Consider the following 144,179-nt stretch of genomic DNA (forward strand, 5'->3'; position numbering starts at 1 on the left):
TTGTGGGACCTGGGTGTGTTCAGTGCTGGGGGGTGACTATCCTCGTCTGCAGGACAGTTTGAAGAGGTGTGATCAGACTCACTCAGGATGGGGGAGTCGTCACAGAGAGAGAGCTTTTCCTGCTGTGCTCTCTCTTTGATCCCGTAAAAGTCCTGCTGAAACTGCATGAGGATGCCCTGCACCATTACTGTCCCAGACTTGTACATGTTGACAGAGGTTGTTTCAATTTCCTCAATGTCTAGTATTCTGAGTTTCCACCCTGGGCCAATACCCTCTTTCTTGACATAGGGGTAGTGTGCTCATAGCACTGTGCCATGCCAGGGGATGGTCTGTATGGAAAATTAAGTTGCTTACGTTCCCCTCTTTGTATCAGTCAGCAAATAGTGTCTCTGCTAATTGAAGTTGCAGCCAGGTCAGTTCTGTCCTGGCAGCTTGGTAGCTTAGTAGCCTTATTTATTAATATAACAAAATTACCTAGAGATTATTGTCTTTTACTTTTTGGCTTCAGAAGTAGGTTCAGACTGAACATTACTCACTCAGTTTTGTGTTGGATGTTATTTCCAGGTTCCGCTGTGTTTCTTCTGCAGGTTTTGGTTTGTTAGAAGTTTCTTCTTGATAGTCCTTGGTAGTAATAGTCCATTCAGGTAATATTGTCCAAAATCAAGGTTTTAGGTATGGAATTTTGATTTGGATTGAAGGTTTGATGTTGAGGTTAGTATCCTGTATAAGTCCTTGTGAAAAAATTCAAGTTTATCTACATTTATCCAACTCTAATTCTATATTTTTGCAGAAGAACTCAGGAGCCCATGAGCTCACTACCTCTCCCTCTCTCTCTCTCCTTCCGTCTCTCTCTCTCTCTCTCGCTCTCTCTCTCTCTCTCTCTCTCTCTCTCTCTCTCTCTCTCTCCAGTCAAATGGATGGTATTAGTAATGCACACGCATCTGGTAAATAGTAGTTTTTTATTGTTTAATATTTCTATCGCATACAGTACATAATATCTCAAAAGTATCTATGTTGCTAAAATTTCTGGATCGACTGTCAGTGTTTTAAAGCTACAATACCAACAACAGTACATTCAACACTGTAGATGGGATTGAGCTTTTGGTTGGTTGGACAAGGTCATTGCAGAAAGTTGACTAGATAAGTGCCCATCAGATGAATGCGGCACACTCCTTTAACTTCTGAAAACCTTGCAGAGGGAGGGTGCATATTGCCAAAATGTGCATAAATGGTGGAAGGTTCCCTTTATTTCCATTTGTGACTGGCCATTGGCCAAGCTATTGCTGTTCAAAACAAAGTTACAAAGCTTTGTTGATAATGATGCTATAATCTTGAGCACATACAATATTTGCACAATTATATGTGTCAGAGATTATTTTTTTGCAGTTAGGTTTTGACATTTTACTTCTCAATCTGATAACCACCACTCATTATTAAGTATACAGTTGAAGTCGGAAGTTTACATACATTTAGGTTGGAATCATTAAAACTCGTTTTTCAACCACACCACAAATTTAAAACTATAGTTTTGGCAAGTCGGTTATGACATCTACTTTGTGCATGACACATTTACATTTTTTTTTTACATTTAAGTCATTTAGCAGACGCTCTTATCCAGAGCGACTTACAGTTAGTGAGTGCATACATAATTTTTTTATACTGGCCCCCCGTGGGAATCGAACCCACAACCCTGGCGTTGCAAACGCCATGCTCTACCAACTGAGCTACATCCCTGCCGGCCATTCCCTCCCCTACCCTGGACCAATTGTGCACCGCCCCATGGGTCTCCCGGTCGCGGCCGGCTACGACAGAGCCTGGATTCGAACCAGGATCTCTAGTGGCACAGCTAGCACTGCGATGCAGTGCCTTAGACCACTGCGCCACTCGGGAGATTCCCGAGTTTTGACACAAATAATTTTTCCAACAATTGTTTACAGACAGATTATTTCACTTATAATTCATTGTATCACAATTCCAGTGGGTCAGAAGTTTACATACACTAAGTTGACTGTGCCTTTAAACAGCTTGGAAAATTCCAGAAAATGATGTCATGGCTTTAGAAGCTTCTGATAGGCTAATTTACATGATTTGAGTGAATTGGAGGTGTACCTGTGGATGTATTTCAAGGCCTACCTTAAAACTCAATGCCTCTTTGCTTGACATCATGGGAAAATCAAAAGAAATCAGCCAAGACCTCAGAAAAAAATGGTAGACCTCCACAAGTCTGGTTCATCCTTGGGAGCAATTTCCAAATGCCTGAAGGTACCACGTTCATCTGTACAAACAATAGAACGCAAGTATAAACACCATGGGACCACGCAGCCGTCATACCTTTCAGGAAGGAGACGCGTTCTGTCTCCTAGAGATGAACATACTTTGGTGTGAAAAGTGTAAATCAATCCCAGAACAACAGCAAAGGACCTTGTGACGATGCTGGAGGAAACAGGTACAAATGTATCTATATCCACAGTAAAACAAGTCCTACATCGACATAACCTGAAAGGCCGCTCAGCAAGGAAGAAGCCACTGCTCCAAAACCGCAATAAAAAAGCCAGACTACGGTTTGCAACTGCACATGGGGACAAAGATCCTACTTTTTGGAGAAATGTCCTCTGGTCTCATGAAACAAAAATAGAACTGTTTGGCCATAATGACCATCGTTATGTTTGGAGGAAAAAGGAGGAACTTGCAAGCCGAAGAACACCATCCCAACCATTAAGCACAGGGGTGGCAGCATCATGCTGTGGGGGTGCTTTGCTGCAGGAGGGACTGGTGCACTTCACAATAGATGGCATCATGAGGAAGGAACATTTTGTGGATATATTGAAGCAACATCTCAAGACATCAGTCAGGAAGTTAAAGCTTGGTCGCAAATGGGTCTTCCAAATGGACAATGACCCCAAGCATACTTTCAAAGTTGTGACAAAATGGCTTAAGGACAACAAAGTCAAGGTATTGGAGTGGCCATCACAAAGCCCTGACCTCAATCCTATAGAAAGTGTGTGGGCAGAACTGAAAAAGCGTGTGCGAGCAAGGAGGCCTACAAACCTGATTCAGTTACACCAGCTCTGTCAGGAGGAATGGGCCAAAATTCACCCAACTTATTGTGGGAAGCTTGTGGAAGGATACCTAAAACGTTTGACCCAAGTTAAACAATTTAAAGGCAATGTTACCAAATACAAATTGTGTGTATGTAAACTTCTGACCCACTGGGAATGTGATGAAAGAAATAAAAGCTGAAATAAATAATTCTCTCTACTATTATTCTGACATTTCACATTAATAAAATGAAGTGGTGATCCTAACTGACCTAAAACAGGGACTTTTTACTAGGATTTGTGAAAAACTGAGTTTAAATGTATTTGGCTAAGGTGTATGTAAACTTCCGACTTCAACTGTATATGTGGTTAGTGATCATACAGTAAGTTGCTATATCATCTTCTATACATTCCTCTTGAACTAACAATGTATATTCTTATGGTTTTTGAAAGAGATATATTGAACCTCTTCTGTAGTAAGCAATAATTTCAGAAACAAGACAGGCCTGATCATGGTAGGGATCATGGGAGGTTCTTCAACATGGTTTCTTAACCCTGGTCCTGGAGGTTTACTGGAAGATATGTTGAATATACTGGATTTCATCTCGACCAATGCAATGTGTTGCATCATTTATTCTGTTTATATCTCTCCATCATCATTTGCTTGTAAATATTGTGTGAAAGACATACTGTAAGAGGTGTGCGGAGGTGTGCTTATCCTCATGAACATATAAAAAAAATGCATTTTCTTTTAAAAATTAGCTACAGTTCTTGTAAGTTATTGGTTTGCATTGCAGCCAACTAGTGTTGCTCAGCTGAGGCAAAAACCAGTATAAATACTAAGTGCCTCCAGGACAAGAGTTGAGATATTTTGAGGAAAGAACAAACTGTGTTTGTGATAATTGAAAGTATTAATTTCAGTAGCATAGCAGTTTGATATTGAGGTCCCTTTGTGGTACATAGCATGAGGGCTTTGACTTGAGTCATCCTCACTAATTCACAATTTATTAATTGAGCATTGACCATAAATCCATGCCCAAACATCTAAATTGTTCTTATTTTAAGGAGCAACAAAAATGTATATAATATGTCAGTCAGTATTGAAGTGCATTGAATAAAAGTGCAGATTTAGATGCATTCATTTTGATAAGAGGATTAAATTGTTTGCAGTATGGCCCCAAAAATAGTCATTCTACAGGGGCACTCAGCAACAACAACAAAAAACGCTATAGTTGATGCTGTTTCTAACCTAAAATATATGTTTTTTCCTCATATTTCAAGCTGCATATGGTACCTCTGAGAGACAGTACAGTGAGGGAAAAAAGTATTTGATCCCCTGCTGATTTTGTACATTTGCCCACTGACAAAGAAATTATCAGACTATAGCTTTAATGGTAGGTTTATTTGAACAGTGAGAGACAGAATAACAACAAAAAAATCCAGAAAAACGCATGTCAAAAATGTTATAAATTGATTTGCATTTTAATGATGGAAATAAGTATTTGACCCCTCTGCAAAACATGACTTAGTACTTGGTGGCAAAACCCTTGTTGGCAATCACAGAGGTCAGACGTTTCTTGTAGTTGGCCACCAGGTTTGCACACATCTCAGGAGGGATTTTGTCCCACTCCTCTTTGCAGATCTTCTCCAAGTCGTTAAGGTTTCGAGGCTGACGTTTGGCAACTCAAACCTTCAGCTCCCTCCACAGATTTTCTATGGGATTAAGGTCTGGAGACTGGCTAGGCCACTCCAGGACCTTAATGTGCTTCTTCTTGAGCCACTCCTTTGTTGCCGTGTGTTTTGGGTCATTGTCATGCTGTAATACCCATCCACGACCCATTTTCAATGCCCTGGCTGAGGGAAGGAGGTTCTCACCCAAGATTTGACGGTACATGGCCCATCCATCGTCCCTTTGATGCGGTGAAGTTGTCCTGTCCCCTTAGCAGAAAAACACCCCCAAAGCATAATGTTTCCACCTCCATGTTTGACGGTGGGGATGGTGTTCTTGGGGTCATAGGCAGCATTCCTCCTCCTCCAAACACGGCGAGTTGAGTTGATGCGAAAGAACTCCATTTTGGTCTCATCTGACCACAACACTTTCACCCAGTTCTCCTCTGAATCATTCAGATGTTCATTGGCAAACTTCAGACGGGCATGTATATGTGCTTTCTTGAGCAGGGGGACCTTGCGGGCGCTGCAGGATTTCAGTCCTTCACGGCGTAGTGTGTTACCAATTGTTTTCTTGGTGACTATGGTCCCAGCTGCCTTGAGATCATTGACAAGATCCTCCTGTGTAGTTCTGGGCTGATTCCTCACCGTTCTCATGATCATTGCAACTCCACGAGGTGAGAGCCCCAGGCCGAGGGAGATTGACAGTTATTTTGTGTTTCTTCCATTTGCGAATAATCGCACCAACTGTTGTCACTTTCTCACCAAGCTGCTTGGCGATGGTCTTGTAGCCCATTCCAGCTTTGTGTAGGTCTACAATCTTGTCCCTGAGATCCTTGGAGAGCTCTTTGGTCTTGGCCATGGTGGAGAGTTTGGAATCTGATTGATTGATTGCTTCTGTGGACAGGTGTCTTTTATACAGGTAACAAGCTGAGATTAGGAGCACTCCCTTTAAGAGTGTGCTCCTAATCTCAGCTCGTTACCTGTATAAAAGACACCTGGGAGCCAGAAATCTTTCTGATTGAGAGGGTGTCAAATACTTATTTCCCTCATTAAAATGCAAATCAATTTATAACATTTTTGACATGTGTTATTCTGGATTTTTTTGTTGTTATTCTGTCTCTTACTGTTAAAATAAACCTACCATTAAAATTATAGACTGATCATTTCTTTGTCAGTGGGCAAACGTACAAAATCAGCAGGGGATCAAATACTTTTTTCCCTCATTGTATGTGGGTGCCTTCTTGTGCTGCCCTCTGTCTTCAGTTCAGTCATCTCCATGAAATGTTGCACTTTTCCTCAATAAAAAGTATTACTGTAATGCTTGCTGATTGACAGGTCCCATGATTTCTCAGCTTGCTTTAAGGAACACGGCATCTGAATCAAGCCAGCGGAAGCACAAAGTCTGTGAGGAGAAGCACTATTTTAGTGCAATATCTTTACACCTGGCCGGTAACCTTGCTGTCCTAAAACTGGCTACCTCTGCATAGAGATGGAGTATAGTTCTGATCACAGCCCCATCGATAGGCCTAATCGTTTTTACTGAGGAAAGCATTTCTATGGTCCTGTCACCAGAGCAAGGAAAACAACATATTTTGAGGTAATAAAAAACAAACAGCATCAGTTTAAAATCCATTGTCCCGGTAACTTGGATTCTGTCATCAGAATTTGGATAACACTTATTGAAACCATAAGGCTTTACAATAAATGCAACTTGGCCATCAAAACTTGGCCATCAAAAGTCTTCTTTGTAGGTATTCCACTTGGACTCTAGCTGCTCTCGGAGGAGGTGGGTGGTGCCGTGGAGGACGACCTCCGTCTGGAGACAGACTGTGAGCGCTCAGGGCTGTGTTTGTTGTACGGCTGGAACTGCACCTCTAGGAAGTCCCTGTGCTGCTGGCTGATGACCTGGCTGATGAGTCCGGGCAAGGCCTGCAGGTTCCCCAGCAGTGTCTCCAGCTTGGTCTCCAGCATGGCGATCCTCTTCTCCATGTCCTCCCCTCTCTCATTCAGGTCTGAGATCAGGTCATACATGATGTTCTGAGTCTGGAGGAGGAGGAGAGATACACAGTCAAGAGTAAGAGGGCGAGAGCCTACCAGAGCATGGGGTGCTTTAGGCTAGAGAGGTTGCAGGCAGTGGCAGGCAATTATAAAATGATTTATTTGTTTTATTTACCTTATTTTGTATATTTTATTAACCTTTATTTACACAGGCAAGTCAATAAATAAGAACAAATTCTTATTTACAATGACGATCTGTCCAGAGGCGAAGACAGCAGCGACGAAGAACACAAAACAAAGACATCACAAGAATACACATAGACAGACACACTTGGCAACAGTGCATTGTTGAGAAATTGAAGGGGCAAATCCTGACTTAGTTAAATTTCCACTTAGTCATGCATTGAAGTCAAAAGGCTTAGTGAAAATTTTACTGAAATGGAAGTTAGGAGTTGCCCCTTAGCTGACAAGAGAGAGCATGAAATTGATACTTCTGACTAGATACAGCTTGTGATTAATTTGATCATGGGTTGCATCATTCTAAGTATCTAATCATGCTACTGTTTCCCACTACAACACTAAACTGTTCCCTGAAGATGTTAATTTTACAGGCTATTAGCTTGCACTCCCTGTCAGAACTGAACACAGTCTGCAGCTATTCTCAGACAAAAGGGCTACAAGACAACTGTCTAGGTGACTGTTGAAAAGAAAACTGTCTTGAAGTGCCCTCCAAAATGAAATTATTATTCACTGTCATAAAAAGAGTGTTAGAAACGCACAGCTGAGTCAATGTAATATAACAAATAGAGTGTCTGGACACAGGTAGCCTAATTAACATTTTACAGAGTTTCATCATCACAACAAACAACCCACTGGGCACACACTGGTTGAATCAACGTTGTTTCCACGTCATCTCAATGAAATTACGTTGAACGAACACGGAATAGACGTTGAATTGACGTCTGTGCCCATTGGGAAAACCTGATGCTGAAGATAAGCAAATCAAATATTAATTGATAACTTGCAGAGAAATTCTGCTGTTTACACTTACTAACTTCTGCACCATGAAGTTGATCTTCTTCCTCTTGAGACATGGCATGTTATCAAACAGTGAGATATCCAGTTCTGTGGGGGCTGGAGAGTGGGAGTGAGAGCTACTGTGTACTGAGCTAATGTTCACTATGAAAGTAATCACTGCCAGCCTGTGGCCAATGCCATCCATCACTTACCTTGTCCTTTTCTCATTTGGGGCAGGAATAATGGGCTGGGTGGCTGGTTTAGAATCACAGTGATCCACCGAGGACCAAAACAACACTGACAGCTATTCACCACTGACACACTCCAACTGGGGCAGATAGGGTTTCACTAGGTTGCATCACTACCACAACCACTCATCACTTCCTATGATGTTTTAAAATAAAATCATTTTCCACAGATGATCAAGGAATTTAGAATTGATATGCTTAGAGAGATTACATCTAAATTGAAAATCTTGATGTATAGTCCATGAAATGAAGAACCAATTTTATGGTTGCCTTGGAATTCATGAAAATAAGGATGGGACCTTGAGGCAACAGCAAAATGCAACATTAAACTAATCTGAGCCTCTCTCTGTAAGAAGTGAATTGTGGATAGACACATAGATGAACTGAGTCAAGAGTATGCCTCAGTTAATCATAAACAAATTAAACTGGGAATGCATTACATCTTTATAATATAACACTAATAAAATACGACCGGGACTGTAAGTATATTCAGTTGAGGCACAAAAATGCTTGTGTAATTGTGGGCTGATTTCACAGATCCAGATTTAGCCAACTCTGGGTCCAGGAAACTGGACCTGTGGGTATACATAGGCCTTTGACCCAATGTATACCCAAAACCCCAAGTAGCTGAAATTATAATGGCTCCCAACTGACTCCGTAAAAAAAGGGTAGAAAATTACAATAAAATGTAATAAAGAAAAACAAATCCTGCGTTTTCATTAATGAAAGGGTTATTCAGGGTGAGGACAAATGCTGAAAAAAGTGTTTAGGATACTGTAATTGTTGGCCTACCGTAGTATTAATGTATCCTGACTCGTGATAGCATGCTTTCTGTTGCGCCCTAAATAGATGTTAATTGCTACAACTGTAGGGAAACCACTGCTATGTGAGGGATTTCTCATAGCTTTGCAAAGGCTATGCAGCTGCCAAAGTTTTAGTTTTATTTTAAGCTCCATTATACAGCTCAATATATCCACGGGGAGCTCATGTACTGTGATGATTAATGCTATGCTGCCCTCTGATGGTGAGACCCACTTATGACATTGATTAAAGATGGCCGAATGGGCTGTATGAGTCATCTTCCCCAATGTCAACCCTCTCCTAACTCACTGTGAGTCTTCATTGCACTCAGTGATTGGGTGATATTAACAACCTAATGTCTTTCATGGCATGGTGGCCTGAAACCGATTTGACCATGGTGGACATTTGAATGTCAGTCCTCTCTCTCTCAATTTCAATTCAATTTCAATTTAAGGGCTTTATTGGCATGGGAAATGTATGTTAACATTGCCAAAGCAAGTGAAGTAGATACTAAACAAAAGTGAAATAAACAATAAATATTAACAGTAAACATTACACTCAGAAGTTCCAAAAGAATAAAGACATTTCAAATGTCATATTATGTATATATACAGTGTTGTAACAATGTGCAAATAGTTAAAGTACAAATGGGGAAAAAAATTGTTCTTCACTGGTTGCCCTTTTCTTGTGGCAACAGGTCACAAATCTTGCTGCTGTGATGGCACACTGTGGTTTTTCACCCAGTAGATAAGGGAGTTTAAAAAAATTGGGTTTGTTTTGGAATTCTTTGTGGATCTCTGTAATCTGAGGGAAATATGTGTCTCTAATATGTTCATACATTTGGCAGGAGGTTAGGAAGTGCAGCTCAGTTTCCACCTCATTTTGTGTGCAGTGTGCACATAGCCTATCTTCTCTTGAGAGCCAGGTAGGTCTGCCTACGGCGGTCTTTCTCAATAGCAAGGCTATGCTCACTGAGTCTGTACATAGTCAAAGCTTTCCTTAAGTTTGGGTCAGTCACAGTGGTCAGGTATTCCGCCGCTGTGTACTATCTGTTTAGAGCCAAATAGCATTCTAGTTTGCTCAGTTTTTTTGTTAATTCTTTCCAATGTGTCAAGTAATTCTCTTTTTGTTTTCTCATGATTTGGTTGGGTCTAATTGTGTTGTTGTTGTTTTCCTGGTGCTCTGTGGGGACTGTTTGTGTTTGTGAACAGAGCCCCAGGACCAGCTTACTTAGGGGACTCCTCTCCAAGTTCATCTCTCTGTAGGTGATGGCTTTGTTATGGGAGGTTTGGGAATCACATCCTTTTAAGTGGTTATAGAATTTAACGGCTCTTTTCTGGATTTTGATAATTAGCGGGTATCGGCCTAATTCTGCTCTGCATGCATTATTTGGTGTTTTTCGTTGTACACTGAGGATATTTTTGCAGAATTCTGCATGCAGAGTCTCAATTTGGTGTTTGTCCCATTTTGTGAATTCTTGGTTGGTGAGTGGACCCCAGACCTCACAACCATAAAGGGCAATGGGTTCTATAACTGATTCAAGTATTTTTAGCCAGATCCTAATTGGTATGTCAAATGTTATGTTCCTTTTGATGGCATAGAAGGCCCTTCTTGCCTTGTCTCTCAGATCGTTCACAGCTTTGTGGAAGTTACCTGTGGTGCTGATGTTTAGGCTGAGGTATGTATAGTTTTGTGTGTGCTCTAGGGCAACGGTCTGTCTGTCTGTCTGTCTGTCTGTCTGTCTGTCTGTCTGTCTGTCTGTCTGTCTGTCTGTCTGTCTGTCTGTCTGTCTGTCTGTCTGTCTGTCTGTCTGTCTGTCTGTCTGTCTGTCTGTCTGTCTGTCTGTCTGTCTGTCTGTCTGTCTGTCTGTCTGTCTGTCTCTCTCTCTCTCTCTCTCTCTCTCTCTCTCTCTCTCTCTCTCTCTCTCTCTCTCTCTCTCTCTCTCTCTCTCGCTCCCTCCCTCCCTCCCTCCCTCCCTCCCTCCCTCCCTTCCTCCCTTCCTCTGTCTATATTTCTGGCTGAATCATCACATCAGACTTACAGCGTGTCTCCCTTTCCAGGTTAGCATATTGTGTTTTTTTGTTGCATCAGGCTAGCTCTGTGCCTAGTCTTTCCCTAAGGTGCTGTATGTCAACTTCTGTTGAGTGCATCACAAAATCACCACCAAAGAGAGAGTTGTTCAATACCATCAAGGGGTGGTTTCCCAGACACAGATTAAGATAACTCCTGGACTAAAAAGCAATTTCAAGAGTCTCCTTGACCATGCTTTTTAATCCAGGACTAGGCTTAATCTCAGTCCGGGAATCCAAACCTAAAGGTAAATTACAGTTTGACTTACCTATCAGGATGGGGATCCTGATCTCATAAAATAATATGCATTCCTTTATATCATCTTTAAAACCAAGATACTGTAGGTTTCCACCAACAACAAGGGGTGGAAATGGAGGGGAACCTGGGGAAACCAGGTTCCCTCTGGGAAATCGTTTTGACATGGAAAAATGTGCATTTTTACATTTAATTCATTTTCATGACTCATGTTGACATGTAGAAATGCACTGAATTCAAGGAATTTACATTGGAGGGTTCCCATAGTGATTCCCCCCCCCCTTTTCCACCCCTGATAGTATGCATATTATTCTATAATCTTTGAAACCAAGATACTGTATGTTTCCACTAACAACAGTCCTGCATCTAGCCTGAGAGCCAGTCTGTTTAATGTGCTATCATGCCAACTCCTTGTCACTCATTGCCATGCCAATGACAGCAATGGAGTTGGCAAGAGCACAAACAGATCTGGGACCAGGCTATCCTGCACCCAGTTCAAGAAGTAGAAATATAATGTGTCTTATTTTCTTCCAATGACAGTAAACAACTGGTTCTTCTTAACATTCATATGGAAAGTCTGTTTATTTGACACCTGTAGACTTTGTTTGTTTATATGAAAAGGTGTTATTAATTCTCCCAATGCTTTGATATCACATGTATCAAATGGAATCCTTCAAATCAAAAAGTGGGTTAGATAGAGATCAATCCAAATGCACAACCAAACTTCACAACCAAAATAAACTGGAATATGTGACGTTTGTCAGTCCAGCTTACCTTTGCAAGGTCCACTAGTGAGTTTGCTTGGTCATTCAGCTTGCGTTGCTCCATTTTAACACTTCTCAATCTGAACAGAAGACCATTCAGAACCCAATAAATGTATCTATTCGGTAAAGATGGGTTTAACAAATCTGTGCACACAGAAGGCATACACATAGAGAGCACTCACTCCTAGGACATGCACAGGATGTGTGTAGAGAATGCAGCAATTGGTTTCAGACAGTTTGATTGGTTGAGCTGCATGCAAGTGAAGACCACAGAGGGGAGAAGCTGCCAGAGAGGAGAATGTGTCTATTACTGCAGTAAATCTCCAGCCCCTGAACTCTAGAAACAAAGACATATACAAGGGCTCAACTAGGGAGATACAATCTGTTGCAATGGGATTTAGCTGAAATAAATGATTAATGCAGAGTATATAAACTATAATAAGTCGTGTGACCTGGTTTTCTAACCATAGCAAACATTTATACACACGCTAAAAGCTTCATCCAAACACCTGGAAGACGTTTCTCTGTTTGATTCTAATGAATTATTTAATCCCCCTTCAAGTAGTTCAAGTTAGATCATTTTCATTCTCAAAATAGAAAAATACTTTGTCAATCTGAGCTATTCCAACTAAAGTGCTGTGATAGCCAAACTCTACATAAAAGCAGATATTAATTCATTGTTCAACATAAATACAGCATTGTAAAATATCATTAAATGATAACAAAGATAAAAAAATGTATCACAAAAAAGATAACAAAGATTACAGTAAAGATGCAGCTTTATGTAGTATACCAGCTCAAATAAACTGTGTGAGTGTGTTGTTGATAAAAGAGAAAATCAATTTGGTACTGTATCTTATGTAAAATCACCTAGTTACTGACAGTGATATGCTACATTGTTACATAGTGGGAAACTCATCCAGCTGGCATGAGGCCTTTCTGTCTTGGTGACGCAGACCAGTTAAAAACACAAAAATACACTTCTTCAAGAGCCAAAGTGAAATTAGTCGCTTTCTTTAATCCATACAGCCGACTTAAATAATTCAAATCTCTGGTTTAATTAGGCGACTAAAGCAAGTGTTTATCACCCACACTCACTGGGGAGTCAAAAACAGCAAGTGTACTCAGGATATCAAGAGTGCTTTTTTCCCCCCTGCAACCACCCGTGCTGCATGCTAAATCAGAATGAGACCAACACACACAGTGAGCTGGAGGTAGGACAGTAACATAGTCCTTGTGGCCAGCTTTTTCTTTCAGATAAAACCCAATGCTCTCAGACTAATTGTATAAACTGATGAGATGGGCTTGGAGTTAGAAACCTAATTGGACTGTGTGAATTTGAGGGTGTATAGCACAATAGAACAAGGAGGAGAATATGAGGGGTCTTCAGGGACCCTCTGCTAATTGGCCCAGATTCATCCATTCTCATGCAATGGAGCATCATTGTTAGGCATTCCAGTACACAGGCAGAAATGTGTGGAGCTAGATGACAGGTTAGACCAACAGGGGGCACTACAGGAGCCACTGAAGGACACTACAGGCAAAGGACGATGCCTCAACGGCTAGTGACGGGTAGCCTTATGGTCAAAAAGAAGCACATTCTAAAACAAGTAGCCAATGTTATTGCAAAAATAGCACTTTTATTGTTCAATTAATCTGGCAAATTGAAAGGAAAAAAGGTACTAGAGGGTGAAAGACATGAGAGAATCAACATTAAAATGTTTGTGCAGTTGAGATGTTAGACTTGTCAGAATTCTGCATTTCACGGTTGGATGACCAATAGCTGTCACATGGTGTTGATGAACAAGGCAGGCAGGAAGCTGGGGTCAGAATGTGAAAGCATCCTGCCCTCTCATGCTCAATATTCTATGTCCTTCTGAGATTCAGTATTCCTGTGCGGTCCTGGGGTTTCAGTTGGTGCTTATCTGCTATGCTATTCATCAGGGGGAAAACAGCTATGCTAAGCTTTTCAATACCCTTTTGAATTCTTTAAGGCAATCTCAATAGTGCTGCACCGTATATTTTCTCTGGGATGCTCTCTTTGTCATGGCCCCTGTTAACCTTGCTGTGAAAAGACTGATCCTAGATCGTCTTCAGTGTAATGGACAGGCCGTTCTACAGCCCGACTCTGCCCTGCCCCGGCTGTGTCTGCCTGACTACTGGGATTCATGCTGAGGAGGAGAGTGAGCCTCACACTGTGTCAGTTACAGCACAATGTCTTTAAAGTAGGACAAGATCCCGGAGGCTTACCCCGACATTCCCCTCTAAGGTTGTGTCCTTGTTTCAAACCTCCACTGAGTCACTGAGCTAACGGACGCATGCTGCTTCCTGTCCGGCTTCCTCCTGTACACCAACCCCCCTCCTGCCTCTATCCCTGCCTCCTGGAGGGGGACAGGCTCCAGGGGACTGTCAAACTGCGCTACGGGTGATGTCATTATACAGAGGATAGTCTGTGTGCCTGCCAAAAAATACTCTCATTTCCTCCAACATATTGTAAGACATCTGGTTGTGTCCATGCATCATGCTAGTTGTAGGCAAATACGTCACAACACTGTGATAAACTAAGGCCATTACACTAGACTAAGGAGAGTGGCTAGCTCGGTGCAGCTATGAGCTACAGACCAGGTCTCTATTGAAAAATAGATTTTATCTCAATGAGACTAACTGGATAAATAAAGGTTAAGTAAATCTGTGAATTCTGCTGGCACATTCATAATGGCCACCGTCTTTATTGCTACCAGTCATCCAAGAGAGAAATGGAGGGAATGCAAATGTAACAGACGTCACAATGGTTTCACAAGGCGAAAGATGACCCCAAGCCCTGGTTAATGTAGCCAAGGCAGATTGATAGGGGGAGTAAACATTGACCTGGACAGATGTATTCTATTCTGTAGTTATTAGAGCAAGGCTCTCCTCTCCTCAAGCACCAGTGGTCATCCTTCGGTTCATGAAAGCACAGTTCATTGGAGTTTAATCAGTGGCTTTCTGATTAAAGATCAAATTCTCATCACATTCATGCAACAATGGAAAGAAAAACACCCTCCAACACCCATAATTGAAATTCATCAAAGGAAGATACATGTGAACATTAGCAGTGTATGTGTCGTCTCATTAATGAGATGCACAGGAAGGGGTTGGCATTGATGTTAAATAGGCAGATGTGTAATGCTTTGATAGATCAAAAGTAGGGCAGAATTGATCGAGAGGTCTTTGCTTTCTCTAAATATACTGTGCTGAGTTTTTGTAGGCTAGTCACTAGTGTATCCTATTAACTTATTTTGGCCTAATCATCATACTGTACAGGTAATGATCTAAAAGAGAAATTAAAATCTTGTCAATGGTGTTGTGTAACTATATAAATGAAATATAGCATTACTGACAAATTTACATTATGTGACATTGTGTAATCAATCATTGCTCGATGGGAAATCGAAATGTGTAGCTATGGTATGAATTTCACTTATCAAATGAAGGAGTGTAATTTTTTGTCACATCATTGAGCCAAAAAGACAAGCTCTCATTTGCATGCACACAACATTTCTGTAACTAAATGTGAGGCGAAGACTTACTTTCGAGCTCTATTGCATTGTGTCGACACAAACAGGAAAAAAAGGAAACATAAAATAGACAAATGAATTATTACAACATCAGATAAATGCGTCCAGATGGCAGGATCAGTCTCCTGTTCAGGCCTGAGTACTGCAACCCGAATCCCACTGCTGCCATTTTGAATAACAACAACAACACTAACATCGACTTAATACCATCATCACTATCACCATCAGCAGCACCTTTTTACCTCATAGCTATGCCTCACCACAGATAACCAAGGAATCATGGGGTTTAAAACGTCAATATTCCTGTCACATTATTCTGATCCGGCCCCTGCTAGCTACTCCCTAAGGTTCTGTCCTAATCCTCCCCTCCAGACTGGCCCAGTTTATCAGACATGCAGTACTGTCAGACCAGCCTCAATGAGCGAACCAATGACCAGACAGGCAGCCATGGCAGTCTGACATGTTCTCTAGCTAACATTTATCTAGATTTTCCCCAGGACCACTGCAGAGACCATGGAAAAAGACTCACTTCAGAAGAACAAAGTTACCTCCTCCTCCCCTCGGACCTGTCCCCTAAATGCTATTGGTGGAGGATCTTACAGGGCGATTGATACAGCTCAGGCCAGAGGAGGAAGCGTAGGGATTATTCATACTTTTCCCACCACTATTGCTTCAAGACAGGTCACTGACCCTTGACTGACCCCTCTCCAGCCCTCCACTTGAGCAGCATCGCATTAGTGCAAACCAAGACTGTTCTCAGGACAGGCCTGGTTGTAGCTAGGTATGTTCGAGTTGCGTCAGGGACAATTTTAGCCAACCCTAACTTTTTTCCTGCTCTTAACCTAATTCTCCTAACCTGCCACGTTAATTATCCTAACCTGCCACATTAATTCTCCTAACCTGCTACGAAAAGTAACTTCTGCTACTCAAAACCGGCAGACCTGCCCTGAGAACAGTCTTGGTTTACACTAATGCGATACAGCTCCACTTGAGGGATGAGCGTGCTCCCAGGCACACCCTCTCTGTGGCCATTGACTCTTCCCAACACACAGTGTATGTACATCCTTCCAAGCAGCCCACACTTGGAGCTGAACCCTGCAGCTGAGGCCACGGCCATCACTTAGCACACACCAGGAGGTGCTTTCTGAACCCTAATTCCTCTGCTAAGACCCACTCCCTCTTCATATGACTTACTGAGCCTGTATAAAAGGGGAGGTGGACATGCCCTTGCACAAAGTAGTGGAAGTGGCGTTTTACAGCTGAATCTGGTCCTGTGGAGATTCTGCCAAAGCTCTGAGGGTTTCCCATTATTAGCTCATCCTAGAGAAGAGGAGGATGACATGATATGCTGTCATTACCACAAATAGCCTGAATTCAGCTATAAAGGACATAGTAACCCTGCCTGCACAACTATGACAGAAGCCTATAAAACAGCAGCAGCAGCCAATAGTCTCTACCTGTAATCCCTTTCAAAAATCTAATCTCTTAATGTCATCATGGTAAACGATGCACAAAGAAAGGAATCATGAGCAAATTAAAAGCTCCACACAGGAGACCACACAGACCCGTTAACACACAGAAAACACATCACAACATACAACACAGAAAATATATCAAACAGAGAACATTTTCACTATCGCATATGAATATAATCAGACCCTAGTCATCATAGTAATGTAAACCAAACCTGATCTCAAAAAGAGGGAAAATATCTTATTGCGTTTGATGTGATAGTCAGTTGCGTAGTTAAAAGGGGGGAAATACAGTGGTAGAAATAGGCTTAGGCTTGTAAGACGGTTTTAGGTACACCAAGAGGAGAAAACATGAAAATCAATAGGGTTTAAGAGATAGAGAGCACTTGCATCCTCCCTGTAGACTGCCTAAGAGACTACCTGACAGGTAAACTGTCTGATCATAAGGATACACGCTAAAGGAACAACTCAGATGTGTAGGCCCAGAGGTCAGCATGACATGTGACTCAGACTTTAGGTACACAACAAAGACACTCACAGTCATCTTGACATGCAATAGAACTGGCAGTTCCTTACATCATGGTGATGCAGGATGAGATAGAGGGGGAGGGAAGAGGGAGAGCGAGAGAGAAAGATGAGAGAGTTTTTCTGTCACCGGTGAGAAGGAAGGGGAGTGAAATGGTCCTCAAGAGTTTATCATGAATAGTTTAGGTTGTGGTAAAAAGAGTCTGGGCCCTTCCCAGGACATCGGTCATGGTTTACAGTTGCTTTGAAGATACTAGATTAGACAACCAGTAATTCAGTGCAGATAAGTTAACAGCAATTGAGAAAGATCTCCCAGTCATTTTACATTCTCCTGATCTAGTAAGTAAATTGCGTTCAATAAAAAAGATTGAATGACTACTTTGGCAATTATAGTCTACCACTTTGCAGTAACACAGTAACACCACTATAACGGCATTATATAATAATATATAATTTATCAGTTAGCATCAGAATTATCTTACTACCAAGTAAACTTTGATGTTAGATCATTGACCTATGAGGGTTTCTGGACATTTTTGTGCATACTCATATAGCATGACTGCTTCTATAATTAATTAGTAAATACATTGAATTTGCATATCATCTGCATAATTTGTGTAACTGCCATTTCAATATCCCACAGTATTGACCACTGAGCTGTTAAGAGGGCACGACTGACATGTTTTGGAACTAAACACTTCCTGACTCCCTTCCAACTTATCAATATTACAAAACAATGGAGTGAAATGAGCAAGAACAAAGAACAAAGGTAAATGTTCCAAGTTGTAAATACAGATTTGGGCTACAGGTGTCAAACAATTCAGATCTCAGGTTCGTATTCTCATCTTTGATACTGTATGTATGAGAAAATGTGAGACTGCAAATACCAGGGTGTAATAAGTATTTACCACACTGCCAGGAGCAGAGTTTCAGGCAGGGTACCTACTGATGAATGGCTTGGAGGAATTTCCTCTGGTGCTTCCTGACTCTGGCATGGTCCATCTTCCTCACCAGTTTGGTGTTCTTGTAGATGAGCCACGTCTCCCTGAGTACATTTGCAGCTGTGTTTTTCACCTGACACAGAAAGAGTAGGGTTAGAAACACTGTTCATGGTAAATAAAATACTCCTCATGTAATTGAAAACATACTGTACTCATGTTCAACCATGCTTGGGCTTCCTGAAATGCTGCACAATAGGGAAACAGTGCAGCTGAGATTATTCTTTCAAATTTTAAAAATGTAAACGCCATGGAAGTAAAGTATTTACTTACTCTTTTTGTCAGCTGGGTGTCCATCATAAAATTATGAACATGTTTTTCAGCTTTGGTTAACTCCAGTTTCTTTGCAACCACAGCCACCACCAAGGCTGTGCAGCCAGCTCCCTTGGGGGAACAATAAACAGACCCCGTTATAGAGGTTGACTTTATTGTGTCTGTTTAAAAAGATGTAACCTACTTTTATTTGAAAAATATTAGGAAATTATAAAAAATATAAAAATGATTCTCAAATCAATATCCTCTGAATATAAATGAATCCGCACCAGAGATTTAAAAAAATATATATTGTCATTTTTTTTTTTTTATGCAGATACCTAATCTAGATTCAAAGATATTACCTCACTTAAATGTAATGTAAATAAGCAGCACTGAAAAAGACAGCGCTGCAGTGGCATGAGAATGTAATATCATTTCTGCAATACACTCTTAGAAATCTGGCTGTCCCCATAAGAGAACACTTTTGGGTTCCATGTCAAGATGTCGGATCTTAACTTGATCACTCTTTTGTCGCAGAGAATTTTCATGATGCATCAGGAAATTCAATTGAGCCTCGCGCGTACCTGAAAATTAGCAGTTCTCTTTCTCTCCATGTGGGGCAGTCGAGTCATTTGGATCAGGGCTTGCTATCAAAATAATTTTCTCTCTCCCTCGCTCAAACGCTAGACCTTGGTCCTATTACTGCAACATTCAAATGTACAAAAATATATCTGAAATGCAGCAATACCCATCAATAACCATTGTTTTATATAGCTTAATAACACAAGATAGATATTGGTTTCCACTAGGCTACATACAAGTGTCAAGTGTATCCTAAGATGAGGATTTTGTATCCAAAATTGAGTTTAATCGTGGTCTAGCGGTTAGGGCCACTGCCTTATAGGTGGTCTACTGTGTAGGCGTGGGTTTGATTCTGGTCCACACCATACTGGCACAAATAACTCAATCCCCTGATTGACTTGATTTATTTACACATTTAAAATATGGACTGTCCAGGGATATTTTACCCCCGATCTTGTTAAGAAATGACCTTACCAGACACTTTTGGATAACATAAATAGGAAACTAATAAAATAATAACAATAGGCTACACCAACATTAGTTTCCATTCATACAAAGAGTCGGGTAAATTGCCACGGTAGATTTGCCGTGGTAAACGAGGAAACACTTGATTTATACTGTATAGAATGCTTATCAAATAGATAAACCCTTAGTCTGTTAAAAGTTGTTCCGATTACAATACCAGCCAGAGGGCGAACATATTTTGAAAGACATTGGTTGCAAGCAGGACTAAGGGTAACACCGACATAATCTTTTAGGGAGCTGTAGAGGTGACCAATAATGGTTGCAATTGAGATCAGCTGTGCGGGTGAATTTAGAGCGTATTGATGGTTTAACAAGACATCAGCTGGCGATAATCTAGTGCCATCGATGGTTGCAATAGGCCTCTTGTTATTTGATAATATTCCAATAGGCTACATTCTGTAGGCTACCCCGTTAGCCTTTCCATTGTCACATAATGAAAGATGTGAAAATGGATAATAGGCTACTGTGTTTCCCTGTCTGATTTGATGAGCTGATTTAGGCCATCAGTTGATTGACAGATGTAGGCCTACTGTAGAATGATAAACTTTACTCCAGTGTGGATGCTCGTCCACGTTTTTATAGTTAGGCTATGTATAATTTGTCAATATAGTTCTGGTCTTTGGTGTGGATTGAAAACCTGTATTTTGTGGCTTTAATATTTCATTTCGTAAAGCTGTCAAGATGTTTATGCATTTGAGCCTACCCAAATGTGATTTTGTTGAGCTGAGACGCTGATGTGTAAATTATCAGACTATTTTTCACTTCTTGAACACATTTAAATAAATGCAATGAACTTGTGGGCCTAATGTAGGCTCAGGCTGGTCACTAGATCGCCCAGCACTCATGAGGCTCGGAGCCAGAGCGCACTGCTCAGACCACTGCGCTACGGCAGTTCACAATGAATACTGATGATCCATAGGCGTGTCATTTTTAATAATTTAGTTTTAAGCCTTCCCCCAAACCATAGCCCTAAACTTACCCACTCGGAATGAATACCTAAACTGTTAACCTTTGATTTGTTTCTGTTTTAACCCTGTAACCACTCAATAATAAATTCATCCAAAATAAATTCATCCATGAGTCAAAGGGCAGTGGGCCAGATATGTGTGCTGGGGTCAGTGGCTGTAACTGCAAGACCACACAGGCACTGAGGCAACCAAAATAATGTATTCTGCCTATTGCTTGCCTTCAACATAAAAATAAATAATAATAATAATCCCTAACGAAAAATACATCTACCCCCTACACATATGTTAATTTATTATAGTCCACATAAGAATTAACACGAGATGTGCTGTTGCCTGTACGTAGCCTACATAAGGTACAATGTAGTTGCAGTGTAAATTGTATACAAACACCGCTTCCAGATGCCCCCTGGCAGCGATTCTAACTATTTCTTCAGATATTCAAATCCTCCTACTGTAGGATTATTTTCCTCCTGCGATGAAAGGGGTCAAATTAAGATCTGACATCTGTAGCACCCTCTGTGGAAAGGGTTCTACATGAAACCCAAAAGGGTTCTTCCTGGAACCAAAAAGGGTTCTTCAAAGGGTTCTCCTATAGGGACAGCTGAAGAACCCTTTTAGGTTCTAGATAGCACCTTTTTTTGTAAGAGTGTAGGGCTCACCATAATACCAGTGAGGAGACAGACTCCTTTTCCACAGTAAGTGTTGGGGACCATGTCCCCATATCCAATGGTTAGAAAAGTGATCGAGATCAACCACATGGCTCCTAGAAAGTTGCTGGTTATGTCCATGTTGTCATGGTATCTGGAATGGAAGGTAGTGAGTCAGCCTGGAGTCAGCTTGCCAAATACATACACGTCTTATACATCATACATACAGTACATCCATGCCTCATTCATGTGTAATATAAATAAGGTGTAAACAGATTCTCCTGTCTCCTAACAAGATGTAAACTATGGGCCATAATTGTCTATCCCTTGACATTCCCAAGCAGAAGATCTGCATACAAAAAGGGTGGTATTGCTGGGAATGTGAGGAGTGAGCACTATATCTGGATGTAAGCCTGATGCACAAAGAGTTAACTCCTGTTCCCCCTGACCAAACCATGATGCCTTATTTATGTTTCATGCAGTGCTTTGTGCAGCATAGCGTGACAGCTATAGGGCAGCAGGTCCAGACCTCTCGCAGGCCCTCACGGTCCACGCAGCGATGATCCACAACGAGATGGTAAAGACCAGCAACACGGTGCCAGGGCAGATGGTCATCAGGGTCTTCATTACGAAGCGTGTGTTGAAGTTGATTTTGTTGAGCGCCCCGATACTGCGGGACGAGGCGTCTGTGAAGAGCTTGCTGTGGAGCAGCATGACGCGGGCGATAAGGTACAGCCGCAGGAACATGGGGATGGACAGGATGATGTCCACGTCTGCGTCCGTCTTGGACGGGGTGTAGGAGAAGGCCAGGCGCGCTGTCCAGGTGAAGGTGTAGTTCCCTGGGATGGGGTGGATGGCGCACACCAGGATCTCCAGGCAGATGAAGAAGATGCGCTCGTAGGTCATGGCTATCCTCCAGTCGTCTGCTGCATTGTCTACCATGAATAACTGAATAACAACATGGATGGAGGGGGAGAGGGAAGCAGATGGAGGTTACTGAATTAGCTCTGGTTAAATGCAACCTTGCATTTGAATCACTATTGCATCATTCTAAATTAATAAAAACCATAAACCATTACTAGCACACTCAATCAATGGAAATTAATTAACTCAGGTTTCTGACATGACTGATTGCCGTTCAGGGATTCCAATTATTAACTGTTAGCGTTCGCTACACCTTTCACACTCTTCTGTCACGGATGTCTATGGGACCTCCTGCATGTGGCTAACATTTTCGACTTCAAAGCATTAAGCTGATGAGAACATCTGTCACCTCCCACATTAGCATAGGTCTCTTATTGCCTGGCCACAGAGCAGAAGGTAGGCCACTCCACTGGGGGCTTTGATGTGGACTGATTTCACTACCTTTAATGACTCTCCTCTATCCTATCCTCCTCTATTCACACTCAGCCATGCTGTACACCTCCTCTCCATCTCCCCCTCTCCTCCTCGGCCCCCACTCCTTTCCCCCTTTTCTCCTCTTAAACACCTTTCATCTCTCTCACTCCAATCTAAAGCTATCCACCAGTCCCATGGTTTATTGCTCAATGCTTCCATCCACCCGGAACTAATGCCCTAATTGGCCTCGTCCCCTACCAACAGACCCACACTCCCCTCAGTGTAATTCAGTCAAAGTGATCTATCTGACTGTGTTTATGATCTACAGATAAACTACTACCCTCTGTCTCTAGAGATGGCTTCCTCTTCTGCCCCTCACATACTCCTCTGCAGATGGATTGCAGGCTAAATGCAATCGAGCCACGTTAGCTTCCTCTCTACAGTTGTCAAATCATTCCCCTTTCTGACACGCAATGCCGATAGTCCGCCTCAGCTGCTCCCTTCCTGCACTCAATCACCTCAAGGTCTATGGGTTGTATACGGGCCGTCACAACTGGCGGGAGATATTTCACAAAATGTTGCCGTCATCAAATTTCAGAGAGCTATATTCACCGTGACCTCAGCCATTCAATATAAAGGGAAAAAACTGTGAATGACAAAACATTTTAACTGAAGCCATCCTATGTGCTTAAATTATTTGTGCTGCGTCTAGAGATATCTGGCCCTCCAGTGTGTGGGGAACAGAGTTTTCTTCCTGGTTCTGTTTGAGTTTTTGTAATTGGTGCTGTAAAGTCTGTGCTTCCCATGGCTCCTACTGTCTACCCCACTGTCTGAACCACTGAATAAGAATGAAATAAAATTAAATATTCAAGATCAATTAATCTCAAACAAAATGAGAATTGTGAAATCCATCACATATCAGCCAAACAGGTTAGCAGATCAGTCAAAAACACCAGAACATTTCAGATTTCTCTGTGAGCACAAAAACGCAGGAGATAAATAAGTGAGGTCACACATTATGACTTGACATCCTGCCAACTTACCCCCATTTAGTATAACTCTAGGATCCTCATTAGAGAAAGAAATGCTGTCCCATTCCTCGAAGCGTAATGGGATCAATGACCTAGATCATATTTTTAGCAATAATACATTACTAAATCTTGAATCATTGAAATAGACATATATTTCCCACTGCCAAAGAAAGATTTCATTCCACATCTTTACCTCAACGACACCCTGAAAATAACAAATGTACACCTGGAAATTGCGCTATAGTGCCACCCACGTCTCGTGATACAAAATGATATGCATCACGAGACATGACTTATAAATCAATACATTGCATTCAAAGGTTGCTGATAAAGCTGCATTGGATGAAATGGTGAAAGACTCAGGTAGGCAGGCAGGCAGATATACAGACAGATAAACTCGCAGACAGACATGTCTCTGTCTCTCTCTCTCTCTCTCTCTCTCTCTCCTATCTCTCTTTCTCCCTCCTCTCTCCATACTCTCTCTATCTCTCCCCCACGCTCCCCCTTCTCTTTCTCTCCCTCCTCCCCCCTCCATTCTCTCTCCCTCCTTCTTTCCCTCCTCTCCCCTCCTCTCATCTCTCTTTCTATTCCTCTCCCTCCTCTCTCCCACCTCCACCTCTAGATATGCGTCAAGGGCATTGACGCATAAGTCAATACATTGCATTTAAGGCAAAAAAGTTGGTGATAAAGCTGCAATGGGTAAGTTGGTGAAAGACTCAAACAGACAGACAAACATATACACTCACAGACAGACAGACAGACAGACAGACAGACAGGCAGGCAGGTAGCCAATTAACAATTAATTAATTTGCCCCTCATACCACTATATGGCAGAAAGGTAGGCTTCGCTTGAAGCCTGAACTAGAGTTAATGTGCTTTTGAGTGACATCAGCAGAACAGTTGAGGCTAGAAACACAATTCACATATGGGATCGTTCAACATACGCTCCGGCTGAACGCAAGCCTGCACCTGACCATGTGAAATGAACTCTTCACAGTAAAAAGTTGGTCCCACAGAGAACAAGGCTTTTATTTCATAGAAAAGCTTTACCTACAGCCCTCGCATAACCATGACACCCCTGTTGACTGCGATTGAGCTAGCTAACCATCCTTCCACAAAACCCACCGTGATCTTATAGGGATGCCCTGTGTTGAGGTTCAGCTTCCTGTGGCAACAGGAAGTGGCTTAATTCATCCTCAACATGGTCCTTCATTCGCTCCCTGCAGTTGTCTGTCTGTGAGCATTGTGCGCAGGAATTTACCCAGTGCAGCTTTAGCACCAACTTTTTTGCCTTGAATGCAATGTATTGACTTATGCGTCAAGTCTCGTGATGCATATCTTTTTGCAAAAGTATACCAGACTGACGCTTATCAGTTGATACCAGGCTGGCACTGCACATACTACAGCCTTCCAATCCCACAGGCACACTGACACTACAGCCACCTACACCACATTGCCACACAAAGAACATTCCACTAGAACATCCTGGCAAATGTCACACTATCATTAAAGCTAGCCTGCAAGCCAAACGCTTCCCACCGAAAGCTACAGGAAATTCCAACCGTAAACATCATTGCAGCATAGAGCATCATAATGAAAACAACACAGAGACAGAGTAATACAGATTTCAAGATGAACGACCCACATTCCAGCTCAAACTACATTGCAGTTAAGTGTAGAAAACCCTCCCACGCAACATCTCTACCCAATTCATTAATTAAAACACCACATTGGAAGGTTCCCCCACAAAGATAATTTTAAAGCACACAACTAAAGTGCCTGATACCTATATTAAATACATACTGTAACAACATCTATCTCCTTGAGAGCACTGACATCTGTCAGACTCCTAGGCTGAGAGATGCTGTAACACTAACCAGGCTCTCTGTTGGTATAGCTCTGCTTGGTAAGCCTTTCCAAGGGAATGTAACTTAGACATGGAAACACAAGATGTTACTCCACTATGTGACAGACGCTATCTTATTCACAGACCTAAGCCATCAAAACAGTCCAAACAGAATATTGTCTGCACACAGCACAAAAGCTCTCATTTGTATTTGAGACAACAACTTAATGTGACAAAAGAAAGTGTTTACAAAGTATGTTGCTTTAAAACAATGTAATTAAACATTTAAAACCAGGTCATATAAGAAAAGCCTATTGGTCTGTAAAAACATGACCTGAAATACAATACTCTTTACCTCTGAGCATCAAATATTCCATGCTAGTGGCAGAAGCACTAGTTATGAGGGAGAGGGGGAGTAACTTACAGTAGTACATCTGCAGCGGAAAACCTGGAATGATGTATGTGGCATAAGAATGGACAGCAGTCAAGTCTCTTTCTACAGTATATCATATGCACATATAACTTGTCCAGTTCATATCCTGCTAGAATAAAAAGTCTGAAGGGGTTTATGGCTTACTAAGCTTAAAAGGCAGTCAACGCTACAACAATAGTCCATCCCATGTTCCATGGCCTAATAAAGAGCATGTCCGAGAGGGACCAGAGAGGGACTCAGAGAGGGACCAGAGAGGGACCAGAGAGGGACTCAGAGAGGGACCAGAGAGGGACTCAGAGAGGGACCAGAGAGGGACCAGAGAGGGACTCAGAGAGGGACTCAGAGAGGGACCAGAGAGGGACCAGAGAGGGACCAGAGAGGGACTCAGAGAGGGACCAGAGAGGGACCAGAGAGGGACCAGAGAGGGACTCAGAGAGGGACTCAGAGAGGGACTCAGAGAGGGACCAGAGAGGGACTCAGAGAGGGACCAGAGAGGGACCAGAGAGGGACTCAGAGAGGGACCAGAGAGGGACTCAGAGAGGGACCAGAGAGGGACCAGAGAGGGACTCAGAGAGGGACCAGAGAGGGACTCAGAGAGGGACTCAGAGAGGGACTCAGAGAGGGACCAGAGAGGGACTCAGAGAGGGACTCAGAGAGGGACCAGAGAGGGTCTCAGAGAGGGACCAGAGAGGGACTCAAAGAGGGACCAGAGAGGGACCAGAGAGGGACCAGAGAGGGACTCAGAGAGGGACCTGAGAGGGACTCAGAGAGGGAACAGAGAGGGACTCAGAGAGGGACCAGAGAGGGACCAGAGAGGGACTCAGAGAGGGACTCAGAGAGGGACCAGAGAGGGTCTCAGAGAGGGACCAGAGAGGGACTCAAAGAGGGACCAGAGAGGGACCAGAGAGGGACCAGAGAGGGACCAGAGAGGGACTCAGAGAGGGACCTGAGAGGGACTCAGAGAGGGACCAGAGAGGGACTCAGAGAGGGACCAGAGAGGGACCAGAGAGGGACTCAGAGGCATAGAAAATGCCCTGTTGATGAGCCAAAAAACTCTCAGGTCACTTAACTAAGAGTCATTTCACCCACATGGACCAGTGGACCACACACACAAAAACACCTAGGAAAAGTATCTTTAAAGGAGCGAGACCAATGTCGCCACACACACACGTGCTCACGCACACACACACAGAAAATGATCTTTATAACAGAGAGAAAGAGCAGTGTCGCTACGCATGGTGTCCTACAAGCAGAGCCCCTGTACTGCACAATGATGGTTGGACCGATTCTAACCAAGGCCAATCTCTTCAGATATAGCCTCCTGTCAAGGTCCAGTGGCTGCTCTCAGATGGTTGGCTTGTCGTCTGATGGATACAAATACTGTTGAATCATTAAGGGAGTATTCCCCTGCTCATCACGGGAACGCTGCACCGGCGCCGGCCGAGGTGAGCCTATGCCACAGACAACACCATTAAGGATGTCCTGAGGTCATCCCATTCCAGTCTCTCTGTCGGCCTTCTTTCTTACAGTATCTATAGAAGCTCACCCTGTGTTGGTTGCAGCCTGGGTTGGTTACTGGTTTCAGTATGCTCAATATAACTAATGGAGTCCAGCTCAATATTTAATCTGTCTGTGTAATGTGGAGATGGGAAAATATATCTTGTCACTGAGTGAAAGTAATGGCTCAATCTCATTAGTGAATTAGATTGAGAGGTTCAGCCCAATTAGAAATGAATGCAATGGTTTATTTATGATATCAAAGTGAGGCACTAAGAGGCCACTTTGCTGAGTAAATCTCAAGCTGGAGGTTACATTTTATTTTGCATCTGAAATCAAGTGATTACTTGATTACATATTTTCTCTATGCATAACATTCAACTGAAATAAAAAAAATATGCACCTCTATATGAAAATATAACATCATAAGTAAATCTCCCTTTGTTTGGAGTGCTCTAGCTGGAGACGTTTCTCATATAAATTATATTACATCTATGTTTCTGATCATATAGTATAATTGATCATGGGGTAGCAAACATGATCAATTAATAATAATTTGGATTCTCGTCCTGTTCAGAGGCAGAGTATCTGTACCCTTGAAAGCCTGTTTGTTCAGTGAAAACATTGAGGTCACCAGCAAGCAATGGTTATCTGACTCCAGTCTGGCGTCTCAGGTAGAGGACAGATTTCCCTGTGAGAAATGCACAGCATCTCCTGCAGTTACACCATGGCGTCTCTAATACACACAGAGAGGCACGCACACAGAACAACACACACCACCCAGGACTATCTAAGCTAGACAAGGCTGGGTACATTGACTTCAATACAACACCTAGGAGCCTCGTGGTTCTCACCCCCTTCCATAGACTTACACAGTAATTATGACAACTTCCGGAGGACGTCCTCCAACCTATCAGAGCTCTTGCAGCATGAACTGACAAGTTGTCCACCCAATCGAAGGATCAGAGAATGAATCTAGTACTGAAAGCATAAGCTACAGCTAGCTAGCACTGCAGTGCATAAAATGTGATGTGTAGTTGACTCAAAGAGAGAGAAAGACAATAGTTGAACAGTTTTGAACAAATGTATTTCTTCAGAAATGAAGGAAAAACAAGAGAGAGAGAGAGAGATAGCTATATTTCGTTGGTAGTATTTATTTTCACTTTCACTTACTTTCCTAGCAAATGCAGCTAGCTAGTTTAGCGTACTCAAACACCAGGCTCAAACAGAGAGGGATGCTATGTTAGCTAGCTGGCTATGGCTATCCAACACTGAAACTCTTCCAAGTCAAGGTAAGCTTTGGTTTTATTAATTTTTTGCCACCGGGGTCCGCCGGTGTAACTGCTAAACTGCTTGCTGACTGTACACTGTGCTGCATGATTGTAGGGTTTACTAACATGTTAGTTATTTTGTTAGTAGCTATGTTGACTATGACATTAGCTAATATGGTGACAATGATGTAGGCTGTGTGTAGCGTTTACCGGTTATGATATGAAGGTTTGACTTGGAAAGGTTTTTTCGCCAGGTCACAGACAGCTGATGTGTTGAGCACTGAAGTCCACAAGCGCAGGGAAAAGGTGATAGGAGGAGAGCTCGTAGATGCGAGAAGGAATTATACAACGATAAAAGGGATCATACTGTTGGTATGTGGCTGCTATGAATGTGAACTGCGTTTACACTACCGGTCAAAAGTTTTAGAACACCTATTCATTCAAGGGTTTTTCTTTATATTTACTATTTTCTACATTGTAGAATAATAGTGAAGACATCAAAACTATGAAATAACACATATGGAATCATGTAGTAACCAAAACAGTGTAGCCACCCTTTGCTTTGATGACAGCTTTGCACACTCTTGGCATTCTCTCAACCAGCTTCATGAGGTATTCACCTGGAATGCATTGCAATTAACAGGTGTGCCTTCTTAAAAGTTAATTTGTGGAATTTCTTTCCTTCTTAATGTTTATGAGACAATCAGTTGTGTTGTGACAAGGTGGGGGGGGGGGGGGGGGGGTATACAGAAGATAGCCCTATTTGGTAAAAGACCAAGTCCATATTACGGCAAGAACAGCTCAAATACGCAAAAAGAAATGACAGTCCATCATTACTTTAAGACATGAAGGTCAGTCAATACGAAACATTTCAAGAACTTTGAATGTTTCTTCAAGTGCAGTCGCAAAAACCATCAAGCGCTATGATGAAACTGGCTCTCATGAGGACCACCACAGGAATGGAAGACCCAGAGTTACCTCTGCTGCAGAGGATAAGTTCATTAGAGTTACCAGCCTCAGAAATTGAAGCCCAAATAAATGGTTCACTGAGTTCAAGTAACAGACACATTTCAACATCAACTGTTCAGAGGAGACTGTGTGAATCAGGCCTTCATGGTCGAATTGCTGCAAAGAAACCACTACTAAAGGACACCAATAAGAAGAAGAGACTTGCTTGGGCCAAGAAACACGAGCAATGGACATTAGACCGGTGGAAATGTGTCCTTTGGTCTGGAGTCCAAATTTGAGACTTTTGGTTCCAACCGCCGTGTCTTTGTGAGACGCGGTGTGGGTGAACAGATGATCTCCGTATGTATATTTCCCACCGTAAAGCATGGAGGAGGAGGTGTTATGGTGTGGGGGTGCTTTGCTGGTGACACTGTCTGTGATTTATTTCGAATTCAAGGCACACTTAACCAGCATGGTTACCACAGCAATATGCAGCGATACACCATCCCATCTGGTTTGGGCTTAGTGGGACTATCATTTGTTTTTCAACAGGACAACGACCCAACACACCTCCAGTCTGTATAAGAGCTATTTTACCAAGAAGGAGAGTGATGGAGTGCTTCATAATAATAATATAATAATAATAATAATAATAATAATATGCCATTTAGCAGACGCTTTTATCCAAAGCGACTTACAGTCATGTGCGCATACATTTTTACGTATGGGTGGTCCCGGGGATCGAACCCACTACCCTGGCGTTACAAGCGCCATGCTCTACCAATTCATAAGATGACCTGAAAATTGGAGTATCATGAAGTAGCCTAAACCTATCGATGTAACATTGAGCTGGGTGAATAGAATATGAATGACAGTCATCCAATATGCTGCAATAGAAATAAGGCCATGCTCATAAAAAAAAGGATCATCCTCCCTCGTCTTAAATGGCACTGACCGCCACTGGTTCAGACAGCAACCTAGACTGCTACCTGCCACCAGAGGAAACAAAAGAGGCAATTATTATAGATCGCTAGCTGTCACCAAAAGACGTACAATGTCGGTATGACACCTTCAACCTGAAACCTTCAACCTGAAATACCATGCCCTACAACATTTGTTAGACGCTTGTTGACGTTTACATATAGAATGTTAGTGGATATAAAAACAGAATATGGCTTCTAATTGGATAGAGGAGTCTTGAGGGTCTCTGAATTTTGAGACATCACACTAGGAAGATGGAGAGAAATCCTATTAATGCACCATGTCACCGATCACTGACATCTTAAAGGGATACTTCGGGATTTTGGCAATGAAGCCCTTTATATACTTCCCCAGAGTCAGATGAACTCAGCACAATGAATGGAAGTCTATGGTAACTACTAGCACACTAGTAGATACCATAGACCTCCACTCATTGTGCTACGCTAGTTAGCATTGGTTCGCGAAACTACCTCTAACTTCCTTCATAGCATACTGGATGCAGAGACATACAAATGGTATCCATGAGTGCATCTGACTCTGGGGAAGTAGATAAAGGGCTTCATTGCCAAAATCCCAAAGTATCCCTTTCATCTAGAAGACATGTCCCTGAAGACTCCCCATGTCCAAGAGCTGTCCTCAGACTGACCTAGGGACATTTCCGCCACTATGAGGACAGAAACTAAAATCAAAAGGTGTGTCCCTATACTGTTTAAGCAGCAAAAAAAGTGTGGAAGTCCAATCTTCCCTGTTTGTGCAGTTTGGACAAGTAAATCACTTCCAGGGAGCTAGAGCAGCGTGTGGGCACCTCTCTTCAGTCTGAACTATGCATCTATATTTGACAGGCATCTGTGAGTACAGATGGATGTGCATGTATAATCTATCTCAATGAGGATGGAAAACAGCCAATATTGAGAGGACAGGATAGGGTGCAAGCTCTGTGGTAGAGATAGGGTTGGAAACGTTCAATAAATTCAATAAACTTTCAATAAACTTTCAATAAATTCCCTGGTTTTCCAGAAATCCTGGTTAGAGGATTCCTTAGGTAGAGAGATATCCCTATACTACCACTACGGATACAGCTGCAAGTAGCAATAAAAGTGCCATTGAGTGGGGTCACAACCAAGTGACTAAGGAGAGTATTGAGTAATAATATAGCTGCAAAAAGCAATAACAGTAGATATGGAATTTAAGTGAGTGTCACTAATCAAGGTGAGAATTGCTATATTGAGTCATATACCAGTCTGAATAAGACTGTGGAGGATATGAAAATCGAATAACTGAATGTAAGCCATAAAACGTATCAATCTGATATTTCTAATATAAACATGAACCTATTGCAACCCGTTTTACTTCAAAAATAATATCACTGGGCAAAAACCACCCCTCAGCATATTTCTACTTTTTCCATCATCGTAATAGTCATTCAAAATATTGCATTCCCTTTGATGTTTTCAGACAAATTGGTTGACTCAAGGAAGTTTAGTTTATGATATGTATGTTTATTAAATAACAGAAACACAAAGGGTTGAAACCTAAGTAAGAACCCTGGAAATGATACCCTCTTGCTGCATTCTATTATGTAAACAGCAATAGAGAACCATTGCTGAGGAAATGTAAATGGTTTTGTTATGTATCCAAATATGGTATTGATCAGTGTGCATATCTATCATCCCTAGCAAAGAAAACTTTACAGTAGGCCATTTGAAAAGGAGACACATTTTACTGTTGAGCTGTTTCAATGATTGATACCCCTCTGGTGCTTGTAAACCTTAAATATAACAAAGAGGCTAATGAATACAGGCCATTGTAATTCAACAATACAAAGATAATGAACTAGTGGCCTATTCGCACACTGTATCCCTCAGGCTAAACCATATGAATTCTACTCCAAAATTCAACCCAAATATAGTCATGAGGAAAAGTTTGATTATTTCATGGACTAAACCATACGAACAACAAGTAATATTCATTTGATAATGGCAGGATTTTCCTTGCACATAATCTTTATCGCTACATGAGGTTAATCTGCTTTGTCTTACAATGGTGTTTGAAAATATGTAGATAGCCTTCATGTTTTCTCGCTGTTTCAAAGAAAGGAGACTGCATAAGGAGAGTGTTCTTATGCAGTCTCAGCACGGTTAAAGAAAATGCTTGGCATAGGCAAATGTATTTCTTCTCTGGTCAATTTTACTCACGTGGAGCAACTTAATAGGTTCCTGACAATACCGTAATATATGTCCACCTCTCGACAAGCCACACAATTGAGGGAGCACCATTCATTATTATAATTAAGTGGTTCTACAACCGAGAGAGACATAAGTGCTGAATTGCAGGAAGAAAACACGTTAAGTAATGCAACAATGCTCTGACGCAAGGTCATAAAATGGAGTTTGTCCAAGTGCTAGAACCGTTCAAGGAAGCTGACAAACCAGACCAGTTAACCCCTGAAGGTTTGGAAGATGCATGAGCCAATCTTGAGATACAAGTGCCAGCCACTATCATAGTATAATATTGATTTGGCTGCCGCTCCTATTCTTCCCACTGATTCTCAAACAAATTAGAATAAGTATCCTCCAATAAATAAGCTTACTTCTGACCTTTCTCATTGGGTGTTTTAATATGTTATCTATTATTGTTGAAATCACAAATACCTAAAAGAGTACAAATTAAATAGAAATGATAACAGACTGAAGTAGACATTGGAATAACAACTTCTTAAAGTTCCTAAAGCTAGACTCTCCAGATAAAATAAGCATAAACCATCAGAGTGGGCAAGGGACGACATTCCATTAGAGCAACATAGAAATTCATTCTTTGAAGCTATTTGTTTACAAAGTCTCCAATGATAAGAAAAACATATAAACAATGGAGCAATAGTGTTTTGGTTATGATAAGGCAACTCATCTCATTAAGGAATGTATAAGTCAGTTTAAGTTTTCAATGCAACATAATTAGATTATGTCACCCGTTAAAGAGGAAATGTACTTAATTTGGAAATAATCCACTTAATTCCAGAGTAATTGCACTCAGTGAAGTCAATTAAATTGATTTATCGCATCAATGTTGGAGCTAGAAACATAAGCATTTAGATGAACCTGCGATAACATCTGCAAAATATGTGTACATGACCAATAACACTTAATTTGATTTGATTTTGATGTCTTGGATACAATTATTCTGCAAACTCACACTCATACTGATAGGCAATGACAGCATTTTCTTTTTTTCCTCAAATGTTTTAGTCATTTAGCAGATACCCTTATCCAGAGCAAGGAATGACAGTAGTGAGTGCATAGATTTTCATCCTTTTTCTTACTGTGCACTTGGACAGCACTGTGCACTTGGATAGCAAATGTATAATAACACTATTGTGACACTTTTATAACCATAGCTAACCTCTCAAGGGATGTGAATGACAATGACATGAAAAATAACCATGTTACCTGAATCTCCCTTGCGTGGTATATGATAATCAGACCAAGAAGAATGATTGTAGAAAGGCTTATCAGGCATTTTAGAGCTAATGAATACAATGACTCCTGTAAAGAGAAAAAGAACAATAGTAATACAACAACACATGTATTCATGCAACAAACAGTACTAATCTTACAAAAATAAAAATATATTATATATTGGATAATTAAAATGTAAGAACATTTCAGGAAACTCCTGTAAGGTAGGCCTACATATTGGATTTGCACATAGCTAGTTCAATATAGTACAAGGCTACAGTATATTAGTAAAACCTAGCAAAGCACATCATACTGTGACACTTACTTTATTTTGAAAGATCTATATCTTGAAAACTTGAATGCTGACATGCAAAACGTTTTGGGACTGTATCAACAGTGGACTAATTAAAAAAATACCAAAAGATAGTTTTTGAGTGGAGTTTTCCTTTAAGGCCAACAGAGGACATTCCTTTAATGCTTGGGAGATCATGTGTCACTATATCAATGGAGTTTGTAAACCCACCTGGGCTCAAAGTGTAACCTGGTCTCAAAAGCATTTTGTATTATTCGGTACATAAACCCGAGACACTCCATTTAGTGTTATATGTTACGTTTCGTATGGTATGTATTCATTTGTGAATGCCCATCATCCATTTCATATGCCCCCAGTATGAAAAATGTATGCACTCACTAACTGTAAATCGCTCTGGATAAGAGCGTCTGCTAAATGACTAAAATGTAAAATGTAATATGTTAAGAACAACAATTCGTATTATATGTTACGAATTTGCAAAATGTACAATATGTTACACATTTTCCAAATGTACACTATGTTAAGAATTTGCAAAATGACAATGTTACGAATTTGCGAAACTTACAATATGTTACGAATTTGCAAAACGTATGATATGTTACGAATTCTAGCTAGGTGGCTAACGTTAGCTAGCTGGCTAACGTTAGCTAGGCTAGAGTTTAGGGTTAAGTTTAGGAGTTAGGTTAAAGGGTTAAGGTTAGGGGAAGGGTTAGCTAAAAGGGTTAAGGTTAGCTAACAAGCTAAGTAGTTGCAAAGTAGCAGAAAAGTTGCTAATTAGCTAAAGTTGTCCATGATGAGATTCGAACTTGCAACCTTTGCTTTATACACCCACCCATTCACCCTGACCAACCATCTATCTTATGTAACCATACCAAACGTAACATATCATACTCAATTTTGTGTCTAGTCTATGAGACCAGGCTACAAAGAGAGAGACTATCCAGCCATGCAAGTTTTGGCTGATTGCATGGTTTATGGGTTAAGTCTTCAGTCTTCACTGTCTAAATATTTGATGTATAAAGAAAACAATTCGACTATGCTACTACTGGTTTAAATCACTTTAAAATGAAACTTGCGGTTTTTCCTGGTAAACTCGACATGCCAGTCAAGTAATCCTTCTGACCTAGATGGACCTACAGCCTACCGGGATTGAGTTACGCACCTTTCCATAGGCTCCCCATGAGAGTTCAGTCTCTATAACCATAACTACGATCCCAAACATCCCAAAGATCAAAGCATAGTCGCTGAGACGCTTCCTTTTCTCAAACAAGGCCCTTCTATGTCCAAGCTTTTGCCCAATGTTCTGGTTCTTCTTTTTACCCGATTTACTGCCACTGTTGTTACATCCACCCCCTCCGTCTCCCGATGCGTAAGGCATAAGGGTGGTGGAATTGTTCTCCGGTTTAGAGGCTAGGGTGTCCGACGCATCTGCAGTAGAGATTGGTTGTAAAGGCTGGGATTCTGAATCAAACTCGTGTAGGTTTCTGCGGGACGAGCTCAAGTTGCTCAGCGGTCGCATTACTCCGCCGTTGTATCTGCAGCTACTCATGGCTATTTCGTTATACGAGTTACTGTCTTTGTGGCTGCTGCTCGGGCTGCCCCACTGCCGATTGTGGCACTGCTGATGGTAATGATGTCTGGATGAACTACCATGACTGGAGGGCTTGAACTCACAGACGCTAAATTGAGAACCTTGCCTCGAAGACGTTATGGATTGTATCCTTAAAGTTCCTTGAGTGGTCGGTGACGTCCCACGAAAAACAAGGCTTTTTCTTGCATCACAGGTACAGTTATTGCATGTGCAGCATTGGTTGCGCTCCTTAGTGAGCCGTTCCTCTCGTCCGCAGTAGTCCTGGTACTTACAGTGATGCTGGAACTGCTGCTCTTGAAGGATATCGTTCTGCAACTGCAATGGGGTTTCCATGTCAGTGCTGCTGTTTAAAGCAGCAGTCGAGTACCATCATACACCCGCCGAAGGGCGTTGTGGTATGTACTGGAGGACAGCTACGGAGCCAGATTAGACCCATTTCGGCTCCTGTAGAATGTAAGTGATGGCTCCAAATGGATAGTCAGGCCCAAAACAACTGTCTTGACGTCATTGAAAAGGTTGCAACATCTTTTCGAATATTAATTCAAGGAAAGTAGCATGTCAGTAGTGAAAAACAATGTCTTACAAGTGAGACTGTTCAAGTATGAACATGATAAGGAAAAAAATCATTGAGGGCCTATTACATATGCTCATAACCTAGGCGTACTGCTATACATGGGACCTCTCACTGATGTTCTCACTGATGTTCACACTGATGTTCTCACTGATGTTCACTGTAATATACCAGTGGGGTAGCCTACCATTTACACACAAAACAAACGTGTAAAAACAACTAATATTGTGTGCTGTTTTGACGTATCCATTTATAACAATGTCTATGTTGGTGCCAATATAAACGTGAAAAATAAAAACGTGGATTACAATGAAAATGTACTCTTATATTCATTGCATTCATTAAATAACAACCAACATAATGTAAAACAAATAAACACATAGCTTAAAAGATAGCATATCTTGTTCAGGAGTTTTCCCATCATCCAATATTCTTCTGATAAAAAATCTGCAATGCCTTTTATCAGCATGCACTACTTTAGGCTGATATCGAATGTAAGAGATCATAATAATGAAAATATGTTTTGTCCATTTTATGTAGGTTACTGATACTGACCAGTAGTCAGTACTGACCAGATATACACCAGATCATTTTGGCGGTGGTGGGTTTGAATGGGCCGCACTGGCTACCGCACTGGCTACCGCACTGACTACTGCCGTCGAAAGCGCGTTATAAATAAAGATGGTGATGGTAAATGTGCAACGTCAGCACCATAGGAAAAACATGTCAATATGTGTTTTTAGCTAATGAAAGGCTACATTGTGTTGTTATCTCTCTCATTATCTACGAAAAATCAACTGCTGCCAAGACTTGCACTTGGACACATTTGGGAGCCCAGAAATGTAGCCCAACCCCTCGTTTTGATTTGGTTGAGTTGTCAACTAAAGAGAATTCAACGTGAAATCAACAAAACATTTCACCATGTTATTGGATTTATGATAAAAGTTGAGTGACAAAAATACGAAATTCCCTTACATTGATGACTTTTTGCAAATCCAATCAGTTTTCATTTGATTCAAGTAAACACATACATTTGTTTTGTTGAAATGACGTGGAAACAATGTTGATTCAACCAGTTTTTGCCCAGTGGGTTATGTTTCAACAACCAAACCTCTCAATTTATCAAGTGTAGGTTACTAGGGCTAATATTGTAGCCTACACTAACTGTACGTCGCTCTGGATAAGAGCGTCTGCTAAATGACTAAAATGTAATGTAAATGTACTCTTGAACACTGCATCGCAGTGCTAGCTGTGCCATTAGCCTGTTTCGAATCCAGGCTCTCTCGTAGCCGGCCGCGACCGGGAGACCCATGGGGCGGCGCACAATTGGCCCAGCGTCGTCCAGGGTGGGGGAGGGAATGGCCGGCAGGGATGTAGCTCAGTTGGTAGAACATGGCGTTTGAAACGCCAGGGTTGTGGGTTCGATTCCCACGGGGGGCCAGTATGAAAAAAATAAAAATAATGTATGCACTCACTAACTGTAATTCGCTCTGGATAAGAGCGTCTGCTAAATGACTAAAACGTAAATGTAATATGTTGCTTAGTCCAGATGAGTTACAATTACATTATTCAGGGTAAAATAAATTGTTCATGGTGAGGCTAGAACACATGCTATGGTATGTATTTTATTTGGATCCCCATTAGCTGTTGCTGAAGCAGCAGTTACTCTTCCTTGTATCACTCAAAACCATTTTCTGTTATTTTATCAATCGATAGTAGCCAATGCGTAGCTGATGTGGATGTGTAAGTCGCTCTGGATAAGAGCGTCTGCTAAATGATGTAAATGTAAATGTAAATGTAAATGATTGAGCCACTCAAGATGTTGGAGATAGCAATTTCCTTCACAGGGTCTGTGCCTGTTCATGTTGGTCACATTCACAGACCATGTGACTTGCATTCCAGCCAGACTGAGGGCCGTCTCAATCCTCAGATTGATGTGATCGCTGGTAGCGGTGTTATTAATGGAGTGGAGGAATTATGTCACCCGGAGGAAATATAGGCAACTGCTCAAAATTGAGCATCTGGGGATCCATAAAGCAAAGCCTGAACCCAATCATCCACACCTATCGGGTACTGCTGCAACCACAAATTATTATAGAATCTTGTATGTGTATTTTTTAAATATCCAACATCATTGTTCTCTCAAATTGTATCTTGTATTTTCTGAATCCTGAATGATCTGAATCCTGACAGCCTGTTTAGGCTATCTGGTTAAAATAGACTATTATAGGGCTCATTTTACAGTACTTGGTTAATATAACTCCAAACCCCTTTGAATTATGTCAGAGAAGGCATCTCCAGTTTAGAAAAAGTACCTATGCACCAGTGACTCCAAATCTTTGAAATGACGGGAGCTGTCCAAGGTGCTGAAGAAAATGTAATTCATTTGGTACCGATTGAGTGTTGTCCCTTTAAATTATGTTTTTTTTTTGCACGAGATCGCAATGCGCACTTGCCTCAGATTGGCTGGTCTGTCTGCCCACGTGCCGTTTTTGGAATTCAGCGGAAACAAATTTGTAGCTAGCTAGCTGCAATTAATGTAACTAAGCGTTCTAAATATATCTATGTAATCAGTAAAGAGGACGCCTGATGGCAAGGATGTAACTAGCTATCTTACTAGTGTAGGTCAGAGTTAGAATAATTCACGTGCACGTACAGTAGTTAGTGTCGACATTAGCAGGGTCATCTCTACCTCCATGTACGGAATGCAAGCTAGCTAGTTAATCAGCGTCAATCAAAAACAAAATAACGTTTGAAATCCTCTCTGGCGAAAGAGCCATTACCATTAGCTAGCTAGGCAGGTTGTGATTTTTGCTGACAGCGAACAGAGATGTTTGCTGGCTTGTTTGATTTCACGATGTTGCTTGTTTAGCTCGAACAACACGTCTGTGTATTTGCCCTCAGCTGCAGCTACCGTCAATTGAAGAATCTTGCAATGAAGAATCAAAGATTTATTAAACATAACACAGACTCATTGAATGAAGTTCTCACGGGGCAGCAAACACGTAGTAATGAGCACGCTTACTTCGCTACATAGACCAGGGTTTCCCAAACTCGGTCCTGGGGGCCCCCCTGGTTGAACGTTTTGTTTTTCTGCCCTAGCACTACACAGCTGATTCAAATAATCAAAGCTTGATGATGAGTTGGTTATTTGAATCAGCTGTGTAGTACTAGGGCAAAAAACTAAACTTGCACCCAGGGGAGGCCCCAGGACCGAGTTTGCGAAACCCTGACATAGACCACACACTTATCCAAGAAAGTTTTATTTTCGGGTTGGGGTTGGAAAGGGTGGTCCCTGTAGTGCCTGATACCAGACCCAGTATTGACACTTACTGGGATGTAAACCAAGACACATTTGGAAAAATTAAACCCATACATAAGCCCAGACCAGACCAAATATCTAGCAAAATAAGGCATCTTCTCTCAAAACAGTCAACATGCCCACCCAGCTCTCACAGTAGGCACTTTGTGTGTTGAGTATTTTTGCTTTGACATTTTTCACTTGCAGAGACTGTTGTCTACCCTCCCGAGTGGCGAAGTGGTCTAAGGCACTGCATCGCAGAGATCCTGGTTCGAATCCAGGCTCTGTCGTAGCCGGCCACGACCGGGAGACCCATGGGGTGGTGCACAATTGGCCCAGGGTAGGGGAGGGAATGACCGGCAGGGATGTAGCTCAGTTGGTAGAGCATGGTATTTGCAACGCCAGGGTTGTGGGTTTGATTCCAGTATGAAAAAAAATAAAAATGCAGTCACTAACTGTAAGTCGCTCTGGATAAGAGCGTCTGCTAAATGACTAAAATGTAAATGTTGTCCTGGAGACCTCAGAGCCCGAACGTCCCCCAGGGCCTGGCTCAGTGAGAGGCATGGACAGTGTGGTACTAGACTGAATCAGATGAGGAGATATCTGGGTCATCGTGATGTTGTCGGGGAAGTAAGTTAGTCACCAAACTCATCTAAATACTGTATATCAGACTTCACCACTCTAGGTTTACACAGAGCCGAGGAAATCACTTGTATATCAATATTCTACAAGAGTTCACAGGTCACATAGCTCCATCCATCTTACCTGCAGCGTGCCTTCAACACAAGGCATGTATCTGTCACCCCTGTGATGTACTAGGCAGGTGGATGTACTGATGCCATACACATTACACACTAATCAAGATTTTGAGGACATTTTTAGAATGATTTATTTACCAAGGCTCATGTTTTCTTTGATCAATACTATTGAATCGAATGGAATCTGCTGTGTCATGTTCTGTGGCCTGCTCTGTGACATGGAAGTCAATAAGTTAGTGAAACGTGAACATGAAAGATATGTTTAACTGAGATAAGTGCAATTAAGTGCAATTCATCTTTAATTCATCTCTGGGGTTTCTACTCCTAGCAACACAAACTAGAGACAGTGTGTTAATATGCCCCCCTTAATGTCCTGGTTTAGACCCAGTCTGTAAGAGGAGACTAGAGGTGTGTGACAGCTCCCAGGAGAGTGGGGCATCCAACTCTAGCAAGAAACCAGCCCTCCAGGAAGATTTAGTGGTGAGTCCACTAGGGCCGGGACGATACCAGGATCGCGATACTCATTAGTATCTTGGCAAGGAAACAAAACACGAAGTGGATTTAACTTCTTTAGGAAAACAGCCCTAATGTTGGAAACAAACATCATTATGTTGTTTGCAATACTATATTACAATACTGGTATCGTCCCGGTCCTAGAGTTCACCTGACTGCACTCCAATCCCTCCTCCCTCCTCCAGCCTCCATGACACCCCCAAACCAGGGTGGGGGTGCATACTCTGTTTACACCTGACATGTGAGTCATCTGTGTTAAGCTGGAGATTTCCTGAAGTAATTTGGCTAAAGTGCCCCGCTCAAGGGCACAAGAGCCGTGTGCCCCACCTGGAGTTTTGACCTCCAGGTTACCAGTTTATTTCCCTGACCAAGATGATATACTGCCACCCTACTTGTTCATTTGTTATTTGTCATCTCCAGTACAGAGGGGTAGGCTTGCGTGCGGAGGAGCTCACACTCTAATTGGCGTCTGCCTTAGGACTTCACGCGCCAGTGTGTTTTTGTCCTACCAGACAGATGATTCTGAGGACGAGTGTCCAGAGCCCAGCTGGAAGAGCCAGAAGGACATGGTGAGGAAACTGCAGACTAAGTTCCCCTTCTGGTCAAGGAGGTGAGGCTTCCATCGTCTGTAGAATCCCACTCTACAGGCCCTGTGTTCTCTGTCACTGCAGTTCCACAACACATTCATCAATGCCCTAAATGTTGGCAAATGTGAACAAAAATATTTTAAATGTTGGAGTTGCATATTAATAATTCCTTTGACAAAAAGGTATGGTTTTTGTTTACAACTGTATCTATTTGTCTTATCCTGCATGCACACAGGAGCTTAGAGGACCACTTCTGGAGCATGGTTGGCACTTTGAGGAAACCCTAGAAGCACTGCACATGTTTTCAGAGGAGGGTGAGAGTTGTGTGTGTCTGTTACGTGTGCCTGTTTATACAAAATAAAAACATGTACATTATTTTAGGTAGCTATTTAAGTCCCTTGCTGTCTTGTAGCCCTATAGTTTCCTGTGTTAAAATAATAGCATCAATTTTATTTATTTGAGAAAAATAAATAGGTAGCCAAACGTCCCTCCCAGGTCCTGTAGACTGATTCTGTTTCCTCCCTTAGGGGAGAGGTCCAGTCAAGAGGACACCCAGGCATCATCATCAGCTAGTTCTTCCCCATAAACCTCAGCATGCCAGGCAGCCCCAGCAGCCAAACCCCCTGGTCAGCCCCCATCACTACCTTACAAGCCTACCAATGGGACCATAATTAAGACCGTCAATAGGCTGACCGAAGGAGCAGACAAAAGGAGGAGGGTGATTCCAGAGCCAGGCACCAGCTCTGAGGACGAGGCTAGTGATGACTTTGATGAGTCTGCTGAGGGCATGGAGCTGAACTTGGAGGAGGCTCAGATCTGGAGGTTGGAACAGGGTATGTGAAGGGCCAGATCCTCAGGTTCTTTCAGGAGGCATCGCCAGACGAGCTGTCTCTCATCTCTGGCTGCTCTGTGAAGAAGGCCCAGAGGATTGTCGCGCTGCGCCCATTTAACAAATGGGAGGATCTGGTGAGTGGCACAACAAACCTGTGTGAACACACACACACACACACACACAGTTTTCTTTTCATCATGATTCATTACTGAATTCCCTATGTTACTATGACCTCTCCAAGTTCCAGTTGAAGCCTTACCAGCTAATTGGTCTAAAGTGTGTGTGTACCCCCAGGTGACTGTTCTCGACGGAGGGAATGGCCTCTCCACTGACCTGGTGCAGGGCTGTTGTGTGGTCCTGAGGGAACAGGACGTGGTGCGCAGCCTCTTGACCAAGTGTGAGAACATCACCAACAAGATGAGGCAGGACGTGACCCAAGTAGTGGAGAGGGATAAGGGGTCCCAGAAACAGCCTGAGATCCTCATCAGCAAGTGGGTTTAGCTGCTGTTTTTATACTAACCTCACTGATATACGTATTCAGATAGTTGTGATTTTCGTAGACAAACACAATCTCATACATGTACATAGGCAGTCTTGAACGCACACACACACCCTTGTGTTACTTTGACCTCTCCAGGTTCCAGTTGGAGCTTTATCAGCTAATTGGTCAAAATTGTCTGACTCTGCTACACCAGAACAACCTGAGTGGAATCCTTGCTGATGAAATGGTGAGTTGTTATTCCTGACCAGTCTCCAACAGCTTATCTCAGCTCCTCTGAGACTCAGCACACATGGCATGACAACAGATGCAATCCTGTGTTAATGTGATTGGGAAGTGGGGCTCTCTTTTTGTTGTGCCAATTCAGCCTCTGTAAATCAATGTTTATAATGAACCACCTCCTGTCTTCTGTTGGCAGGGTTTGGGGGAAGACCATCTAGGCCATCTCTTTCCTGTTTCCTTGTTTCAGCAAGGAACAACAAAGTTTCATCACATTCTAAAGAGTCCATGTTACCGTGGAAACAGACTCAACTGCACGAATGCCCGGCTGTCCTGTCTTCAGTCAGCTGTTCGTTCCACAAAAAAAACAACGTTATGGCGGTTATTTTATTTTTGATGATGGTCTTCATCCACAATCGTCGGTTATACGGTAATTGTGCCTGTCCTAGTTTTTTAACAGACTCTGGTGTACTATAGTGAGTGACTCTTCTGTTCATTCTGAATGGCGTGACACATCATACTGTAGCCATCATGGTTAAGGCTTCACATTTATTTGATTATACAGATTTCAACCTGTTGGTTTAAGTCACCAGAAGTGAAAGGATTACCAAATATAGATTCTAATATATTGTCCTATTTATATCACATTTGTGTGTGTGTGTTTAGGGTCTGTGGAGGATCGCAGGTTCCTTCAATATGATATTCTCAACAGACGGGTCGACTACAACATAATAATTTCCACGTAAGTCTCAAATCTAAGAATTACGGTTATGCAAGAATGACAATAGAGAGAAGTACACTTGAGTCTAGTAGTATACAGGTTCACATCCTACTGTGTTAGCTAACTGCTGTGTGTCTTCTGAGCGACACACTTAGCCTCTGGAAATATCCAGTGGAATTAGTGGAGATCTTGTAAAACTATCCGCCGTGTAAGTCACCCCAGCCAGGCTTCTGCTAACACTCCAATAATGATAATATATTCAGTGTTTGACTGAACCTGAAAAGGTCTTTGTAAGCTGAACCTGTGACTCATTCATTATTCATGGTAATCAAGTGGTTGCCATGCCTCACAGACTACTTGTGGGAACCTTGTGTGGCTCCTTGAGCTGCTGTGTGTCTGCCAGCTACGCTCTGACCATCGGCAATGACAACGACCGCAGCCTGTTCCGAAAGCTCAAGCTGGAGTATGCCGAGCATGAGCTGAAGAACATGAGCTCGCTGCGCTAGTGCCACCTCATGGCCATCAACGTCAGTACATTGCAGGGGGCACCGGGGGGTGGGGAGGGGGCTTTCATTGGTCACCTTGGTTGAAACAGCAGAGAGGAAGAGGCAAAGTGATAGGTTTTACTCCGCCCAAAATCTGTCCACGAAAATAAACCCACGAAATGAGGGATTTTTGTATGGGGGTCAATGAGAAAGTGTCAAAATTGGTAAACAAAACATTGAATTGCTAATTTGCTACGTGAGGCTTATTTGATCAAATAGAAGTTTCATAATGGTTAGGTTTTTACAAATGCACTGATATAAGTGGATCATGTGGCATTTCGGCCAAAAGTTATATTGGAGTTGTGCCTGTTGTCATAGAGAGCGATAGAGGACTCATCATGGATATAATCTGTTTTAGCATGGACATTGACATTGAGGGCTTCCACCATTTTAAAGTAGTCAACTGGGTGGGGATTCCTATGAGTTGGGAGCAATCAGCCAATGAAGAAGAAGAAAATGTACTATTTTAAAATGAAGATAGCCTCAATGGCGCTGCCCATGCTGTCACAGATGCTATAATGGCACAGATACAAAGATGAGTCCTCTATCTGTATGGCCTCTTGTTCACATGCGTATCTGCATTCTCATTGTCTAGAATGGTCCGACTCCCACCTGATCTCGCCTCCTCCCACCTGCCTTCCATCTTTGAGGACATATATTTCCATTGTTAGCGTGCTCACTCGAATATCTTGTCAATCAAATCACATTTTATTTGTCACATGCTTCGTAAACAACAGGTGTAGACTAACAGTGAAGTGCTTACTTACGGGCCCTTCCCAACAATGCAAAGAGAGAGAGAATAGAGAAATAATAGAAAAGTAAAACATGTAATAATAAATACAGAATCAGTGACGATAACTTGGCTATATACACGGGTTACCAGTACCGAGTCAATGTGCAGTGGTACGATGTAATTAAGGTAGATATGTACAACTAGGGAAAAAGTGACTAGGCAACAGAATAGATCATAAACAGTAGCAAATTAGTCAAATAAATTAGTGCAAAAAGGGACAATGCAGATAGTCTGGGTAGCTATTTGGTTAACTATTTAACTAACAATTTAGCAGTCTTATAGCTTGGTGGTAGAAGCTGTTCAGGGTCCTGTTGGTTCCAGACTTGGTGCATCGGTACCGCTTGCCATGTGGTAGCAGAGAGAACAGTCAATGACTAGGGTGGCTGGAGTCTGACAATTTTTCGGGCCTTCCTCTGACACCGCCTGGTATAGAGGTCCTGGATGGCAGGGAGCTCGGCCCCAGTGATGTACTGGGCCGTACGCACTACCCTCTGTAGCGCCTTGCGGTGGGATGCCAAGCAGTTGCCATACCAAGCGATGATGCAGCCAGTCAAGATGCTCTCAATGGTGCAGCTGTAGAACAAATTGAGGATCTGAGGGCCCATGCCAAATATTTTCAGCCTCCTGAGGGGGAAGAGGTGTTGTCGTGCCCTCTTCATGACTCTGATGTTGTGTGTGGACCATGACAGATCCTTAGTGATGTGGACACTGAGGAACTTGAAGCTCTTGACCCGCTCCACTACAGCCCCGTCGATGTGAGTGGGGGCGTGCTCGGCCCTCCGTTTCCTGTAGTCCACGATCAGCTCCTATGTCTTGCTAATATAATAGACAATCTTTGATAACAGCCATTATTGATTTGGTGTGATAATAATTTTAAGATAAGTGTTTGCCTTTGCCTCTAAACTGTTCTTCTTCCTGCCTGAACAATGTCTTGTTTATCTCCTGTGAGTCACCCCTCTTTCTTCCTTTTCACTGCAGTGTATTCTGACACCTTTTGTAAAGTGCTGCATGGTATGCACTATATAAGTCTAATCAGATTTGATTTTGATTTGATCTCAGGCCAAGTACCGTCTGCTACTGACTGGGACCCCAGTGGAGAACAACCTCCTGGAGCTCATGTTCCTGCTCAACTTCATCATGCCCAATATGTTCTCCAGCAGCACTGCACAGCTCGCCAACATGTTTTTTATATTTTTTATATTTTACCTTTATTTAACTAGGCAAGTCAGTTAAAAACAAAATCTTATTTACAATGACGGCCTACACCGGCCAAACCCAGACAACGCTGGGCCAATTGTGCGCCGCCCTATGGGACTCCCAATCACGGCCGGTTGTGATACAGCCTGGAATCGAACCAGGGGGTCTGTAGTGACGCCTCAAGCACTGAGATGCAGTGCCTTAGACCACTGCGCCATGGTGAGGCTAGAACGCATGATATGGGATCACTCCAAAATATTAAGCTTAATACACAGCAAGTTTGACTCATCCAACAATCTTTATTTCCTGTCAGAAATCTTCAGAGGAGCAGCTTTGAGATGGAGAGGATCGCTCATGCCAAACTTATCATGAAACCCTTCATCATCAGACCTGTCAAGAGTAAGGTACGGAACAGCTTGGTCTAAACTCATTACCTGATATGGTTATGGCATTGGGACAGTGATATCACATGATGCACACTATATGAAGGTTCATGATCAGTGTGAAATCCTATGAACTTGGGCTAGGACCAGTACGTCTGGACGTTTGAGCGGATCAAGGACGCAACGATGATGGCTGTTCCATTCATCAGACCCCTGTCGGATGTCCCGATAATTTTCTCACGTCAGAAATGTGGGTCGTGCAGCTTGTGGTGTGAGCAGTGCTACGACACGATTGGGCAAGGACTGCTGCCAATGAGCACTCAGCATGTGAGACCAAAACAATGATGCCGAAGAGGAGAGCAACAACAACACGCACCCTGTGGACCGAGGTGATGGAAGACAGATTAGTGGAGCTGTGGAGAGAACGCTGCTTCCTTCAATGGGGCGAGTTCGTTTTACATGGCCCGCGGTGCCCCAGATGGGTGGAGTTTGCACATTTTAGACCATAGTCCTTAAGTGAAATCTCCACCCACCCGGGCCACCAGGCCATCCAAAACAAACTCCACCAATATTACATCCTACCATGAATGAAAACAAAAAGATAATTTCATATTATCATTATTAGTCCATATTCTGCACCTCCGTCTCTTTTTTGATGTTTCTGCACATAATAATGTGTACACTAATAAAGCAGCTCACTGTTTACGTCATTATTTCCCCCCTACAACCCGAGAAATGCATGGCAGGATCAACTAGGGAATCATTGTGTATTGTGAGCACCCACGTCCTGGGGTTGAGGATGGACGGAATGAAAGATTTAGGACAAGGAAATCGGGAAATGTGAGCACGTCGAAGTTGTTAAGATTTTAGAAGTTGTGTAGTGTATGACCAACATTCTGTGCCATGAGTGACAAGAAGCAGCAGCTCTACAACACCTTGATGCAGAAGCTCAAGGGATCCACCAATGGAGAGAGTATGTTAGGGAGAGGAAGAATGAGAGAAAGGTATCTTGGTCATTTGAAAAGTGATGATAGGCTTAAGAGAATACTAAAAAGCAAAACATGTAGAATTTTAGGATGCACAGATTAACTGATTTAAGACCATATCATGTGCCCATGTGTCCTCCTCAGAGAGAGAACTGACTAAATGGGATGATGCAGTTGAGGAAGATGGCCAATCATCCACTGCTGCACGGGCAGCATTACACCACTACTAAACTGGCTGCTATGAGTCGACTCATGCTCAAGGTCAGACCTGAACACTTACTGGTGTTTTAAGATAATTACAGTTATTGAACACGTTTGTAACTGCTATTGCCAGCTCTACTTCCACTACCACTAATATGACAGCTACTGCTGTTTCGTCTACTGTTACCACTACAGCAACTGCTGTTGATGGGGCTGCTGGAAGCTAAGGGTATTACAGTGTGTATTGTGGTCAGTCTGTGATTGCTTTGACTCTTGGCCCCATCAGGAGCCGACCCACCGTGACGCAGATCAAGGAGGATATGGAGGTCATGACAGACTTTGAGCTGCACCGGCTCTGTCTGCAGTACCCATCTGTACAAGACTATCAGCTGAACACAGACATGTTCCTGGACTCAGGAAAACTCAGCCTGCTCACACAGCTTCTGACCTCTCTCAAAAAGCAGGTGTGAAAGTGGAGTGGAAGTTGAACAAATGGAGACAGCGTCTTTATTATGCACTAGTATGCCTCACCCGTAATGACCCAGCTATAGCCATCTCCATCTCCCTGGGGGTTTCTTCTCCCCCATAAAACCAGTCACCCTTTTATTCCCCATTCCTCTACCTTTGTCAGACACTTCATCGCTTCCCTGCTCTCAATTACAATCACTCTTTCCTTGGCTTTCCCTCTTCCAACATGCAGTCAACCACATTTCTCTCTGATCCCTCCAGTCCTGTAGTCATTAATCACAGTGACTGTGTTTCTCTGTCAGGGGGATAGAGTGGTGCTCTTCAGTCAGTTCACCATGATGCTGGACATTCTAGAGGTTTTCCTGAAGCACGTGAAGCATCGCTACATTCGATTGGATGGGTCAATGCCCATGTTTGACAGGTAGGAATTGTCTGATGAATCAAGGACGTTGTACTCTGTCCCTACATCTGCAAGGCAAATAATGTTTTACCAGACTTAACTTACTATTATGTTCATTGAGTGCCTATAGCAGAGGCTGTACTTGTTTAGAAACTATATATCAAATTAGTTATGTTTCATTGAGCTGTTAATTTATCCCCGAATAGTATATGACAGGCATTTGTCATTTAGGAATGGATTGACAAGTAGTTTGGACTGAAAATGGTCACAGTCAGGGACTCTGGACATTATGCAAATTAAACTGTTAATCACAAAAACATTTACAAAAATTAATATTTCTTATTAATATAAATCTCTTTATGTCAATGGGGGGGGGGGAATAGCAAACTGATTATTTAGCTCCAAGTCTCTCCCATCCTCTTGTAGAATTATGCTGATTGACCAGTGCAACACAGAGCTGGACATCTTTGTGTTCTTGATGTCTACTAAGGCTGGGTGCCTGGACATCAACCTGACCTCAGCCAATGTGGTCATCTTGCATGACATCGATTGCAACCCCTACAATGATAGGCAGGCAGAGGACCGCTGTCACTGCGTCGGACAGATAAGGTCAGTGAGGAGGGGGAAACTGTTTACACACAAGCATTTTGCTAATGTTACCCGCTATACCCATGTGCTTTTTTGTGTGCTTCCTTTGAACTTGTGTTGCTCATACACTAGATATGAGTGTATATGCCCAGTAGTAAAATGTCATCTTAATTTTGCATGACTGTGAAAGTGATCAAGCTGATCATTAAGGAATCTGTAGAGGACAATATGCTCCGCATCAGACAGAAGAAACTCAAAATGGAGCAGGACATGACTGCCTCAGTCCCAGGACAGTGAGCTCACTGCCCCCACCTTACTCTCACATGAACCAAAATATACTGTACCTCGCATGCTCATACCAACACAACAGCATTCATTTTCATATAGCCTGCCAATGAACATATTCACTGACAGTTGATTATAGATTTTACGGGCTAAAACTAGATGCATTTAATTTGTCACAAGATGAGGACTCAATTCCAGAGGACATGGCCTCCCTTCTGATGGCATCATCTTCTTCTTCTTCTATGGTATCTTAGCGATCACACAATTTAATGTGCATCCCGCCACCTACTGTGCGGGATGGAAACAGGATTCCCAAAAATTGAATCCTGTTTCCATCCTGTTTCCAAAGCAACCAAACTACCAAAACATTTATAAATAAACTAAACAACTTTTCTGTTAAAAAATAAAACAGATCTGATCCCTACACAGGCTCAAAGGGAACTTGGGAGGGCGGGTCTTCCGGCGCCAGTACCCCTTGCAAGTCTTCAGATTGTGAGAGATTTATTATTTTTATAAATGATGGGATGACTAACTTAGAAAGAATGCATTCTGGACTGTGCTGATGTAGGTTGTGTCACCTGGCAAGCTGTGATTGATGTGAAGAGCTGTTTTAGGGGGTAAAATGAGATAAGGATTTGTGTCTCCAAATACTAGACTATACTGGTTCTTTGTGATCTGTGAACCATCCTTGGACGTAGGAATGGTGTCTAAGGGAGCTGGCTCTTCTCACTATGACAGGTTGTTATGATAAACGTATGCCTGGTAACAGAAGAGGCGGGGAACAGCCGGTGCGCCAACGGATAGGCTGAGTAAGTCTAAACCACGCTCAAGTCTCTACTCTGATTGGCCAGCAGAGAGGTGGGAAACTCTCTCTGTAAGAGTATTTGAAGAACAATCTAAAATAATGGATTTAGTTCTCTGAAGTGCCCTGCGAGGTATTTCAAAGAGCCTGTATATACGAAACATCATATTTACCATTGAAGGTTTTTGCATTAATTAAAATAACTAGTATATCTTAGAAGTCGTGTTGACCTCTTTTGTTCCTAATGCCAGATTTGAATTGACGCAACTTTGACAAGATGTAAAATTCTTAAGTCCCAAAAACCTTTCGGCCGCAGCCACAACAATGTCCAGTTTCTTAGACTTCTTTGAGATTTGTGCCTTACAGTTTATAACTGTAGCTCAGTTGGTAGAGCATGGCGCTTGCAACGCCAGGGTTGTGGGTTCGTTTCCCACGGGGGGCCAGTATGAAAATGTATGCACTCACTAACTGTAAGTCGCTCTGGATAAGAACATCTGCTAAATGACTAAAAAAATAAAAAATTACTGTGGTAATGAATGCCACAAAATCCACCTTTTTAACACACAGGGTATCTTTTGACTGGCAGCAAACTTTTACTACAGGCTGTGGTGCATCCCCTACCATATCTTCACTAGCATAACTTGTTTTCTTCACCATTTTCAACACCTCAAACGGGTTTCCCACATATGCATCCTTACTCAAACGCATCCCAACAAGAAGCAATTCATTATCATTCATACATGTATCCTCCACTCCAATTTTAGACAATTTCCTTTTTGTTCCAGTTTCCGCTACTACTGTTGTCCATTCAGAACATTCGTCTTCACCAACTTTGCTCGACGCACTGCTTGATTCGATCTCAGCATCCACTTCCACCATTTTTCCGTCTTCTGAAAGGCATCACTGGGGCTGTGAGGATTTATCCATTCGTCTTGAGGGGTCCTCACGGTTGTTGATTGCCAGGGTATTCAGAGCCATGGATACAGTGGCGTACCGCAGTTTTGCAAGACCCCCACGCTAGGTCAATTATTTAAAACAATTTAGGAAAACATTTAGTTTTAGGAAAACAATTACTGCAATTCTACACATTTTGCTATGGGGCAGGGAGAACATTTGCAGATTTATAGCCAATCTCATGCTATTCTACAAATGTTGCCATGAGTCTGAGAGAAAATGTTACTGTTTTAAAGATTGACAGGGCATTCAGTCTGGTTGGCTGCGCAACTTTATTGCAGCGATGATCATTCTGAAAACAGCGGGAAGATTCGAATCGTTCTGGCGCGAGGGAGGTTGAAGAAAACAACAGACAGGACATTAGCCATCTCGGAAACAAAGGCAACTACGAATTGATAACTTTATGTAAGTTACTCTCTATGTTACTGTCAGGACGTGTTTTTGACTAACCGCACGGTGAGCCAGTGTGGATTCAGATAAGCTAGCTAACTAGCTAGTTAGTTAACGTTAGCTAACTTAGCTAGCTAGCCATCGTTGTGAATGTGGTTGAATGCAGCCAGCTACTCTCGAAATTTATAGATTGAGCTGGATAGGCTTGACAGTCTAGGAGGTTGATTATGTATTTTCACTTCCTAACTAGTCTTGTTCCAAAAACGTTGCATATAACTAGCTACTGTAAGAATGTTGAACGCACACAAGTGTAAGAGTCAAAGCTTCATATGCGTTCTTTATTGGCAACTTTGTTACTTGCAACGTTTTTAGAACGGCATTGTTTTCCTGAAGCATTATTTTCTTGAGACAAAAGACATCAAGCGACAACAAAAACAAACAATGGTGTAATCAACCGTTATATTTTGGGTTATGATAGTGGAAGACATTTAATAAGCCCATGGGGCATTTAGGCTTTATTCAAGATTCATATACAGTACCAGTCAAAAGTTTGGACACCTACTCATTCAAGGGTGTTTCTTTATTTTAACTATTTTCTACATTGTAGAATAATAGTGAAGACATTAAAACTATGAAATAACACATATGGAATCATGTAGTAACCAAAAAAGGTGTGCCACCTGTGGCGGCAGGTAGCTTAGTGGTTAAGAGCGTTGTACCAGTAACCGAAAGGTCGCTGGTTCTAATCCCCGAGCCGACTAGGTGAAAAATCTGTCTGTGCACTTGAGCAAGGCACTTAACCCTAATTGATCCTGTAAGTCGCTCTAAGAGCGTCTGCTAAATGACAAAAAATATATATATTTGAGATTCTTCTAAGTAGCCACCCTTTGCCTTGATGACAGCTTTGCACACTCTTGAGCATTCTCTCAACCAGCTTCATGAGGTAGTCACCTGGAATGCATTTCAATTAACAGGTGTGCCTTCTTAAAAGTTAATTTGTGGAATTTCTTTCCTCCTTAATGTGTTTGAGCCAATCAGTTGTGTTATGACAAGGTACGGGGGGTATACAGAAGATGGCCCTATTTGGTAAAAGACCAAGTCCATATTATGGCAAGAACAGCTCAAATAAGCAAAGAGAAATGACAGTCCATCATTACTTTAAGACATGGTCGGTCAATCCTGAAAATGTCAAGAACTTTGAACGTTTCTTCAAATGCAGTCGCAAAAACCATCAAGCGCTATGATGAAACTGGCTTCATGAGTACCACCACATGAATGGAAGACCAAGAGTTACCTCTGCTGCAGAGGATAAATTCATTAGAGTTACCAGCCTCAGAAATTGCAGCCCAAATAAATGCTTCAGAGTTCAAGTAACGGACACATCTCAACATCAACTGTTCAGAGGGGACTGTGTGAATCAGGCCTTTATGGTCGAATTGCTGCAAGAAGCCACTACTAAAGGACACCAATAAGAAGAGACTTGCTTGGGCCAAGAAACACGAGCAATGGACATTAGACCTGTGGAAATGTGTTCTTTGGACTGGAGTCCAAATTTGAGATTTTTGGTTCCAACTGCTGTGTCTTTGTGAGACACGGTGTGGGTGAATGGATGATCTCCGCATGTGTATTTCCCACTGTAAAGCATGGAGGAGGAGGTGTTATGGTGTGGGGGTGCTTTGCTGGTGACACTGTGATTTATTTAGAATTCAAGGCACACTTAACCAGCATGGCTACCACAGCATTCTACAGCGATACGCCATCCTATCTGGTTTGGGCTCAGTGGGACTATCATTTGTTTTTCAACAGGACAATGACCCAACACACCTCCAGGCTGTGTAAGGGCTATTTTACCAAGAAGGAGAGTGATGTAGTGCTGCATCAGATGACCTGGCCTCCACAATCCCCCGACCTCAACCCAATTTAGATGGTTTTTGGATGAGTCGGACCGCAGAGTGAAGGAAAAGCAGCCAACAAGTGCTCAGCATATGTACGAACTCCTTCAAGACTGTTGGAAAAGCATTACAAGTTAAGCTGGTTGAGAGAATGCCAAGTGTGTGCAAAGCGGTTATCAAGGCAAAGGGTGGCTATTTGAAGAATCTCAAATATCAAATATATTTTGATTTGTTTAATACTTTTTTGTTTACTACATGATTCCATATGTGTTATTTCATAGTTTTGATGTCTTCACTATTATTCTACAATGTAAAAAATAGTAAAAATAAAGAAAAACCCTTGAATGAGTAGGTGTGTCGAAACTTTTGACTGGTACTGTATGTCAAAATGAACATTGACTGAACCGCAGGAAATCTTCCAGCCTGTGCCCTTTTTAATTTTATTGAACAGCTGGGCCTTTACCATCTTATTTTTCAGCAATATGAGTCATTGTGAGCTTGAGGATATAACCATGCACTTGAATGACAGGATTTCATCCACAAGACGGGTCTTGGAGCTGCGGACAATTGGTATGATGATCTGGTGTATATATAGGGCTTGTTATCTCATGTAGTTAAACACTGTTTCAGCTAACAGAGAAATGATCCCACCCGATCAAACAGTAACTCAATGGTTTTCTGACATCAGGTAATGCATAACATAATTTAAACTTATCATGATTTATTCCCCATTTTCAGCAAAAGATCAAGACAAGCGGATCATTCTAGGGAAGATAGGACAAGATGTCCTTGCAATAGATGGACTCCTTGACCAGTTTGAGAAATGTGTTGGCCGCCAAAAAGATCTACTGAAGCATTTAAAGGTATTTCATGCATTCCTCACAATGCATTTTTAGATGGGTCCTTTTAGCTTGTCTGGATTGCAATATCTTTAAGTATGCTATTTGTACTGTATGTCTGTGTGAAATCTGTTATTTGTGTCACAGGAACTAGAGGGGTTCTTCCAGGAGGATGTGCAGGATGGAAAGCACCTTAGGGACAACATGCCCACACACATGCCCAGGAAGGGACAGCCAGCAGTCCAGTAAGGATAGCGTGTGTGTGACTGTGTGTGTTGGAGGATGTCATAAGAGGAGAAGCTACTGAGTGCAAACAGAGTAAATGTGTTGTCCTCTATTTTGCCCCTCCATTGATATCCCAGTGGAAGAGGGCCTGTGGGTCAGAGTGGACCTGTGGATGTGCAGCCAGTCCAGCAGGAGCACCCCAGGAAAACCTCCAAGAACCAGATCAGAGAGATGGAATTCATCACCAGCCCAGAGTTTGATACCATTCCTCAGTTAGTCCCCCTCAGCAGCACTCCGTCCACATACTGCATTGCAGCTTTATTTATTTAAGATGTTACTGCAGATCTGGCAGTTTTATCCGTTTAAAAAAATTGTTATTGTAAGATATCTTTCTTCTGTAACACTCTCTCTCTAGGTACATGAAAGGCCGTTTGACATATGACCAGCTAAACACTGCTGTGGAAAGCATTAACACAGCCGTAACAGGGAAGTACAAGATCTTGCACCAGCCAGCAAAAACCCTGAATAATGCCACACGCAAGCTTCATCAACGATTTAAGGAGGAAGAGAACAAGGACACTAAAGGTACCTCAGTCAAACTACTGTTCTAAAGGTACCTCAGTCAAACTACTGTTCTAAAGAAGGCTATGTGCTTTGCTTTCCTTTGACGCACAAAAGGTTGATCATTGCAAAGAGTAATTATCTTCTCTGACCCAGATGGTATTGTTATGACAATATTTGGTCAAGGATGGCCACCTGCATACTAATGGAAACAAACTAACTTCCCATCTCACAAAAGTCTTGCAACCAATATAATGTTATTTATATGGGGGATACAATCTTCCCAGCTCTGCAGATTTAGCTGTGAAGAGACTTAATCATTAGGTCATTTGTTTTGGTACTGTCCATTTGTAGCTTGTTTTTGGTCACAGGTCCAGGAATTGCTGAAGGATTGCAATATTTACCTGGAGCTAACCTTGAAGATAGCACTACTTGGTGATCTGAAAAGTCATAGTCAATCGATCAATAATATAATAAAACTTTTAGCAAAAATGTTTATTTTCAATTTACAATCTGTAGAAACAATGAGAATAGAAGGGTTCAGAACTTTTGTGAAACAGTACAGTTGAGAAGTAGAAATCCAATATGGATGGTGTTAAGAGATAGATGGGAGGGGTTGAATGGAGCTGAAGGTTGGGACTAATAACAACAAAATAACTCATGTAAAACATACTGTGTCCATAATAAGTATATAGGTTGAGAACTTTTATGAAAGAGCACAGTTTGGGGGATATGGCATGTAGAGGCAAACCAGATGGACATCATGAAAATGATCTGAGAGGTTGAGGGGCGAGGAAGTTCTGGAGTAAAAACAAACTTTGACTGTGTCCATAAAATGTATATAGTATGTACAAGCTGGAAGTAGAGGCATATGCGTTGTTGTTCAGTAGTTTACTCCAATTAAGGGAGGGGTGGTGGGGTTGGAAAATAATAAAGGAAAATAAAAAATGTTTAAAGGATATGTATACACTACCAGTCAAGTTTGGACACACCTACTCATTCAAGGATTTTTATTTTTACTATTTTTTACATTGTAGAATAATAGTGAAGACCTCAACTATGGAATCATGTAGTAACAAAAAAAAGTGTTAAACAAATCAAAATATATTTGAGATTCTTCAAATAGCCACCCTTTGCCTTGATGACAGCTTTGCACACTCTTGGCATTCTCTCAAACTGCTTCATGAGGTAGTCACCTGGAATGCATTTCAATTAACATGTGTGCCTTGTTAAAAGTTAATTTGTGTCCATATTATGGCAAGAACAGCTCAAATAAGCAAAGAGAAACGACAGTCCATTACTTTAAGACATGAAGATCAGTCAATGCAGAACATTGTTTCTTCAAGTGCAGTCACAAAAACCATCAAGCGCTATGATGAAACTGGCTCTCATGAGGACCGCCACAGGAATGGAAGACCCAGAGTTACCTCTGCTGCAGAGCATAAGTTCATTAGTTACCAGCCTCAGAAATTGCAGACCAAATAAATGCTTCACAGAGTTCAAGTCACAGACACATCTCAACATCAACTGTTCAGAGGGGCTGTGTGAATCAGGCCTTCATGGTCAAATTGCTGCGAAGAAAACACTACTAAAGGACACCAATAAGAAGAAGAGACTTGCTTGGGCCAAGAAACACGAGCAATGGACATTAGACTGGTGGAAATGTGTCTTTTGGTCTGGAGTCCAAATTGGAGATTTTTGGTTCCAACCACTGTGTCTTTGTGAGATGCGGTGTGGGAGAACAGATGTTCTCTGCATGTGTAGTTCTCACTGTAAAGCATGGAGGAGGAGGTGTTATGGTTTCGGGCTGCTTTGCTGGTGACACTGTCTGTGATATACAGTATTTAGAATTCAAGGCACACTTAACCAGCATGGCTACCACAGCATTCTGCAGCGATACGCCATACCATCTGGTTTGGGCTTAGTGGGACTATCATTTGTTTTTCAACAGGACAATGACCCAACACACCTCCAGGCTGTGTAAGGGCTATTTTACCAAGAAGGAGCGTGATGGAGTGCTCCATCAGATGACCTGGCCTCCACAATCCCCCGACCTCAACCCAATTGAGATGGTTTGGGCTGAGTCGGACCGCAGAGTGAAGGAAAAGCAGCCAACAAGTGCTTAGCAAATGTGGGAACTCCTTCAAGACTGTTGGAAAAGCATTACAAGTGAAGCTGGTTGAGAGAATGCCAAGAGTGTGCAAAGCTGTCATCAAGGCAAAGGGTGGCTATTTGAAGCATGTCAAATATAAACTGTATTTTGATTTATCACTTTTTTTGTTTATTCAATATGTGTTATTTCATAGTTTTGATGTCTTCACTATTATTCTACAATGTAGAAAATAGTAAAAATAAAGAAACCCTTGAATGAGTAGGTGTGTCCAAACATTTGACTGGTACTGTGTGTGTATTTGTGTATATGCAAAAAATAAATAAAATATAAAACATGGGGGATTGAAAGTGATGCAGACAATTACATTGACGGAAGTTACAATATATCTGCAGTATTAAAGCTGATCTTTAAGAAAAACTTCCCATTTCACTACTCCTCTGTGTTCCCTACAGGTCTGTTTTTCATTGTAGAGGCGGACATTAAAGAGTTCACTCAGATGAAGGTGGACAAGCGCTTCCAGGGCATCCTTAACATGCTGCGTCACTGCCAGCGTCTGCGAGAACAGCGAGGGGGAGGTATCACACGCTACGTCCTGCTGTGAAAGGAGCAGAGATGGAGAAAGGGGGGTTGTCATTGAGCTTGATCTTAAGACATTGAGTTGTCCTCGGTCTCCAGCATGATCTATCATATTGACTGAGGGAGGGGTGAAAATAAAACAAATCATTCTGTGGAGAATAGTTGTCAAAACGTGTATGTGCCTGGTGAATAACTATTTTTTGGGGTGGGCGGGGGTTAGTATTTGAATGTAGTTTCGTTCATACATCTTTTTTTATTCAAATGTTGTTGTATTTGCTCATTTTAATTGTATCATCCACATGAAGATCAATGTGACTTTGTCCATAACAACAATGTTTAATATTGGTAGAAAGGCAATAAATATTTTTGTAAATAATAATTTTGGATCAATTGTTATATTAATGTCAATTGTGTGCAATGTGTAAGAATCTCTTTCCAGATACCACTTGACATTGCAGGATGCACATACGAAGTTGGATCTTATTCTTCCCTACAAGGATGTGCATTTGTTTTTATAAGGGCACAGGTGTGCTTGCTTTGATGTTTGATCCTTTTGGTTACTAATTTCAGCTGTATAAGTTAACATTTAACCAGTTTCAGTTAGACATCTTTATTTTGTTTGTCACATTTGCCCCAATGCAAGGCATTTAATTGAACCAGGGACTAGCTACATACAGTATGTCACATGCCTTGACACTCCTGTGTGTGTTTGTAAGTTTTAATTGCTAGTGCCATTTTTATTTTATTTGGACATTTTAATCATTTAGCAGACACTTATCCAGAGTGATTTACAGTTAGAGCGATCATCTTAAGATAGCTAGGTGGGACAGCCAAATACCACATAGTAAGCAAATTTTTTCTCAATAAAGTAGCTATCAGCAAAGGCCGCTAGTAAGGGGGGGATGCTGCTGTGCTGTGGGATTATTTATTGTTATTTAAAATACGGACGGACGAATCTGGGTTTGGCGGATGCCCGAATGCATAGTACTATCTGTAAAGTTTGGTGGTGGAGGAATAATGGTCTGGGGTTGTTTTTCATGATTTGGGCTAGCCCCTTAGTTCCAGTGAAGGGAAATCTTAACGCTACAGCATACAATGACAATCTTCCAACTTTGTGGCAACATTTTGGGGAAGGCCCTTTCCTGTTTCAGCATGACAATGCCCCTGTGCACAAGTGAGGTCCATACAGAAATGGTTTGTCTAGATCGGTGTGGAAAAACTTGACTGGCCTGCACAAAACCATGATCTCACCTTTGGGATGAGTTGGAACGCTGACTGCGAGCCAGGCCTAATCGCCCAACATCAGCGCCCGACCTCAATAATGCTATTGTGGCTGAATGGAAGCAAGTCCCTGCATCAATGTTCCAACATCTAGTAGAAAGTCTTCCCAGAAGAGTGGAGGCTGTTATGGCAGCAAAGGGGGGACCAACTCCATATTAATGCCCATGATTTTGGAATGAGATGTTCGATGAGCAGTTGTCTTCATACTTTTGGCCATGTAGTGTATCTGTCCTGACATCATCATCTGTGATCCACATCAAAAGTATTAAAATTACAAAAGTACACCACCATGTCAGTATTAACAGATAAATGTGGCTTTGCCAAACAAGTGCAGTTATTGTTACCTTATTTTTATGGAAACATGAGTGTAATAGCTCTGAATAACTATTTTCTCAACAAACTAACAACTTCTATTAATTCTGGGGGAAATTAGAAATAGTTTGAGAACCATAAATGTTTGACCTACCCAATCTCCATAACGTCACGGCCACCCTCTTGGTGTTACTGCAGTTCATAAAGGAGCTGGTGAACACCACATGCCTGCAGCGGTATAGTATCTCCTTGAAGCAGTGTTAAGTGACTTATCTGGTCCTTCATCTTCTGCATCTGGGGTCTCTGTGTGCCAGCCGCCTCACCTCAGTGTATGGGAGGTAAGGACCAGAGGAGGCTGGTGGAGGAGCATTATAGGAGGACAGGCTCATTACAATGAGCCTAGGATCCTATAGCTCCTCCCACCAGCCTCCTCTGGTAAGGACCATGGCGTAGTGGTAGACAGTGTCAGGCTTCATACTGGGCCTAGACTTGGGGAATGAAACCTGGTCATGTAAGGCCTTTGGCCTCTTATTTGAAGGTGTGTTGGTGTGGTTACTATTTGATGTAGTAGAACATTAATGATGTTGATTTTGTCCACTAGACTTTCCAGAAAGAGATGCCTGTTGTTGAACAACCTGTTTGTCATTGACGGTGCTGTGATGATGCTGTTGAGCAAAACGGCCATGTCCTTTGAGATGATCATTGTTGGACATTTCCTCTATGGCATTAATGCAGGTAAGCTGATTTTCATCTTACGAATTGATATTATTTTACTGTAGGCCACAAAACAAGGTAATCTTTATACCTGTCTTTTAATATCTCACTAGAGGAATTATGCTTCCAAACTGTGTCTATGATGTGGTTTGTCCTTTCCTGTATGTGCTGCAGGTGTTAGCCTCAGTCTCCACACCATGTACCTGATGGAATGTACCCCCTAAAGGCTGTGAGGAATGGTGGTTTGTGTCTGTGCCACCTTTGTGTCTATGGGGAAGTTCTCAAGTCAGCTTCTGGGGATCAGGTGAGCTATCTGGTTCTAGTGTATCAGTCAGAGATGCTATTACAATTTTAACATGTGGTGAACGAACACTATGTGATGCTATGTGATAGCCTTCTGTCCTTGCAGTGAGTTATTGTGGACAGAGGACGGTGACCGTGGTTGCTGGGCTTCAGTGGTGCGACCGCCCTGCTCTAGCCTGCCACCCTGCCTCTCCTCCCAGAGTGAGAAAGGTAAGCACCTGGGTGGAGCTCTGTGAGGAATATGGATTGGTAACAGGTTGCCTAAGGATAACTACCTTACCATAAATGTATTTGCAATTAGTGTTATCATAGTCATCCTCACAATCATCATTATCATTATGCCTGACTCAGCTATCTTATTGGGCTTTTATGTCCTTTTCCACCTGTGTATCTTATTGGGCCTTTCCCCCCTGTAGCCATTCGCAGGCTGTGGGGCAGCAAAGACCACAATGTGGAGGTGGAGTAGATGCTGGTGGAGCACGCCTCCCTGAAGGGGGTCCGCAGCTCACTGTGGTGGACCTGATCCTGGACCAGGCCGTACGCTGGCAACTCCTCCTCATCACCTTCACCACCCTGCAGTTCTGTGGCATTAATGCTGTGAGTTGATGGTTGAAGTCGATCCATGAGATCAGTGTGTTTAGAGTTAGAGTGAGCAAAAGGGTATACAAATGTAGAATGGCATGGTTATGTCACTTTCTGATCAAAACCTACCTAGAGTCTTACGTTCATTCAGTTAGATACAGTATGTCTGATTGACTGAGTGATGAACTCTGTCATTCTGCTCCTCTTCACGTGTGCCTTTACTCATTTGACATGTTCCGTACGGCAGGGATCCCCACCCACCAGTTGCGCCATGTTGCCTTGGGAACCGGTCTGTGTGAGATTTCCACCTCTGTGGCCTGTGTGAGTCCTATTTCACCATATCTCTCAATAAACCTAATTAACCCTATATTAACATTGAGGAACTGTGAACCCTGCGAAATGAAAATGACCATGCCTCATGTTTTGGTTGACCTTTAAATGGAGGGGTTTGTCAACAGGACAAACCCCTCAAGCCTGTAATTACAGTGCGTTCAGAAAGTATTCACACCACTAGACTTTTTCCACATTTAGTGCACACAATACCCCATAATGTCAAAGTGGAATTATGTTTTTAGAAATGTTTACAAATTAATAAAAAATGAAAAGCTTGAGTCAATAAGTATTCAACCCCTTTGTTATGGCAAGCCTAAATAAGTTCAGGATACAATTATCTGTAAGGTCCCTCAGTCGAGCAGTGATTTTCAAACACAGATTTAACCACAAAGACCAGGGAGGTTTTACAATGCCTAGCAAAGAAGGGTACCGAGAGCAAGGAAACCGGTCAGGGATTTCACCATGGGGCCAATGGTGACTTTAAAAGTTAGAGTTTAATGGCTGTGGTAGGAGAAAACTGAGGATGGATCACCAACATTGTAGTTACTCCACAATACTAACCTAAATGACAGAGTGGAATTAAGGAAGCATGTACAGAATAAAGATATTCCAAAACATGCATCCTCTTTGCAATAAGGCACTAAAGTAAAACTGCAAGAAATGTGGCAAAGAAATTAACTTTATGTCCTGAATACAAAGAATTATGTTTTGGGCAAATCCAACACAACACATCACTGAGTACCACTCTTCATATTTTCAAGCATGGTGGTGGCTGCATCATGTTATGGGTATGCTTGTCATTGGCAAGGACTAGGGAGTGTTTTCTGATAAAAAGAAACGGAATAGAGCTAAGCACAGGCACAATCCTAGAGGAAAACCTGGTTCAGTCTGCAGTCCAACGACACTGTGAGACTAAACTGCCATTCAGCAGGACAATAACCTAAAACACAAGGCCAAATATACACTGGAGTTGCTTACCAAGACAACATTGAATGTTCCTGAGTGGCTTAGTTACAGTTTGACTTAAATCGGCTTGAAAATCTATGACAAGACTTGAAAATGTGTGCAAAGCGCTTAGGTATTTACTCAGGAAGACTCACAGCTGTAATCGCTTCCAAAGGTCATTCTAACATGTATTGACTCAGGGGTGTGAATACTTATCTGAATGAGATATTTCTGTATTTTATTTTCAATAAATGTGCAGAAATTTATAAAAACACGTTAACTTTGTCATTATGCGGTATTTTGTGTAAATGGTTGAGAAAATACATAGATATTTTGAATTCAGGCTGTAACACAACACAATGTGGAATAAGTCAAGGGGTCTGAATACTTTCTAAAGGCACTGTGTGTCATAAGAGTGCCCCCCTGTGGCGTGTCATTTATCTGGAGTCGACAGTGAAACTTCTACTGTCACTACTTGACACTGATAGTTAACTCCCCATTGGTATGACAGGTGATGGTAAAAGCGGAGGTGCATGCACTTACCACAAATTCCGCTTTTTGCTAAGTTCGCCATATTGTACATTGCTTTCCGTTACTCTTTTTTTGTATGGTCATTAGCATAGTATACATGATCCCAATTTTAGCTTCAAGACACCGGCAATTTGAAAAAACGAAAAAGTAGATTGTGCTGATTTATTGGCACATTGAACCTTGTCGCGTACCGTAGTTTAAAAACTCAATGTATAGTGCTAAAACAATGACGTCATACAGTTGAAGTTGGATGTTTACATACACCTTAGCCAAATACATTTAAACTCAGTTTTTCACAATTCGTGACATTTAATCCTAGTAACAATTCCCTGTCTTAGGTCAGTTAGGATCACCACTTTATTTTAAGAATGTGAAATGTCAGAATAATAGTAGAGAGAATGATTAATTTCAGCTTTTATTTATTTCATCACATTCCCAGTGGGTCAGAAGTTTACATACACTCAATTAGTATTTGGTAGCATTGCCTTTAAATTGTTTAACTTGGGTCAAACGTTTCGGGTAGCCTTCCACAAGCTTCCCACAATAGGTTTGGTGAATTTTGGCCCATTCCTCCTGACAGAGCTGGTGTAACTGAGTCAGGTTTGTAGGCCTTCTTGCTCGCACACGCTTTTTCAGTTCTGCCCACACATTTTCTATAGGATTGAGGTCAGGGCTTTGTGATGGCCACTCCAATACCTTGACTTTGTTGTCCTTAAGCCATTTTGCCACAACTTTGGAAGTATGCTTGGGGTCATTGTCCATCTGCAAGACCCATTTGCGACCAAGCTTTAATTTCCTGACTGATGTCTTGAGATGTTGCTTCAATATATCCATATAATTTTCCTTCCTCATGATGCCATCTATTTTGTGAAGTGCACCAGTCCCTCCTGCAGCAAAGCACACCCACAGCATGATGCTGCCACCCCCGTGCTTCACGGTTGGGATGTTGTTCTTCGGCTTGAAAGGTCCCCCTTTTTCCTCCAAACATAACGATGGTCATTATGGCCAAACAGTTCTATTTTTGTTTCATCAGACCAGAGGACATTTCTCCAAAAAGTACGATCTTTGTCCCCATGTGCAGTTGCAAACCGTAGTCTGGCTTTTTTATGGCGGTTTTGGAGCAGTGGCTTCTTCCTTGCTGAGCGGACTTTCAGGTTATGTCGATATAGGACTCGTTTTACTGTGGATATAGATACTTTTGTACCTGTTTCCTCCAGCATCTTCACAAGGTCCTTTGCTGTTGTTCTGGGATTGATTTGCACTTTTCGCACCAAAGTACGTTCATCTCTAGGAGACAGAACGCATCTCCTTCCTGAGCGGTATGACGGCTGCATTGTCCCATGGTGTTTATACTTGCGTACTATTTATTGTACAGATGAACGTGGTACCTTCAGGCGTTTGAAAATTGCTCCAAAGGATGAACCAGACTTGTGGAGGTCTACACATTTTTTTTGGAGGTCTTGGCTGATTTCTTTTGATTTTCCCATGATGTCAAGCAAATAGGCACTGAGTTTGAAGGTAGGCCTTGAATACATCCACAGGTACACCTCCAATTGACACAAATGATGTCAATTAGCCCATCACAAGCTTCTAAAGCCATGACATCATTTTCTGTAAACTTCTGACCCACTGGAATTGTGATACAGTGAATTATAAATGAAATAATCTGTCTGTAAACAATTGTTGGAAAAATTACTTACTTACTTAACCGACTTGCCAAAACTATAGTTTGTTAACAAGAAATTTGTGGAGTGGTTGAAAAACGAGTTTTAATGACTCCAACCTAAGTGTATGTAAACTTCCGACTTCAACTGTATCTGCCATCTTAATGCACGTTCGCCATTGATAGCACAGGAAAAAGCCTGCTCCTCTACAGGGATTACCTATGCATGGCAGTTACCCTGGGTCTCCTGGGTCACTCTACCTGCAGGTGAGTCACACTTTATAAGCAACACACTGCTCTGTCATCAACTACATAGTTTGTGGGTGACATCTTTTCCATGAATGGAACAATGCTCATTATGAATGAATGAATGTCATTCATTCATAATGTCACAGAATGTCCTTATATATTATCACTGGGTTACATCAATCTTTTACAATGGGTGGCAACATCAGTGGTTCATCAATAAGCCACACCGTTTGTTGTTATTTGTTGTTCAGATCCAAGTCTCCTGGATGCCTTACTGCAGTATAGTTCTCATCTTCACCTTCTTCTTCTCCAGTGGACCAGGTGGGTCCTATAACCTGACGTAGAACTAAACCAAGCTAAAAACAAATCAACTTATTTAGCTGGTATTTTCATTGTTTATTGCTCCTAGCTGGAGTGACAGCACCTCTGCCTGGTGAAATATTCAACCAGTCGTTCAAATCAGCAGCCTTCACCATCGGTTGCACCCTCAACTGGCTGGGGCTGCTCTTCCACCTCATAGCGGTGAGCACATCAGCCTCTCTCTCATACCTTGTCACATACACAAACAGGTATAACAGTTGTACTGTAACTATTATGTGACAGTGAGTACCTAGATTGTAATTACACGGTTATTACATAGGTATTGGGACTCTTATTTGTTAAGTGGGAACGTGGCAGCTGATATCACACCCATACACACATGCAATCACAGTATGTTTATACACGGGAGAAGTTGGACTACTTCTGTTTCCTGTCAGGGTTGTTTGTGTGGTACAAAGTGCTTGAGACCAAGAACCACACCATCACGGAGATCACTGTCGAGATTCAGAGGATGCATCCCAGCAGGGGATCCTCAGGGTAGGGAAAGATGAGACCTCATGAACCCCATCATATCAAGCCATGCACAACCACCAAACTCTGAACATTTGCCATCATCATTGACATTGTGTCTGACTTGTACATTGTTTTGTCCTTCCTGTTAAAACATTGTCTTTGTGAAAACTCCTCTGTTAAGATTTGCCCCACACCCAAGCCATTTCCAGTCTAATGTCATCTTAATGGCAAATCAATAATTTTGACCTTTGGGATGGTGAGTACAGTGTGATAAAACTGTTAAGTCTCTGGGCCCCCTATTAAAGTCATTTGTTTAGTATTGTGAGCAGGCCCAGGTCTCTGTCGCTATCAGGCTCTGGCCCCAGGCAAACAGGCACTAATCAGGGAGGGAGAGGTTTTACCTCTGACACTCCTAAAGTCAGCATACTGTATGTGGTTTACTGATGAACAAGTTACATCACTTAGGGCATGATTCAATCAGCTCGCCTTGAGTTCCTTATTAGTGAGTCTGGGCTTCCATACACAGCTTATCTGTCTTATTTATTACACTCATTTTGAGATAATATTTTTTAAATTACTGTGGTGTTTAGGATTATTATCAGAATGTTTCAATGGAAAGCTATGTCTACTCTCACCTGTATTCGGGGGAAAAGTGTTATAGGTATACAGGTAACTGCAACCATAAAGGAAACACTTGAGTAAATGAGGGATACAAAGTATATTGAAAGCAGGTGCTTCCACACAGGTGTGGTTCCTGAGTTAATTAAGCAATTAACATCCTATCATGCTTAGTGTCATGTATACAAATGCCCAGTTGCCCATTATTTTGAGTACCATGGCTTGAAGAAGAGATCTCAGTGACTTTGAAAGAGAGGTCTCAAAGAAGCATATGGGGTTTAAAGGCTGTGTGTGTGTATGTGTGTGTGTCAGTCAGTCAGTCACCAGAAATCTCAACCTTATTGAACACTTATGGGATATTCTGACCCACTGACGCTATTCTGGAGGCTCGTGCTTGCCCAACACCCTATTAACCCTCCCGTTGTCCTAGGGTCAAAATGACCCGCCACTGTGTTGAACCAACTTTATTAAATTTTTATATTTTTGGGATCATTTGTGAGATCACAAATGATCCAAAAAAATATAAAAATTAAATAAAGTTGGTTCAACACAGTGGCGGGTCATTTTGACCATAGGACAACGGGAGGGTTAAGACACTTTATGTTGGTGTTTCCTTTATTTGGGCAGTTACCTGTATGTGGCCTAATGTAAAACGAATTGTTGTTTTCTTTAGTACTTTCATTGTGTCGTTGTTTTTTGAAAGTCGTTCAACTTTGCTCATATCGCAGAAGTGCTATCAGCAAACTCAAGCCAAACGCACGTCCCCCTCTGCATGTGTGCGACTGATTACATTATCTCGGTATTTTAAGCTAGCTTCCAGTCCGCTGTGCGTTTGACCAATTCATAGACTAGATAGGATGCGTAGGTCCCAGAGCCCCCGCACCCACTATTAACTACCGAACCACGAAGTTTAAAGCAAGGGAGTGGCTGTTTACTGACGTGTAGTGAAACCCTTTACGCGGACATCTGCGTATTTTGGAACTTTAAAAGCCTCTCCAGTTAGTAGGCTTCTAGTGAGATGACAGCTAGGACTTATAGTGAGATCTGATATGGGTAGCCTATATAGAGAGGCTGTTACCGCGACGACTATGGAGGATCCGACTCGGATTGTGACAGATCATCCTACTAAATCGGATACAGACCCGAGCATTTCACCCGATGTGCCTTTGGTGAAGAACATGGACTATCAGCACAAGTGAGTTATTATTTGATATAGCATAATATTTATTACACCCATACATGTATGACGTGTAACGCAGTATTGGGCCCAATCCTACACCAGTGCTTACAAAACTGCCAATACTGTAGTATAAATGAGACACAACCTGTACAGTTGTGCATAAGGTCATAGGGCATGTACTGTGACATATACACTATACACTAATTGGCTCAGCTTATTTTTTTCATTTTAAAACTACCTGGAACTTGGAGAAAATGTGCCTTCTATTTTTTTTACATGTGCAGATTCTGACAATGTACAGAGAGATCTGGCAGACAGACTCACATTACCTGTTCTGATTGGTGGACGGGAGTGGAGATTAGGAATGGTATGTCAGGTCAGGGATGCCTTTTCTTTCACACCTCGATTGTAAGAGTCACCCATTTCTGTTCTTCCTCCACATTATAGGCTAGTTGTTTGGCTGAGGTCTAAAGGAGAAGAGCATCTCAGGTCTTCAGATGTTCTTGCCTTGATACAAGTTCTCAGTCACTCAGGTGTAAATCACACTTGGTGTAAATCACACTTGGGGACACTTCGATATCCCCTTACACCAGTGTTAGGTATATTATTTAACCAATTACTGTCAGTGTCCACTATTCATGCTTCAAACCAGATATACTCCATCAGTAGCCTTGTTCATACCTCCCAGGCACCCACTGTCTCAGGGTGACTGTTGTCTCAGGGTGACTGTTGTTGTTCGCTCAAGTGAGGCTTCCTCAAGTGAAGCTTCCTCAAGTGAGGCTTCCTCAGCAACACACTTCCAGAACACGAGCTGTCAGGTGAATTATTAACAGCAACCCTATATTTTTGAACTGGCTGCTATTGGCAGGAGCAGACAGACAGACAGGCAGGCAGAGGGGGTGAGGTGTAGGCCACTCTGACAGGAGGGAGATGGGTTACTCTCCCAGGGTGTCACTGATAGAGGCTCCATATCACCTGGTGACTGAACTGATCACAGAGTCCTGAATTGATATTTACAAAAGCAATCTCTCTTTAACTAGTTTAATGCTATTTTGGGGATACTATAACATTTGGTAGGGCAATGTGGTTCTTCTGAATACAGCAGTCTATTTTCAGAAGTTCTCCATTCTGTCTATTCTTGTGGTTTCCAGTTCTTTGTTCCCTTCTTGATTCAACAAAATACTTTTTGCTATAACATATGGATTTTGTTATTACATAGGCTATCCATTAGTGAAATATAAACCTGTTAATGATGATTAGGTGGAGTTCTGTGTGGTAGAGGCTAGAGAGAACTGACGTGTAAGCTGTGCGACCACAATTTCTGCTGCAGCACCACCGACTGCAAAGTTTGATCACTTGCAGAGTGTGCTCAATGAGTTGAATCAGGATACATGAATCACGGTACGTGACTGTCATTAAAAAAGAAGCAGTGCCAAGTCTCTGAAATCTTTGCCAATACTATAGCCGCCTCCTAAAAAAGCCTTCACCTTAAATGACCTTCCTGTAGATGGACGTGGCTGTCCATGTTGGCAGGATTGACGACAGATGTTAATGAACTGATAAGAGTAGAACTGTAATGATGTGATATAGTGCAGTAGGATATAGAGCCAGATAATGCACTACCAGCTGATTTGGCTGAATGTGCAGCATAAGATATTCTTTAATGGTTGGTTTCCAAGACTATAGTTAGTGAGGCATATCCCAATGTGACCAGCCCCATTGGGCTCAAGCTGATTGATTTCCATGGGCTTGAAGCAAGTTGAGTCAATTTGTCAAAATGAGTTCTACTCTTGAAGGATGCAGCAACTGGTCTTAGACGATAGGTCAGATTTAGAGACACATTCAAGCCACACCATAAAACACCCTTGTACAGCTGATTTGGTATCCTGACAAGCTTTGACATTCCCATCTGATATCTGCTTCTCCTCAACTGACCCCTGTTTGTCTCCCAGATAATCACTTCAGAAACTCCAACTGTCCTGTTTTCCTTTGATTACAGGGTGTTCGTCAATAGGAGTGTAACATTGGAGAACATCAAATGCTATGGCTTTGACATGGACTACACTCTGGCAGGTAAGTTCATCTATACTGAACAAAAATATAAACGCAACATGTAAAGTGTTGGTCCCATGTTTCATGAGCTGAAAGAAAAGATCCCTGAAATGTTCCATATGCACAAAAAACTTATTTCTCTCAAATGCACAAATTTGTTTACATTCCTGTTAGTGAGCATTTCTCTTTTGCCAAGATAATCCATCCACCTGACAGGTGTGGCATATCAAGAAGCTGATTAAACAGCATGATCATTACACAGGTGCACCTTGTGCTGGGGACAATAAAAGGCCACTCTAAAATGTGCGGTTTTGTCACACAACACAATGCCACAGATGTCTCAAGTTTTGAGGGAGCGTGCAATTGGCATGATGACTGCAGGAATGTCCACCAGAGCTGTTGCCAGAGAATTAAATGTTCATTTCTCTACCATAAGCCGCCTCCAACATTGTTTTAGAGAACTGGGCAGTATGTCCAACCGGTTTCACAACCGCAGACCATGTGTATGGCGTTGTGTGAGCGAGCGGTTTGCTGATGTCAAAGTTGTGAACAGAGTGCCCAATGTTGGCGGTTGGGTTATGGTATGGGCAGGCATAAGCTACGGACAACGAACACAATTGCATTTTATCGATGGCAATTTTTATGAACACCACTCATTGAGCACATTTGGGATGCTCTGGATCGACGTGTACGACAGCATGTTCCAGTTCCCGCCAATATCCAGAAACTTCGGACAGCCATTGACGAGGAGTGGGACAACAGCCTGATCAACTCTATGCGAAGGAGATTTATCGCGCTGCATGAGGCAAATGGTGGTCACAACAGATACTGACTGGTTTTCTCATCCATGCCCCTACTTGTTTTTTAGGTATCTGTGACCAACAGATACATATCTGTATTCCCAGTCATGTGAAATCCAGAGATTAGGGTCTCATGAATTTAATTCAATTGACTGATTTCCTCATATGAACTATAACTCAGTAAAATCTTTGAAATTATTGCATGTTGCGTTTATATTTTTGTTCAGTATAGTAGCAAAGTAGACCTACTCCAACAAAGAGAAGATGTGATTGTACTGGTAAACGGCCAAAAAGGCTGACTTTTGGAGAAAATCAGAAAATCTATGTCTCATAAATTTAATGTGTGTAATCAGGGGGGTATACTACAAAGTAGGATTAATGAGTTAGCCAGCTAACTTTGATAAACAACCAGAAATAACTCGATTTTCTGATTCATTAAGAAAGCTAAACTTAGATTTGTGTTTTTCTTTATTTAGTAAATTAGACTATGCCCATTTCAAGCTTATCCTTCTAAAAAAAGTAAGTTATTTCAAAATATTTAGGCACGTTAGCTTGATCCTACACCTCAGAACTACACTACCGGTCAAAAGTTTTAGAACACCTACTCATTCAAGGGTTTTTCTTTATTTTTACCATGTTCTACATTGTAGAATAATAGTGAACACATTAACACTATGAAATAACACATATGGAATCATGTAGTAACCACAAAAGTTTTAAACAAATCAAAATATATTTTATATTTGAGATTCTTCAAATAGCCACCCTTTGCCTTGATGACAGCTTTGCACACTCTTGGCAAAGGGTGGCTACTTTGAAGAATCTAAAATAAAACATACATTTTGATTTGTTTAACACTTTTTTGGTTACTACATGACTCAATTTGTGTTATTTCATCGTTTTGATGTCTTCACTATTATTCTACAATGTAGAAAATAGTCAAAATAAAGAAAAACCCTGGAATGAGTAGCTGTTCTAAAACGTTTGACCGGTAGTGTATATTGAACAGCATATGAGGATACAAACATTGTTACATTTTCACTGATGAAAACTGACTGTTCATGTGTCCTGTGTGTGTAGAGTACAAGTCTCCTGACTACGAGGACCTGGGCTTTGAGCTGCTCAGAGACAGGCTGGTGTCTATAGGCTATCCCCATGAGCTACTGCATTACACCTACGATCCTACCTTCCCCACTCGGTGAGTTCTCTCTTCCTGTTGATCCCACAGACATTTGCATACTGTTGATTTTTACATGTTACGTTTGGTAGTACATAACATGACCCTTTACTCACAAATATGTTTTTCTGTTCTACATGAATTAGAACGCCTTATCATTGGGTTGATGCCAAGCGTGGTTAGTTAGGATGGGACTCTTTATGGGAGTCTACCTTTGAAATGACCCCTAACCATTATTTTTCAAGTCATTTGTTGTTCTGTGCAGTCTATTTTCTGTATCCTTGCCCCATGGGGACACTATGCTGGAGAAACATCTAACATTTTATCATTTCATCAGCAGAGATAGTTTCCCCAAAGGCCTAGGAACAGTAGAACAACAAGATCGGTCAAAATAGAGCAGAAATGAAAAGTAACCTACTGATACTATCAAGAGCAGCCACAAATCTAAAAGATATCATCATCTATCCCTCTCCCATCATTCCTCTCTCTGCTTATCTCTGCATAACCATATTCACCTCCTGCTCTCTCTTCCTCTTTTTCATCGCAATCTCTCCTCCCTCCTTCTTAGCGGCCTGGTGTTTGACACAATGTATGGTAACTTGCTGAAGGTGGACTCCAATGGAAACATTCTGCTGTGCAGTCATGGCTTCACCTTTCTAAAAAGGTGAGTGATACATCACAGGAAATACAATAGTTTGTGTGTGTGTGCGCATGTGGACGTGTTTAATTATACAAGAATAGTAAACAAACAAAAATTTGACCAACTGGGGACATTTTATTAGTCCCCACAAGGTCAAATGCTATTTCTAGAGGGTTTAGAGTTAAGGTTAGAATTAGTGTTAGAATTAGGTTTAGGGTTAGGAGCTAGGGTTAGGTTTAGGGTTAAGGTTTTCAGGTTAGGTTTAGGGTTAGGGGGTTAGGGAAAATAGGATTTTGAATGGGATTGAATTGTGTGACCGCACAAAGTTAGTTATACAAGACTGTGTGTGTGTGTGTGTGTGTGTGTTTGTTTGTTGTGAGTATACTGTTTCTCATTCTGTAACAGGATGTCCTTGGGTCAACACTGTCACTGAGGGCACATCTGCACAACCACTTTGCAAATTAATCTAAGTAGGGGAACAGGGCAATGACACGCGCACACGCACACACGCACACACAGCAAATCGGCATGTCTAGTCAGTGGGTCATCAGGGTGAAACAGCTCTTCTGTCAAACATCAAAACGAGCATGGGCACAGAAAACCATGAGGTCAACGTGACTATTTTCATATGTCTCATTTAAAATACCAAGTTTTCTGAAAGACCAATATACTATACACATCTTATCAAACTGAATTTCTTTATTCTCCTCTGGTTGTTACATTTCATAGAATAAGTAGAATACACTACCTGTGTGTAGGCTATATATTGCAGCTGTATGAAGGAGTTGTTTTTATCTTGTTGAGGGTACAGGAGATGGACTGACTGAGAAACTAGGCTATGAGAGGACAGGGGGATGGGCTGTGGGTTGCCCTGCTCTACCAGAGAACAGAGGATGTTGGAGACCAAGGGAGCCTGATCCTGACCTTGGTCAGATCCAACTGTGAGCATCTGTCTCAGTAGGCCTACATACTGCCATTATATTCAGCTTACAACATAAAACAGCCCCCATGTTCCTGGTACTTTCATGGAGGACTGAGAAATGACTGCAAAATATCCCCTAAAACTTTATTTTATTTATTTATTTACCTTTATTTAACCAGGTAAGCCAGTTGAGAACAAGTTCTCATTTACAACTGCGACCTGGCCAAGATAAAGCAAAGCAGTGCGATAAAAACAACAACACAGAGTTACATATGGGGTAAACAAAACATAAAGTCAAAAATACAACAGAAAATATATATACAGTGTGTGCGAATGTAGTAAGTTATGGAGGTAAGGCAATAAATAGGCCATAGTGCAAAATAGTTACAATTTCGTATAATACTGGAATGATAGATGTGCAAAAGATGATGTGCAAATAGAGATACTGGGGTGCAAATTAGCAAAATAAATAACAAGATGGGGATGAGGTAGTTGGGTGGGCTAATTTCAGAAAGGCTGTATACAGGTGCAGTGATCGGTAAGCTGCTCTGACAACTGATGCTTAAAGTTAGTGAGGGAGATAAGAGTCTCCAGCTTCAGAGATTTTTGCAGTTCGTTCCAGTCATTGGCAGCAGAGAACTGGAAGGAATGGCGGCCAAAGGAGGTGTTGGCTTTGGGGATGACCAGTGAGATATACCTGCTGGAGCGCAGACTACGGGTGGGTGTTGCTATGGTGACCAGTGAGCTAAGATAAGACGGGGATTTGCCTAGCAGTGATTTATAGATGACCTGGAGCCAGTGGGTTTGGCGACGAATATGTAGTGAGGGCAGCCAACAAGAGCGTACAGGTCACAATGGTGGGTAGTATATGGGGCTTTGGTGACAAAACGGATGGCATGATACATGATACACCACAAGGTGTGCAGGAATGTTAAAAGTTTTTTCTAAACATGAATTGGATGCAGATATAGCAGCACTATTTGGAATTCTTTATTCTTCCATTGGCTTACAATGGTGATGTAACCAGCTCACAAATATTAAAAAGTATATTTATATCCAGCACCTGGTGCCTTGGGATTTGCGAATGAATGTCTGTATGTGTGTGTTTACATGTGTGTTATTGCATGATTATGTGAGTTCCTTTTGACTTAGTCTTTGGGTTATTGTGAGTTGTATGTAGGACTATGTGTATCTTGTTTTTTTATCATGAAAGACTATATTGATTATACTTTAGCTGGACATGTACATAGAGGGCCTGCCCATCTTCCATTCATAAATCAGGATTTAGATGCCTTTGGGAACCCCTACCAGCAGCTAAGCTATCGAGAGGCTCCGGTTCCAGTTCAAATCCACTCAATCGTCAATGCATCCCTGCCTCATACTCTTACAGTGAGGCAGACTGCAGCGTTGCTTCAATGGAGAAAGCCAGTGGATGTTTCTATCTCCAGCTCTAGCTGAACGTCTTAGTCAAGAGACTCAAAAAAGAGAGGTCTTGTGACGTTGATAGTGCTGGTGGGTTATGTGCACTTTGGATGTTATCTTGTTATCTGTTGGCTCAGTGGGTTCTCTCTGAATGACTCATCATCCGGAAATGCTCCAATAGTAGCTGTTTGCTATTATTGGGGAGGTTGTCAGACCAGCTTACTTAATGAGTTTCTACACAGAATGCATGTTTTTGTCATGTTACACGTCTTTATATGCACCTGTGGATACTCCTTAATTTGCTGGTTGTATACATACTTTCCTTCTCTACAGGGACAAGATCCAAGACTACTACCCCAACAACTTCATTCAGAAAGGCAACACTGACCGCTTCTATATCCTCAATACTCTCTTCAACCTTTCAGGTAGCAACAACAGTGTTATTTTGTGTAGTTATGTACAATCATACTGCAAATAAAGTCAAGTAGAATGACTTTGCAATGCCCCCTCCTGCTCCTCCCACAGAGACGTATCTGGATGGTTGCCTTGTGGACCTCTTCACCAGATGCAGCAGATACGTAAAGTGAGTGGCCTCTATTTTCCTCCCTCTTCTCGCTGCCCTCTCTCTTTCTCTACTGCTGTGAGAATAGTAAATCATAAGAAAATAAGTGAATAATGTGACTGTAGTTTCTCTACTCTTTTTTTATTTTCTTTAAATAGCTGCCAGAAAGGCTTCAAACATGGTGACTTGTTCATGTCATTCAGAAGCATGTTCCAGGATGTTCGAGATGCAATGGACTATGTTCATGATACGGTTAGAATTACACAGTACATACACCACCCCATCCCTACACACATACTCACACATAATGAAACATTACTGTCTGTGTCTTTTTGTAAAGACTGACTCTCTCCATTTTGTCATACAGGGCAGTCTGAAGGAAAGCACTCTGAGGAATTTGGATAAATATGTCGTCAGAGATGTGAGTGAAAATAACTTTGAACCTCCCTTAATTGCTGTTTCATATTGGATACCTTTTTTGGATGCAGTATATTGACAAAGTGCTTTGGACATAATTTATGAGATGATACCTCAATTAATTAGTGACACTCAACAAAGTCTCTGAGATGAGTAAACTTTCTCTATCCAGAGGAATTGACCCTCTCCTTTATTCTTCTTCCCGATAGCCAAACTTGCCTGTTCTCCTGACTCGCATTAAGGAGGTGGCCAAAGTGTTCCTGGCCACCAACAGTGACTACAACTACACAGAGGTCAGTTGTTAATGTTTCATGGTACATGATGTCCATTCTATTCAATATATGATGTCTATTCTATTCAATATATGATGTCCATTCTATTCACTTTTATACTAAGGATGTGTCTTTGTTCTTTTCCCTAGGCTATCATGAAATACTTGCTTGAAACTCCACCAGGTGCCAAGGTTAGTCTAGGTGTCTCCAGTTTCAAATTAAGGAAAAGGGTTTTGGGGAACAAATTACCATTCATTCTAATGAACATTTCACAAATTTTTTTCTTAAGTACCCAAAGAAACCGTGGCGCGCCTTCTTTGACCTTGTCGTCGTGGATACCAGGAAGCCAGTGTTCTTTGCCGAGGGAACTGTGCTGAGACAAGTGGACACGGTAAGGCCCTTTCACTCATCATCACATGGTGTATATAGAAAACATCCTTTAACACACCACACAATTAGATTAATGTTCTAATCCAGAGCCATATATTTAGAGTTATGCCTTGTTCTAATTCTATATATTCAGTTACATAGCATTGTTTAAATATTCCCCATCTAATGTTAACATGGCTGCCATAGAATGTTGAGTGTCATGTATAGTGACTTCAGAAAGTATTCACACCCCTTGACTTTTTCCACATTTTGTTGTGTTACGACGTGGGATTAAAATTGATGTAATTGTAATTTTTGGTCAATGATTTACACAAAATACTCTAATGTCAAAGTGGAGAAAAAATTCTAGCATTTGTAAAGAATTCATGAAAAATAAAACACTAATATATCTTGATTAGATAAGTATTCAAAGCCCTGAGTCAATACATGTTAGAATCACCTTTGGCAGCGATTACAGCTGTGAGTCTTTCTGGGTAAGTCTCTAAGAGCTTTGCACACCTGGATTGTGCAACACTTGCCATTTATTCTTTTCAAAATTCTTCAAGCTCTGTCAAATTGGTTGTTGATCATTGCTAGGCAACCATTTATAGGTCTTGCCATAGATTTTCAAGCAGATTTAAGTCAAAACTGTAACTTGGCCAGTCAGGAACATTCACTGTCTTCTTGATAAGCAACTCCAGTATAAATTTGGCCTTGTGTTTTAGGTTATTGTCCTGTGTCTGGTGGAAAGCAGATTGAACCAGGTTTTCCTAGAGGATTTTGCCTGTGCTTAGCTCCATTCTGTTTATTTTTTATCCTGAAAAACTCCCCAGTCCTTAACGATTACAAACATATGCATAACATGATGCAGCCACCACTATGCTTGAAAATATGGAGTGTGGTACTCAATAATGTGTTGCATTGGATTTGCCCCAAACATAACACTTTGTAATCAGGACATGTTTTGCAGTATTGCTTTAGTGCCTTGTTCCCCAATAGGATGCATGTTTTGGAATATTTTTTATTCTGTACAGGCTTCCTTCTTTTCACTCTGTAAATTAGATTAGTATTGTGGAGTTACTACAATGTTGTTGATCCATCCCCATTTTTTTTCCTATCACAGCCATTACATTCTGTAACTGTTTTAAAGTCACCATTGGTCTCATCGTGAAATCTCTGAGGGGTTTCCTTCCTCTCTGGCCACTGAGTTAGGAAGGACGCATGTATCTTTGTGGTGACTGGGTGTATTGATATGCCATCCAAAGTGTAATTAATAACTTCACCATGCTCAAAGGGATATTCAATGAACTCTTTTTTTATATTTACCCATCTACCAATTTTTACCCATCTACCAATTGGAAAACCTCCCTTGTCTTTGTGGTTGAATCTGTGTTTGAAATTCACTGCTCGTCTGAGAGACCTTACAGATAATTGTATGTGTGGGGTACAGAGATGAGGTAGTCATTGAAAATCATGTTAAACACTATTATTGCACACAGAGTCCATGTAACTTATTATGTGACTTATTAAGCAAAGTTTTACTCCTGAACTTATTTAGGCTTGCCATAACAAAGGGGTTGAATACGTATTGACTCAAGACATTTCAGCTTTAAGTTTTTTATTAATTTGTAAAACGTTCTAAATACATAATTCCACTTTGACATTATGGGGTATTGTGTGTAGTGGAAAGAAATCAATTTTGAATTCAGGCTGTAACACAACAAAATATGGAAAGGTCAAGGGTGTGTATACTTTCTGAAGGCACTATAAATGCATCATAATGCAGAAACCACATTGGCCCAACTCTCTATATACATGGCTCTGTTCATATCTACCCAACATAGAACACAGGGAAGCTTCGTATCGGAACATACACTGGAGACATCCAGCATGGAACTGTCTACTCTGGAGGTAAGAATTAAAATGTTAATCCCAGCTAGCACATAACAATATGTTTCTTAGAGCTTGGTGAGAGCATGGTTGTCCTATGGTTATTTTCCATACAACCTTCCCACAACTTTCTGGGAATGGTGCAGGATAGTTGATTGGCTTTGGAACATTCTCAGCACATTTCTTGACAAAAAAACATTATATTCTTGGTATTTCATTACTTTAACAGAACGTTTCCTAAAAGTTAAAACATGGTTACATTTAATAATAATGTACAGAGAACGTTCTAAGAATTTATTTAAAATCATATACAGTGAGGGAAAAAAGTATTTGATCCCCTGCTGATTTTGTCCGTTTGCCCACTGACAATAAAAAAATATATATATATTTATATAAAAAATATATATATAAAAAAAAAATAATAATAATAATAATAATAATACATTGTAAAGTGGTTATCCCACTGGCTATAAGGTGAATGCACCTATTTGTAAGTCGCTCTGGATAAGAGCGTCTGCTAAATGACGTAAATGTAAATGTAAATGTAAATGATCGGTCTATAATTTTAATGGTAGGTTTATTTGAACAGTGAGAGACAGAATAACAACAAAAAAATCCAGAAAAATGCATGTCAAAAATGTTATAAATTGATTTGCATTTTAATGAGGGAAATAAGTATTTGACCCCTCTGCAAAACATGACTTAGTAGTTGGTGGCAAAACCCTTGTTGGCAATCACAGAGGTCAGACGTTTCTTGTAGTTGGCCACCAGGTTTGCACACATCTCAGGAGGGATTTTGTCCCACTCCTCTTTGCAGATCTTCTCCAAGTCATTAAGGTTTCGAGGCTGACGTTTGGCAACTCGAACCTTCAGCTCCCTCCACAGATTTTCTATGGAATTAAGGTCTGGAGACTGGCTAGGCCACTCCAGGACCTTAATGTGCTTATTCTTGAGCCACTACTTTGTTGCCTTGGCCGTGTGTTTTGGGTCATTGTCATGCTGGAATACCCATCCACGACCCATTTTCAATGCCCTGGCTGAGGGAAGGAGGTTCTCACCCAAGTTTTGACGGTACATGGCCCCGTCCATCGTCCCTTTGATGCGGTGAAGTTGTCCTGTCCCCTTAGCAGAAAAACACCCCCAAAGCATAATGTTTCCACCTCCATGTTTGACGGTGGGGATGGTGTTCTTGGGGTCATAGGCAGCATTACTCCTCCTCCAAACACGGCGAGTTGAGTTGATGCCAAAGAGCTCGATTTTGGTCTCATCTGACCACAACACTTTCACCCAGTTCTCCTCTGAATCATTCAGATGTTCATTGGCAGACTTCAGACGGGCCTGTATATGTGCTTTCTTGAGCAGGAGGACCTTGCGGGCGCTGCAGGATTTCAGTCCTTCACGGCGTAGTGTGTTACCAATTGTTTTCTTGGTGACTATGGTCCCAGCTGCCTTGAGATCATTGACAAGATCCTCCCATGTAGTTCTGGGCTGATTCCTCACCGTTCTCATGATCATTGCAACTCCACGAGGTGAGATCTTGCATGGAGCCCCAGGCCGAGGGAGATTGACAGTTATTTTGTGTTTCTTCCATTTGTGAATAATCGCACCAACTGTTGTCACTTTCTCACCAAGCTGCTTGGTGATGGTCTTGTAGCCCATTCCAGCCTTGTGTAGGTCTACAATCTTGACCCTGACATCCTTGGAGAGCTCTTTGGTCTTGGCCATGGTGGAGAGTTTGGAATCTGATTGATTGATTGCTTCTGTGGACAGGTGTCTTTTATACAGGTAACAAGCTGAGATTAGAAGAACTCCCTTTAAGAGTGTGCTCCTAATCTCAGCTCGTTACCTATGTAAAAGACACCTGGGAGCCAGAAATCTTTCTGATTCAGAAGGGGTCAAATACTTATTTCCCTCATTAAAATGCAAATCAATTTCTAACATTTTTGACATGCGTTTTTCTGGATTTTTTTGTTGTTATTCTGTCTCTCACTTTTCAAATAAACCTACCATTAAAATTATAGACTGATCATTTCTTTGTCAGTGGGCAAACGTACAAAATCAGCAGGGGATCAAATACTTTTTTCCCTCACTGTACATTCCGTTTTCAGCATCAACAAAACTCTATCTTAAGTGTGCTCAAGTGTGAAGGCCGCGCCCACTAATTGGCTTGAAGAGTGTTTTTTTCTTTTTAAATGGGGTCTGTTTGAATAGACTAAAATGAACAGCTTTGTATGAGTAAAAAAAAAACATGGAATGCTAGTTCAATCCTGGTGGCACAGTGGACTAATTCCATGGATAGAGAACAGAAGATCATACGTTAGAATCTCACTGACACTGTGCCACAATAAAAAATAAATGTGTTTGCATGATTAATGCCTAAGTAAATTAATTTCCATGTGTCTATCTGTGCTTGGCGTTGAAAACAGTTAACCTAAGCTAGCAGTGTTATTAAAAGTCTTATTTAATTATCTTCAAATAGCCTATAATTTCCGTTTTCAGAACGTTAATAAAACCTCCCAGGAAAACTTTCAGGGAACCATAGTAAAACGTTCTCAGAACCTCCCTGCAACCTACAAATGTATGTTCCCAGAACAGGTGAAGTTTTCACTTCCGTTCTCAGAACATTTAAAAAACGTTCAGTTTTACCGGTTAGGAAACCAATAAGAAACCGAAAACGTACATTCCCCCAACTTCCAAGCAACCAAATGTTCTAGCTGGGATATTATCATCAAAAAAGGTAACATATTCTAGGAAGAGGGACAGAGAGGAAATGGGAAGATAGGAGAAAGGGATTAAGATCGTATTAAATTGAGAGAGGAATAGTGAGTTTCACCAATCTTGGTTTCAGTGGGAGCCAATCAGTGGGTGTCACATCTCCTCAACTTTCCATCCTCTTTTATCTGTCTATCCTCCCTGCAGGCTCCTCAGACATTGTATGTGACCTGCTGGATGTGAAGGGGAAGGACATTCTCTATGTAGGGGACCACATCTTTGGGGACATCCTGAAGTCTAAGAAGAGGCAAGGTTGGAAGACCTTCCTAGTGGTGCCTGAGCTGGCCAAGGAGCTGCAGGTGTGGACAGAGAAGAACCGTAAGTACAAACATGGTCAACCTCCTCTTCATGACCTCACAGTGACCCTAAAACTGACCTATCATATACCACACACATACATCACATGGTCACTTGACATACCTTAGGTAATGTAATCTTGGACACCATTTTGATGAGTGTCTCTTTTTCCTCAAGATCTCTTTGAAGAGCTGAAGCATCTTGATATATTTTTAGCTGAGTTGTACAAGTGAGTGGGCATTTCCTTTGTTGTATGAGTGACACTCGCCTGTTATTGCACTTGACAGAGCTGTGCATGATGTTGTCAATCTGACTGGCCTCTCTCCTTAGGCACATGGACAGTAGCTGTAGAGAGTGCCCAAACATAACTGCCATTCAGACCAGGATGAAGGTAAACCATGCCCACTGACACATACAGTGCCTTGCAAAAGTATTCATCCCCCTTGGCGTTTTTCCTATTTTGTTGCATAACAAACTGTAATTTAAATCGATTTTTATTTGGATTTCATGTAATGGACATACACAAAATAGTCCAAATTGGTGAAGTGAAATGAAAAAAATAATTTGTTTCAAAAAATTATAAAAAGGAAATAACGGAAAAGTGGTGCGTGCATATGTATTCACCCCCTTTGCTATAAAGCCCCTAAATAAGATCTGGTGCAACCAATTACCTTCAGAAGTCACATAATTAGTTAAATAAAGTCCACCTGCGTAATCTAAGTGTCAGATGATCTGTCACATGATCTCAGTATACAGTGAGGGAAAAAAGTATTTGATCCCCTGCTGATTTTGTACGTTTGCCCACTGTCAAAGACATGATCAGTCTATAATTTTAATGGTAGGTTTATTTGAACAGTGAGAGACAGAATAGCAATAAAAAAATCCAGAAAAACGCATGTAAAAAATGTTAGAAATTGATTTGCATTTTAATGAGGGAAATAAGTATTTGACCCCTCTGCAAAACATGACTTAGTACTTGGTGGCAAAACCCTTGTTGGCAATCACAGAGGTCAGACATTTCTTGTAGTTGGCCACCAGGTTTGCACACATCTCAGGAGGGATTTTGTTCAACTCCTCTTTGCAGATCTTCTCCAAGTCATTAAGGTTTCGAGGCTGACGTTTGGCAACTCGAACCTTCAGCTCCCTCCACAGATTTTCTATGGGATTAAGATCTGGAGACTGGCTAGGCCACTCCAGGACCTTAATGTGCTTCTTCTTGAGACACTCCTTTGTTGCCTTGGCTGTGTGTTTTGGGTCATTGTCATGCTGGAATACCCATCCACGACCCATTTTCAATGCCCTGGCTGAGGGAAGGAGGTTCTCACCCAAGATTTGACGGTACATGGCCCCGTCTATCGTCCCTTTGATGCGGTGAAGTTGTCCTGTCCCCTTAGCAGAAAAACACCCTAAAGCATAATGTTTCCACCTCCATGTTTGACGGTGGGGGTGGTGTTCTTGGGGTCATAGGCAGCATTACTCCTCCTCCAAACACGGCGAGTTGAGTTGATGCCAAAGAGCTTGATTTTGGTCTCATCTGACCACAACACTTTCACCCAGTTCTCCTTTGAATCATTCAGATGTTCATTGGCAAACTTCAGACGGCCCTGTATATGTGCTTTCTTGAGCAGGGGGACCTTGCGGGCGCTGCAGGATTTCAGTCCTTCACGGCGTAGTGTGTTACCAATTGTTTTCTTGGTGACTATGGCCCCAGCTGCCTTGAGATCATTGACAAGATCCTCCCATGTAGTTCTGGGCGGATTCCTCACCGTTCTCATGATCATTGCAACTCCACGAGGTGAGATATTGCATGGAGCCCCAGGCCAAGGGAGATTGACAGTTATTTTGTGTTTCTTCCATTTGCGAATAATCGCACCAACTGTTGTCACCTTCTCACCAAACTGCTTGGCGATGGTCTTGTAGACCATTCCAGCCTTGTGTAGGTCTACAATCCTGTCCCGGACATCCTTGGAGAGCTCTTTGGTCTTGGCCATGGTGGAGAGTTTGGAATCTGATTGATTGATTGCTTCTGTGGACAGGTGTCTTTTATACAGGTAACAAGCTGAGATTAGGAGCACTCCCTTTAAGAGTGTGCTCCTAATCTCAGCTCGTTACCTGTATAAAAGACACCTGGGAGTCAGAAATCTTTCTGATTGAGAGGGGGTCAAATACTTATTTCCCTCATTAAAATGCAAATCAATTTCTAACATTTTTTACATGCGTTTTTCTGGATTTTTTTGTTGTTATTCTGTCTCTCACTGTTCAAATAAACTACCATTAAAATTATAGACTGATAATTTCTTTGTCAGTGGGCAAACGTACAAAATCAGCAGGGGATCAAATACTTTTTTCCCTCACTGTATATACACCTGTTCTGAAAGGCCCCAGAGTCTGCAACACCACTAAGCATGGGGCACCACCAAGTGAGCGGCACCATGAAGACCAAGGAGCTCTCCAAACAGGTCAGGGATAAAGTTGTGGAGAAGTACAGATCAGGGTTGGGTTATAAAAAAATATATCAGAAACTTTGAACATCCCACGGAGCACCATTAAATCCATTGTTAAAAAATGGAAAGAATATGGCACCACAACAAACCTGCCAAGAGAGGGCCGCCCACCAAAACTCATGGACCAGGCAAGGAGGGCATTAATAAGAGAGGCAACAAAGAGACCAAAGATAACCCTGAAGGAGCTGCAAAGCTCCACAGCGGAGATTGGAGTATCTGTCCATAGGACCACTTTAAGCCGTACACTCCACAGAGCTGGGCTTTACGGAAGAGTGGCCAGAAAAAAGCCATTGCTTAAAGAAATAAGCAAACACGTTTGGTGTTCGCCAAAAGCCATGTGGGAGACTCCCCAAACAGAAGGTACTCTGGTCAGATGAGACTAAAATTGAGCTTTTTGGCCATCAAGGAAAACGCTATGTCTGGCGCAAACCAAACACCTCTCATCACCCCGAGAACACTATCCCAACAGTGAAGCATGGTGGTGGCAGCATCATGCTGTGGGGATGTTTTTCATCGACAGGGACTGGGAAACTGGTCAGAATTGAAGGAATGATGGATGGCGCTAAATACAGGGAAATTCTTGAGGGAAACCTGTTTCAGTCTTCCAGAGATTTGAGAATGGGACGGAGGTTCACCTTCCAGCAGGACAATGACCCTTAGCATACTGCTAAAGCAACACTCGAGTGGTTTAAGCCCAGACCTCAATCCAATTGAAAATCATTGGTATGACTTAAAGATTGCTGTACACCAGCGGAACCCATACAACTTGGAGGAGCTGGAGCAGTTTTGCCTTCAACAATGGGCAAAATTCCCAGTGGCTAGATGTGCCAAGCTTATAGAGACATACCCCAAGAGACTTGCAGCTGTAATTGCTGCAAAAGGTGGCTCTACAAAGTATTGACTTTGGGGGGGTGAATAGATATGCACGCTCAAGTCTTCTGTTTTTTTGTCTTATTTCTTGTTTGTTTCACAATAAAAAATATTTTGCATCTTCAAAGTGGTAGGCATGTTGTGTAAATCAAATGATACAAACCCCCCCAAAAAGCATTTTAATTCCAGGTTGTAAGGCAACAAAATAGGAAAAATGCCAAGGGGGGTGAATACTTTCGCAAGCCACTGTAATCCCTCTCTGAGAAATGCTCTAACACAGTGGTTCCCAACTCCAGTTCTCGAGTACCCCCAATAGCCTCGGACAAAAAAAACTGATTCAACTCATTTAGTTGATTAGTTGACAAGTTGGATCATGTGTGCTTGTTCAGGGTTACAGTAAAAATGTGTACTGTTGGGGGTACTGGAGGACCAGGGTTGGGAAACACTGCTCTTACACATCCACACATCATCCACCGATGTTGTGTTTTTATGTGTTTCCCAGGCATAATGTTATCATAACTACACCTGAGTGAGGTCATTTTCAGTCTAGCTTTATGATGCTGCTAAATACATTTTGTGACTATCCCACATGAAAAAATACTATAGTATACTATAGTATAAATACCATAGTATTTGCTGTAGTGTTTTTGCGGACCTTACTGTAGTATTCACTAAAGTCAGCAAAAATACTACAGTGAATATAATATAAATACTGTAGTAAAATAACTGTAGTATATGCTATAGTAATAGTAATTAATGTAGTGTTTTTGCAGATTGTCGTATACTGTAGTATTTACTGTAGTGTTTTTGCAGACTGCACTATACTAATAGTATTTACTGTAGTGTTTTTGCAGACTGCACTATACTAATAGTATTTACTGTAGTGTTTTTGCAGACATTACTGTAGTATTTACTATAGTTTTTTTGTTTTATTATCTTGAACATAGAAGTGGAGGCTTTCTCCTTGAGGAAACCTACTAGAGAAATACTAAAGAGCAAGTTTTCCATAACCTGTAGGTAGGTAGGACTGGGGACTGAACAGATAGTTCTGAGATTCTGCTCTTTTCTATAACCTCTATGGAACACAATATACAGTGCCTTTGGAAAGTATTCAGACCCCTTGACTTTTTCCCCCAAAATTTTTTTTTACATATTTTGTTACGTTACAGCCTTATTCTAAAATGGATGAAATAAAATCCTCAGTAATCTACACACAATACCCAATAATGACAAAGCGAAAACAGGTTTTTAGAAATGTTTACAAATGTATTAAAAATTAAAAACAGAAATACCTTATTTACATACGTATTCAGACCCTTTGTTATGAGACTCGAAATTGAGCTCATGTGCATCCTGTTTCCATTGAACATCCTTGAGATGTTTCTACAACTTGATTGGAGTCCACTTATGGTAAATTCAATTGATTGGACATGATTTGGAAAGGCACACACCTGTCTATATAAGGTCCCACAGTTGACAGTGCATGTCAGAGCAAAAACCAAGTCATGAGGTCGAAGGAATTGTCCGTAGAGCTCCGAGACAGGATTGTGTCGAAGAAGCAGATCTGGGGAAGGGTACCAAAACAGTTCTGCAGCATTGAAGGTCCCCAAGAACACAGTGGCCTCCATCATTCTTAAATGGAAGAAGTTTGGAACCACCAAGACTCTTCCTAGAGCTGGCCACCCGGCCAAACTGAGCAATCGGGGGAGAAGGGCCTTGATCAGGAAGGTGACCAAGAACCCGATGGTCACTCTGAAAGAGCTCTAGAGTTCCTCTGTGGAGATGGGATAACCTTCCAGAAGGACAACCATCTCTGCAGAACTCTGCCAATCAGGCCTTTATGGTAGAGTGGAAGAGTGGCCAGACAGAAGCCACTCCTCAGTAAAAGGCACATGACAGCCCGCTTGGAGTTTGCCAAAAGGCACCTAAAGATTCTCAGACCATGAGAAACAAGATTCTCTGGTCTGATGAAACCAAGATTGAACTCTTTGGCTTGAATGCCAAGCGTCACGTCTGGAGGAAACCTGGCACCATCCCTACGGTGAAGCATGGTGGTGGCAGAATCATGCTGTGGGGATGTTTTTCAGCGGCAGGGACTGGGAGACTAGTCAGGTTCGAGGCAAATATGAACGGAGCAAAGTACAGAGAGATCCTTGATGAAAACCTGCTCCAGAGCTCTCAGGACCTCAGACTGGGGTAAAGGTTCACCTTCCAACAGGACAATGACTCTAAGCACACAGCTAAGACAACGCAGGAGTGGCTTCGGGACAAGTCTCTGAATGTCCTTGAGTGGCCCAGCCAGAGCCCGGACTTAAACCTGATCGAACATCTCTGGAGAGGCCTGAAAATAGCTGTGCAGCCACGCTCCCCATCCAACCTGACAGAGCTTGAGAGGATCTGCAGAGAAGAATGGGAGAAACTCCCCAAATACAGGTGTGCCAAGTTTTTAGCGTCATACCCAAGAAGACTTGAGGCTGTAATCGCTGCCAAAGGTGCTTCAACAAAGTACTGAGTAAAGGGTCTGAATACTTATGTAAATGCAATATTTATGTTCTTTATTTTTTATAAATTAGCAAAGATTTCAAAAAAACTATTTTTGCTTTGTCATTATGGGGTATTGTGTGTGGATTTTAGAATAAGGCTGTAACGTAACAAAATGTGAAAAAAGTCAAGGGGTCTGAGTACTTTCTGAAGGCACTGTATGGTATATAGTTAGCATGTAGGTTTCTCACTTATGGGTGGCACAAATTGGGACACGGGGGAGGGGAATGGGTATATGCAAATTAAATACTGTATTATTCACTGTAGTTAAAAAAGTGTAGTGTTTTTGTGGACTGTAGTGGTTTTGCTGACATTACTGTAGTATTTACTAGTGTTTGTTTTGCACATAATACTGTCGTATTTACTATAGTATTCTACAGTATATTACAACCTTCTATAGTTAGTACTACACCTGATTGAGGGATACTACAGTGTGTAGTATAGTATTCTACCGTATACTATAGTTTACTACAGAATTATATAGGAAGTACTGTAGTATTCTATAGTAAACTGTAGTATTTTTTCATGTGGGGTACGTCGCCTTGTGTCTTATAGGTGGTGACCTTTAGGATGGATCTGTCCTATGGGCAGATGGGCAGCCTGCTGCGGAGTGGCTCCAGACAGACTCTGTTTGCCAGCCAGCTCATGCGTTACGCTGACCTGTACTCTTCCACCTGCATCAACCTGCTCCACTACCCCTTCAGTTACCTTTTCAGAGCCCCACCTGTCCTGGTGAGTCCCACCTCAGATATCCCTTTGATAATAACAGGGACATGCATCTCCTCTTGCATAAAATCTCTTGCTGAAATTACCATGAAAAAACATGGATTTGTCTTCCTGATGTTGTCAAGATGCCCCATGAGTCCTCGGTGGATAATCACCCCCTTGACTTCCCTTCACCTGAGTTCTCTGCTCTGGATCATGTTCAGAAGATAGCTGAAGCCAAGGTTTGACACTCATACCTACACTTGCAGCTATCTGTTATTTACAAATGTTGCATTTTCCGTTGAAATAAACACTGGATTTATCTGTTAAAATAGACAGTCTTGCTTTAAGTCCTGAAAAAGTATATATTTGTTGTCAATCTTCCATAGTCCATATTGATTTTAAAATATAACCTTTATTTTCTTACAGAGGGCAAATGAAGGTAACACAGCGGAACTGAAAGACACATGAGGATGTATTTGACAAAACAATTATTCAGTTTTGACATGACTATTCCTCCAGATCTAAAAAAAAAAAAAAAAAACGGTGGCTGTGTGTTTTTTGGTAAGGCAATTTTCTTTCTGGACAACAATATATGACATATATAGCGCCACCTGCTGGAATACCGTTTTATAACTCGTTTTTCATCAACCACCCCAGCATTTACCCCATGTGATCAGTATGCCTAGGGTTAGGGTTAGGGAAAATACAATTTGGATAGACACTGATTCTAGGTTAATGTATATAAGTGAATATTTGTCTTAATAATATATATATATATATATATATATATATTTTTTTTTTGCTTGTCTATTTAGCTACAGTACTTTTACATGTCCTATATGCAATACTGATTTTGTTCCTTGTGCAAATGTATATTAACTTCAATGAGCATGTAAACTGAAACATGCTAAGGTGACCGTTTCTGAAAAGTCACGTATTTGTGGTGAATTATTATGCAGGTTGGCTCATGTAGCCTATGTTCAATAAGGATGTAGCTAGCTCCTCTGTGGTGGACATGCTTGTGTGGTGGATATTACTTGACCATGGTTAGATGGATTTATAAAAATTATTACATACAGTATAACACATATTTACTTTTTACTTTTTCTCTTGTTGGCTACTCTTCACAGCATACCCTATTTTGTTTTTAGAATCCTAACCTAGCCTATGGGGACTCTGTAATTAGCTGTTTGTCCTAAACAATCATAGATACAATAAAAGTATGGAGTCCAAAACATGTGTCCTTTCTATAACGGTTAAACAAAATTACAGCATTTTAACATTAATTTAAGTGTGACAAACAAGGTTCTTGAGGTGTATGTATGCTCTCTGCCCATTGGATGGCATCAAATCGTTATTCTGTGCAAAACGCTTGCAGCCCACTGCACTGTATGCAAACCTATGGGTGGGATGTAATTTTTATAATCAAAACTTGGAAGACTATACTGTAGGTTCATAATGTGTTTCTTCCACATTCAAAATAACAGGGATTAAAACCCCTTTACCATCGAAAGCACTGGTCCATTGAAATGTGAAGTGAATAATATAACTGAATTAATCGAATAACACAAATATTGAATGTTCAAATAGGCTACAGTCATATTGAGGTGCAAGCGTGTGCTACTGGCCCAATGGATGTTTTTTCGTTGCCTCTCGCCAAATCGTTGAAAATATGAATAACATCCGATTACTGCATTTGCTGTCAAAATCATTTTCGTAACGATTTGCTTTTGGTAACACAGATTCATAGGCAGAATTTAAGCACTTTAGCTATGTGTCCATGGGCGTATGACATTTTCTCGTATAGCCTAATCTTAAAGTTTTCAGCTGTTTTAAATTATTTATTTCATCAGCCTTCAAATGATGAAATAAATAGGCTTAGTTATATTTAATACATCTCATAAATGTAGAAACCTAGGCCTAATTGGTATTTTCCGGTTGAAAACATATGGTTTATTCTTCCTATTTTCACTGCTAAATGTGGCCCCAAAGATTGAGGCTGGGTCACGTTCGGGAACACGGGCTCGTCATGTGTATCCACTTTGCCCTTGTTCCTCATTATTCACGAGCCCTTTCTATACAATGGCCAATCATTGCAGTTAGCCTTGACTATCGTGACTATAGCTACACAAGATTTAATTGCATATCCTTGCTTTTCAAGACAAAAACATGACACAACTGTTCAAGGAAATGTGGCCTTTACATAGCCTACAATTTACCAAGTAGATCTATAAATAAATTAAATACAAATGATTCTTTAACTATACAATGAAGACCAATTTCAATGATGAATCAAAGGATTTCAATGTACAGTATTAACATTTCAATATTGAGACTCAATCTAGATAGCGACAAAATAAAAAATAAAGTCTGGCATCTAAAGAAAAGTAATACCACTATGACAACAGTTCATGTTAACCTAATGATTAAATGTTTGCAGTTTTCTTTTTGATCTTATTTTGCTCAAATAAACATATAGGCGACCTCATTTATTCTAACAGCAGACCAACACAAAACTCTGATTAAAACCATACCTTTTATTTACTCAAAAGCATACATTTTAACATTATGAAAAAGTTTTTTGTGAATCAATCAAAAAACGTGTTTTTTTGTGAAACAATTGGAGTACATTGTGTCTCACACAGCCCTGTGAGACCTCTGTATGACTAGCTAATTAACTCATTAACTTATCCTCTACAGTTAACAGGGTGTAATGGAGCTTGCCTGAGCCACACACAAGTGGTGCTCCAAAGCACTGACCTGTTGGATTCAGTGCAGGACGCTCAGTGCTCTACCCAGTCAGATATGACTGCAGACACACACCACCTTGGCACTGTCCCCCATTCCACACATTCCAGGATTTCCCAGAAAGCATTGCAAGCAAGCCTCAACAAGTCACATTCTTCACTCTGGGGAATTTCGCATACTCAAGTGGCTGAGATAGATCTGCTCCACCTTACTAATACTGACTTCACTTCAAGATTAAATCAAATCAATGATCAACAAATATCTTGTCCCTCCCTCAAGCAAACAAAGTCACTTTTTAATTAAGATTCTTAAAAAATGTACAAAGCCTGGGTAAGTACACTACATGACCAAAAGTATGTGGACACCTTCTCATCGAACATCTCATTCCAAAATCATGGGCATTCATATGGAGTTGGTCCCCCCTTTGCTGCTTTAACAGCCTCCACTCTTCTGGAAAGGCTTTCCACTGGATGTTGGAACATTGCTGCGTGGACGTGCTTCCATTCAGCCACAAGCATTAGTGAGTTCGGGCACTGATGTTGTGCGATTAGGCCTGGCTCGCAGTCGGCGTTCCCATACATCACAAAGATGTTCAATGGGGTTGAGGTCAGGGCTCTGTGCAGGCCAGTCAAGTTCTTCCTCACCGATCTCGACAAACCATTTCTGTATGAACCTCGCTTTGTGCACCGGGGCATTGTCATGCTGAAAAAGGAAAGGTCCTTCCCCAAACTGTTGCCACAAATTTGGAAGCACAGAATCGTCTAGAATGTCATTGTATGCTGTAACGTTAAGATTTCCGTTCACTGGAACTAAGGGGCCTAGCCCGAACCATGAAAAACAGCCCCAGACCATTATTCCTCCTCCACCAAACTTTACAATTGGCACTATGCATTGGGGCAGGTAGAATTCTCCTGGCATCCGCCAAACCCACATTCGTCCATTGGACTGCCAGATGGTGAAGCGTGATTCATCACTCCAGAGAATGCGTTTCCACTGCTCCAGAGTCCAATGGCGGCAAGCTTTACACCACTCCAGCCGACTCTTGGCATTGCGCATGGTGATCTTAGGCTTGTGTGTGGCTGCTCGGCCATGCAAACTCATTACATGAAGCTCCCGATGAACAGTTCTTGTGCTGACGTTGCTTCCAGAGGCAGTTTGGAGCTCGGTAGTGAGTGTTTCAACCAAGGACAGACGATTTTTACGCGCTACGTGCTTCAGCATTTAGCGGTCCCGTTCTGTGAGCTTGTGTGGCCAACCACTTCGCGGCTGAGCCGTTGTTGCTCTTAGACGTTTCCACTTCACAATAACAGCACTTACAGTTGACCGGGGCAGCTCTAAAAGGGAAGAAATTTGACGAACTGACTTGTTGGAAAGGTGGCATCCTATGACGGTGCCACGTTGAAAGTCACTGAGCTCTTCAGTAAGGCCATTCTACTGCCAATGTTTGTCCATGGAGATTGCATGGCTGTGTGCTCAATTTTATAGACCTGTCAGCAACGGGTGTGGCTGAAATAGGCCCTCCTGTAGCTCAGTTGGTAGAGCATGGCGCTTGCAACGCCAGGGTTGTGGGTTTGTTTCCCACGGGGGGCCAGTATGAAAAATGTATGCACTCACTAACTGTAAGTCGCTCTGGATAAGAGCGTCTGCTAAATGACAAAAAAATAAATATATATATAGCCAAATGCACTCATTTCAAGGGGTGTCCACATACTTTTGTATATATAATGTAGCTGCAGAAATATCAAATAGACTCAGTAACAGAAAAGGCATTAACCTAAGGTATTAATGGGACTGTGAGCCCAGACTGGCAGTTGATGGGGTTTTATTTTTTTAAAGAGAAGAATAGAAACAACAGTACACCAACATTGTGTGACACTGATCAAGGTGCTTTGGCTTTTTTCTCTGTACAGTTAATAAATGTTTAATCTTCCACTGAAAGAGAATTGCATTTGGCAGTTGAATGTTGGCTTAAACATTAATTTGATTTAGTTTTGAGCTAAAAACAGACCTGAGTTTATAATGATTTGAAGCAAAACAATACATTTCCTGATGACACTCACAACCAGCTTCCCAGCAGTCTGATCCTTTGAAGGGCTCCCAGATGAGGCACACACAGGAGTGCTCCCTGCGCCCCCATCCCAGCTCACCCCATTCCCCACCACCACCATACACAGAATAGGACCTGCCTCACTGCATTCCTCCAAAACACTCCCCTCCCCCACCGACCTGCCTGCCACTACCAATGATGTATATAAGTCCTGGATTGCTGATGCTATGTATTGGCCATTGAGAGGTTTGAAGCCACTGGTCGGCCACATTGGCACTCCCTAGTAGGAGCAGTTCTACATAGGAATTAACTGAATTCTACAATATTTAAATTAAACGTTTCAAGGACAAAATTACATGTATTTAAGTCTTTTTTTGCTGTTGTAGTGGGGACAGCAACATTAGTAATCTCTAAAAATTTAACTTTAAGGAAAATATATTTATATATGTCTTAATTTTTTTAATGTTTAGCTCACATAATATAATTGAAAAGTATGCATTGGATTAAGGTGTCTGTAATAGAATAAATGTGACAAAAAGTAATAAATGTATAAATGCATTTCTATGGCTTCCAAAATATAAAAAATTACAACGATGGGGGACTGCCAAAATGGCGGCACGATGGCTTCAACACAGCGCCCCCTATAAGTCATCTAGTGTATCTATAAATTATTGGCCACTCGAGAAGGTGCTCATTTACTTTGGGGAACTTACACATGGGTACACAACAAGATGCTATCAATAAGTTACTGTACTACTTTTTAAGCAGACATATATTTTAGAAAACATCAATAATCTTTAACTACATTGAAATATTTTAAGTCTTAGGATGTCATTTATTTCCTAATTTATAAAGCTATGCTGTTCTGATGTTTCATTTACCACTATAACTACTTGGAATCTGGAAAACATATTTTACTCAACACTAATTCAATTAGGATGTTGGAGTGAGCTATTTAAAACTTTTTACAGTGCTATATGGGCTACTTTTAGATGATCCTGTTCTAAGAAAAGCACACTGGGGCCACATGTCTGTAGTTCACAAGAGTTCACTACTATTGATTTCTGAATGACTTCTGAAACCCTGACATTGAAAGCAATAAAACTATTCCTGTCTCACCCACCATCCCCTTACCACCAATTCAGAGAGAGCTGAGGCCAAATGCTATGACAATACTATTGCACTGCTAGAATGAATGGTACAGTAGTGCAACATTGTCAAAGCAGCTGACCTCAGCATGTGTCAGCACGTGGACATGGGGACAGCCATTCACCATTGCCAATAGAAGAGAACCAGCTAAAGCTTAACCACTTTTACATAAGCAGCCGTGTGTAGCTCACATTTCCCATCAATAGTTTGGACATTACTTGGGTGGTTAGATAGCCATAAAATATAATCTAGATTCAAACCTTACAATTTTACCGATACCTGTACACACCAGAGGTAAAATTACCATAGCTGCAAAATACTGTCTAATTGACTCATATCATGTGGGCACAATAATATCAATCTAAAGATATAAAGCTGTACTGACTTATCTTCTGACAGTGGTCCACATGTTCAACTTCAGAAACAAACAACATAAGTTCAATCTTTGTAAAAAAGTTATTAAGGAGCCTGATATTTAGTGTTCCTGTAGCCTCACACACACCCCACATGTGTAGGCCCCTCATTTATTGCCTGTCAACTCAGAGGGGTGAGAGGTTAAGGCAATAGAGGGAGGTGTGGCTCTCCGTTTCATCAGCCAATGCCCTTTTAATATTGCACTGCTCATCTCAATGCCCAGTAGTACAACAGAAAAAGGGCAATGGACGACAACATGGGACACCATCAGCCTCATCTGAAGATAGTAGTGCTTCTTACTCCAATCCTCCTGTTCCACCATGACACTGTCAAACAAGCAGTGGCTGATCAATTCTAATCTGCTAGATTCATTGACCCAGTTTAAACACAAGAATAAATGATAATATGCCATTTTGCAGACGCTTTTATCCAAAGCGACTTACAGTCATGCGTGCATACATTTTTTTGTGTATGGGTGGTCCCGGGGATCGAACCCACTACCTTGGCGTTACAAGCGCCGTGCTCTACCAGCTGAGCTACAGAGGACCACATAGGCTGCTACTCTCGAAATATACAATGTTTAGAGAGAGTCATTATAGTTAACACCAAGTAGTTCAGGAAATGCAGCAATTTAAGAGAGGAAAATAATTAAAGTTATCAAGAAGTAGTTTCTAGAGACAATTCAGAAAAAACATGTAAGTAGACAATTTGCCCTCTAATTCACTCAAACATTTTTTAAAGGGAGGCCTACATTTGACCAGAACTCCTTTGCCAGAAAATTTGAAGTTGAAAGCATCATTATCACGTAGGCCTAAACTGTTAATTATTTTAATTTATTTCCCTTTAATACAAAACATAAAAACATTTTTCAATAATCGAATTACTTTATACAGGTCAAATTATGCCTATATAATTTTAAGGTGCATCATAAAAAAGGGAAGTTCTTCCTCACACAACTGAGAGAATATGGGTTTTCCCTGAATCATGACTAGTTCTCATGAAATGTTTTCTAATTCTGAGAACAGGGGGACATTTTGTTACTGTGCAACATTTTCGTTTAGACTTTGTACTCTTAAAACCATAGTTGAAACTTAATCAGGCACATTTATAATTTGTTCACTTTTGTGTTTTGACTCAACAACCAATAATTTATTATGCCTATTTTTTTGTATTATTTGTGCAACAAAATAGAAACTCAGAGGTAGGCTATTTAAAAGATAATTAGATAGGCTTTAATATTTGTTTCTATCATTGGTCGGCCATTCAGGCGAACAAACTATTGAATATAGCATTTCGCTCAACTCATCAAATTCATCTACAGCTGCTAGTGAATAGCCTACCTTATGCCCTGTAATATAATACACGTGTTATTACTTTATAACAAGACAAAATATGGAAAATGTGCAAAACGAATAGCCTACATAACCTACATTTAAATTACAAAGTAGGCTAGTGTACCCCTGTAGTCCCCATGGATTACAATGACATAATTCAGATATTTCACATAGGCCTAATACCAACAGAGAGCACAAACTAGTCAACGAACCTTTGTTTTTCTTGAGCTTTCAACTTCTATGTCAAAAGGATAATTATCAGTAGCAGGAATGGATACAATCTGCAAACGCAAACCAAACGTGTCAGCTCTCTCACTCCAACATAAGACGACTTGTTACATAGCCTACATTGACTCTATGCACAATCCATGATCGTGAATGTCACTCACAATTCTAATAGCCAGCAAATTATACGTGGTGCATCGATTTAGGACTAAACATGCATTTTTCCTGATTAATCCAGAATGAGGAAATCACAAACTGGTCGAATCTTGTAGAGGGAGCTCTTCCTTGCCCAGTCTTTAAAGCAAGGTCCTGATGCGCGTGAAAATGTCAAGCCCTTCTTTTGATGTTCTCTTCCCTAAATTATTTTTCAATATCCCTTGATCACTCATCTCCACCCTTCCCAATTTGCCAGTTTTGCCCTGAGCTCCCGCCATTTCCGCCCAATGCTACTCACACAAACAGAGGACCCCCCAAATTCATGAATGGTACCTAGCCAAGGGAGGGACCACAATCAATCCGTTAGCAAAAAAAGGAAAAGTTGACCAAAAATATAGGGACAAAACCCACTATGAACCACACCTTTGTGTCCGCAACATTAGGAATTCACCCCCATCATTTCAAAACGCGTAAGTAGAAAGACATTTCTCTCGCGCTTGTAGATAAAATAACAAATCTTTCATGCACAACCGCACGGCCTCCCAGATCCAGCCTCCATCTTTGACTACTTGACATTCAGAGGCTACTGGAGCAAATTCCTCGTTTGCATGCCTTCTACTGATTGGCTTCTTCTTGCGCTAGTCTTTGCCATATGATAAGCCATTGGTTTAGTTTCGGGGTGTTCAACGTTTTATCGGTTCCAGGATTGGTCACATAGGCTACAAGGAGCACAGCCTATAACGAATGCATGATTAACTATCTTCCATTCACAAATTTCTCATCACCATTACTTTTCAGTATACTCTAGCCACCTTTTCGAGTGTAAAAGTCACACGCGTCTTTTAAATGGATTATAACAGGATTAAACCATAATGATTATTATTAGGCTATGCTTGTAGATGTTATTAGGGTCATTCTACAAAGACATTTTTACATTTTACATTTTAGTCATTTAGCAGACGCTCTTATCCAGAGCGACTTACAGTTAGTGAATACATATTTTTTTATACTGGCCCCCCGTGGGAATCGAACCCACAACCCTGGCGTTGCAAACGCCATGCTCTATCAACTGAGCTACATCCCTGCCGGCCATTCCCTCCCCTACCCTGGACGACGCTGGGCCAATTGTGCGCCGCCCATGAGTCTCCCGGTCGCGGCCGGCTGCGACAGAGCCTGGATTCGAACCAGGAGCTCTAGTGGCACAGTTAGCACTGCGATGCAGTGTCTTAGACCACTGCGCCACTCAAAGATGGTGGCTTTTTGACCAGCCAACTCAAAAATATATATACATCTTTTTTATAAATGTTTTACTAGAACTTAGTCAGATAATAGTTAACAATGTAATGTATTTTTACATTTTTACTACAATAAATATGCTTGTGTTGCCTTTTTGTCACTGGTGTCACCTATATTTGAATGACAATTCAGGCTTTCCAGAATATATTTTAACTATTTAATTTGCTTATATAATCAAAGACAGAAAAGGTTAATGATAATATTAAGAAATGTTTTTGATTAGTAATAATGGACTTTAAACAAAACAAATTTTTCTATAATAACACCAGTGATGGTAACACCAGTGACTAGTACAGCGTTTCTCAAACTCGGTCCTTGGGACTCCAAGGGGTGCACGTTTTGGGTTTTGCCCTAACACGACACAGCTGATTAAAATGATCAAAGCTTGATGATTAGTTTATTATTTGAATTAGCTGTGTAGTGCTAGGGCAAAAACCAAAATGTGCACCCCTTGGGGTCCGAAGGACAGAGTTTGGGAAACTCTGGACTAGTAACACCAGTGACAAATCTTCAGAAAATATAGAATATCTAAGTAGGCAGCCATAGTAGCTCAAACCACACTTCTTAAATTGTAAATTAATCAGAAAATCATATGATATGATAAATTATTTTAATAAAATGTCCTTTTCCCCTTACTATAAACTATGTAACACCAGTGACACATCTTAACGCTTCGCTTGAAATTACCAACTTAATCATCAAATTGCTAACAAATGAAGAGAGAGTGCAGACCCACCATGTACCTTTCAAAACAGCCCCCCCCCCCCCCCCCCCCCCCATCCAATGAAACTTTGACCAAGTAAGAAGTTGGCAAAGATGCAGATTTTTTTTTTTTTTACATTGTTTTACAAAAATAAAAGGGTAACACCAGTGACATGAAATTGATATTTATAATATTTTGTTGACATTTTAGTTTAAGTAATCCACTAAATAACTATAATACTTTCCTTTGTATTACGACATTTAAAATATATATTTTTTTACTCAAAAAATGCCAATAAACCACGACTCTTGACCCAAGGACCAGCCATTTTCCTGGTACTGACTGTATTTCCTGGTACATATGTTTTATTAACAATAAAACACTTCAATTTAAACAAAAACATATACATGTGTTTTTCCTGGTGGTTAAGGCGGGAGACAGGAAGCCACCCTTTTCATAGAATGATTGGCTTTAGGACATAAGTTAACCTCAACCCCACTCAAGATGTGTATAAAGTAGCCTAGTCTATAATAAACAGTTGTTTGTGATTAAATAAATAACCCCCATATTTAAAATGTTAGTCCTATTAATATTTGTCAGAGATGTAGCTAGCTGTAGATATTTGGATATAGTCCTACACCAAATTGTATGCCCATCTAATTACCTAGATTTAGCTAATGAGACTTGACTCCTGCACACTTTTGTACACACAGCTATACCACTCAAATAAGCAAATAATACATTTGGCACTTCTTAAAAACACCCAAAATAATATGAATAGTATGAAATTGGGCTAATTTGAACTCTAAATTTAGTATAAAGACTGTTGTCTCCAGTAGTGATGACTGTTTGAATTGCTTCATGAGTTGAATATAGACTATAGATTTTTGGGGGCTCTCAGGTTGGTTTAAAACTGTGAAGTGGACCAGTGGGGGCGGTCCCAGTAGGCGGCTGAACCCTTGCAAAGTTTTGATTGACGCCTGGAGGAGAGTAGCGGGCTGTGAAATCTGGCATTCCTGATCAGGGGAGCTGAAATAATGGTATTGTCCAGTGGGAGAGGGCCCACTTTTCACCCCCCACCCCACTCTGAAGGGATCTGATTGTGCAGCCAATCGGTAAAAAATGTTTGATGTAAGGCAGGGCATGATGAATTCAGAGGGGTACAGAGATTTAGAGGAGGCCAGTGATGCTCTCTATCTCTTAGTTTACACACTGCCATTAAACACAGCAGAAGAGGAGTTCTTTGTCTCTCTGTTTCTCACTCGTCTCTTTTTATAAAGCAGTAGGCTACAGAAAGTATCTTCATCACCACTCCTTAGTTCATCAGAAGTAGTCTGATCAAAATGGGTTTTCTATATAAAAAGAGGAGAACATACAACAATCATGAACATTGATCACTGCTCCCAATATGGACTTTGAAGAGTTTGTGAAAGGTGCCACTCAAACAAGTTTCTTGATAGCAAGTCTTTGTTGCCCCCAGACCTCATTCATCCGTCTTCGACCTTGTCTTCAAAGCCCTGGCTTAGAATGGGATGCAGTGTATCTCTTGCCATGTCAGACCACAACGCAGACCAAAGAGCTCATTACAAATTATAACTACTATCAATTTGGTTCAAGATTGCAAACTGACATAAAACCTGAATAGAAAAACATGAACATTTTGATGAACATACTGTAAGTTACAATATACAATAGATCAATCTATGAAAGAGAATAGAGGGGAAGCTAAAGGAATGGGGATGACACATTTGACAAGATACTGGCAGAGTTTATGTAACTGTCATTTATAGTCTCACTGAGAGAGACATGCCATGGACAGCAAATAAGAGGTGTTGATGGGAAAACATTTGTGGAACTGCATTTATGGATTCCTAAGGGGAACTGAATTGAATCTAAAATAAATAAAAATGATTTGTGACAGAGAAGAGCAGGGTAGAGAATGAGATGAGTGTGAGTATTTAGACAGTAAAAACAATCCCAGCAGAATAGAGAGAAACGTTCATGTATCATCTCATAGTATCCACAATGTCCACTTCAACCTTTCTAAGAATGATTTATACAATAAGGAATAAGCATCTGTTTTATCCTCTGTTGAGTTTTGTACCAAGGAGTTAGACCGTCCCTCCGACCACCACTTCTTTAGCCGAGCACGTTTGTCCAATGAGGGTGTGGCAGGATCTAACCCTTGCTCTTTAACGATCAACTCAGGAACAGAACTCTCACCAGTGTCTCAGCTTCGAGAGAAGCTTTGTACATAGAAACATATATTACTTCCATTGAAATTGGTTTAATGACTTCAATAGAAACTTCTAAGCATTGAAAACTCATAGGTTCAAGAGTGTTTCTTGTCATCAAATCTCAATGTAAACCAACTTTTAAAAACATTAAGCTTATTTACTATGTAATATTTATACATTTTATGTTAAATATTCAAAGATATTGTGTTGAAATATGAGAATTACTACATGATATGTATCAACATTGTTTATCAAAATTGCTGAAGTTTGAGTTTGAGGCACAAACAAAACAAGATTATGAGCGGTAATGTAGATACTAAAATATATTATGATAAAAACAATTGTCTTGTTAATTAGATAATTATTCTTACTATCATTATCAGTGTTATTGACCTTATTATAATTACATACAAAATACTAAATAAATTAAACAAAAGATTTGTATAATTGGTTTTTATAATTATCTGACTTATAATTAAATTAACTAATGAATGTAACATTTGTGGCAGAATACCACTGATATAATCAATAATGTATTTGTATAGTCTTGTATAGGTTTTGAAGATAGATATGTTCTGTCCTCCCTGTGCAAAGTGGTAACTTTAAAATAATTGAGTAAGATTGTTTCATTCATTAATGTCTGCTCATTGCTATTACATCTAGTTCTTCATTCAACTCTAAAAACATAATTGCATTGGTTATACATTCCTGTGATCAAGGATCAAGAATGAACATTAATAAAAAAAGTTTCATTTAAACTCATTGATGTGATTGAAGCATTTTAATAAAGATGTATGACAAAAATGTCTTGATATTTTCAGAATTTTACTTGATGAAATCATGAACATGTTTAACTTAAAACAACAAACATCAATAGAGAATTTAGTTTAGTTGTGTTTTTGGAAGTTCAATTGTATTTTATTGAAAAGGAATATCCTTCCCAAAACAAGATACATTTAACAAATGAACAAAATATATTTTAAGATAACGAAATAAGTATTTTCCAACATCATATCACAGGTTTTCAGGAGTGTATTTACTTACAAACTAAATATTTACCCAAATGCTTTAATATTTAAAATGTTAATCTTGAATAAAACTGGACATTTATATTTATATATTCAATGTTTAGGCAATTTACTGTTCCAACAGATGTTGAAAAACAAACCATTGCAAACATATGATTAAGAATGTAACAATTCAGCCATGTTTATTTGAATATGCTGCTATTCAAGGTTCAACTGTAGACTTTATTGCAAAATTTAGCCAAGTGTCTGTCTTCAAAGTATTGGTGACACTAAGGATAGACATTCCCTGCTATTTATGTATTACAAATAGAGGGGAATGGGCATAAAATCACCTACCCAGCTATAGCTTTGTCCTATGTATGCCCATTACTTTACCAATTTTGGTAATGGGACTTATTTGTAAGACAAGAAAAATACATCCAAGCCAATAATTAATAGCCTATTCCAATAGCATATTTGGAGTGTGAATCCTGAAAAATGTTGTGAAATTCCATTTTTCATGCTTTGATTCTAAACTCTGAACTGTGAGGTGTCATAGGGGCTGAGGGGATCCTTTCAAACATTGGAGTTATTGTTCCCTCCTTTTTCCAAACTCACTTCCTCCAAAAATGTACCTCCCTTCTTCCTCTGCCCTTTAACCTCTCCCAACCCCCATCCCTCGTCTCTCTTCAGATTCCACTCATCAGGAGAATGGCAAACTGATGGATAGTCATTGATCATTTCCCACCCAAAAAAGGTAAATGGATTCATTTTTTTGGTGTGAGTGTTCCCCATCTTTTCTCACACAGAGAGTAGACCCCACCTCCAGCACCCAGCCCCTGTGTGTGCTGTGTACCCTGTCTCTACCACAGAAGGCTCCCCTTCTCTCCCCCTCCAGAAACAGGGTCTATCCACTGCATGCATGACATTCCAGCTGTGTGGGTGGCACTGCCTTTTACAGCGTCTCCAGCAGTATGGAGACTGGTTCTGAAGCTCAGTGCGACAGAAAACATCTTAGACTGACAGTTTCACCAGGCGCTTGGGAGTGTTGCTTTGGAATGTAGTCATGGTTCAACTGGTGAAGTTGGGTGAGAAGTGTTTGTGCAGCATGTAAAAATTTTCAAAAGTTCATACAACAGACTGTGTAATTGACCAAAGGATAGTAGATCATTATAGGAGTAACTGGTAATGCAAGTGCATTATATTTTATTTTGAACTTGTTTTCAGTTTAGCCAATCCCATTACATTTATATCCACCATCCAAAGCAAAATATGAAGAACATCATACTGGTAATTACATAAATCAACATTGTTGAGATCTATCTTCTTGTAAGAATGGCATTTTACATTTAAAAAAACATCCCACTCAACCTATGGCTCTTCGGTGTTCACCACAATTGTTTTTCTTTCCACTGGGTGACTGTTTTAGAGTCCAAAGGATGAAAACTCAACCCCATTAACTGAACATCAGAGGAATTCCTCACTTTACGTACTGAATGCCCTCAGGGTCAGAGGGGAATCCACCCGCGCCCGGACAGGCAAACCTTATTTAAACAAGCCTGGAATTCCAGGCTGGAGGACAGGACGGAAGGGGAGAGGAGGGGGGAGAAACCTCTGCCACTAGCATGAGCCACTGCCAGCACATGCATGCACACTTTTATAGTTGGGTAACAACCATTTTACTATAGTACCTGAGTTTGCAGAAGTTATGATAAAGGCCTACAAAATACTTTGTAATATGTTATTACTGAATAACAAACATGCTTATTCTGTAATTATGTAACATACATTTTTCATTGAGTATGATTTTCCTTCTGTTTTTGACCATAATAGGCTAACATGAGCGATGTCAAAACAGGTCTCCTTGGCAGATAGAAAATAATGATTTGGCTGAGATAACTTTACGCGACCGGGAGACCCATGGGGCGGCGCACAATTGGCCCAGCGTCGTCCAGGGTAGGGGAGGGGAATGGCCGGCAGGGATGTAGCTCAGTTGGTAGAGCATGGCGTTTGCAACGCCAGGGTTGTGGGTTCGATTCCCACGGGGGGCCAGTATCAAAAATTTAAAAATGTTGCACTCACTGTAAGTCGCTCTGGATAAGAGCGTCTGCTAAATGACTAAAATGGAAGAGTAAATCCCTTCTCAATCTACTCAGTGGTTGGCTAGTTCTTGGGCTGCCCTTGTACCTGCCTGTCTTAGCTGAGGATTCATGTGAAAGGGACTTAAGGAACCCTACATTCCAATGGTGGGTTGACTTCTTATTTTAGGACACCCAGCTTGGCGAACCGTGTTCCAGATGACATGCTACAATCCCAATGGCTCCGGTGGAATCGTCTAACTGGGGAAAACCATTGGATTCTCTGGCCAATACGTGACGAGGGGCGGACACTGGGAATTCAAAAGCCCCGGTCTTTCGCCCTCTCTGCCTTGACCTCACTGACCCTTCCCAACCTCCAATGTCCTGGAAGCCCTCTCCCTCCCTACCCCCACCACCTTTAAATCTGGGCTCTTTCTTTCTCCCACCAGCACCCCCTCTACCTCTGTCAAATGGTACAGAATTCCTCACCACATTTGCTAGGTGTGAGCCTTTTGATTGATATGGATTTTGTAGTAATTCTGATGTTAGAAGTGGGCAGGGTGGTTGCGGTTTCAGTAAGCTTGAAATGTCAGCCAGGGGACTGTAATGATCGATGTCTTCTGGTAATTCAACCTCGTGCACACATGGATTGTTTTGACAGCCCACCATCCTCCAACAGCATATTCAGATCCTGGCCAAATTCATTTGAGGACAGATTTTGAATAGACAAAATGCACCATCTTAATTCCCACTGTCCTATTTTGGTAGACAAGTGTAACCTGACCAGAGGAGGTGACTCAGCGGTTTTGCCACCCATCGCCACGCTGGTCCAGTGGCCTTTCACACTGTGCTCTATAGAAATCCCTGACTCAGCATCTTTGGTGCGACACAGAGGCAGCCATTTTCCCACAGAAGCTAAAAAGGCTCCTCCATGCTAGAGAATTCCATCACTCCTTTGACGTGCAGCAGATTCCCTGGTGGACCTAGTCTAGAGCAATGAAAACAGAGCAGAAAAGCATCTTTAAAACATAGAATGATACTCCCAAAGTCTGTCAGATGCTCCACAGGGGCAAAACATACAGGTAACATACTGTACCTTTCAGATCATGGGACGCACACAAAACACCCAACACACCTCTTTCACCATACAGACCAGTGGTTCCCAACCAGGGGTACTAGGATCCCTGGGGGTACTTAACCTATCCACAGGGAGTACTTGAGAAGACTCATGAGACCATAGGCCTACCAGTAAAATACACAAGGGGTTACTTCAGGGGTACTCGTTGGTGGTACAGTAACCGAAAAAGGTTGGGAACAACGATACAGATCATACAGAGCTTTAAAACCAATCAGCAGACACTTTCAGCAGTGTTCAAAGTGAGAATATATCAGTATATTGTTTTAGGGTTTAGAAATAAAGGGCCACAGCATCTAAAACATTATCTTGTGGGATCCTAAGCAAATTCTTTGTGAAGCATAGCATATGCATAATTCACATGCAGTGTGGATGAGGGAGCTATTCATATCAGGCTTGCTCATGTCTAGTTTCATTTTCAACCTGCCTCAAGTATCTGACTTGGACTGTGTCACCATCCAGTGGTACATCTTGGAAATGCAGTCATTTTCATAACATAAGGGCATTTTGCTCATATTTTATCTAATGAAAAACTTATTTCAAATGTCTATTACTTATTCAAAAACAGAGTATTCTGAATATAAACTACCAGTAACATTGGCCTCATCACACTATGAGTACAACTGAATTTATCAAACATTATCCCCTGATAATGTAGCTAGTGCGAAAGAAAGTAATATATCAAAAGGTCTCAACTTCCTACCAGAGTAACTGATACAGAACCCATACCAGCGTAAGTTGAACAATGAGCCTGATATGACTCCAACGTAAGCCTGTAGAAAATGAGACGGACACAGGAGCCGTACAGTTAGAGTCATGTTTATTTACAGTAGAATCCTGACAAGGGGGGGGAAAGGAACAGGGAGGGGTTTAAGAAGACAAAATATTTTAGATTCAGCTCATTAAAGTCCATGTTTCACTAAACAGTTCTTAATTTATTCAACTTTTTGTATACAGAATCCATTCAGCTGTAATGGCAATGCACCAAGAGCTAGAGCCAGTCCTCTGCTGCAAGTGAGGAGAGGAAAGGAAAGTATCAAATGGGAAACCTAAACCTACAGCACTAAGAAAAAAAGAAAGAGAAAAAAAACTAATACAAAGGGGATAAAAAGAAAGATCTTCCATAAAAAATGAAAACATCAATTGTTCTTCAATTTTTTTATCACCATGATCGTCATCGTTTTTGATATTTTCTTTGCCAAGTCCATAAAGAGGCAGAGGGGACAGGGATGGGTTTTTTGTAGTTACATGAAGTCCATGATGTTTAGGCCGTCCGACAGTGGTCTGTCCCACAGCCAGATAATGTCCAGGTAATGATCAGCCAGAGTGAAGTCAGGGCTAAACAAGTCTCAAAAACCTGCCAGGTGGCCTGTTGGGTCAGAACTGTTCAGAGTCCTCCAGACTCCTGGCCTTTGTCCATGTAACTTTCCTCTGTGCAGCCTTGCTGGCAAAGCTCAGTGCCTTGGTTTGGGCCAGCAGAGAGTCTCTGAGCTGCAAGTGCCCTGTTGATGCAGTCTGAGGAATGACACACACTGTACACTTGACATGCAAGGCCAGAGAACCAACATAAAAAAAACAGGTAAAGAAAACAACCCAAGACAGGAAGCCAGCAAACTGCATGTTCCATCCAAGTCTCGCTCTCCCTCGGATTCTCTCGCTCTCACACACTTTAATTCCAGTATTGTTCAAGCTATGATCTAACTGACAAGCACCACAAAACTGTGGGAGGAATGACAATCCAAAAACTGCGGTGATACTAAACCGTTGACAGTAAAAACTAGCTATGGGTTAGTTTGAACCTCTCAGGGTCCATTGATTACAATCCTTTATTAAGCTGAATCCCTCAGGGGCGTAATAGAGACTTCCTCTCTCAAGGTCCATTAGACATTATGGAGGTAATGCTATATGATCACACACACACAGAGAAACAGACACACCTCCAGGTACAGCCATGGCACATGTCGAGGGTATCTAGGGGTTTCCCAATGTCCATTCTGTCACTCGTGGGAGGAAACGTGTACACAGGGAAACCTCCCCTAGTGTGACTAACCTTCCAGAACAAAGCTGTGATCCAAGTCAGACTTGTCACACCACAAGTCCTCATTGTCGATGCCTTTTATACCTGTGCTGGATCTAAAACATTATTAAATTGTTCATAATAATGAAATAACACAATCTCGCATTCTATGCTCTCTCACACACACACACACACACAAACAACATGACACCCAAATATGTGTGTACACATATTTACAAAGAGAGATGCGTCCCCATCAATAGTAGGGACACATTCACAATTTATAATGCATAATTTCTGTATATGCCAAGAATAAAATATTTTCTAAATAAAATACATGTTTCTGTGATGGGGCAGCAAATGAGAGAAGGTGGGGAGGGGGGAGATTGTTAGAGAGGGGGAGGGGGGTTGAGGGTGTAGAGGAAAGAGAGGAGAAGTGTTCTGGGGACAGAGGGGGGAGATGGATGGCAGAGACAGAGGGAAGGAGAGACTGATTAACCATTCCTTCTCTCTCCCGTAGGCTGCTGGTCCTGTGCACTGATGTCAATTGTCCTGCGTAGTGGCAGCAGCAGCTATGCCTACTCTCTCCGCGGTTCATACCAAATCATTCCAGAATAATAATATGATTCATGATGAAGACCCAGTCACGTCCCACACCCAGTAATCCATATAGGGCGAGACCTGGCCTTGGAGTCCGACAGAGTCAGTGAGAGAAAGAGAGAGAGAGAAAGAGAGAAAGACCAAGAGCGAAAGGAGAGAGGGAGAGGCCTAGCAAAATGGAATGGGCCATGGAAAGGGAGGGGGGATAAAAAAGTATGGAATATAGAGAGGAGTGGAAAAAGATGGACAGGAATTGTGAAAAAAGGAAGTAGGAGAAAGAGGAAATGGAGAGACGGAGTAAGAAGAAAAAGAAGCAAAGAGGAGTTGTCTGGCAATGAGGTCCACACAATGGTGTCCATATGAGAGGTCTGCTGCTCAGAGGATGGGTGGAAAGAATGAACGAGTGATGAGGACAAGGCCTCTCTTCAGTGCACGCTCTTCCTCTCGCTCTTCTCTCATGGTCCTCCCCACACTGGCTGTGTTCCCAGGGTGCATCATACCTCCAGGAAGCGGGAGCTGCTGGCCTTGGTGTGGAAAGGCTCTGACCACATGCGCCGCAGGTCTCCCTGTAGGACACACCAGGGTTAGATTCCCAGTAACTACTTTAGTACCACACCACTGACTCCCATCCTCACCCACAGATATCACCCATCTTGACCTACTCTACCACCGGTACGACACACCCAGTGTTAGAAGCTAACCACTAGCCTAGCGGCTCCCATACCACATCATATCCTCAACAGCTACATCCATTACCTCTGGTCACTGGCCTGGTGTCCTAACTGCCTTGATCCTGGATTACTCCTCTAGGCATCCTCTACCACTTAAGCACTGCCTCGATTGGTTGATCTCAGTCACTAGGCAGGTTTCCATTGACCCAGGTTTATTTAGACAAAAGCAATGTCACAACACATTGTGACATGTGTAATGGAAACGGCAGCTATAGGAGAAATGTTCTAAAGATCGTTTGACAGGGGCGGCTTTTTCTTTTGTCCAACTTTATTGCGTCAAATGACGATGGAAACTGTGTTTTTCAAGTAAATGATTGTATTTTTAAGGTACGTGGGGAACGTGATGTAATCATCACTCCATATTTAATTCTAAATGACTACTGCTTGCTAAATACATTTTTCCAACTATAATAATATTTTTTTGCAGGACAAGGATTGTCCTGACTTTGAAGAATGCCTGAATTGCTTTGCCTTGCTTATCTGGTTGGCTGAATGCAAGTTTTACCATCCAATTATTTAAAAATCTACAGGAGTGCAAGTTTCACCATGGCATGGACCGTGGCGATACGTTGGTAGGCTACCTGAGACATGAAACAGATAGGTGGGAGGGCATACAGGCTGTCGCCAATTTATTAATGCGCAATTCGCCTAAATGGATCATGGAAACGCTATTTTTATTAGACATTCTAGTTTTTTGGGGCAAAAAAAGTGTTTTTCTTTTGTGTGATGTCATTACATCCAGCTGTTTTTATCTCACAACAGAAAGTTAAATGGAAATGCATTGTAGTAGGCAATTGCAACTATTTTCTATGCAAACTTTCTAAATGTCGACAAAACAATCTCTGGACAATTTAATGGAAACATAGCTTCTGACTGTCAGCATTCAGTCAAAACACATTTATACAATAGCAGTCCTGCTATTTTGTCTGACCTCTTAACTTACTTAAATGACTGACTCCATCATATTATCCCCCACCCCTCCCCCTGTTCCAGCAACCCCCCCCCCCCCCCATATGTACCTTCAGGTAGGCCATGGTGAGCAGAGGCAGCAAGGTGAAGGGCACCAGGTAGAGCAGGGCAGGCTGAGCCGCGCGGTGGATCCTGGAGGCCACAGTTGCAGTCAGCAGGCCTGGAAGGAACAGAGACAGGTCAGAAACACTCCAGTCAAACTTCTCATACTATGGAGTTTAAGGTAGAATAAGCAATATGACATTGTGTACAGAGGGAGGCTTCCCTGTAGTGCATACAGAATAAAACTACATTCAAAATCAGCCAAGAATGCCACTATTGTTGTTGAATTCTCTAAGCTTGAAGTCGCCTCCCTTTATATGATGTCATATGGTGGATTACTGCCAATAGTCTAGTTAACCAGGCAACTGCGCTCTCTACAGACTGGTTCAACAAGTCAGAATGTGGTTGTGTGGGCTGCCCAACCCTGTTCCTGCAGAGCATCTGTCCTGTTCGTGCCAACCCTTATCTAGCACACTTGATTCTAATAATTAAAAGTAGACTTTGGGTCCGAAAAACATTCCAATTCCGCCTCTGTCAATTGTCTAACAGAAATGGGGTGTGCCTTTGGTGGTTCATCGATGTGTCATTCTGGTCATGCGCGCTGCGACCGAAGTAGCTAGTTTGTTAGCTAAGCTAGCCAATGTAGCTAGCCAGTAACTCCACCAGTATGTGATGATGTCATTTCACAGGATTTGGTTTTGGATAGAAGCTGTAGAGATCAGTAACAAATGGCACTTCTGTAGCCAAATATCTTATTGATCTTTTTGTTGTTGTTTTTAAGCATTAAATTACCTGGTATGATGGTGCACTGATCAGTTATACAGTTTAAAGCCATTCTTTTTGCGTTTTTGCCCAAAGTCTACCTTTAACTTGGTTGATAAGCTGAATCAGGTTAGTTACCTACTGGGGTTGGAGCGAAAACCTACTGGAGGGTAAGCTCTCCAGGGACAGGTTTGGACAGCCCCGTGTTACACGATGGTCCCTCCCGCCTCGATCTCTCACTCTGTCCTTACCCACAAAGTATCCGATGAGAGTGCAGTGGAAGTAGGAGACGCGCCCCATGCGTCCGGGCGTGCCTGGTCCCCCAGCCTCCCCGCTGGCCTGCTTCTTGTAGTTGTCATAGCGCAGCACAAAGCACAGCAGCAGCCCCGGCATCACGATGTCCCCGATCCCCAGCATGGAGAAGTGACTGCCTGTGGAACTGTAAGGAGAGAGGGATGAGATATAGGGAGAAAAGAGGGAGGGAAAACAGACAACCAAAACATGGTGAAGGGCAGGATGTAAAGAGAGAAGGAGAGGAGGAGGAGGGGGTGAGAGAGGAAGAGGAAATGCAAGCTTGAGCTTCAGAGCTCATAAGAACAGCAGAGGTTAATCAATACAGCTGTAGTGAATGGAGTTGGAGGTTTAAACATAGATCCACCCCCCCATGGCAAGGCTGTGGTACCTGGGGAAGACCAGTTTGCCGGGCAGGGACAAGCGGGGGACGTCGCGGCCCATCCCAGGGCCCAGGTGGAGCTTCCTGGACAGCACGTCTAAGGGGTTGTCAGCCGGCTGGGTGGCCACCTTCACCATCACGTTGCTGTTGAAGATGTAGGCTGAGAAGAACACCTGCAGGACAGACAGAGGAGTCATCTACGGAGGCTCAAGTGATCCTTAGAAAATAGCCACATTTGTAGTTCGGTCTTGAACATGTAGTCTAACCACGATAAATGTGGTAGAATAACAGAGATGGTCTTTTAGGCTCTACCATGGTGTACAGCGGAGATAACCAGAAACGTCTACTAATCAGTCTATTCCCTGCTCTGCTCTGTCCACCTCAATAAACATAAGAGACCTCGAACAGCGGCACTTGCTGTACCTTAGGTTTTCACACATACAGTGAGGGAAAAAAGTATTTGATCCCCTGCTGATTTTGTACGTTTGCCCACTGACAAAGACATGATCAGTCTATAATTTTAATGGTAGGTTTATTTGAACAGTGAGAGACAGAATAACAATAAAAAATCCAGAACAACGCATGTCAAAAATGTTAGAAATTGATTTGTATTTTAATGAGGGAAATAAGTATTTGACCCCTCTGCAAAACATGACTTAGTACTTGGTGGCAAAACCCTTGTTGGCAATCACAGAGGTCAGACGTTTCTTGTAGTTGGCCACCAGGTTTGCACACATCTCAGGAGGGATTTTGTTCCACTCCTCTTTGCAGATCTTCTCCAAGTCATTAAGGTTTCGAGGCTGACGTTTGGCAACTTGAACTTTCAGCTCCCTCCACAGATTTTCTATGGAATTAAGGTCTGGAGACTGGCTAGGCCACTCCAGGACCTTAATGTGCTTCTTCTTGAGCCTCTCCTTTGTTGCCTTGGCCATGTGTTTGGGTCATTGTCATGCTGGAATACTCATCCACGACCCATTTTCAATGCCCTGGCTGAGGGAAAGAGGTTCTCACCCAAGACTTGACGGTACATGGCCCCGTCCATCGTCCCTTTGATGCTGTGAAGTTGTCCTGTCCCCTTAGCAGAACCCCCCCCCAAAGCATAATGTTTCCACCTTCATGTTTGACGGTGGGGATGGTGTTCTTGGGGTCATAGGCAGCATTCCTCCTCCTCCAAACACGGTGAGTTGAGTTGATGCCAAAGAGCTCCATTTTGGTCTCATCTGACCACAACACTTTCACCCAGTTCTACTCTGAATCATTCAGATGTTCATTGGCAAACTTCAGACGGGCATGTATATGTGCTTTCTTGAGCAGGGGGACCTTGCGGGCGCTGCAGGATTTCAGTCCTTTACGGCGTAGTGTGTTACCAATTGTTTTCTTGGTGACTAACCGCACCAACTGTTGTCACTTTCTCACCAAGCTGCTTGGTGATGGTCTTGTAGCCCATTCCAGCCTTGTGTAGGTCTACAATCTCGACCCTGACATCCTTGGAGAGCTCTTTGGTCTTGGCCATGGTGGAGAGTTTGGAATCTGATTGATTGATTGCTTCTGTGGACAGGTGTCTTTTATACAGGTAACAAGCTGAGATTAGAAGAACTCCCTTTAAGAGTGTGCTCCTAATCTCAGCTCGTTACCTATGTAAAAGACACCTGGGAGCCAGAAATCTTTCTGATTCAGAAGGGGTCAAATACTTATTTCCCTCATTAAAATGCAAATCAATTTCTAACATTTTTGACATGCGTTTTTCTGGATTTTGTTGTTGTTATTCTGTCTCTCACTTTTCAAATAAACCTACCATTAAAATTATAGACTGATAATTTCTTTGTCAGTGGGCAAACGTACAAAATCAGCAGGGGATCAAATACTTTTTTCCCTCACTGTATAGTAAAATTGGCTAAATCTCAAACTGAACATTTGGACACTAAGCCCTTTATTGAGTGGCCCTTGTGTTTGATAGTCATCACTCGAGCCTGCAGGTTTTGACACGATACACACTTGACGTCCATTTGCGAGCATCGTCTCGCGCGACCTGTCTTGTAGCATGACTCGATATGAAACATGGGCAGACACGCATACTCCGATAGACAGTGAGAAAGTAAAAACTTTATCTATAGCTACTCATGCACAAAATATGTACAAGTATATTGGTTTCATGAGCCAATTTAGCTGGTTGTAACCTGCCTGATGTTAGCTAGATTCACTAACAAATACAAGGGTTGGAATGGAATTTAAGCTAATGTTAGGTAAGGATTTTAGGCACCGCTGCAATGGTAAACAGCATGTAGCTTGGATGTCAATTATTTACAATAGTTTGACAGCTTGCTGATGAAGTTGTACACATGTTCTTAGCAATCAGTCCATACTTCACCATGTTTCCAAAGCACCAATCGCTACGTTGTAACTGAATCAGCTCAGCTGAGCGTCGTGGGCGCAGCAGCTGCTGACTCGATACTGCACTGACTCAGAGAAGAACAGACAGTTACTGCTTCATTAAAACGTATTAATTGTGATAGAATAACGTTACTAGCTAGCTAACTAGATGTATTTAGTGTTGCACTAGCTGGTAAGCTTTGATATGACGTGACTGGCTCAGGCTTAGCAAGAGAATGGACAGGTTTTCGTGTATATTATCAAATGTCAGAAATACTGCTTCTTCAAGCACAACTCCTTAGCTAGATGTAAAATTGTGTGACTAAGACCTTGGCAAAAACGTCAAAATTAATTCATCTTCATTTATTCTGATATTTTTTTGGGGGCAAAATAGTAGTAATTATGTTTTTACTAGGTAACGCGCTGAGATTCATGGGAAGAACGCACAGTATGCCACTCGAAAAAGAGGCTTCCGAAAGGTTCAGTGGAGGCCTCGATGGCTCGACAACTAGCGTTTCAGATGGACTCGATTGACTCGTGAACGCACACGTCGAGTGATCTAAGTATTCAGTTTGAGATTCAGCCATTGTCTACAGCTGTGGTGTGGTCCTTTGTGTTTCGTATCTGAGGACTCATGGCCCTGCCTGTGTTTTAGCTGTTGTATTTGGGTCAGCTGGGTGGAGGGAGGAATGGGAGCGGCTATCTTACCCAGAATACGTCATAGATAAGCAGCCCTGATAGCAGCAGGCAAGACACCTTCAGACTGGGCAGCCGCACAAACGCTATCATGGCCACACACAGCCCCATGGCCAGAGCTGAGGAGAAAGACAGAGGAATATCAGAAATATGAACACACAAAGCTCAGAGAGGAAGACAGACACACAGTGCTGAGAGAGGAAGAGACACACAGTGCTGAGAGAGGAAGACAGACACAGTGCTGAGAGAGGAAGACAGACACAGTGATGAGAGAGGAAGACACACACACAGTGGGGAATATCAGACATGAACACACACAGCTCAAAAACACATGTAATGGAGCTCAGAGAGCGAGACACACGAGATTAGAGAGAAACTAAAGAAAGGCAAACCTTACAATGGCAAGACAATCTGACATGCGTTGTTTACACCCCCCCACCAGACACACGAACACACTGACATACCGTCCATGAGCAGCCAGTGTCCAGTGAGCACCCAGATCAGCACCAGCATGACAGAGAGGGAGAAGGAGAGGAGCTCGGCCAGAGTGAAGCGCCCACAGCAGCCAAACGAGATCCTACAGGGGGGCAGAGCGAGAGAGATGGTTTATACACACGGGACAAAACACAATCACTGGAAAATACATGATCTCCTCTAAACACAGGGTGTATGGGGTCAAAAGTGTAAATACAGCCAATTTGAGTCAAAATGTGTTCAATACACACACACACGGGGGTTTACACACACACACGGGGGTTAAGGTTGAAGAATTCTGATTAAGCTGAGAAATCTAAGGCCCGATGCTTCACATTGTCAAACATAAAAGGCGAATTAAAGACTTGTCACATGATTGTTTTTTGGCCATGGCAGCCTCTCAGCTTCCTTACTTGTTTTGTGGGGAGCAGGGTCTGGTCAAGTACTGGCACATCGGCAAAAGGAGGAATGCAAATGCAATTGTCGCAAGAACTGAAGAGGGACAACAAAGAGGAAGATAGATAAGTGAACTAGACAAAGATATAGCAGCCAGACAGTTTGTTTCTGTCCATTGGTTTCAATCAGTTTAGCAGAGTCCTAATCATTGTCATCATAAGAATTAGAGTTGGGCGGTATCCAGATTTTCATACCGTCTTTGTACCCTACAGGGGTATACAGTATTACTGAATGTGGACACTAGGGGCACTATTTTATAAAATAAAAAACAGGGATCTTGATCCAGGAGGTGATTGAATGACTCTACTGTAACCAAGAAGCTTGATCTTGACATCTAGTCACTTAGCTAGCAAGTTAGCAAACCAAATGGATAGCTGGAGCCCTGAGCTGGCTATAATTTATTTGACACATCTTAGATTTCTTAGTTATACTTAACTTATAGTTGTGGTCCTCTGTAGCTCAATTGGTAGAGCATGGCGCTTGTAACGCCAGGGTAGTGGGTTCGATCCCCGGGACCACCCATACGTAAAAATGTATGCACACATGACTAAGTCACTTTGGATAAAAGCGTCTGCTAAATGGCACGCCCACCCCCCCAAAAGATGATATTGAAAATCATACCATCGGTATTTCAAAATATACCGTTTATACCGTATACCGGGGTATCGCCCAAGCCTAATAAGAATTATGCAGAGAATAATGTTTCTGTTAAATCAATGCAGGACCTGCATTTTGCCTCATTATGACGCCAACCTCTAAGAAAAAAAAAAAATTAGTGTAAGCTTGCCTTTAGGCAAAAAGAGCAAGAAATTGCTCTGTGACATTATGGCGCGTGTCTGTGTGCTGTGTGAGGAGTCGGGTACCTGCGGTACAAATGGTGAAGACCACCTGGACAGAGTCGAAGAAGAAGAACATGACGAGCAGCGACACGGAGGCTCCTATGGGCAGGAACAGAGCCTGCGTGGAGTCTATAGTCTGAATACCTACAAGACAACACACAATACATGCACAAGTGAGAATGCTCAAACACACAGGGATAGAGAAAGACACAATCACACAAGCACACACATTTCTGCATGTGCTGCATCTACAGCCTGGATAACTGCAAACCAACCAACCACTAAATATACGGAATCCACGGTATCACGACTTCAAACTTGTAAACAAAAAAGAAAAAACACACGCTCTGTATGTCTTATGTCTCACCAAATATGTGAGACTCACTGTTGTTTGTGTTGCCATTGTTGAAGGCCCCATTCGGGACAGGGTTACCATCCTTGTCTTTCTCCTGGTTCTCACAGTCCATGTTTAATGATCTGCATGGGGAGAGATGGAGGGAAAGGTGGAGAGAGGTTGACTATCTGAAATAAATCAAGCATCTCTCACATTGCTATTCTGTTGAAGACTTGTTTTAAAATGACTGGATAGCTCAACATAGGCGCTCACTGTAATGGAAGTAACATGATAAAGAAGATGAGACCCAGTGACCAGTGTTGGCCTATCTGTGATGTAAGAGGGTTGGACAGGGTAGACTGACCTGAAGCTGCCATAGACGATGAGGAGGATTGAGATGAGGAAGGTGGACACCTGGCTGGAGTCAACCAGGGAGTACGCCCTATAGACAGAGAGAAAGATTTTAGATTCCATTTCCTCCACAGACTAGATTTCAGCAATAACGCCCGAAGGGCTGTTCTTAAGCACGACGCAACGTGGAGTGCCTGGATACAGCCCTTAGCATTGGTATATTGGCAATATACCAGAAATATCCGAGGTGCCTTATTGCTATTATAAACTGGTTACAAATGTAATTAGAGCAGTAAAATAAATGTCATACAGTCTGATATACCACAGCTTTCCGCCAAATCAGCATTCAGGGCTCGACCCACCCAGTTTATAATACAGAGTAACACATAGTATACCTTCAGTGTTGCATATCTCAACAAAGGGCTAATAATCGCAAGGTCGGGAAGATAGACGATAGTCCAACATTGGCCACTACAAAACTCATGTGGGTGTATCCAAGCACTATGCAGATTAATAATAATAAACTATAAGAATGGCATAACAGTCAGAACAGTACAGCTTGACATTGGTCAGTTGCGTCATAAGACTATAATTAACATTATTGAAGAGTAAATTCTCATTTGTAATCCTGGTGGTCATAATCCCTTTAGTTAACAAACCTTTCAAGAAAATAAATCCCGACACTAAATCAATACATTTTCTTTCTTTCAGCAAGGAGAAAGGAACCCAAAATGAGCATGACATACTAAACTCAGCAAAAAAAGAAAATGCCCCTTTTTCAGGACCCTGTCTTTTAAAGATAATTTGTATAATTCCAAATAACTTCACAGATCTTCATTGTAAAGGGTTTCAACACTGTTTCCCATGCTGGTTCAATGAACCATAAACAATTAATGAACATGCACCTGTGGAATGGTCGTTAAGACACTAACAGCTTACAGATGGTAGGAAATTAAGGTCACAGTTATGAAAACTTAGGACACTAAAGAGGCCTTTCTACTGACTCTGGAAAACACCACAAGAAAGATGCCCAGGGTCCCTGCTCATCTGCGTGAAAGTGCCTTAGGCATGCTGCAAGGAGGCATGAGCACTGCAGATGTGGCCAGGGCAATAAATTGCAATGTCCGTACTGTGAGACGCCTAAGACAGCGCTACAGGGAGACAGGACGGACAGCTGATCGTCCTCGCAGTGGCAGACCACGTGTAACAACACCTGCACAGGATCGGCACATCCGAACATCACACCTGCGGGACAGGTACAGGATGGCAACAACAACTGCCAGAGTTACACCAGGAACGCACAATCCCTCCATCAGTGCTCAGAGTGTCCGCAATAGGCTGAGAGAGGCTGGACTGAGGGTTTGTAGGCCTGTTGTAAGGCAGGTCCTCACCAGACATCACCGGCAACAATGTCGCCTATGGGCACAAACCCACCGTCGCTGGACCAGACAGGACTGGCAAAAAGTGCTCTTCACTGACAAGTCGCGGTTTTGTCTCACCAGGGGTGATTCGCATTTATCGTTTAAGAAATTAGCGTTACACCGAGGCCTGTACTCTGGAGCGGGTTCGATTTGGAGGTGGAGGGTCCGTCGTGGTATGGGGCGGTGTGTCACAGCATCATCGGACTGAGCTTGTTGTCATTGCAGGCAATCTCAACACTGTGCGTTACAGGGAAGACATCCTCCTCCCTCATGTGGTAACCTTCCTGCAGGCTCATCCTGACATGACCCTCCAGCATGATAATGCCACCAGCCATACTGCTCGTTCGATGCGTGATTTCCTACAAGACAGGAATGTCTGTTCTGCCATGGCCAGCAAAGAGCCCCGATCTCAATCCCATTGAGCACGTCTGGGACCTGTTGGATCGGAGGGTGAGTGCTAGGGCCCTTCCCCCCAGAAATGTCCGGGAACTTGCAGGTGCCTAGGTGGAAGAGTGGGGTAACATCTCACAGCAAGAACTGGCAAATCTGGTGCAGTCCATGAGGAGGAGATGCACTGCAGTACTTAATGCAGCTGGTGGCCACACCAGATACTGACTGTTACTTTTTATTTTGACCCCCCCTTTGTTCAGGGACACATTATTCAATTTCTGTTAGTCACATGTCTGTGGAACTTGTTCAGTTTATGTCTCAGTTGTTGAATCTTGTTATGTTCATACAAATATTTACACATGTTAAGTTTGCTGAAAATAAACGCAGTTGACAGTGAGAGGACGTTTCTTTTTTTGCTGAGTTTAGTTGCTATTTATGCTCAACAGTGTGTTCCTAACTGGTGTTTGTTTTTGGTTTGAGGACTGAATGAAAGTGTCTTTGAAAATGCACAATCAAAGAAGAGAAACCGTAGCCTAACCCTTATTGGCATAAATCTGATGCTTGTGTAGGTTCGTCTTGTTATAGACACGTTTATTTATGCAATTCTTTATGCAACAAACAAGGCGAAAGTAAACGTACAGATGAGCTGGGAATTGCCATGGACCTCACGATACGATATTTTTACGATACATAAGTGCCAATATTGTATGTATTGATATGTATTGCAATTTGATACTCTGATTTTATTGCATTTCGATGTTACAAACATATTGCTCACCATATGTCTTCTGCAGTGGGACAAGAAAGCCATGAGAAACCAAGTTAAATCAGTCATTCAAATATGTGCTGAAAACAAATTGGCTCCCGATTTAAAAAAGATGGAGAACAAGCTATGAAGGAAAAATACTGGCGTTTTGGTGCAGGTACAAACAACTAGCGCAAAAATAATATTGCGATATTGTCAAAACGATACATCGTCAAAAATAATATCAGGATTTGCAACTATCGATTCCCCCCCATCACTACAGACCAGTAGTGTGCGTTTCATTTAACCTTAATAGGGACACTGGCTATTCAATTGGGAAGGCTGTAGAAGTTGCACAGGAAACGTGTAAATGTCTCAGACATTTAGATAGCTGACTAACGGGCGGGAAGGATGGTGGACCATCTGTGAGCAGCTGCACAGAGACACTGTTACCAATTTAACATTCTAAACCCACAAATATGTAGCTTTCACCTTATCTGCCAGACATGCCTGGCTGACAACTTCTGGTTTCAGAGAGATACTCCTCAGTGGTAGCAGCTTGAGCATGCTTAAAATGCCCATACACAAGCTAAAAAATATTCACAAATACACAGAGTTACAAAACAGAGGAGCGCATAAATAAACATACTGAGAAAAGACAAACAGATAGCTGTTCAGTGGGATATAGACTGCCTACATGAATCTCAGCTTTGGGTACTGGGCCATGCTGATGGAAGGCTGAGAAGGAGAAATCTTGACCGGTCAGGTATCTGGCACAGCAAACCTTACCCTACATGTGTTACCAGCCGTAATCAAATCTGTTTGTTTACATTAAAGGTGTGGATTGGATCGGAGGCATGACCTCGGTGTTGTATGCCCATGGCAGGCTAATTATCACTGGTAAAGTTGTAGACCATGTAATACAGAGAGAGTCAGTGGAAGACTTGTGTTCCACTTCCTGAGATGAAAAATAGTCACACCAGCAGGGCTCTACAGTGCGACCATTTTACTTGCATATGCGCCTAAATATTTTGCTGTGCGACCTGGAAGGAGGAGCACCAAAGCGCCTAGAAAAATTACAGATTTTAGCTTGAATATCTCAAATATGTTTCATTGTGCTCCTAAATTTCAACCTAGGCGCACACGTGCTCCTTGTAAAAAAAGGTCAGCGTAGAGTCCTGACCAGTTCATCTCTGGGGGTAAATAAGAGCATAATGGCTGCACTGTGTCACCATGCCTTCATCTGAGAGGTGCGGGTTTGACCCCTGGCCTATGACCCCTGACCTCCTGTCTCATCTCCCTCTGCAGCCAGCCCTGAGTGAGAAATGTAGTCTGGGGTTAAGAGGACACACCCCTAAAAATAACAGTATGCGTTCTTCATAACTATACATCCCGTCGCCTGCTGTTTGACTGCGCTCCAACCCACCAGATTACACCCCTGGATAAGTGTTAGGAAGCACATGATGAAACGGCATAATTCATAAGTACTTATGAGCTGTGAAGCGTGAACTCGCAAGGTAACATGTCAATCACTACCATAGACATCACAGGGCAAACTAAAAGCTAAAGGATTGCCCTGTTGACAAACATTTTCTCTCAAACACACTGAAGTGAAATGTTCCTTAGCCTGTTGATGGGCCTGACTGACATCTCCTTTTCAATCAAACCAGGAGATGCAAAACCCACTTCTTGCATAAAATATTCAGATGCAGAGGGGATCTACATCACCACTCACTAGGGATGACCCCATTTAGTCAATTGCTTGGTTGACAGGCTGTTGATCGACCAAGATTTATTTCGTTGAGCAGTCAAATGTATTGTTTTATGGCACATGGGACACCTGTCTGATTCACGCTTGTCTGAGTGGACTAATCCATTGCGGAGGCCGCGGAGATGGCACACCAGTAGTAGGCCTACAATTACAGTTCCCATAATCTCTAATCTACTATGTTTGTTTACTTACGGTAATTTCTGTTAATGCATTCAATATATTATTATTAGTCTTACCGTTCTCATTCTAGGAGTGGACACGTCGTTTGCAGAGAGCACAACCTAGGCTACACTTGTGAGAAACACGTTTTGGTTAATTTCAGTCCATTTATGAGTTGTCAATTTATTTATTGTCTTTTGTTTGTAGCGCTCCTGTCAATCTTGAGAAAGGAAATGCACCCGATTACGCATAGAAGTAGGCCTAGGCTACCTGGCCTGTGCGGAAATGTAGGCCTATAAATGTGCACATCTGGGGAGCTCATACTATTTCTGATTGTCTTAACTCAACACCAATGTGGAGCGTCTCAAAAGAAAAAATGTCTTCGCCTCAAACAGCAAGTAAACAAAAGTCTGTTTTTACATCCATTGAGAATCACAGTAGTTCCTCAACGTAGCCCATTTGAAAAATATTTTCAGCTCTCTCCCTTTCGATAACCACTCAGCATGAAAGGGGAAAAAAATGTCATGCTCTGATCCGATGGAAACGTCATAAAATAAGCGTACCTGAATACTTCTTATCCCTTGCGCAAATAGCCTACACAGCTCTTAGTTTCCCACGCCAGTGAGCTCCTGAGGGCCCAAAATATTTTAACGTTTACTAGCACTAGCTTCGGGCTGGCCCAAGTTGATACAACGTTTCAAGTTCCTTGCAGACAGGCTATTAGTAGCCAATGTGTTATTTTTTTAAATCAGGATATTGTCTACCTGCAGGCCACAATGTTTTTATTTGTTAGCTTTATGTAGGCTATTTTTACATAGACAATAGGAGTTACTTTTAGATTTGTATCATTTTCATTGATATAATTTTACTTAACGACTTGACATTGATTAAAGATATGAAGACTATTATAAATTAAAAGAAACGGTTCCACGAAAATGTGCATATGAAAATCATAACTGGCACGCAGATCAGTTGAAATGGTACGATAAATTGGCACTCCAAATGGAAAAGGTTTCAAACCGCTGGTGTAGCCTATTACTAGCAACTTCAGGAGTGTAACGGAAGGCCAGCAGCAGTGGGAGGAGGGTCGGGAACAGGTATTTCCTTCTGGTTAGGCTATATTGATCTCTGGTTCCCTCTTTAGTAATTTGTGTGTCTTCCATATTTAAATCACAGTGCTTAAAGCATCAGACAAGCTCAGTAGCCTACATATAGTTGATTTTATTAAAACATAGGGTGTCTATATGGAAAAATACACGTTTAAACATTTCGACCAATTGACAGATTTTTTGGGGTCGGGGAGAGCCCTACTACTCACCACTTTCAAAGTGAAATACATATGATAGAAATTAAGACGTCTTGACTGCAGAAGTATTCAAACATCTACTTGCCGTTGGTCTATGCATGACTTCATGGAGGATGCTGACATCAGTGTTATGAGAGTTGAAGCTTACGGAAGTAGCCTAATTCCACAACCCTCGTCCAGCGATCAATGAAAGGCAATAGGGAAAAAGTATATCAAATCTAGCCTATTGCCAATGTTATCTGATGATGTATGACTGAATGGCAACATTGAATGTCCACCGAGTGACTATCTTTGCGCATCAAAAATATGACATCGCCTGCTTATGCGCAGAAGGCATCCATTGCACAGGGGATTGGCTACTATGGCACCTTGACAGTCTTGTAGCCAATGAGATAAGCTTTCCAGGGATATGCAGTTGACCTGGGTGGGACAAAGCAAGGCCTAGAACCTTTTATGCGTAATGCAAACTATTGCTACCTAGCTCAGAGACGAGACTCACCGAGCACGCTACATTACATTGTAAACAGATTTCATCACTTTAGCATAAAATATTACTTCTCAAGGGGGGGGGGGGGGGGGGAGGTAAAAACTAAGAATATTGAACAGGAGGCTAAAAAGAATGCAGCTATGAATAAGTATACCGACATAGAAGCTTTGAATAAAATACTGGTCGGACTCAGATCAGGGGAGCGATTTCGACCGGCAAAGATTGCTTTCTAGAAGAATTGGATCCACTTTTAGATTTGTAAGTAAATTATTTTCTTGACTTTATATAGCTAATTTACTATATGTATTACGTTTATTTATTAGTTGTCTGCTTTTTGTGCTTTGGATTGAGTTTACATAGGCCTATGTAACAAATAATTTCAATGTTATATAATTCCAAAGTAGTTATTGTCTGTTTCATATTAGTTCACTGTTCTAAGTTTCATCCATGTAACTTTGGAGAAGTGACTACAGTGAGGGAAAAAATGATTTGATCCCCTGCTGATTTTGCCCACTGACAAAGACATGATCAGTCTATAATTGTAATGGTAGGTTTACTTGAACAGTGAGGGACAGAATAACAAAAAAATCCAGAAAAACGCATGTCAAAAATGTTATAAATGTATTTGCATTTTAATGAGGGAAATAAGTATGAGACCCCTCTGCACAACATTACTTAGTACTTGGTGGCAAAACCCTTGTTGGCAATCACAGAGGTCAGACGTTTCTTGTAGTTGGCCACCAGGTTTGCACACATCTCAGGAGGGATTTTGTCCCACTCCTCTTTGCAGATCTTCTCCAAGTCATTAAGGTTTCGATGCTGACGTTTGGCAACTCGAACCTTCAGCTCCCTCCACAGATTTTCTATGAGATTAAGGTCTGGAGACTGGCTAGGCCACTCCAGGACCTTAATGTGCTTCTTCTTGAGTCACTCATTTGTTGCCTTGGCCGTATGTTTTGGGTCATTGTCATGCTGGAATACCCATCCACGACCCATTTTCAATGCCCTGACTGAGGGAAGGAGGTTCTCACCCAAGATTTGATGGTACATGGCCCCGTCCATCTTCCTTTGATGCTGTGAAGCTGTCCTGTTCCCTTAGCAGAAAAACACCCCCAAAGCATAATGTTTCCACCTCCATGTTTGACGGTGGGGATGATGTTCTTGGGGTCATAGGCAGCATTCCTCCTCCTCCAAACACGGCGAGTTGAGTTGATGCCAAAGAGCTCGATTTTGGTCTCATCTGACCACACACTTTCACCCAGTTCTCCTCTGAATCATTCAGATGTTCATTGGCAAACTTTAGACGGGCCTGTATATGTGCTTTCTTGAGCAGGGGGACCTTGCGGGCGCTGCAGGATTTCAGTCCTTCACGGCGTAGTGTGTTACCAATTGTTTTCTTGGTGACTATGGTCCCAGCTGCCTTGAGATCATTGACAAGATCCTCCCGTGTAGTTCTGGGCTGATTCCTCACTGTTCTCATGATCATTGCAACTCCACGAGGTGAGATCTTGCATGGAGCCCCAGGCCGAGGGAGATTGACAGTTCTTCTGTGTTTCTTCCATTTGCAAATAATCGCACCAACTGTTGTCACCTTTTCACCAAGCTGCTTGGCGATTGGTCTTGTAGCCCATTCCAGCCTTGTGTAGGTCTACAATCTTGTCCCTGACATCCTTGGAGAGCTCTTTGGTCTTGGCCATGGTGGAGAGTTTGGAATCTGATTGATTGATTGCTTCTGTGGACAGGCGTCTTTTATACAGGTAACAAAGTGAGATTAGGAGCACTCCCTTTAAGAGTGTGCTCCTAATCTCAGCTCGTTAACTGTATAAAAGACACCTGGGAGCCAGAAATCTTTCTGATTGAGAGGGGGTCAAATACTTATTTCCCTCATTAAAATGCTAATCAATTTATAACTTTTTTTACATGCGTTTTTCTGGATTTTTTTGTTGTTATTCTGTCTCTCACTGTTCAAATAAACCTACCATTAAACTTATAGACTGATCATTTCTTTGTCAGTGGGCAAACGTACAAAATCAGCAGGGGATCAAATACTTTTTCCCCCTCACTGTAAACCCTCATGGCCATTGTTTATTTGTGGTTCTCACCTCTGCCTTTGTCTCCAAAGTGTTACTGTTTGCATTGTGTGTGCTTCACATCTATGTGAATCACCGTACAGATAAAGTTTAGGCTTGGTGTCTTTACTTTACAGTAATGTCGTAAATTTGTCAACTGTAATTCTGTGTGTCTTCCAACAATATATCCCTTTATTTTATTTCACCACAGAGTGGAGGATGCAGAGGATTTGGATGATGACATTTGGGAGCCACCCCTCCCCAGCAAGTGCCCCCGCCGGTCAAGGTCTTCACCCCCCACTGCTATGTCAATCACCCCGTCTGATGGTTCTACATCCAATTTTCATAGACCTCTTGAAAAATAAAATAGGGGCTTGTGGCACCATTCGTCCTAACAGAATCGGTTACCCCAAGACCAAGGTAAACGACATGACAAAGACAGCGGAGAGGGGGACCATACGTTGGATCAGGACTAACAAGCTGCTTTTTGTGAAATGGAAGGTCACTAGGGAAGTAACCATGCTCACCACAAAGCATACGGCATTCAATAACAACCATGTCTCAAGGAGGGTGAAAAAGGAAGAATGTCCCCATTTCTGTTTCTGTGAAGGACTACAATGCCAGCATGGGGGGGTGTCGACCTATCTGATAGGCTACTACCAGGTCCTCCACAAGACCAGGAAGTGGTAGAATACATTGTTTTTACCACTTTTTGGACATTGTAACAGCAAATGCTTTCATTCTCCACAAGCAGATGGCCAAAGCAAAAAGTCAAACCCCTCTCTCCCAGTTGGCCTTCTGAGAGCAGCTGATGTTGGAAATGGCTGAATTGGGGGCCCAAAGCAACCTCACAACCATCACAAGACCCCCCACTCAAGGGGAGCGGCACTATCCAACACACATGCCAAAAGACAAAAGATAGAACTGCAAGCATTGCACAAAACACAGGGGGGGAAAAGGGTGAAATGCCAGATCTTCTGTCTGAAATGCCAGTTTGCTTTTTGTTTCCTGGCAGAGAGGGGCTGCTTCAAAGACTATCATGACATGCACAAGCTACGGTGAAATTGATATGTAATCATCTACACCTGGGATGTAAAACGAACATGAATGCCATTTGTAAATAGTTCAGCTTATTTTTAGTGAAGGACACGTGTGTTTGATAAGACATTTTTATATATATAATTTATATAGCAGTCAAAAGTTTGGACACCTACTCATTCAAGGGGTGTTATTTTTTAAAACTATTTTCTACATTGTAGAATAATAGTGAAGACAACAAAACTATGAAATAACACATATGGAATCATGCAGTAATCCAAAAAAGTGTTAAACAAATTAAAATATATATTTTATATTGGAGATTCTTAAAAATAGCCACCATTTGCCTTGAAGACAGCTTTTCACACTATTGGCATTCTCTTAACCAGCTTCACCTGGGATGCTTTTCCAACAGTCTTGACGGAGTTCCCACGTATGCGGAGCACTTGTTGGCTGCTTTTCCTTCACTCTGCCGTCCAAATCATCCCAAACCATCTCAATTGGGTTGAGGTCGGGGGATTGTGGAGGCCTGGTCATCTGATGCTGCACACCATCACTCTCCTTCTTGGTAAATTAGCCAGGAGGTGGTGTGTTGGGTCATTGTCCTGTTAAAAAACTAATTATAGTCCCACTAAGCCCAAACCAGATGGGATGGCGTATCGCTGCAGAATGATGTGGTAGCCATGCTGGTTAAGTGTGCCTTGAATTCTAAATAAATCACAGACAGTGTCACCAGCAAAGCACTCCCACACCATAACACCTCCTCCATGCTTTACGGTGGGAACTACACATGCGGAGATCATCTGTTCACGCACACCGTGTCTCACAAAGACACGGCGGTTGGAGAAAAAAATCTCCAATTTGGACTTCAGACCAAAGGACACATTTCCACCAGTCTAATGTCCATTGGTCATGTTTCTTGGCCCAAGCAGGTCTCTTCTTCTTATTGGTGTCCTTTTGTAGTGGTATCTTTGCAGGAATTCAACCATGAAGGCCTGATTCACACAGCCCCTCTGAACAGTTGATGTTGAGATGTGTCTGTGACTTGAACTCTGTGAAGCATTTATTTGGCCTGCAATTTCTGAGGTTGGTAACTCTAATGAACTTATCCTCTGCAGCAGAGGTAACTCTGGGTCTTCCTTTCCTGTGGCGGTCCTCACAAGAGCCAGTTTCATCATAGCGCTTGATGATTTTTGCGACTGCACTTGAAGAAACTTTCAAAGTTCTTGAAATGTTCCGTATTGACTGACCTTCATGTCTTAAAAGTAATGATGGACTGTCATTTCTCTTTGCTTATTTGAGCTGTTCTTGCCATAATATGGACTTGGTCTTTTACCAAATAGGGCTATCTTCTGTATACACCCCTACCTTGTCACAACACAACTGATTGGCTCAAACGCATTAAGAATTAAAGAAATTCCACAAATGAACTTTTAAGAAGGCACACCTGTTAATTTAAATGCATTCCATGTGACTACCTCATGAAGCTGGTTGAGAGAATGCCAAGAGTGTGCAAAGCTGTCATCAAAGCAAAGGGTGGCTATTTGAAGAATCTCAAATATAAAAATACACTTTTTTGGTTACTACATGATTCCATATGTGTTATTTCATAGTTTTGATGTCTTCACTATTAATCTACAATGTAAAAAAAATAGTAAAAATAAAAAGGAAAACCCTTGAATGAGTAAGTTTGGACAAACTTTTGACTGGTAGTATATATATATATATATATATATATATATATATATATATATATATATATATATATATATATATATATATATATATATATATATATATATAGCTTTTTATATTGTTATTGTAAACAGTTCATTTGTATGTGGAACTAATACATTGGATATGCCTCAGCTAAACTTTCAGGCACTTTGGAGAGGTTGAAAAAAACACTTTTATATCCCCTGTATGTCCCTGACACCAACACAATGTTTGAGAGAGGTTGATATGGTAGAAATTGTGTTTTTATTCCCCCTCAGGAGACTGAAAAGATTCCGCATGGGTCCTCAGATCCTCAAAAAAGTTATACAGCTGCACCATCGAGAGCATCCTGACTGGTTGCATCACCGCCTGGTATGGCAATTGCTCGGCCTCCGACCGCAAGGCACTACAGAGGGTAGTGCGTACGCCCCAGTACATCCAGGACCTCTTTACCAGGCGGTGTCAGTGGAAGGCAGAGGAAATTGTCAAAGACTCCAGCCACCCTAGTCATAGACTGTTCTCTCTGCTACCGCACGGCAAGTGGTACCAGAGCGCCAAGTCTCGGTCCAAAAGGCTTCTTAACAGCTTCTACCCCGAAGCCATAAGACTCCTGAACAGCTAATCATGGCTACCCGGACTATTTGCATCCCCCCCCCACCCCCTCTTTTATGTATGTGTATGTGTGTGTGTATATATACACACAGCTCTGGGAAAAAGTAAGAGACCACTGCAAAATGATCAGTTTCTCTGGTTTTACTATTTATAGGTATGTGTTTGGGTAAAAATAACATTTTTGTTTTATTCTATAAACTACTGACAACATTTCTCCCAAATTCCAAATAAAAATATTGTTATTTAGAGCATTTATTTGCAGAAAATGACAACTGGTCAAACCTCAGACCTCGAATAATGCAAAGAAAATAAGTTCATGTTCATTTTTAAACAACACAATAGTAATGTTTTAACTCAGGAAGAGTTCAGAAATCAATATTTGGGGGAATAACCCTGATTTTCAATCACAGCTTTCATGCGTCTTGGCATGCTCTCCACCAGTCTTTCACATTGATGTTGGGTGACTTTATGCCACTCCTGGCGCAAAAATTCAAGCAGCTCGGCTTTATTTGATGGCTTGTGACCATCCATCTTCCTCTTGATCACATTCCAGAAGTTTTCAAAATGGGGTTCAGGTCTGGAGATTGGGCTGGCCATGACAGGGTCTTGATCTGGTGGTCCTCCATCCACACCTTCATTGACCTGGCTGTGTGGCATTGCGCATTTTCCTGCTGGAAAAACATTTACATTACATTTTACATTTTAGTCATTTAGCAGACGCTCTTATCCAGAGCGACTTACAGGAGCAATTAGGGTTAAGTTCCTTGCTCAAGGGCACATTTACGTCATTTAGCAGATGCTCTTATCCAGAGCGACTACAAATTGGTGCATTCACCCTATAGCCAGTGGGATAACCACTTTACAATTATACTTTTTTTTCTTTTTTTTTTTTGGGGGGGGTAGAAGGATTACTTTATCCTATCCCAGGTGTTCCTTAAAGAGGTGGGGTTTCAAAAAACCAATCCTCAGAGTTGGGGAACAATGTCAGAGCAAAAGGAAGCAAGTTTTTTTCCAGGACAACCTTGTACGTGGCTTGATTCATGTGTCCTTCACAAAGACAAATCTGCCCGATTCCAGTCTTGCTGAAGCACCCCCAGATCATCACCGATCCTCCACCAAATTTCACAGTGGGTGCGAGACACTGTGGCTTGTAGGCCTCTCCAAGTCTCCGTCTATACATTAGACGACCAGGTGTTGGGCAAAGCTGAAAATTGGACTCATCAGAGAAGATGACCGTACTCCAGTCCTCTACGGTCCAATCCTTATGGTCTTTTGCAAACCTCAGCCTGGCTCTTCTTTGCTTCTCATTGATGAATGGCTTTTTTCTAGCTTTGCACGACTTCAGCCCTGCCCCTAGGAGCCTGTTTCGAACCGTCCTCGCCGTGCACTTCACCCCAGCTGCCGTTTGCCATTCTTTTTGTAGGTCACTTGATGTCATCCTACGGTTGTTGAGTGACATTCAAATGAGTTGGCGGTCATCCCGGTCAGTAGAGAGTTGTTTTCGCCCTCTGCGGTCTGTAGCTTTGTTGTCCCTAATGTCTGCTGCTTGACCTTGTTCTTATGAACCGCCGTCTTTGAAATTTTAAGGATGGAAGCAACCTGACGCTCACCTTTCTTTTCCTCTCTCAAAACTTTCCTTTTCAACTCTTTTGGCATGGTCAATAGTTATTTTTTGATTAATATTACTTTTGAGGTACTATTAGCAATGTTTTTGCCATCCAGCTGGTCCTATTGCAAGACGATAGTGATGACCACAGCAGTGGGTTTTATACTTTTCCCATTAAATAAGATTTGGTTCAGGTGATCACCTAATCAGTACCTAATTCAGTAGAATGAGGTGTGCCTGTGTTGGAATGGCTGTCATACATGTAGAGATGCTGATTTAAGAAAAATTTGCAGTGGTCTCTTAATTTTTTCCAGAGCTATATATATATATATATATCTCAGCAAAAAAAGAAAACATAAAAACAATGGATGCCGTGCTAAGAACGTTCAAATCTGTGGTAACATTAACGTTACAGCCCTTTAGTGAAGCCAGCCAAATCTGGTGTGCTATATTTGCTCTTTGCGAAGGGTATTCCTCAAGCTCTGTCATTAAAATGTTTTCTGAGACACTAAAAAGCGTCGCAGGTCACAAAGTAGCACTTCGTAGTTACGTTTTGATGCATGGGTTCACTTGATAAGGACGGGTCCAAATTCACATTTCGCCACCCCAATTTCTATGACGAGTTCTAGCTAGCTAGCCAGCTAACTAGCTGCGTGAGAGTACTTTGAATTTTGCGAATGATATTTTCCCTTTCATTTTACATAGTTATTTAGCAGACGCTCTTACCCAGAGCGACTTACAGGAGCAATTAGGATTAAGTGCCTTGCTCAATGGCACATTGGCAGATTTATCACCTAGGTGGGATTCAAACCAGCGACCTTTCGGTTACTGGGCCAACGCTCTTAACAGCTAGGCTACCTGCCACCCAAGTGACAACTACCCGAATTCAGTGGCTACAGCCCTTCAATCGATGAAAACATAAATACCAATACATCGTTGTTTTCCAGCTGGCTAGCATGAGGCAGCTCATTCTTCAGAGCATCAACAATTTATTTGCTGGAATCAGTGCAGTTTATCCTCCTTTTTACTAGAGTAACAGTTTTTCCATTAAAAAAAAAGATTGTCTTTCTGGTGCTCTAAAATTCTGTTGCGCTTACATGAATGTTCTTTCCTGAAATTTAAGAAATCATCTGAATATATTCATAGGGCTGTTTTAAGCACGACAAAAGTTACTATTTTTTCTAAAGTATTTTTTATTCCAGCTATAATAAATAAATAAAACATTATCGGCAGATATATCTGTTATCTGTGAATATTTCTACTCTAAAATCAGAATTGGATCCAAAAATCCCATATCGGTCAGGGTCTACTCTATTCATGCACTCTGCCATACAGGAATAGCCAGGTCCAATATGCCACACTTGTAATTAGTTAGAGAAAAAGCGGGAATCGCCTGTCCATTTCATTCATTCATTCAGTAATGCACCAATTTGTAAGTCACTCTAGATAAGAGCGTCTGCTAAATGATGTAAATGTAATAAAGAAATGACTGGAGGAGCCTATAATAATAAGCCATTTAGCAGACGCTTTTATCCAAAGCGACTTACAGTCATGTGTGCATACATTTTTACATATGGGTGGTCCCCTAGGTCAATGCTACGCCTCGTTGCTGTGGTCTGTTATGGTCCAGCCAGTCCCAGAACAGACGTGTTCCTAAAGTCTGCATAAACACTTGCTGAGATTCGTATTTTTCTACATAGGGCTCACACAACGGTGACGCATGCATGCCTTCTACAACAACTACAATACACACATCTCACTACACTGAACAAAAATATAAACGCAACATGTTAAGTGTTGGTCCCATGTTTTATGAGCTGAAATAAAAGATCCCCGAAATTTTCCATACGCACAAAAAGCTTATTTCTCTCAAATTTGTGCACAAATTTGTTTACATCCCTGTTAATGAGCATTTGTCCTTTGCCAAGATAATCCATCCAGCTGACAGTTGTGGCATATCAAGATGCTAATTAAACAGCAATATCATTGCACAGGTGCACCTTGTGCTGGGGACAATAAAAGACCACTCTAAAATGTGCAGTTTCGTCACAACACAACGCCACAGATGTCTCAAGTTGAGGGAGCGTGCAATTGGCATGATGACTGCAGGAATATCCACCAGAGCTGTTGCCAGAGAATTTAATGTTAATTTATCTACCATAAGCCGCCTCCAACGTAGTGTTTTAGAGAATTTGGCGGTACCTCCAACCGGCCTCACAACCACAGACCATGTGTATGGCGTTGTGCGGGCGAGAGGTTTGCTGATGTCAACGTGCCCCATGGTGGCGGTGGGGTTATGATATGGGCAGGCATAAGCTATGGACAACTAACACAACTGCATTTTATCAATGGCAATTTCAATGCACAGAGATACCGTGATGAGATCCTGAGGCCCATTGCTGTGCCATTCATCCGCCGCCATCACCTCATGTTTCAGCATGATAATGCATGGCCCCATGTCGCAAGGATCTGTACACAATTCCTGGAAGCTGAAAATGTCCCAGTTCTTCCATGGCCTGCATACTCACCAGACATGTCACCCATTGAGCATGTTTGGGATGCTCTGGATCGACGTGTACGACAGCATGTTCCAGTTCCCGCCAATCTCCAGCAACTTTGCACAGCCATTGAAGAGGAGTGGGACAACATTCCACAACCAACAGCCTGATCAACTCTATGTGAAGGAGATGTGTCACGCTGCATGAGGCAAATGGTGGTCACACCAGATACTGACTGCTTTTCTAAACCACGGCCCTACTATTTTTTTTTTTTTACGGTATTTGTGACCAACGGATGCATATCCGTATTCTCAGTCATGTGAAATCCATAGATTAGGCCATAATTAATTTATTTCAATTGACTGATTTCCTTAAAGGAACTGTAACTCAGCAAAATCTTTGAAATTGTTGCATGTTGCGTTTATAATTTTGTTCATTATATATAGGCTATTTGCATGCTGGTCTTTAATTAATTGTTACTTTTATTTTGTATTAGTTTATATATTTATTTTTGTGTGTGATTTTTTTTGGTATTCTTTCTTAAAAACTGCATTGTTGTTTAAGGGCTTGTAAGTAAGCATTTCACTGTAAGGTCTACACCTGTTGTATTCGGCTGATCTCCTGAGTGGCGCAGTGGTCTAAGGCACTGCATCGCAGTGCTAACTGTGCCACTAGAGATCCTGGTTCGAATCCAGGCTCTGTCGCAGCCGGCCGCGACCAGGAGACTCATGGGCGGCGCACAATTGGCCCAGCGTCGTCCAGGGTAGGGGAGGGAATGGCCGGCAGGGATGTAGCTCAGTTGATAGAGCATGGCGTTTGCAATGCCAGGGTTGTGGGTTCGATTCCCACGGGGGGCCAGTAAAAAAAAAAAAAAAGGTATTCACTAACTGTAAGTCGCTCTGGATAAGAGCGTCTGCTAAATGACTAAAATGTAAAATGTAAAATGTAAATGTAAATAACATTTGATTTGATCCCTAATAGCACTGTAAAACACCATTAACAGGCACCTTCTGAACTAGCCACTGAAGGCTTACATTCTGCATTGAAATGAGAACGGGTTAGCCAAGTATTTTCTCTGTTGCCAGTCTTGGATTTAACCTCTTAAGGATCTGACCCTTTTTTCCAATTTTCGCCCAAAATGACATACCCAAATCTAACTGTCTGTAGCTCAGGACCTGAAGCAAGCATATGCATATTCTTCCATTTGAAAGGAAACACTTTGAAGTTTGTGGAAATGTGCAATTAATGTAGGCGAATATAACACATTAGATCTGGTAAAAGATAATAAAAAATAAAAAGAAGAGAAAGGCCACAATATAATATTGCAGTTTAGGCGCGATTTAGATTTTGACCACTAAATGACAGCAGTGTGTGTGTGTGCAAAGTTTCAGATTGATCAAGTGAATCACTGCAATACTGGACTATTTTGTATCAAGTCTGCCCAAATGTGCCAAATTGGTCAATTGATACATTTTCAAGTACATAACTATAGACAAGATACAAAAATGATATGGTAATACAAAATGTAAGTTTACACACTCCCAGGAATGTCATACATAATGGATAATTTTTTTAAACATTTTGAGTCATTTAGCAGACGCTCTTATCCAGAGCGACTTACAGTTAAGTGAGTGTATACATTTTCATACTGGCCCCCCGTGGGAAACGAACCCACAACCCTGGCGTTGCAAGTGCCATGCTCTACCAACTGAGCTACACGGGGCCCCATTAGCTTATACACTAGCTAATACACTAACTTTCAGACATCCAGATGGCCGGGCGGGGTGGGTGTGGAGCCAGAGAAAGCAAGGGTTCCCAGTTCCTACATTTGAATATAAAAATGGATTTTATCAAACAAAACTATGCTACATTTTATCTCTGGGACCCTCAGGATGACAAATCAGAGCAAGATCACTGAATGTAAGTACATTATTTACCTTCAGAGGTGAATGTATCAAACCAGTTGGCGTGATAAGTTTTTTGTTGTTGTGCACTCTCCTCAAACAATAGCATGGTATTCTTTCACTGGACAGTGGAGTTAGATTAACAAGAATTTAAGCTTTCTGCCCATATAAGACATGTCTATGTCCTGGAAAGTTTGCTGTTACTTACAACAGTCATCTCAACCATCCCGTATTCATGACACCGATCCCGTAGAGGTTAACTCAGATCGAATTAAATACTTTTATTGTTTTAAGAGATTGGTATACATCTCCAGACAGTGCTTGGACATTTATAAACAAATACTAATCCCCACTGAAGTCAACGTAATGGATTGTGTTAAGTAAAAAATTATATTCAGCAAGTAAACTGGTCAAGTGGTCCCTCCGAATTCTGCTCACATGGATGAGATGGGCTAAATAAATGGAACATTTAAAAATCAAATACAATCCTGGATTGTTGAGGGCTGGACAGAAGCCCAAGGGCCATAAGACTTCCTTGTTTGGGAGAAACAAGGCTTCTATAACACAATTCCAAAACCGTCCGCCACCAAGTCAAAGGCATGCACGCTTTGGCCACTGAGGACTCAGCCACCAAGCGACAGAGGACAAGGATTGGTTTCTCAAAACATGTCGCTATAGCAAATGAATATTGACAATTCGGATTGATCCACAAAAATGAGTGCTGGTTCTCAATTAAATCGTTATCTGTGGTAGTCCTACATGAGCCTTACAATCAGAAACTCTCCCAAAAATGTCTGTATACAGAGCATTTTTGTAGGATATTACTCCAAAAGTTGTGATACACTGTCAATGCTGAGGCTGTTGTAATAAATTACAGCATGTTGGTCAATTGTTACATTTCATTAGGTAGTCGCAACCAATTAGACAATTAAACAACTCCTGCTGCTTCCTTATAGGTCTTACAAGATAGGCATGGTAAAAATAATGTGCCTCAGTCTGGCCTCCTGCACATCACTAGAGGGGAATCTGAGCAAGACCATGTCCCAGGATGGTAGGCACAGCTCAAGAGAATTGCCTAACTCTGGTTTAAAACGACTTGTATTTAATCTACTCAGAAGGGTTGAGATTTAATTAAGTGGTACGTTTTTATCTGAATTTATGACATACAATTTCGTTACCAAGACAAGGACCATACATTTTAAAAGATAGTCTAATGGCACTTTGACTGTTCTGACCATGCGTATCGCTTATTATAACATAATGGCTCTGGCATAACAGTATTTAAGTTTTAATAAACCTGGGGGGGGGGGGGGGGGGGGGGGGGTTCTCCTTGGTCACTATTTTCCTAACATTTGTCACCAGGAGGGGCATACTTATTCAAAATACACCTGGTCTTAGTGGCATAACCTAAATGGTTGCCTCCACATCAATACTTAAGACAACAGAGGACAATACTACTAGCAATTTTTAGATGTCACAATTGGACTTCAATCATTCCATGATCTGCAGCATAGGACTTCCAATTGTGAACAAGAGAGACATGACCTGGATGGACATGTAATTTATCAGTCGAATGGCATCATTTGCTATCATACATAAAAACTATAATTTTAGCTAATGTACAAAATAGAAAATAGTTAGCTATCATTGTGCCACATATAACTAGGGATTGCTAACTAGCTAGCTATAGCTAACAATAATGCGGGAAGATACACCCAGATTTATAAAGACAAGGCCTTTAGCTAGCTAGCTACTCTTTAGGAAGCAGATTATAATGAACAATCAAGATTACCTAGCTAGTTAGTGAGCTAGCTAAACTAATTAGATGTATTGACTAGCTAGCAAGCCATCTGCGCACTTAATTACTAATGAAATAAAAATGGATGGCACAATAAGGTCCCTATTTATCTATCTGAAGAGATAAAACACCGGGCGTGTTATAAATATATCACAATGACAATATAATTGTCTGAAAAATAAAATGACATTTCATGAATAAAGGTGAGCTTTTCAGCTAGTCTGGATAGCAAGCGTAAACAGGCTGGCTAACGTTAGTTACGCTCATAGGCTCCCTTTGTGTGCAACTGGCTACGAGAGGTAGCAATAGGCTATTTATTTTCTAACATATGTTGTCGAGGGGCTTAAACTAATTAAATAATATGATGTGGGTATGAGTTGGCGAACTAACGTTAGCTAGCTATAACCTTGCGCATTCGTGTAGCTTAAATAAGCCACTGAACCATTTTCGTAGTACCAATGTAATGGCAATGCCACCATGGAGACGAGAGCCTGGAGAGTCTAAGATAGCTAACTTGCGGTTAGCTGGCTAGTTAGCCCTGTTCACGCTAGCCTACAGTAACTTGGACCGTAGCTAGCTAACGTTTAGTTTACTAACACCATTTGAAAAGAGGGCCATCTCATTCTAACTAAGCAAAATAAGTGGCTGATTCATTTAGGAACGAAATATGTTGCTGTATCTATGTGAATTGCAGTGTAAAAATGGCATAACTACACCAATTAATTCAGTCTGGTTAGCCAGCTCGCGCAATGCCTATGCGCACTCACCAAGAAGAGTAGCCTTGCTCCGCCATGTCGCGGACGACAACAGTACAGTGGTGGGTTCCGCGACTGTAGCGATTCGGGTCCCTGTGGCAAAACGGTAGGACCTGGTGGACACAATTTCCGCCTTTACTTCAAGATTGGTCTTTTTAACTGTCACTATTTGATAACAACATGGCGATGTACACCAGCCCCCAGACCTGCTAGCAAACACTAGCCGAATAGCTTCCAATCGAATTACAATGATGGTTTGCTAGGTGGCCAAGACAAAGCACGCCGAGAAAAACTCTATATTTCGTCAGTTTCGCTAGTGTCCTGCCGTCTCACTGCCCCAAGCAGGCCCGAGTCTCAACCGATCCTATACTAGCTGTAAATCCATATTTAGGGGTGTTTGCTAGCGTTTATATTCAGATATTCCCGAAGTCTGCACCCTCGGCTGTAATGGAAGCCGCGCAGATAGCTTTGTTTTCTATGACGAGAGAGTCACGGGCACGCGCAATATCGCCCTTGCTAGAGGTTTACACAAATACCTGTGTAACGCTAACCACAATAAGGATTAGCCACAATAGTGGAATTTGCGGTTCGACTTCCAAATAAAAGCTCCCCATTGAAATTGATCCAAACGGATACAAATAGTGTAATCATGCATAAATAAACAAGGTCGGAATGTTGTTATATAAATTCAACAAAATACAATAATTAGTTAATTTGACACAAAATAAATCGCACTGTGGATGTATTAGACTCATATGCACTGTCCAGCCTAACCCATGGATGTTGCACCTATGAAATGGGGTATCAGCCTACTCAGTGACACTCACAGAACACAACTGTGTAGAGTTTACACAAATATTACTGTCTTAGCTCTTATTGCAGGACTTTGACTGTTGGAAATCACCTTTCCTGTCAGTTTATTGTGTGTATTGGACATTCATATTGCACTGTACAGCCTAACCTATGGATGTTGCACTAATGAAATCGGGTATCAGCCTACTCAGTGACACTCACAGAACACAACTTTGTAGAGTTTACACAAATATTAGCGTCTTAGCTCTTATTGTGGGATTCTAAAAACCTGTCAGAAATTAGCCACATTAAGCATTCAGCCTATTGTATACATATTGAACATTCATATTGGACTGTGGATATATTAGGCTTATATGCACTGTCCAGCCTAACCTATTGATGTTGCACCCATGAAATGGGGTATCAGCCTACTCGGTGACACCCACAGAACACAATTGTGAAGAGTTTCCACAAATATTGTACAGCCTTACCTATGGATCTCTGGAAAATTGTTTATTTAAATAAATGCAGATTAAAACATTATTTATGTTGCAATTTGTCGTTATTGGGTATCTTAAATGCTGTCATCGAGTAGGCTGATACCCCATTTCATGGACCCAAGATCCATAGGTAAGGCTGTACATTGCAATATGAATGTTCAATAGAAAGTAGGTTGACTGTTGAGCTTAATGTGGCTCATTTCACACTGGTTTCAAAGTCCTGCAATAACTGCTGTGAAGGTAATATTTTTGAAAACTCTTCCCAGTTGTGTTCTGTGGCTGTCACTGAGTAGGCTGATACCCCATTTCATGGGTGCAACATCCATAGGTTAAGCTGTATTTTAGTATTTTTAGTATTTTATTAGGATCCCCAATTAGCTTCTGCCAAGGCAACAAAACACAACAAATAGAATACATAAAATACATTATATACATAACACTACATAATACAATACATAATACAAGGCAAAATACAATACAAAATATATTAAAATGTCTGTGTATCTCTTCACAGTCCCCATCGTGCCGTAAGATTCTCTCTTATCTGTTTTTTAAATCTGGTTTTATTGCTAGCTTGAGTTACCTGGGGTGGCAGAGAGTTCCACTTAGTCATGGCTCTATTTAATACTGTGCATTTACCAGCCTCTGTTCTGAACCTGGGGACTGTGATGGACCTCTGGTTGCATGTCTTGTGTGGTACCGATGAGTGTCCGAACTGTGTGCCAACTGCTTGAACAGACAGTTCTGAACCTTCAACACATCAACACCTCGCACAAAGACCAATAGTGATGCAATCAATCTTTCCTCAACTTTCATCCAGGAGAGATTGACATGCATGTCATTGACATTCGCACTCCGTGTACATCTATGCTGCTCTGTTCTGGACCAACTGCAATTTGCCTATGTCCTTCTTTGCTGCACATGACTACACAACTGGGCAGTAGTCCAGGTGTGACAAAACTAGGGCCTGTAGGACCTGTCTGGTTGATTGAGATGTCAAGAAAGCAGAGCAACGCCTTATCATGGACACACCTCTTCCCATTTTAGCAACCATTGAGTCTATATGTTTTGACGATGACAGCTTGCTATCTAGGGTTACACCCAGCAGTTTAGTCTCCTCAACTTGCTCAATCACCACATTATTAAATCATAGATCTAGATGAGGTTTAGGGTTGAGCGAGGGATTTGTCCCAAAATCTAAGCTTTTAGTTTTTGAGATATTTAGCACCAGCCTATTGCTAGTTACCCATTCTAAAACTGACTGGAGCTCTATGTTAAGTGCGTCAGTTGTTTATTTTACTGTCGTAGCCGACGTGTATACTGTTGAGTCTTCAGCGTACATAAACACACAGGCTTTATTCAAGGTCAGTGGAATGTCATTGGTAAAAACAGAAAACAGTAATGGCCCAAGCCACACTCAACTGTATTTGCATTAGAGAGGCTTCCATGAAATAAAACCCTCTGTGTTCTATAAGATAGGAAACTCTCAATCCATGATAAGACAGAGAATGTAAATTCACATCACCTACGTTTTTCAGCAATAGGTTATGATCAATGATATCAAAAGCTGCGCTGAAGTCTAACAAAACAGCTCCCACAATCTTCTTATTATACATTTCTTTCAGCCAATCATCAGTCATTTGTGTCAGTGACGAGCATGTTGAGTGCCCTTCCCTATAAGCATGCTGAAAGTCCGTTACCAATTTGTTTTCTGTAAAATAACATTGTATTTGGTCAATCACAATTTTTTCCAAAAGTTTGCTAAGCACCGGTAACAGGCTGATTGGTTGGCTGTTTGAACCATTAAAGGGTACTATGCTATTCTTGGGCAGCGGAATTACCTTTGCCTCCCACCGTCTTCTAGGCTTAAATTGAAGATGTGGCAAACAGGAGTCACAATGTATTCCACTACCAACCTCAGCAATTTACCATCCAGATTGTCAGTACCAGGTGGCTTGTCCTTATTTATAGATAGCAACATTTTTGTTCACCTCTTCCACATCAACTTTGCAGAACTTAAAACTAAAATGCTTGTCTTTCATAATTTGGTCCGAAATGCATGAATATGAAGGCTCAACGTTTGTTGTTTGCATGTCATGCCTACGTTTGTTAATTTTGTCAACAAAAAAGTTATAAAAGTGGTTGGCAACATCAAAGGGTTTTGTTATGAACAAGCCATCTGCCTCAATGAGTTCGCTTTTTGGCCTAGAATTTCATTTAAGGTATTCTTTATATAATTTATCTTGGTTCCATTGGATAGTTTCTTCTTCTTTTTGTTTAGTTTAGTTACGTGATTTCTCAATTTACTGTGTCTTTGCCAATCTGCTGTGTTGTCAGACTTATTTGCTATTCCATTTGCCTCATCTGTCTTAGCCATACAGTTTTTCAATTAATCATCTATCCATGGAGATTTGGAAGTTCTAACAGTCAGTTTCTTGATGGGCGCATGTCTATCAGTAACCAGAAGAAGCAATTTCATGAATATTTCAAGTGCAGCGTCAGGTTGTTCCTCATTACACACATCAGACCAACAAATATTTTTCACATCTTTGACATAGGAATCATTGCAAAACCTTTTGTATGATCACTTATACACTATTTTATGTCCAGTCTTTGGAACTTTTATTTATATTTTGAGATATGGCTATTATATTATGATCACTACATCCGATGGCCGTGGATACTGCTTTAGAGCAGATTTCTGCAGCATTAGTAAAGATGTGGTCAATACAAGTGGATGATTTAGTTCCTGTTCTGTTTATAAATACCCTGGTAGGTTGACTGATAACCTGAACCAGATTGCAGGCATCGTTTAAAGCTTGAAGCTTCTTTTTTAGTGGACAGCTTGATGACAACCAGTCAATTTTTAGGTCACCCAGAAAATATACCTTTCTGTTGATATCACATACATTATCGAGCATTTCACACATACTATATACAGTGCTATGAAAAAGTATTTGCCCCCTTTCTAATTTTCCCTACTTTTGCATATTTGTGATACTGAATGTTATCAGATCTTCAACCAAAACCTAATATTAGATAAAGGGAACATAAGTGGACAAATAACACAACAATTACATATTTATTTCATTTATTTCATAAACAAAGTTATGCAACACCCAATTCCCCTGTGTGAAAAATGAATTTGCCCCCTTAAACTCAATAACTGGTTGTGCCACTTTTTGCTGCAATGACTCCAACCAAATGCTTCCTGTAGTTGTTGATCAGTCTCTCACGTCGCTGTGGAGGAATTTTGGCCCACTCTTCCATGCAGAACTGCTTTAACTCAGTGAGGTGTGGGTTTTCAAGTATGAACTGCTCATTTCAAGTCCTGCCACAACATCTCAATTGGGATTAGGTCTGGACTTTGACTAGGCCATTCCAAGACTTCCAATTTGTTGCTTTTTAGCAATTTTCATGTAGACTTGATTGTGTGTTTTGGATCATTGTCTTGCTGCATGACCCAGCTACACTTCAGCTTCAGCTCACAGACGGATGGTCTGACATTCTCCTGTAGAATTCTCTGATACAGAGCAGAATTCATGGTTGCTTCTATTAAGGCAAGTCGTCCAGGTCCTGAGGCAGCAAAGCATCCCCAAACCATCACACCATCACCACCATGCTTGACCTTTGGTATGATGTTCTTACTGTGGAATGCAGTGTTTGGTTTTCGCCAGGCATAATGGGACCCATCTCGTCCAAAAAGTTGACTCAAGTTTGCCAAAAAGCACCTGGATGACCATCAATACTCTTGGAAGAACGTTCTATGGACAGATGATTCAAAAGTATAACTTTTTGGACGACATGGTTCCAGTAATGCCTGGCGAAAACCAAACTCTGCATTCCACTTCCTACGAGAATAGGCTTTAGGTGAGGCAGATGAACCTGTAGCCATTTTACTTCCACATCATCTGAAATGAGATCCTCTCTCAGCCTAACAGGAATATGACTCTGGACATATAAGTACAGTGCATATAATTATGCCCCCAATGCAATTTTGAAGTGTAATATATCCACAGTGTGATTTCAACAGATGTTTTTTTTGTCAAATTAACTAATTATTGTCTTTTGTTTCATTTATATAACAATATTCCGACCGTGTTTATCATTATCTAGTCCACATGTGTCAAACTCATTCCACGGAGGGCTGAGTGTCTGCGGGGGGGTTTCACTCCTCCCTTGTACTTGATTGATGAATTAAGGTCACTAATTAGTAAGGAACTCCCCTCACCTGGTTGTCTAGATCTTCATTGAAAGGAAAAACTAAAAACCAGAAGACACTAGGCCCTCCATGGAATGAGTTTGACACCCCTGGTCTAGTCCAAATATGGCATGATTCCACTATTTGTATCAGTTTTAATCACTTTCAATGGGGACCTTTATTTTGAAGGCGAACTGCAAATTCCACTGTTGTGGCTAATCCTTATTGTGGCTACTTTCAAACAGATTACACAAGTAACGTGTGTTCACTGAAGTGCAATGGAACTTGAATTTGGTTCTTTCACTAGTTAGCAGTGTTGAAGCAGCAGAGATACCACGTGGGTAAATGCACCTCAATACACTTGAACCATATTATGTGACATTTTACTCTTTGTTAGGCATGAACAAACACACGATTTTAATCAATGGACACAACTATGGACCTAGTATTGAGATGTTTTCACATAGGCAGTGGTACCTCCGAGTGAGACAGTCATATTTCTGATCAAAGTAAGTGCACAATTCCAGTGTATTCAATTGAGTGAACGTGAGACCATAGGGAGCGCGCCACTCCAATGATGTGATGAGCATATATATTGTGATCTACTGTATCTCATCCTTAATAAAGAAAGAAACCGTCCTTTCTATGATAATTAATGATCAGTAGATGTTCAGATTATTGAAGAGGACATTTTGTTTAGCCTTGAACTCTTGAACTGAGCAGAGAGCTGATGCCTAGTATGGTATTTTTGAGCAGAAGTGTATCAGTGAAGCTTGTGGTACAACCTGTTAGTTTCACCCTAGTCAACTCAAAGGAAATGGATGCAACAGCCATAGGTGACCACAGTGACAGGCAACCTGTGAATGCACAGTGCACATGGGAACAGGATAGTGGGTATGGTGCCTTTGCTCGGGATGGAAGAAGAGGCAATACATAGGGTCAGGGATTCCCCCTCCCCAAGAAATATCAGCCTGGGATTACCAAAATCTGCTTCACTTCACTTGTTGCTGCAGGAGGCCTGTGCTATGTGCACCATGTAGTGAAGTTCCTAGTTAATCCATTTAGTCTCTAATTTCACCTTCATGAACTCTACAGCTTTTAGGAGATTGATGATAAAACTAATCTCCTTAGTTCTTGGAAAGGGGAATTGAGAGATTAGCCAGTAGAATCTACATTCTAGCACATCTTTATACATGTTATAACATATTTTTTACACTTCCTTTACAGATTCAGTTATGCATGTTTCATCTAATGGACAAGTAACCCAGCTCCATTATTGTCACATTTTACATTACTGATTGTTACAAGGTAGTAAACTTTTCATAAAACCCAGTTACAGTTTCTGTGACCCTGATGCTTGGGTCACCAATGGTAACATTGACGTGAAGCACTAGCTGTAGTAAGCAGAAAAGGGATGTTATTATAGGTGTGTTTTTACACTCTGAAGTTGTGTGTGTGAACGAGATAAGCTCAAAGCTCTGTTTGTTTGCACAAGGCTTTGGCCCTTTGTGAGATACATGACCGCCATATACATATGGCGCAGCAAGTCAAATGCATGGCAGCTGTAATTCATAGTAAGCCTACAGTATATAATACTGTCCTATTTTTGTTGATGCAATATTTGAAACACACCATGTTTTGGCACTGTAGAACTGTAATACTGTTGTAATTTAAGTTAGATACATCTTTGATGCATCGCAAAACAAATTCAGAAGTGGATGAGAGCGCAATAAAATTACTTAACAAATGTAATGCAGACTTTCAGAAAAGGATTACTGAGAAAGTTTGTCTTAGCTAGCAATACGACTCCTCTCCCATATTCACTTAGTGCAAGTTTCTGACGGATAAAATGTAAATGTACGTTCTAAGATATAGTTGGGTGAAAAAATCAAATTATATATCGATAGGATACATTCTCATATTTGGCCACTAGATGTCGGGCTTTACATTCAAACCGTGGAGTGGGTATCAAAGCAGAGGAGGATAGCACAGCAACCATAGAGAACCAGATCCATCCAGTGAATGATTTTTACCTGAACCGCTGCCATTCATCATCTCAACAACCCATCTACATTCTCACATCCCAGAAAACCACCACACAAACACAATGCTAGATCAGGGACTTGTAGGAGAGCCACCAATGTGTTGCTGCATCATCCGCTTGTCTGTCTACTAATTAGACGAGTCTGAATATTATTTTCCTTTTTATGCCTAAATAAATGTTTTTTTAGTGAGGAAGTGAGACAGAGAGAGGAGAAGATCGAGGGAACGGGAGATAAAGATAGAGAGATGCCTGCTGTTAGATTTGATCTAGGTCAACAGGGGGAGTGCTCATTCTCTGATGCATGCCTGTGTACCAAGTCTGTGGTTGAACATTTGCTGTTACTCAGGCCTGCCACCCACTGCCTCTGCTCTGTGCTCTCATTGTTTCAAGTGTCATCCCTGCTCATTAAATACCCACACATCACCAGTACATCTGTTCTGGCTGCCATGATGTAGTGCATCCAAGCTCTGGTA

At 41.5% G+C, this 144,179-nt stretch overlaps 5 protein-coding genes and 1 pseudogene across 8 annotated transcripts; 4 read left to right on the forward strand and 2 right to left on the reverse strand.

Annotated features, from left to right (window-relative positions):
• Positions 1–6,476: 6,476 nt before the first annotated feature.
• kcnn2 (potassium calcium-activated channel subfamily N member 2) lies at positions 6,477–36,425 on the reverse strand (the record flags this gene model as incomplete). Of its 2 annotated transcripts, none has more annotated exons than XM_084160507.1 (8): positions 6,477–6,752; positions 11,873–11,942; positions 18,363–18,490; positions 18,688–18,798; positions 21,404–21,545; positions 21,921–22,339; positions 34,180–34,275; positions 35,664–36,425. In XM_084160507.1, the coding sequence occupies 8 exons, from the start codon at positions 36,423–36,425 to the stop codon at positions 6,477–6,479; spliced, it is 2,004 nt and encodes a 667-aa protein (XP_084016633.1). The 2 variants fall into 2 exon arrangements, with proteins under 2 accessions (XP_084016633.1, XP_084016634.1); XM_084160508.1 differs by having other exon boundaries at positions 34,180–34,272; positions 35,664–36,050.
• Positions 36,426–37,274: 849 nt separating this feature from the next.
• smarcad1b (SNF2 related chromatin remodeling ATPase with DExD box 1b) lies at positions 37,275–50,193 on the forward strand (the record flags this gene model as incomplete). Its single annotated transcript, XM_084159287.1, is given in 26 exon segments — positions 37,275–37,353; positions 41,105–41,202; positions 41,748–41,829; positions 41,832–41,845; positions 42,058–42,136; positions 42,350–42,405; positions 42,409–42,627; positions 42,630–42,788; positions 42,949–43,145; positions 43,292–43,382; positions 43,833–43,848; positions 44,039–44,114; positions 44,497–44,596; positions 44,600–44,620; positions 46,491–46,655; positions 46,952–47,047; positions 47,882–47,896; positions 47,900–47,984; positions 48,142–48,155; positions 48,157–48,279; positions 48,507–48,662; positions 48,969–49,087; positions 49,493–49,679; positions 49,838–49,932; positions 49,934–49,947; positions 50,099–50,193. Coding segments are annotated over 26 exon segments (2,451 nt in total).
• Positions 50,194–52,003: 1,810 nt separating this feature from the next.
• Positions 52,004–58,661, forward strand: ska1 (spindle and kinetochore associated complex subunit 1). The gene is made up of 7 exons (XM_084159016.1): positions 52,004–52,100; positions 54,456–54,547; positions 54,716–54,840; positions 54,964–55,061; positions 55,179–55,313; positions 55,457–55,626; positions 58,168–58,661. Exons 2-7 carry the CDS (start codon positions 54,460–54,462, stop codon positions 58,314–58,316), a joined length of 765 nt encoding a protein of 254 aa, XP_084015142.1. The 5' UTR covers positions 52,004–52,100; positions 54,456–54,459; the 3' UTR covers positions 58,317–58,661.
• A 1,364-nt stretch (positions 58,662–60,025) lies between these two features.
• On the forward strand, positions 60,026–66,066 carry LOC311127450 (solute carrier family 2, facilitated glucose transporter member 9-like; annotated as a pseudogene). Its single transcript has 10 exons — positions 60,026–60,120; positions 60,486–60,619; positions 60,773–60,811; positions 60,992–61,111; positions 61,318–61,498; positions 61,694–61,821; positions 65,142–65,222; positions 65,456–65,525; positions 65,614–65,726; positions 65,917–66,066. The product of its transcript is annotated as a solute carrier family 2, facilitated glucose transporter member 9-like (transcript).
• Positions 66,067–69,868: 3,802 nt separating this feature from the next.
• LOC311127707 (cytosolic purine 5'-nucleotidase-like) lies at positions 69,869–88,603 on the forward strand. The gene is made up of 17 exons (XM_084159577.1): positions 69,869–69,909; positions 71,769–71,886; positions 72,434–72,529; positions 75,183–75,274; positions 75,375–75,432; positions 75,570–75,663; positions 75,779–75,832; positions 76,038–76,121; positions 76,250–76,291; positions 76,390–76,491; positions 78,314–78,380; positions 81,279–81,449; positions 81,606–81,657; positions 81,759–81,819; positions 87,899–88,075; positions 88,195–88,290; positions 88,478–88,603. Exons 1-17 carry the CDS (start codon positions 69,891–69,893, stop codon positions 88,517–88,519), a joined length of 1,425 nt encoding a protein of 474 aa, XP_084015703.1. The 5' UTR covers positions 69,869–69,890; the 3' UTR covers positions 88,520–88,603.
• Positions 88,604–105,383: 16,780 nt separating this feature from the next.
• On the reverse strand, positions 105,384–136,660 carry sppl3 (signal peptide peptidase 3). 2 transcript variants are annotated; one of them, XM_084160602.1, is made up of 11 exons: positions 136,182–136,660; positions 115,908–115,985; positions 115,577–115,686; positions 115,234–115,353; positions 114,328–114,406; positions 113,905–114,017; positions 113,453–113,559; positions 110,384–110,547; positions 109,953–110,140; positions 108,948–109,057; positions 105,384–107,763 (listed from the first exon to the last, which is right to left on the reverse strand). In XM_084160602.1, the coding sequence occupies exons 1-11, from the start codon at positions 136,205–136,207 to the stop codon at positions 107,692–107,694; spliced, it is 1,167 nt and encodes a 388-aa protein (XP_084016728.1). In that variant the 5' UTR covers positions 136,208–136,660; the 3' UTR covers positions 105,384–107,691. The 2 variants fall into 2 exon arrangements, with proteins under 2 accessions (XP_084016728.1, XP_084016729.1); XM_084160603.1 differs by having other exon boundaries at positions 115,595–115,686; positions 136,182–136,296.
• Between the last annotated feature and the right edge of the window lie 7,519 nt (positions 136,661–144,179).

Source organism: Coregonus lavaretus, assembly GCF_964263955.1.
Source record: "Coregonus lavaretus genome assembly, chromosome: 4".
NCBI lineage: Eukaryota > Metazoa > Chordata > Actinopteri > Salmoniformes > Salmonidae > Coregonus > Coregonus lavaretus.

Bases quoted from the DNA above. Each gene is read 5' to 3' on its own strand.
- ska1 (XM_084159016.1), top strand. From the start codon at position 54,460: ATGAGTCATTGTGAGCTTGAGGATATAACCATGCACTTGAATGACAGG. The intron at 54,841-54,963 runs GTATTTCATGCA...TTTGTGTCACAG, and splicing joins ATCTACTGAAGCATTTAAAG to GAACTAGAGGGGTTCTTCCA. The intron at 55,627-58,167 runs GTACCTCAGTCA...TGTTCCCTACAG, and splicing joins AGAGAACAAGGACACTAAAG to GTCTGTTTTTCATTGTAGAG.
- LOC311127707 (XM_084159577.1), top strand. The intron at 75,275-75,374 runs GTAGCAACAACA...CTCCTCCCACAG, and splicing joins TACTCTCTTCAACCTTTCAG to AGACGTATCTGGATGGTTGC. The intron at 76,492-78,313 runs GTAAGGCCCTTT...TACCCAACATAG, and splicing joins TGCTGAGACAAGTGGACACG to AACACAGGGAAGCTTCGTAT.
- sppl3 (XM_084160602.1), bottom strand. From the start codon at position 136,207: ATGGCGGAGCAAGGCTACTCTTCTTG. The intron at 115,687-115,907 runs GTCAGTCTACCC...CTCCCCATGCAG, and splicing joins ATCGTCTATGGCAGCTTCAG to ATCATTAAACATGGACTGTG. The intron at 115,354-115,576 runs GTGAGACATAAG...GTTGTCTTGTAG, and splicing joins CAGTGAGTCTCACATATTTG to GTATTCAGACTATAGACTCC.